The sequence below is a fragment of the Arvicanthis niloticus genome, chromosome 24, assembly GCF_011762505.2.
Source record: "Arvicanthis niloticus isolate mArvNil1 chromosome 24, mArvNil1.pat.X, whole genome shotgun sequence".
In the NCBI taxonomy this organism is placed as follows: Eukaryota; Metazoa; Chordata; class Mammalia; order Rodentia; family Muridae; genus Arvicanthis; species Arvicanthis niloticus.
In genome coordinates, this window is record NC_133432.1 from 5,581,375 (window position 1) to 5,703,270 (window position 121,896).

Genomic DNA, 121,896 nt, shown 5'->3' on the forward strand with positions numbered 1-121,896 from the left:
GTCTAGAGGGAAGACAGCCTGTGGGGTTGTCCAGGCTGCGTCCGTCGCTGTAATGTGGTCCCATCAGTCACATTAATCATGAGGTACACGTAACAGCAGACACACCTCTGTGGTTTGCTTCGGGATACAGATTCTGAGAGGTTGGAGGAACCTGATAGATTGACATCTTACAGCACTCACTCATACAGCTGACGCACATCAGAGCCTGGCTCTTGTCTCTAAGAGCATGACGAAGGCGGTCAGTCTGATTAGGAAACACACCCAAGGCCCAGAGACAAACAGCTCAAGGCCAACTTGTCTCTTTGAGCACGAGGTAGAGTACCCTTGCTGCTCATCCCTGGTTCAGCTGGGTTGGGAGTCCTGGGACTGCAATGCCGAACTGTGCGACGACGAAGTCTCCTACCGTTGGAGCTAGCCGCTGCTTGGGGCAGAAAAGCACACAGGGAGGAGGCAAAGCTGTCCCGCCATCAGTCACAGTGATTTGTCAACAGCAGCGTTTCTGTATTTCCAAAGCAATTTAAGTAAGATATGGTCTCTCTCAACGGTTAGTGAGTGAATGTGTTGGGGTATCTGCTTAGAATCAACGTCAAACTCCCAACGAGGGATGTTACTCAAGCACGAACTGTTGAGAGAGACAACACACACAGCAGCATATGCGGATGCTACAGGGAGAAGACGAGCACTGAGCTCATCCTCTGGGTATACGAGCAGGGCGGACTGGCCCCTGACCTCAGCAAGCACTCCACACACACGTGGCCCGACTAGGTCACCTTTAGCTTGGTTTGGTGTTCCCACTCTACCATCTCCTCTCAATCCATCTGTACCTCGGCTTGGGCTCCAGTGAAGCCCACGAGTGACCCTGTCAGTATGCTGACAGTCCCTCCGGGTCTTCCGAGCTGCCCTGAGGTCTCGCTGGACTCCCATCCAAACCCGGGAAATGTGGGCAGCATTCTGTAAGGATGGGATATGCTTCATAGTCGCCGCTTCTAGACAAGCCAAAGCTTCATCCGAGAGAGAAAGTCACCCCTCTGCGCCCTCTCTCGGCATTAGACTGAGGGCCCTCCACTCAACAGCCGCCTTATTCACACACCTTTTTGCAAAAGCCTCAAAGTTCCTTTTCCGTGATCCATCTTCAGCATGAATCCTAAGTTAAATGTTCCTCTGAAATAAGGCCTTGCCCCAGGCAGCGATGGCACCAAATTCTGGTAGGAATCTGAGACTGGAGAATGAGCATGAAGGTTGGTTCTGAGACAGACAGCTAGCTCCAGCTAGGGCACCACAGGCTTGGGGCGGGGGGGGGGGGGGCAGAAGTTTCCAGAAAGCACAGTATCTTATCTCAGGTAAATGCCACGTGTTGAGTGCACCTGCTGCTCTGAGAACATCCCGAGCACAGAACAGAAACTGCTTCCCACTGCTCACCTGCTTCCAGATGCCTACCATCTGGTCCTGTTGTTGACACTGTTGAAGTATTTTCTGTTCCAGAAACACATGGCATTTACCTGAGATATGATACTGCTCTTTCTGAAAATCTCTGTCCCTCAGCCTGTGGTGTCCTAGCTGGAGCTAGCTGTCCATCTGGGCTCTGAGCAGGCTCAGAGGATGGGAGTGGTCCTCGAAGTCAGCACAATGTCTCCATTCTGCCCCCGGTGTTTTTTTTATTGATTCCACACACTGTGTCCAGCAGAAAACCATAGATGAACTTTGATGTGAACATCACTAAATTAGTGCCCCCGGCACCTCAGGGAAAAGCTAGCCTTGTGCATGTACCCAGGGGTTGGGAGGGGGCTTGAAAGTTTAGGAGCAGATCAGGACAGGTGAACAACTCTGTAGCAGAATGCCAGGTAATGGACAGGTAAGTTTTTCTCATTGCTGGACTTTCTGGGTCTTTGCAATACTGCAGCTACTACAAAAAAAAAAATGCTATGTACATTATATTGCCTTAGATAAGAGTAACCATTCAGAAACTCAGTCTGCTACCCACATTTCACGTTCCAGGTTGTTCCTGGTGCAGAGGAAACTGTGTCACCCTCTCCCAGGCTGCTGCTCTGAAACTGACCCGGCCCTGTTTATCAAACCCACATCTGGAATATGCACATTGCAGCTGGGATTCTAGCTTGTCAGATGCGGAGGCAACAGCTATCCTGGACCACTGAAGAAGCAAACTGAGAGGTGGATGCTTCAACTTCTCTCTCCCACTGGAAGGCCTGCAATGATTGCCCTCTGTATGGTTGAAGGCTCCCGAGTCTTCAGAGCCTAGAAAGCATCTGAGAACCCAGGGGCAGGGTAGAGCAGGGTAATCACTACAGTAGTCTGTTTTCTCTGACATAACAAAATGCCTCTTGAGGGGACTTTATAAATGAGAGGGAAATTTAGGTCATGATTTGGGGGGTTCAGGAGCACATCGTAGACATGTGCTTAGATTTCATGACGATTCCCGGGTCATTACGACATACGTGTAGGAATTCACAAGAGGGAGATTCCACAGAAATAAAGTAAGCACACAGGGTTGAGAGACCTGGTTTGCTCCTTTTATTTAACGATGCTAACCAAGGTCTGAGAGAAAAGTACACCAAACCCACCATAGGGCAGTGTCTCCAGTAACCTAGTTACCTTCCACTAAGCTCTCCCACTTAACCTCACACTGGGGTCCACACCTCCAGCCTCTGAATATTGCTGCTCAAAGTACACCTAGACCACAGCACCCCCTTACCCCCCCCCCATGAACTCAAAAGGCATGGAAGGAATGGGCGGGGCCCTCTCCACTAACACTCTTTCTGATGTTTATATCTCCGAAGATCGGTGTGTGCACAGACCCGTGGATCTGAAGCCATGAGCATGGAGATTCTGCAGGTAGAGAAATTCCTTGGGGTGGAACATTGTGGGGAAGGTTTCCTGAGGTGGGGGGTGGGGCAGGGGGGTTGGGCACACCCGATGCTCCAAGACTAAGGCAGAGAATATAGACTAGAGACATACAGGAAAGATTTTTTTTCCCTACCATTATTTTACTGACATATGAGCCGTATGTTTCTGGCATCAAGTATACCATTAGTAAACCTTTTCTTGCTTTGCTGGTTAAAGATAGCCCTCCCGACCAGCCTTGCTGGTCTTGGTTCAACCTGTGGCCAACAATCATGATCACGACTTTTTGGGTGTTAACACTCCTCCCTCGGGAACTCTGTACAATTTGCATCTGAATTCGGGTCTTCTCCATTGACCCAGCCTGGGGCAGATCTAGTGGGGAGGGCATTGCTCACAGGTGCCAGTTGGCCATAGAGGTGACTTGTGACCCAGGTGGAGGGTGAGCGGTCAACACCCCCAGCATTGTAAGGATCCCCACATTTTCTGCTCTGGACTCCCTGTCCACTCACAGTTTAAAGGGCAGAGTCATAAAGGGTGAGTCCTGCGTAGATCTCGGCTCCTTTTGGAGTAGAGCGGCAGAAACACATCCTTGAGTGTTATTTCTTGTTATTATTCTTCATCCCGGGACTAATAATAATACCCGAATCGAGCCTGTGTCCAGATGCCTTGGCAGCCACCCAATGCAAGCCGGCCATCATAGAGGATATTCAGGCCAGCCTGCCTCATCCCTGGGAGTCAAACAAGATCAGCACGGGGGCTTCGAGGTGACAGGTCACAGTGGTTTCTGCTTTACCCAGCCCCACTCCTCTAGACAGATGACACTGTCCACCTTTCCTGTCCTCAAACTGCTAGTTGCCGCGGCAACTGGCTCTTCCGTGGCTCAGTGCAAACACCACCAGGCCCCTTCTCTCTGGGTCACTCCATCGATATCCCCCTCCTGTAGGATATAATTACAACGCTGGGGACTTGTACAAGGTTGATGTAACCCCCTCGACTCATTCTCATTCTTGTCTACCTACGCAACCATTGCGAAGGTCCACCCTCTTCCCAGTCCCTCGACACATCCCACGCACAAAAGCCTTCTTCAGTATGTAGTTTGGTTGTAAATCTCTCCCACAAGACACGACAGACCCCTAGTCCCTTAACGGGTCTCAAAATTTTGGGTAGAAAGCAGGTGAGTAAGTGAGTGAACAAATGAGTGAGCGAGAAAATGGGGCTGCGGGAGAGGAGGCAGCCCTAGTCTTTCTGGCACTGTCTCCAACACTAGAGGAACCCTTGTGAGTGGGCACCAACACGCACGGACACGCAAAAGGAAGTGAGACAGGGCAAGACAAGCAGTTCGGGAGAGAGCAGAAGGGAGGGAGGGGAAAGGGAGGGAAGAAGGGATTCTGAGACCTTGGCTGAGTCCTGCAAGGACAGGGAGACACAGGCCATGCCCTGGTGAGCACGGTGTGTGCTCTGGGCTGGAGAAGCACCCTAGATTCTGGCCACCATCCCCAGTGCACAACAAGGTGACTGAAGCTCCAAGACAAGAATAGGAATTCGAGGGAGAACTGAGCTCTGTGCCTGGGCTCCAAGGCACCAGGGGCAGTGGGGGACATAAACCCTGTCCTCCTCCTCCCAAGGCCACGCCATCATGGTCTCTGTCCTGGTATATCCAGAAGTATGTGTCATGGATTCTGAGGATTAGGAAAGAGGGAACAGAAATTGGTACGTAAATCATTGTCTCTCCTTCCCTTATGTCTTTTCAGTTTTAAAATTTTTGTTTAGTCTCTATCACTGTTGGCATTTATCATAGCATTTTTATAGACGTATCCCAGGTACTACCCAAGCCTAGCTCGTCCCCTTTCTCTTCCCACATGGTCTCCTGTATACTTTCATAATTCACACACACACACACACACACACACGCACACGCACACGCACACGCACACGCACACGCACACGCACACATGCACCACATAGTAGCTCACATACAATTATGACTGGAGATAATTCTTTAAACTGCATTTGAAGTGAATTGTATACTTCAGTGGATTCTATTTCAAATAAGATTTCCTTCAAAAATCTTTACTGGTGCCGGGCGGTGGTGGCGCACGCCTTTAATCCCAGCACTTGGGAGGCAGAGGCAGGCGGATTTCTGAGTTCGAGGCCAGCCTGGTCTACAGAATGAGTTCCAGGACAGCCAGGGCTACACAGAGAAACCCTGTCTCGAAAAACCAAAACAACAACAAAAATCTTTACTGGAAAAGAAAATACCTTTGGTCGTGCTTCACGATTCCCATAACAAAAAACGTAATGCTGTAAGTTCCAAAGAGAAAATAGAATGTTTGAGATCTTAGAAAGCACAAGGGCAGAAGCATCGCAAGGCCTAGCTTCAGACCGTATCACGGAAGGAGCAAAAGTGCAGCGAGACTAACAGAACGGAGAAGGTCCGAGAACAACCGGGAGTTGCGCATGTGCGTAAGGAATGAAGCAGATGCTGCCTCGCTGAGTTCAAGGAGCCAGCGACACAGCTCAGCGGCTAAAAGCACTAACCTGATGCTGTCACCTGCAAAGTGCAGAGCCAAGAATAGGGCAACACGGTTTCCTTTCTTTTTTTAACCACACACAGAAGTTGGGGGCGGAGCACATTCCCGTAAGTACAGGAAAGCAACCGCATTTCTGTGAACACAGCAGTTGCCTGTGCGCATTCAGGAACAGTGGTTGGTGTCTGAGCTGAGCAGTTAGCTCTCTTTTTGTTCTCAACATGATAGTTCTTGTTTGGTTTTTGTTTTGTTTTGTTTTTCGAGACAGGGTTTCTCTGTGTAGCCTTGGCTGTCCTGGAACTCACTCTGTAGACCAGGCTGGCCTCAAACTCAGAAATCTGCCTGCCTCTGCCTCCCAAGTGCTGGGATCAAAGGCGTGCGCCACCACTTCCCGGCAACATGATAGTTCTTAACCCTCCTTCATCATGGTATTTCCATGATCAAGAAAAAAAAAAGTGGCAGACTTTTTTTAAAATTTTAGACAGAGATGGCTCGGTGGTCAATAGCACTGGCTGTTCTTCCAGAGGTCCTGAGTTCAATTCCCAGCAACCACATGGCGGCTCACAACCATCTGTAATGTACTCACATACATAAAATAAATATCTTTTTAAAAAAGAAAAACAACAAAAAACAAAAAGCAGCCACCCCATAGATGCCCTGAACATTCTGTGATGAATGGTCACCATGGCAACGAGCAGGCACATGCCTGGCCTTCCATTCCAACTGTGTCTCAGTGAGCAGAAGGGTTCACGTCTGAGAGCAGTGGGCCGGGTGTTAGGTCACTGTGTAGACTTGTAGACTCGTCACAGATGGGGAACCTGAAGTGCTGCTACGGAGGTACGGTCCCTCAGCCTGGCGGGGCCAGCCCAGTCTCACGGTCCCTCAGCCCGGCGGGGCCAGCCCAGTCTCACGGTCCCTCAGCCCGGCGGGGCCAGCCCAGTCTCACGTGATGTGTTTCCCTCGAATGTCCCCATAACCTCCCAAACGCTCTGCCAGTTTTGAAGCTTTTCATACGACTTGACGTGTGCCTGCAACGCCTCCCTCGCCGGCTGGCCCGGTTGGTTGGTTAGCAGTGTTAGCACATTCCCTTGTTTTGTACAGTCTTCGAGGGAGGAGTCACAGGACAGCGGGGGCCACGTGGGAGACACTTGACACTCACCTTAGTTCATACACACACTCCCCGGAAGGAGAATGACCAGAAAAACACTTCTCAGTGTCCCTGGTGAAACCCGAATCCAGGACGGGGAGGCGGCTCAGTGGGGAGTGAGCCTGTAGCAAGCCTGACAATTTATGACCCATGTAAAAAGCCGAACAAAGCAGTGTCTGAGTGTAACCCCACTGGGCCCACCTCTGCTGGGAGCTGAAAGGACAGCTAGCGAACGAGAGAGACTCAGACTCAAAACCAAGGTGAGGTATGATGCTAGACATTGACCTCTGACCTCTGCACACATACCATAGCATACAGGTACACACAACTGTGGGAGTGTGTGTGTGTGCACGCTCACGCACTCAAATCCAACATTAGATTACAGCACTTAGATTCCAGAGTTAGAAATAAAGTGGGATTTCTGTGGAGACAGGCTTCACACTGTTTGGGAGCTGCTGAGACTCTGGTGACAAGGCAGTGTCCTGAGCTCAGGGAGGTAGTTATTTTAATGATGGACGCAGAAAGGGGCTTAGCTAGCATTCAGAAAGTGTCCTGTGTGGGGGTCACAGGCTGAGGCTAAGACAGGTCCACTCTGCTCCTGGCCTTGTAGGACCTGGGAGGAGTGAGAGGCTGCGAACTGGGAGGTGCCACAACCACTCACCCTCTGCCAAGCCTTGTCCAGATGCCCAGGCAGTATCCAGATGGCATAGGTACATAACTTCCCCCACTGAGACCCTGCCACTTCAGGCACAAGGCGCAGAACATCACATAGACAAGACTAAAATGGAGACTTCCTCATGACATATAGCTGAAACGTAGGACAAAGGAGGGCTACTGGGTGCTATAAGAGGAGAACAGGTAATCCACAAAGGCAGGCACATTAGCAATAACAATGCAATACAAAACAATAACAGTTAGTTGTTTGATAGAAATTTTTTAAAGCCAGAGTGCCTGGAGAAATGTATGCTCTTAAACACCACAACTGCCAACCAACACTATTATACCCAGCACAATTATCTATTAAAACTGAACAAGAAATGACCAAGCCCGCTCAGTCAACAGGTTTTTCCAGTGCAGGAGTGAGGATTAAAAGAGAAGAGATTTAGATAGTATTGCAGCATGACCCCAGCCCTTTCTGAGGCTGAAGGCTGAGGCGGGTTTATTTTTTCCTACTTTTCTTTTAAACCCTTTTAATTACATGCAAGTATTTAGGTCAGTTCTAGGTTGAGGAACCACCAATACAATTGATATGAATAGTCAAGGACCAAGCAAGGCAATATACAAAGTCCCGTGATCACTCTCATGAGCACTGTTTCTAAGGGCTCGTCAGGATGACAAAAATATCAGAACCTACTTCCCTGTCCTAGCCCACAGTCATATTCATGCCTGAGGTCTACTTCTTTGTTCTAGCCCAAGAGTTAGATTCCTAACTGAAATTACTTCTCTGTTTTAGCCTAAAATTAGATTCCTACCAAAACTTACTTCCTTGTCATGGCCCAATGTCAGATTCCTGCCTAAAGCCCATTTCCTTGTCTTTGGCCAATGTCAGACTCCTGCCAAGCAGCCCCAAAAGCTCTCCACAAAGAAATAAAACTCTCTATGAACATATATATGTGTGTGTGTGTGTGTGTATATATATATATATATACTTATATATATGTATATATATACACAACACATATATACATATATATAATGAATTTATAATTACTAAACCAGCTCTGAAAGAACACTGAAAGAAAAACTGAAAGAGGAACACTGAAAGAAGAATAAACACACCCAAGGGCCCACAGGAGATAGCACTGGACAGTCAATCAAAGGAGGTCTAAGCAAACACCACACAATCAACAAATGACAGAAATTAAGACCCAACTTTCAGCAATGATATCTGAATGTCAATAATCTTAACTTCCCAATAGATGCTTTTTATTAAAGACAGTCACAGACTGTGTGATAAAACCCCAGATCCTGGGCCCAGGCGATGGCTCAGCAGTTAGGAGCGCTGAAGATCAGGGTTTGACGAACAGCAACACATCAGGAAACTCACAAGCACCTAACTTAGGGTTTCCATTGCTGTGAAGAGACACCATGACCAAGGCAGCTCTTATAAAGGAAAACATGTAATTGGGGCTGGCTTACAGTTCAGGGATTTAGTCCATTGTCACCATGGTGTGAAGAATGGTAACACACAGGTAGATGGTGCTGGAGAGGTAGCTGAGAGTTCTGCATCTGGAGCCACAGGCAGCCGGAAGAGAGAGCCTCTAGGCCGGGCTTGAGCTTCTAAACCTCAAGCCCACCCCCCAGCGACATACTTTCTCCAGTAAGGCCACACCTCCTAACGGTGACACTCACAATGGGGACTATTTTATTAAAACCACCACAACCACTGAGCTCCAGTTCCATGTGATCCAACATCCTCTTCTGTATATCCCCTCACATATATACATACATACACACAGATACATAAATACACTCACACAAACACACACATATACACACATACATACATACACATACAAACATACACACACACACACATACTCTCTCACACACACAATTTTTTTTACCCAACATATTTCCACTTGTCACACTGTCTTCTCGGTCTCTACCAGCTACAGGTCTGTTCTCTCTCATCTTCTGGGAGATCCATTTCTTAATATCCCATGTGTGAGATGGAGTGGATCTGAGTTCTGTCCATTCAACATGGAAGTCCTCCAGTTCAATCCCACATTGTCCTAAAACCCACAGTTTACCTTCACCACAAACAGTGATGTGCAAAGCAATATTGCAAACACTGTCACTGGATAACAAACATATCTTGGAACAGACTGTACCTCAGAATATGCAGTTATTATATGCCAATCTAGACAGCATTTGGCCGTAAATAACTATCACAACTTAGCCTATGTGAGACGTCAGTGACTGTCTTCAGCATCCTCTCTCTCCTAGGTTGCTGCATCCCAGATGAAGTTCCTCAGAGGAAGAGACATTTTGTCCATGGAACTCGGATCCGCTTGTGGCCGCCCAGCAGGGTGAAGCCCACATATCCCAATGACGGTCTGTGAAAATTCAGTCCTCGACTCCATTCACCAATAATGACTTCACGCAGTCAGTGTCCCTCACTAACAGTTCAGGGGAAACCATAACTGTGTCAGATCATGCCTTTCTCTATCCGACATATCTGCAAACGTCAATTCAGCTGCTAGCGCGTCAGAAATGGAACACCTACTTGCAACAATGTGTGCCCCAGGGTGGCCTCCAACTTCCAGATATCCTCCTGCCTCAGCTTCTCAGGTGCTGAGACTGCATACCACAGCTGAGTTTCTAACATGGACTTTTCAGTGATACAGTCTGGCTCACAACATAATGTTCAGTCCAACTGCACCTAACGGCCATCTTTGTTCTTGCTGGCTCAGTCATTGCAGTTTAAGCCTGAGGGAAGTCGTGTCCCCACCCCCCCACCCCCAGCAGTGTGTTCCTTCAGGTCACACTGCAGTCCTTCTAGTATCTTCCATTTCTGTCTGGGGCGGCTCCCTGTCCTCCTTTCACACACTAAGGAGCATGTCTCAGCAGTACCTGACACTGTGCATGTCCCCAGCCACCTCTACCCCTTCCGGCTCTGTGTCCACACCATGCAGGTTCTTGAGTCCTTCATCTCCAAGGCCAATGGACTGACAGCACTCTGCCTCCTACCAGTTTCCAACAGGGTCATCATGGAGGTGGTCCCCTGTGTCAGCGTGGAAGAGGAAGACAAAGATTCTGTCGGGAAGGTAAGGTGTATCCTCTTTTGTCTGAGGTAGACATGCTGCCTTACTGGCTTACTCCTTGGGGAATCAAGTTCAGGCATTAAACTCTAGGCCCGCAGAATGTCCTCTGTGGAGAAATGCCAAGTGCAGGGCTGTGGCAGCTGATGCCTGAGGTGAGGTGACGTCCGTGCATGTCAGTATCAGCTACCAACTAGAGGCTGGCCCCTAGTCATCTTCCTCAAGCACTAACTTCACTTTAGGGACACTGTGTAATTCCATAGGTCAGCTTCAGTGTTCTCTCTTGAAGGTTGCCAAGGGGAAAGGGTGTCGATAGGGGCAAGACTCGGTCTTGCAAAAAAAAAAAAAAAAAAAATATATATATATATATATATATGGTTCCTCATTAATACTAAGCTGCTTGCCTGCCTTAAGTCCAAGTTACTTTGCAGAGGTAGCTGACCCGCCTTGTCTGAGTTCCTCTGAAGCCAGAAACTTGCAGAGTGTCTGACATTTATTTAGCAGCTCATACCAAAACAGCTGGGGATTAAGTAGTCTTTGTTCTTTTGTTGGTGTGTTTGTTTGTTTGTTTGTTTTACTAACTCCCAGTCTACTAGTGAAAGTCACTCACCAGAAGAGAAAAGGAATACTATAAAAGTGATTCTAATCTTTTTTAAAATTTTTATTTATTTATTTTTATTTTTATTTTTTGGTTTTTCAAGACAGGGTTTCTCTATGTAGCCCTGGCTGTCCTGGAACTCACTCTGTAGACCAGGCTGGCCTCGAACTCAGAAATCCACCTGCCTCTGCCTCCCAAGTGCTGGGATTAAAGGCCTGTGCCACCACCGCCCAGCCCAATTTTTTTTTTTTTAAGTTCTCCTCCTCCAAAAAGTTTCTCTCCAAAATATTTCTCTCTCAGCTCTTCTCGTTGTCCTCAGCAGTTACACACTGTTCAGGATAACAGTCACATGGTAAAAAGTTCACCATGAGTTTACACATAAATTTAAATCATAAACTGAATATAAGAAGTTAACAGCAGAGATGCTTACACCCGTTTTCACTATGACTAGTTATCTAGCTAGACATTCATTATCTCTCACTGGCTCCACACGTTTATGGAAAGTTAAAAACCATAGTTTTGTGGCTAAGTCACCGTTGAAGTTTCGTATAGATAAGCCCAGTCGATATTTTATCTCCTGTCCTTTGCATCCACAATAAATCATTAGTTTCCTTCTATGTCCTTTGGTTAACTGCCTTACAACCTCTTGGAAGGTGTTGAAGTTGTAAATGCCGGTTTTCTATCTCAGAAGCAATTAACTCGTGACACGTGAAGACTGGAAGGGTCCTAATTGAAGTCTTCATATCAGAGAGGTCTTTAATAGCAGTCCTCTAAAGGGCTTAATAATTACTAGTATAATTTTAGGAGTTCTTACAGGAGCATCATTAAAAATTAAGAAATCATCTATTTGTTTATATGGCATCACTACAAGACAGTACATCTTTGTTGATCTGCAGAAATCTGCTCAAAAGGGTAGGCTAATACCTAGTGATAGTTGTGTATATTTATAACAACAGGAGACGCCAATTAATAGCAGGAACCTTCCCTAAAATGTAGTCCCTTCAGCCTTGCCCAGAAGGGCTCACCCACCATAGTTTTACACTCCACAGTGAAACCACCTCAGGAGGATTACCTGCTAGTTTTTAGCCTCTCCTGGGTGGCTCCTGGAAGGATAGATCCCTCTTCTCCATTCAGTTTTATAATTGTCACCAGACTGAAGAAGAGATCTGAGCAAACCCGACTAGGTGTGGTCTGATCCTCCTGTCATTTTTCTTTCCGTGGCTACAGGTGGAATCCTCAGACAAGGAAAACGGTAAGTGTTCCAAACTCATTTAATCTTAAGTGCTAGATGGGGATAGAGTTTCTTGCCTGTTCTGTTGAGAAAGCCATCCTGGCTCTAGTTCCCAGCTAGTAAAAGAAGAATGGGCCGTAGTGAATAGAGGTGTCCATCCAGTGAAAAATTAGGGTCATCTACAATGGCTGAAAGCATCGATATCATTTTGGTGGTACAGACTTGTGTACAGGAGGGTTGGAAGGCAACTGTGGCTGTATCCAAGTGGAATAAACCCCCACACTCCACAGAGGGAAAAAATGTAGTACACACTTCACATACATTTTTATTCCTTCAACCCAAGAACAGTTTGATGTCAAGTCTCTGCAGTTTCACACATGCAGACACTGCAGAGCTAACTAGTTCCAGGGCTCATGGTTCCGTGTGGTCGAAGGCAAATGGGGGGGGGGGCATTGAGTCCCGGTGCTGATGCTCTGATGCAGGCCCATTATCGAGTCTCAGTCAGGGGATCCACAGTCACTGTGCCAGCTTAGACAAACCCCGGGTGAGAATCCACCCTATGGGGTTTCCAACACTGCCCACCAATGGGAAGAAGCCACGGTGCTCACACAATCCGAGGCTGTGGTGGTGCCTTTAAAAGCGCACGCAGAAGTCATTAATGTGAGGTTCATATAACGTCCCCCCACCCCACCCACCCCCGCCCATGGGGAGGGGAAGTACCTGGCGCTCTTCCTCCCCCTCCCCTTCCCCCCTTGCTCATAGCAGATTAGCACCACAGGGTTATTTGATTGTGGTTAGTGAGACAACCATCTAAAGCCTCAAATTCCCTAGCAAGCACGGCTAAGGGACCACATGACAAAAAGCTCCAACTGGTTCTTACTCGAGTCCCACTCCCTTGCTGCACACCTACCTCAGCGAGGGAGCTGAGACACCACACGATAAACTCTAGGTGAATTTTTCTGTTGCGGGAACCTCATGTGAGCTGGTCAGCCCATCATCTCCATGGACATCACCACACACTCTCTACAAAAGGAGGACAGAAAGGGGGAACCCCTCACACACCTTTGAGGTGGTTATTTGAAAATGACAGCATTCCATTGTTTCCACAGTTATAAATGATCTCAGAAAATGATATAAATGTAATAGAGTGTTTTTCTAGAATTTAAATCCAATCTCCTAACAAAGGTCACTTCCCTCCCCCCCGCCCCCCAGCCTGAAACTAACGGGGCTGACCATGGATCCACAGAGATACAGAGATCTGCCTGCCTCTGCCTCCCTCCCGAGTGCTAGAATTCAGGGTGCGCAACACCGTGCCTGGCAAAGGTGACATTTTTCTCCAGTAAACAAATAGGTGCATATGTGGACCTGGGGAAGGAACGATCTCAGAAATCACCAAGGAGATAGTGACCGTCGAGCTCAGTGTCTCACTGCACAGAGGGGGCAAGGGACTGTGTCCCTGGAGCCCAGCATATGCTTCACGCTTATCACATTTAGACAGTTTTACATGCTGGGATGCCCTCAGCTGGAGGGGCAAATTTTCTGTTCCCCGTTCCCTCCCACACCTCTCCTTTGCCTCTGTCCTTGCCCTGATGCTCCTGCATGACCCACTGGGCAATGGTGGCAGGGTACTGACAGCATCTCCTTCTCTTCCCTAGTCGTCCTGGAGAACTTGAGGGATTCCTTCCATCATCATAGAAGATCAGAAGAATCCATAGAATACCCGGGTAGGTTGATGGCATCTGTATAGAACATAGAAATTGCCGTCTAGCATGACGGTGTGATCGTGAGAACACAGACATGTTGTACAGCCCAGGCATACACTGGTGGAATTTTAAACATCACAAATACACCATGGTGGCTCAGCCCCAATCCATTTCCTTCCTTCACACGTGGCATGGCGTGTCCGTATGTGGGAGTGTCCGTGTGTGGGAATCCATGTGTTACAGCTCAAAGGGTGCCTCCGAGTAACTTCATACATGTTTGGTTGGTTGGCACCGTTCATATACCCACTTTTCTGGTGTCACCCTCCCAAACCAAAATTCGATTCCCCACAGGCTATGATTGGATATTACAGAAACGGTCTGGACACACTCAGGAAGCTTGCACTCATAAGCAACAACACATCACCATCAGACAATCACTGGGTGCTTACAAAGTCTACGGTATTATCCAGACTTTCACATGCCTGAAGCTCTTTGAATGTCCCACGGGTCCCAAGGAAGGACAAGAACAGAAATACATCCCATTCATCCAGATGGCGTCCACTTGGTGTGCTCTACATCTGTGCTCAAAGGAGAGGTGCCCACATCACTCATTAATGAGGCTGGTATGTCACTGGCCTCCAGGTTAGATCATAGCGTGTGACTGGTCAGGATAGATCCCACTTCGCTCATTCCCAGCCCTTCCCAGTCGCAGGATTCAGAATCCACTTCTCCCACTACTACCTCATAAGCACGGAGAGCTGAGCATGGCTCATCCTTGGCAGTGAGACCCCTGGTAAGGCCTCAGGCCACGCCCCATAGCGGTAGGAGTGTGAGACAGGAGGATGGACTTCAGAGTTGTTCCTGAGCTGCAGGTTCCCTGAGCTCCCCATGGTCAGGACAGAGGCAGCTTCTAGTTTTTGCGGGGTTTTTGTTGTTGTTGTTGTTGTTGTTGCTTGTTTGTTTGTTTTTTGAGACAGGGTTTCTCTGTATAGCCTCAGCTGTCCTGGAACTCACTCTGTCAGAGGCAGCTTCTATGGCTTTCTGGCCATAGGAAGTCACAGTCCAACTGGTCCTTGGGTAAACACTGCTGATGGAGTATTGTCTGTATTAAAACCGAAGGGAGCCTCCAAAGGCACAGAACATACAACAGAAAAACGTTGTTGTTTCAGGGAGGGGAGGGGCATAAGGGCTTGACTCCAGCAGAGGACAAGATGCGGCATGATCCCACACTCCAGGTACCCACTGGCTCCCACATACGGCCTCAGAACAGAACTCCGGGAGCCATTCGTCAGATCTTTGCATTGCCACTTGCATATGCTATCAGCCTTCCCTTCATACTGACAGGCATTCCAGTCCTATCCTGTGACAACAGGACCTGTGTCCTCATTTCTCCCGCCTCTCAGCTCAGCCCCAGACAACCACCGTACTCCTCGAGAGCGTCTCCCGAGCTGGGATGTCAATCACATGTGGAACACAGAAAGCCTCGCTCGCCCTCAGCTTGTTTATCCCACTGGGGCCTACATGGGTCCAAGTGTCTCCTTACTAGGACCAGCTTGGGGGATGAGAGTTGGCTCTTGAAGTGAACACCATTGCTCCTCCTGTTCCCAGGGGGCTCTCTCTGCTTCAAAACAGGGTGCCCTGGGCCTTGCTGGAGTCCGGCTGGTCCTTGGAGTTAACTAAACTCATTGGTTTAGTATCCAGAGTGTTGCGGCCCGAGCTGCCCTACGTTTGGGGGCCAAAATATCACGGGCCACTCTGTCAGTATTGAAACCCACACTGCCAAAAGCCTTGGGAGCTAAACTGTTAGAGCCTGCACTGCCCCAAGTTGCTCCAGTCTGCGGGTTGGGGTTCAGCAAGAGAGAGAGTGAGAACGGACATGAAGAATGGAGACCAAACAGAGTGTGATTCAATCCCATTTATTCTTCAGTCTCTCTTCTTCTCTCCAAGTCCCAAGTCTTCAGTCCCTAGTCCCTAGTTCCTAGTCCCTAGTGTCTCCAAGTTCCAAGTTCTTTTTCCAAGTGCTAAGTGCCTAATGTCTAATAATTCTTCTTCCGAGTTCTCTAGTCCAAGTGTCTTCTTCCTCAATGCCTAATTCCTACTCCAAGTTGTACTCTCTAACCTAATTCCTAGTTCCAAGTTGTACTGTCTAATGTCTAATAACTAACTCAAAGTTGTTCTCCCGAGTGCCTAATAATCTGTTCCAAGTTGTACTCTAAGTTGTACTCTCTAAAGTGTCTGATTCTCTGATCCTCTCTTCTGTCTGCCTCTCACCTTTTATATGTCTCACTTCTAAGCCATGCCTCTAAGTCACGCCTTTAATCGTGCCCTTAGGTCTTGTCTCTAAATCTGATCTCTAAGTCACACCCTTAAGTCACACACCTTTAAGTCTCACACACCCAAGGGAAAATCCTGGGTATCTAAAGCAAGATGTTATCAGAGTGTGCTCAGCTGTTGTAGGCTAATGCAATCAAGTCTCTTGTCAGGGTATATGGCTCAAGATGGCTGCAAGGATGATAGCTGCCTTCTGTCGGCTCCCCACACCAGAGGGCTTTACAGAATGACTTGTCCTTTGCATGTGCCCAGCGAACAATGTGTGACAAGACAAGGCAGCAAATGACAAGCTAACATGAAGGGAAGGGGAGACATCCTCATTTTGCCCATTCTTTGCCTTCTCACCAACACGCTGTCCAAATTACATTAATTCAAACACATAAACATTGAGAATCCCAGCCCCGCAGCTGCAGCTCATGTCTCCAGTGGCCATGTTTATAGTGGGAAAGAATAATACCACCATCTCATGGCCTATGTTCCGTTCCTTGATCCTAAATACTTCAATAAATGCATGTGTGTGTGTGTGCGCGCGCACGCACACACACACACACACACAGGACACACACACTCGCACGGACACACAGACAAACACACATATACTCGCACATGCACACACACATATGCATATACACACATGCACATGTAAAATGGGAGATATTTAGAAAAACAGTGCTTGGTCCAGCTTGTTCCCAGGCAGCCGCCATTTTCCTGCTGTTCTAGCTCAGACTTTGGCTCTGGCTAGCTAGAAGCGCAGGCCCTGGTACCCATGAGATGCCAATCCACCATGCTGCCCCCACAAAGCTCAGATGAGCCCCTGATAATATCTGCCATACTCTCAGTACCCGGTAGAATGAAAACTCTTAATGCTTAAGGATTATCCAAGGGATTTATATATTTAGAAATGTCAATTAACAAGATGCTCACACAACTAGAATTATTACCTAATTATCTAACCTAGATATTGTAACTACCTTAGACTGTTAGAGACACCCGTACACCCGCAGCCATCTTTTCTCCTCCTTTCTCTTCTTCCTCTCTCCTCCTTTTGCTTTCCTCTCCTCCCAACTCCTCGCTCCGCCCGCCCACCTCCCATACGGCCCAATCACTGGGCTTTACTGCAAATATAATGTAGTAGGGTATTTTCCCTGCTACACACATGGACACACATACACACAGAGAGAGAGAGAGAGACAGAGACAGAGACAGAGACAGAGAGACACACACACAGTGTCAGGATCAGGTAGAAAGAGAGAAAGAATGGTATGTTTGGAAGTAGAAGCTGCATTGGGTGAGGAGAATTGAAATTTGATCTTCCACCTTCTCTCTGCTACTCAAAGGCTCACAAGACCGCAGGCTCAGAGTTCACAGAACCCAGTAAACGTCTGAGGACCCAGGGAAGAGGGCCGTAATCTACTCTCAGTCAGTCTCCCATGGCCATCACAAAACGTTTGACCTTTCCCGAAGAGGGAGGTTTAGTTCACAATTCTACCTGTCAGTAATATGGCAATACACACACACACACACACACACACACACACACACACACACACACACGGCAAATACACAGCTGAAAGAAAGAGACTGTAAAAGCTGAGGCGTGAAGTGCAAGGGAGGTCAGACATCTGGCGTGCTCTTTCTAACAAAACACCGCTCGGAAAGGAACCAAGCAGGAGCCGAGAAAACCCGCATGGACCCCATGTTGGGGTGGAGACCCAGTGACCCACTTAACAACATTCCTTTATTTGCTGTGCGTGAGCCGGGGGGGAGCATAGAGGTCAGAGGACAACTTGTGGGAGTCGGGGTTTCTCCTTGCACTAGGTGGATTCCCAAGACCAAACTCATCAGGTCATCAGGCTTGGCAGCAAGCCCCCTTTACCTACTAAGCCAGCCTGTTGGCGTCCATCAGTCTGATCACGTCCCTCCCAGGCCGCCTCTGGAAGGTTTTTACCTCCTGTGAATATCGATGTATTGGAGGATATGCCACACCTCCAAACCAAACCTCCCCCCCCCCCCCCCCCCCCACCGCATGACTACAAGAGACACAGAAGGAACAGGGAAGAGTGTCTGCTGACGGTCTTGCTGGTGACTGTGTTTCTAAAGGTTGGAATGTCCAGAGGCAGTGGGACTGGAGTAGCGATGAGGAAGGCTGTGAAGGTAAGTAACCTCTTGGTGTGGAACTGCACGAGAAAGGTTTCCTGGGCGGTGCTGCCCCAGAGACCATGGGAGGAGAGCATAAACAGGCAGGAAACAGAACCCAACAGCAGAGATACCGGCCTTCCTGTCTTAAATGAATGTCCTTCCTCCAGTTAAAACCAACCCTATCCACAAGCCCTGTGGAGGTCTCATGGCTCTGAGCCAGACACCTCCACAACAAACTTTGATTGCAAGCTCTCTGTCAGAGCTATTTGGATTCGGCTTAAGGAAACCTGGAGACACAGGTCTCACGCTCTGGTGTGGCGAGGGTGGTGGGTGAGAAGCTCACCCTCCTTTCCTGTGCTATCAAGGCCTCAGAATCTCAGCCATTTTTCTGTCCGTTCCTCTCTGTGTACGCCTGCTTTTACGGACACTCCCTGGGAATGATGAGTTAAAGAGGCCGCTGGGAGGGCAGTGCACGGTCCTGGGTCCTGGGAAAGGGTGGTAAGTCCGTCTTCAGTCACGTCTCACCTCCACTCTAACCCCATTTCCCCGTACTGTGAGACTGGAAGCAAACAGGAAGCTATTTCCATCGGGGACTCTTACGTCCCAATGGCCCCTTGAGCCTCTCTGAAGCAAGGCAGCAGTAACAGAGCCTCTGTGGGCAGAGGCAGCACACCCAGCCTCTAGACCTGCCCTTTGGCCCTGTTCCTGAAGATCCACAGGCTCAGGGTAGAGCTGACCAGAAAGAAGGTCCTTGCTCTGTCCAGTTCTACTGCTTCATTCAGACACCATACCCATCTCCTGCCCCAGCCCTTGGGGAATTCAACGAGGACCTGGGGTGTGGGGGGGGGGGGTGCAAAAGAATGAAGGGACAAGAGACACAAAGAAGGAGAGCAGGTCTAGGGTTCTGATCAAGCTCTCAAATTTTATTATCGGGCAGCTGGTTATAAAGGCATAAACGGGAAGATTAGGCAAGGAGCATTGCTTCAGGCTATCCCACTATCACAACCAGCTTCTGGGAAATACCAGACTTCTTTCAATCCCTGGGACCTGAGACTGCAAATGTCCTTTCTTGATCTTGTACTTTCACTTACTAGTCTTTCCAGAACAGCGAGTAATTTCATGGGTTTGGCTCCCAACAATCTCCTAACCTGATCCCTGGTCCCCAGACCTCCAGTTACCTTCCCAGCCCAGTGTAGCAACTGCCCATCCCCCTCCTCTTTTGCTCAACCTGTCAACTTGTGTTTGTCCAGTCAGCAATGGAATTATCGTGAAGTCCCAATGCCTCCCGGGCCCCTCCGGTCATCACAGGCCCAAAATATTTATTGACATGTGCCGGTTGTCACACTCCTGCACGAGACAAACACAACTCCTGGCCCCTGAGGGGGGCACTTGTGTGTAAAGAGTTGAATAGTTAGGGAGGTAACCATATACCCTTGAACTCTCCTTCGATCTCCCCATTTTGGAGAATTATGGGAGTGAGGTTGAGAAGGAGAGAGAAATATGGCAGCAATCCCAGAGGAGGAGCCAGTAGCACGAGGCATCGACATGCAGAAAATGTCACAGAGACTATGGCAACCTCTAGGAAGACTAGGAGAAGACAGGCACTCACCCTCAGCATCACATCATGGTGGAGTCTGGGCCGGAAAAAAAGATGCCCAGAGCCTGTCATTAGCGTGCAGGGAAGGGCCCAAAGACTCTTAGACAGGAACAGGGATGGGGAACGGAGGTGCTGCACCCTTAATGCAAAGGGTAGTAGATCCTCAGACCTTCACCTTAAACTCCCTCCTCCTCTCCCCAAGGCCACTCCATCTCTGTCACCGCCTTGGTGCACGCCGAAGCATGCTTGTCTGACACCACAGAGGAGGAGGAGAAGGCAGAAGCAGCCGTTAGTATGTGGTTTGACCTCTGCACTTCTTTAAGTTCCCTATTGGTTCTTCTCCACCTCCCATCCCCCTCCCTTCATGTCGTAACTTTCCTGTACAGCTGTAGCCCTCGCATGCACTTCAGAGTATGTTAAACGTCTCCGCTCTTCAGCTTCTCCGTTAGCCCAGCCTTGTTGCCCTTCTTTGAGCTCGGTGGCGACACAGGTAGCTCCCAAAACCTCATTCACACCTGCGCTCGGTCTTGTCCCTGAGTGTCTGAAAGCCACAGGGTAGACAAGGCATCACAACACAACAAGTCAGGCAGGCACAAAAAGAGAAACTCGATCCAGGCAGCTAGCCTCAGGTACCCCGAGGGTCTCAGGATGGACCACAGAGTGGGAAAGAGTCACGGGGTGGGAAGGCAGGTCACGATGTTGTTCTACTATCGGAACTTCTGATAAGAGAACCCAGTGTGTGGGATTCAGCCTGCCCTGCCCCCTACCCAAGGGGCATCCTGTCCTCAGATTCTGGTTTACTGTGTTTCAGGATCCCAGGATGACACCAGCAAGGAAGGCGGACCTGTGGCCACGAAGATGGAAGCTGCTGCTCTTTGACCCTCCTTCCCCTTCCTGCAATGGCTTCCTCTCACGGTTCACACTTAGAATTTTTGCACGCTTGCAACTTTTTTACTGTTAGGAAAACTCTGTTTTTAACGTTGACTATTTAAGATTGCAAATATGTTTCTTCTACATTGGTGCATATTGTATAGTAGATGTAAATTGACTCTGAGCTGTCTGGAGTAAGTCCTTCCCGGGAACGTAAGCACTTCTAGAAGAAATCCCTAAAGAGGAGTTGATTTTCAACATACTAACCCACAGCCACTCCAGTGACCCAGTCCCCACGTGGGGTCTCTACTGGACACATCCGCCCAGTGGGCACTGTTGTCGCCTGTGTCATGTCACTGCTGCTCTAGGGACTTTGGCGACTGAAGTCAGTTGGCTCCTCCCTCTGGAAGGCGTTGCGGCAGCAGTATGAACCAAGGTCATCCATGACCACTCGGATGTGGGCCCTGCACACCGCCAGGACAGCATGCTGGTCCACACTCCCTGTCCCCTCCTGTCATCTGCACGCTGTTCCATTTCTATTTGGGGGCTCTGCTTCCGCGTTCTCCTCTGTTCTGCTATCACCATGGAAGCCCGGTTTATTCCTTTGCCCTGGAGCCCAGGGTTTCCCAAGAATACACTGTGGCCCCGGAGCCCAGGGTTTCCCAAGAATACACTGTGGCCCCGGAGCCCAGGGTTTCCCAAGAATACACTGTGGCCCCGGAGCCCAGGGTTTCCCAAGAATACACTGTGGCCCCGGAGCCCAGGGTTTCCCAAGAATACACTGTGGCCCCGGAGCCCAGGGTTTCCCAAGAATACACTGTGGTTCGGCACCTCCAGTCAGCGCCCAGTGTCCTCTCAGAAAACAAGTCCCCAGTTTCGTCTCCTTTGCAGAAAGACTGTGATGGACAGGCCTTTATGTTTTCTTCCTGTTGTCGGTTTGGGTTTTGCGGCTGGTGCTCAGTCATTTCTCCACCAGATCGCCGGGATTCCCTTCACCTTGTGGTGCTCTTCTCGAGTCTCCCCACGTCTCTCTCTCCCGTGGCTGAAGTAGAGGCTCACCCTCTCATCTTCCCTTTCCCACAAGGAGTGCTCCTCAAGGAGTGTGTCCCAGGATCATCACAGAGGTGCTCCCTCGATGCCCGCTCTTCTCTTCTGCTCACCGTCTTCTGAGTTTCTCTCGTTCTGATGAATGTTGCCTGTGGTGGTTTGCATATGCTTGGCCCAGGGAGTGGCACTATCAGAAGGTGTGGCCCTGCTGTTCTGAGCCCACCTCCAGCTTCTTTACTCACAAGTTCCAAGTTATGTATCCTAGCCTTGCTGGGTCTAATGGGAGCCTAAGGCAACTCAGCCAATGCCCTGAGCATACTGGATCCACTTCTGTTGGAGAGAGGGAAGTTCCAGCTTGGATCATTCAGGTCTGCCCAGAGGAGGCTATGTTCTTGGGCTTGAATTTAAAAGGACAGGGGTGGCTGATTGGGACGGGGGGAGGGGGGGGCCCCGGGGGGGAACTACAGGACCATGAAAAAAGGGACTCTTGATGAGAGTAGGGTGCACAGTTAACACTCAGGCCCCGTCATCAGTGGAGGTCCTGTTCCTTTTTGCCCAAGCCTCGGGTTCTATTAGAACCCTCTGGTCTGCGAGCCCAAATAAACCTTTCCTTCCTTCTGTGCTTTTGTCAATGTATTTAATCACAGCAACAAGAATTGTAACTGAGACACTCACACTCTGAATACCAAGGCAATAGGTAGCAGACCCTCTCTGCCACCACCACCCCACAGCTGGGTTTCAGTTGCCATTTCGGACCTGCCTTTCTTCTGCCTATCACCCGGCTTCCTCCATCTCCACTGACTGCCAAGGCCCACACAGGAGGAATGACAAATGGCTTTAGAACTCATGGAATGCAGCCCACGGGTTACCACAACCGCCTGTGTGAGCCTCGGTGTGGCACAGCCCTGAGGACGTGTCCTGAGGACTTCATGCTGTTATGGAGTTCTACTCTGCTTGCTGCCCTCACATCCCTCTTAAGCTAAGAATTATTAAGGGGCTTCGAGCCCCTCACTGGGCAGTATCTCTGGTACTCGTAGTACTAATGCTTGCTCTCTTTCAGGCATTGCCGCTGGAGCAGATTAACGATTCAATCGACACGCTAGGGAAGAACTTAGAGATGCAGATTGTCAGCAGTTACCACCTCCCTTAGAAAACATTTGGAAAAATAAAATTGTTAGTGAGGCTAGGTTGTAATGTCTTTTACTGTTGGCTCTTTTGTAGAAAGTCTTAATAAACAATTTAAAGTTTAGAAAGGCACACTCTTACTGGTTAAGCTAGGTGTGTTATACAGGGATTCCACAGGGTGATACAGGAGAGCAGCCTGGGAGCTAAATAGACATCATCTCAGCCGCTCTCTGGCTAACAGCCTCCGCTTTCATCTTCCATGGCCCTGAAATCCCTCCTGTTCTAGGGTTCTCAGACCCCCAATTTACATAAGTTTTGAAAGACCCCCAAAGTGAGACCCCCCCACTCAAGTCTCAGGATGTCGAGAACACAAGGACTCATGAGAGGCTGGCTTGATGCAAACACATGAGGCAGTTTAATATCAGAGCTCTGGGTCGGCATGTATCTCACTCAGGAGACAGAGGAGCTGACCCTGAGGCTCAAAGGATTAGGGCTTTTATAGGCAAGGGGTGGGGAAAGTGGGGGGTTTTCACGTGGGTACACATGATTGGTGGTTTTACATTTTTGAACATCAGCAGGCTGTGCAGGCCGATCAAGGCAGAGTACAGTTCCTGTAGGTGGGTGCTTATCTAGGCTAGAAGAACATCTGGTTAAACTACTTTCTTGAAAGGCCGAGAGGGCCCCAAAAAAGGGGGAAGGGTGGAAGAACACCAGATGGCCCATTACTCATTTGGACAAATCTCTGTTCTTCTAAGGATGTCCTTGTATACTTTTTATCTTTCATGGCCAGCCAGTTCCTTGGATGATTCAACAGGCCTTTGTCCTGTAACTCCACATCCTCTGTGGCTGACTAACTGGGCCCAAACCTGCTGACAGGCATTTTTAACTATTTAGGTTAGGGAAAAGGAATCACAGGGCCCACCTCCTATTTCCTGCCTCAGCTCCTTGGCTATCGGTTTTTTATTGACAGGTGAGACATCTCAGTCATCAAATGAATGCTTGCTAGGGACCAAGTGTTTGTACCATTCAATGTAACCACGCCAGTGCTCCACTCTTACCTTAAATCTAAACAACGCATGCCATAAAACTAGTAGGGGCCAGGACAAAAAGAATAGAGGTGTTTTTTGTTTGTTTGGTTGGTTTGTTTGTTTTTTTTTTTTTGGGTTTTTTTTTTTTTTTTTTTTTTTTTTTTTTTTGGTTTTTGAGACAGGGTTTCTCTGTGTAGCCATGGCTGTCCTGGAACTCACTCTGTAGACCAGGCTGGCCTCAAACTCAGGATAGAGGTGCTTTTGAGTTGCATATTATAAAGGCCCTGCAGTCCATTTGTAGGAAGGATTTGCCTTCGCTCTACCCTCTGCTCCCCCATCTCAGCTGGAGATGAGCTTGAAGGCAGATTTTAGGCTGTGAATCTCAGGTTGCCAGCTGGCTGAAAGAATTCATGCCTCTGCTGCTTTGTCTCCCTGGTGAGCAGCAGCTTGAGCTGCTATTCTGGTGACAAAATAACATCCTGCGGTTTCATTCACAAAACACAATTCTTTAAGATAAGGAAAACAGACACACTCCTGTATTTTTACTTCATTTTAAACTTTACTTTTGAAAACTGAGACCTTGTGCAGCCATTGAGATGGCTTAGTGCTTTTCCATGGGTCCTGAGTTCAGTTCCCAGCAATGGCATGGTGGTTTACAACCAAGGCTTTCAATCTTTACAGAAGAAAAGGACCTGATGCCCTCTCTGGCAAGAATGTGTACATGCAGACAGAGTCTGTGAATAATTTTTTTTTTGTTTTTATTTTTTTTATTGGGTATTTTATTCATTTACAATACAGATGTCATCCCCTTTCCCCATTTCCCCTCCCTAGAACCCCTTATCCTGTACCCCCAAATTATTTTTTTAAATAAAAAAATTTTGCCTTGTCTTTAAAACTTACAGTAAGTTACATTTTCTGAGGAATGTAACATAGAGATTCACAGGATCGTACGTGTATGAACTCTGTTTCAGAGACCTCCTCTCCCAAGCTTAGCACCCTTCTGTAAGGAGAGAGTGAAAATCCATACAGGGATTTCGCAGAAAACTAACTATAGACATGCAGAAGACCCAGCTACTCCAATGGCTCTAGCTGCATGATCTGAGGTAGGTTTCTATTGCTGTGATTAAACACCATGACCAAAAGCAACCCGCGGAGGAAGGGATTTATTTCAGATTACACCACTCCTGTGGCAGAATTTTCCCTGTCCAATCTATTTGCAGCAGGAGGCCTGTGATTGGACAGGAAAAAGGGAGGCGGAGCTAAGGGTGGCAGAGAGATGCAAGAAGAAAAAAAGGCAGCCGGGCAGTGGTGCGAATGCCTTTAATCCCAGCACTTGGGAGGCAGAGTCAGGCAGATTTCTGAGTGTCAAGGCTAGCCTGGTCTACAGAGTGAGTTCCAGGACAGCCAGGGCTACACAGAAACCCTGTCTCGGAAAACAAAACAAAACAAAACAAAACAAAACAAAAAAAAAGAGGAAATGGCAGCGGACATAGACCCGTGTGATTCAAGAAAATAGGAAGATATGAAATCTAAAGGTTAGGAGTATTGGGATAACTTTCTAATTGTGTGGAGATATATATATATCCATTAGTTAACTTTAAGCATCAAGAGTTTTGATTTACTGGGTTAATGGAAGCTGGGTCCACCAACAACCAGGTGGTTATGGCTGTGAAGGAACTAGTGGCTCCAGGAAGGAGTGAACCAGAGCTCGAAAGACAGCAACTGGTCGCAACAGGGGCTAGCTAGAGAGAGCAGCCCGGAGGACACCCAGCTGGGACCAGGCAGCCTGCCAGTAGCTGGCTTTAGTGCAAGAACAAGGTGGCTGAACTGGGAGCCAGCCAGATGCCTCATTTCTCATACCTCCTGCTCACACTGTGTCACACTCCATCACTGAGGGAAGGCAAGGTAGGATTCCAGGCAGGAACCTGGAGTCAGGAGCTGAAGCAGAAGCCATGGAGGGTGGCTTACTGGCTTGCTCTTCTGACTTGCTCAAACTCCTTTCTTATAGCCCCCAGGCCCACTCACCCAGGGGTCACAGGGCCCACAGTGAGCTGGTCCCATCCACATGAAATCATGAATCAAGACAGCAAAACATCTCTACAGACTTGCCTACAGGCCACTTCTAGGAGGCATTTTTAAATTAAGAATCCCTCTTCCCAGATATGTCTAGGTTTGAGAAGTTGGCAAGAACCAACCAGCATAATATATTCCCTCAGGGAGATTTGTGCATCCATGGCTCTGACTGCTCTGTTCACAGCAGGAAGGGAATGGAATCAGCCCAGATGTCCACCAACAGATGAGTGTACAGCAAAGTATACAGTACATGTGCACACTAGAATCTTATTCAGCTGTAAGAAAGAGAGAGAGAGAGAGAGAGAGAGAGAGAGAGAGAGAGAGAAATTTGCAAGGAACTGGATAGAACTGGAATTCATTTTCCTCAGCACGCTAACCAAGACTCAGAAAGCAAGTACAGTATATGCTTGCTCACATTAAAGTCCTAGCTCCTGATTGTCACATTTGTCACACTGTGCATGTGTATGGGAATGAGCTTGTAGGGGATGGAAAGCAAGCCAAGGTTTATGAAAGTTGAGTGGGACACACTATGAAAGAAATGATGGAATGGAGACTGGGGCCAGGCAAGGAGTGTGGGGGGAAAAGAGGAGGAGGAGTAGAGGGAGGAAGGGGAAGAGGAGGGGGAGTAGAGGGAGGAAGGAGATGAAAGGGAAGAAAGGGAGGAGGGAGAGGAGGAGGGAGAGGGGGAAGTAGAAAGAGGAGGGAGAGTACAGGGAGGAGGGGGAGGAGGAGGGAGAGGAGAGGAAGGAAAGAGAGGGAGGAGGAAGATAAGAAAGAAAAGGGAAGAGGTAGAAAGGAGAGGGAGGAGGGAGAGGAGAGGGAGGAGGGAGAGGAGAGGGAGAAGTGAGATAGAGGAAGGAGAGGGAGAAAGAGGGAGGAGGGAGAGGAAAGAGAGGAGGGGGAGGAGGATCAACTAAAACGAAGTATATATGAACAGACCATGAGGAAATACGTGACTTTGTGTATTGATTTAAAAACCAATTAAAGTGGGGCTAGAGAGCTGGCTTAGCAGTTACTAGAACTGGCTGCTCCTGCAGAAGACCAGGGTTCAGTGCCCAGCACCCACATGACAACTCACAACCATGTAACTTCCAGGAGTTCTAGTGCCCTCTTCTGCACTGCACACACAATGGTGCACATACATACATGCAAGCAAACAGACACAGCATATACATACAGACACACACACACAGAGGAGAGAGAGAGAGAGAGAGAGAGAGAGAGAGAGAACAAAGTCAATCCTGGGAACCTTTGGCTTAGTCAAGTGCCTGGCTTGATACTCAGCAGTCAGCCATTCTGATTCCAGGAGCAGACATATATAGTTCCTTTACCTCATTCAGGTCTCTTGCCTGCAGCTAGATTTTGCGGGTTTTTCTTTATTCCACCCTTTATCCCCCTGGTTTCACCCCTGTCACTAAATAGGAGAGAAAGAAGGTTGGAAGGGAGAGAGACAGAGATCTCTGTGTCTAACTTCTTTCTTCTCGTTTCTTCTCTGAGCATGACCATTGTCAAACTGTAACCAAGCCCCCTGAATGACCAACAACCACACAACCCGCCTCTCCGGGCCGTAGCATTTAGCTACCCTCTGAAAAGTTCTCAGAATTCCAAACGTCACACAAACACAGAAACGATCTGCAGCTGGCAAAACCACACCTCTGCTAGAGCACGAGGCAAATCACAGTCAGCTGCTGCAGACAGTTGGAAACAGCCCCACATTCCTACACCTGGGATTAAAACAAAAGCATGCTTTCACGTCTTGGCTCCAAGATGACCAAAAAAAGGAAGAAACAATGGTCGCACAAAAAAACAAAAACAAAAACAAAAAACACCAACCTCGGCCATGTGCAGCCACTTCGCTGCACGATCTGCGCCCGGTGGGTGCCGGAGGATAAGGCCATGAAGAAGTTTGTCATTCAGAACATTGTAGAAGCCGCTGCTGTCAGGGACATATCTGAAGCAAGTGACTTCCACACTTAGGTGCTTCCCAAGCTCTACGCCAAGCTGCATTACTGAGTGAGCCGTGCCATTCATAGCAAGGTCGTCGTCAGGAATTGATCTCGTGAAGCCCGGAAGGACTGAACTCCCCCGCTACGATTCAAACCTGTTGGTGCTGAGCCATGACCTCCACCAAAGCCCATGTAAAGAGGTGGTTTCGTAAGGGTGGAAGGAAAGATACCTTGGAAAAATAAAATGGAAGTTCTACTTTATGTGGCAAAACAAAACAAAAATACAAGGGGGGGGGGAAGCACATTCTTATAATATTTCTGTGTTTTTAAAGAAACCAAAATTCCAGAATTCTCACTACACTCGCCCAAGCTACAAAAAACAAAGAATGGTTGGGGCAGCTTCCAAGACCACAGCCTGAGACCCCGTTGAGGTCAGTTGTAATTGTTAGGTCCAAGACAGAGCTAAGTGACAGTTTGGTCTCACCCGGCTTAGGCTGGGTTTGGACCAGTGTTGTGTTGGAATGACTGTGTCCAGATAGACCACACCAGGCCAAAGCAGTCCCACGTGGCAGAGGTTTTATTAGGAAAGAACGGGAACAAAGAGGAGAGAGAGAGAAAAGACAAGAAAAAGGTTGAAGGTGGGGAAAGGTTCACCTTTTATCTAGGCTGTGACTAGGCGGTTTCCAGGTGAGTTTGAGGAGTGGGCTCTAAGAAGGCATGCAGGGTTGTCATAGTAACAGATGTCACCTATGTGTGACATTCCTGAGTTTGGAGCTTGTTTGCCAAGTTGGCTGTGGATACCCACATCCAGGAAAACAGAAGGACTGCTGACTGATAAAGAAAACTCTGCTTTCCCCAGAAACCCAGTCTGGGGGGGGGGGGGCGGTTTCTGGAAAAGAGTTTACTTCCTTTATCCTCTCTTACTCCGGGCAATTACCATACCGCTGGCAAGGACCTCTAGTTTCCAATGAAGTCAAACAGGCTTGTAACAGATCAATCTCCAGGCTGTTCTAATTCCTTCTAATCCCCTCCCGTCCCCCCCCCCCGCCCCCCAGCCTGTTTCTATAAAACTGGCAAGGCTCTTCTGCCTTTTGCCAGTCTCTCTGCCTCCTCTCGTCGTCGTCCCCCGACCTCCGAACAGCCTTGGCAGTTTGATCTCCCGGAAACCTTACCACAGAGTCTAACTAGGTGGTTTGCCAGCATCTCAATGACAATAACTACTCTAAGTTACTCCCTGGGAGACTTCATTTTACAAGCTGTTTTTGACTCTGTTTTGACCTTGTAGGATGATTGCAGCCCCTGGACAGACAGATCCAGAGTCTGCTCCATCAACCAGGCTCCACCCATCCAGTCTGCCAGGCTCCACCCATCCAGTCTGCCAGGCTCCACCCATCCAGCACAGACTGACGACTGCCTAATTCCCAGGGAGCCAACTTATAAATTTATTAGGGGGTGGGGATGGAACTGAGGCTGTAGGGGCCCATGGGTGTGTTAAAATCACATCAGGGAAATTAGGCTCAGGAAATTATTGGACTGTACACACACTGTACGGAAGAAACACCCTCCTCTGCACCCATTAAAACCATGGACACCTTTCACTGAAATGACATGGTAACTGTCAGCGAAGCTGGCAGTCACAATATGTGACGCAGGTCCAGCCAACCCATCCCAAATGAGCCAATCAAAGGAGCCAATTTAATAGCAGAAGGTACTGGAGAGATGGCTCAGTGGTTAAGAGCTCTGGCTGCTCTTCCCAGAGAAGCCAGGTTTGATTCCCATCACCCACATAATAAATTACAACTGTCCATACAACTGTTCCAGTCCCAGGGGATCGGGTACCCTCATCTGACCTCTGGGAGCTTACACCATCATCTTATACCTGAGGCTTGGCACCTGGGACCCACAAGCAGAGGTCTCCTTCCTCAATGTCTCTGGAGCTTTGTTGCAACTCAGTGCCCCCCCCCCCGTTGACATGGTCACATGGTCTACTTGACCCCAGTGGCCATCCACCTTTACATGGGCGGGCGGGAGAGTTAACATGTTACTTCGTGTGGTTCGTATTTCGTAAGATTATAGCATCAGTCTCAAGCAAGCATCTCCTGCCTCAACTCAAGCTACCTTCATCTGAGATGAGAGAATCTCAGTTGAGAAAATGTTTCCATAAAACTAGCCTTTAGGGGCATTTGCTTAATTAGTGATTGATGGGGGGAGGGTCCTGGGTCCCGCCCATTATGGGTCATGTCAACCCTGGGCTGGTGGTCCTGGGGTGTATGGAAAAAGCAGACTGAGCACGCCATGAGGAGCAAACCAGTAAGCACCATGCACTCATCTGTGGCCTCTGTCCCTGACTTGGTGAGTTCCTGCCCTGACTTCCCTGCATGGTGGACAATCTCTAAGATACAATTAAAAAAAAACAAAAACAAAACCAAAAAAAAACCAAAAAACTTTCCTCCCCAGATTGCTTTTGGGACACAGTATTTATAGCAGAGATAGATACCCTACCCAAGACAAGATATATACATGTATTTACTGGGTACTGTCATATAAGAGTTACTATTAGGGGTGAGCATAGCAAAAAATGCCTTTTAGACACGAAAAAATAACCTAGTCAGGAACCGGACTCTACACCCAAGGCTGCACCTGATAACCAGAACCCGGAGACATCACTCAACTGAAGAGAGCCAGACAGAAAACTTCCTGAGGAAAGAACCATTGTCCACTTGACCGTACATAAACAGAGACCAAGCGCAATCCTCTGCTCTTCACATCTTTGGGACTTCGGTAGACATCAGAGAAACATCACCTCAATGGGTCCTGCAGCCGGAGACTCTGACCCTGAACCTGGCCTTCAGCTAAGATACAAGCACAGCTGAGCAGCCTTGGGAAGACTGCCTGAGGTCGGGAGTTAGAAACATGGAGTGTGCGTGTTGTGTGATGACTCCCCCCCCCCCCCCCGGCATAATCGGGTATAACCTAGCCTAACCCTGTCCCTCAAGACTCTATTAGTAACGGAGACACTATGAGTGATTAAGAACAAAATAAATGCATTTGCCTCTGCCAGATCACTGGGCAGATGAGATTATGTGGCCAAAAGGCTGCCATTGAAACTGCTGAACCTTGTCCAGCCTGTGGGGAGACTCCTTCTGCACTCTTCCTTTCTTCCTTTCTACCTGGAAGAAAAACTGGGTTTCACTTTCTATTCTCCTCAAAGCTTGGTTTCTGCTTCCAGTTTCCCCTGCTGCAGCCCAGGAGGGAGGGGCAGAGTGCTCCTCCTTGGAAGCAGAGGCTACTTTCTCCATCCCACTGTCTCCTTCTCCAGAGAAGGCAGCAGGAAGCTTCTTCCGGCAGAGCTGAGAAGCACAGAGGATTCAATCCAGGGGACAGGCTGATCCAGCTGAGATGGATCCATTCTGCGACCTGTATGCGACCCCTGGGCACAGTCTAGACCGCTTCCTGGAACACAGCCTTCAGCCCCAGAGGGACTGGAAAGAAGAAGGGCAGGATGCCTGGAATAGAATCGAGAGGTTCTTTCAGGAACAGTGCTTCCGTGATGAGCTGCTCCTGGACCAAGAAGTCCGGGTGCTTAAAGTAGTGAAGGTGAGTGCACAGGGTTCTGGGTTCAAATCTCACCTCTGCCCTATGGGGCTTGTGACCTTGAGAGGTTGGGCCATTTCACCCCTGTGAGCCTGTGTCGTCTTCTTCCTCCTCCTCCTCCTCTTCTTCTTGAGATGGGTTTAGTAGAAGCAGTACATGGGATAAGGCATAGAAAATGTTTCTGTGCATAAAATTAGCCTTGCAAAGCTGAAGGACAGAAGTGGTGGTGATCATTTGGGATTCTGATTTCTGAAAAGACCATACTCGCCAGATTCCAGAAAATGTGTGCCTTTGCTTCCTGCTTAAGAGATACTACTTTGCCAGGTGTGTGTGGTCCTGTATGCCTTTAATCTCATCACTAGAGAGGCAGAGGCAGGCAAATTTCTGAGTTCGAGGCCAGCCTGATCTACAGAGTGAGTTCCAGGACAGCCAGGGCTGCATAGAGAAACCCTGTCTGGAGGATAGAAAAGAAGGGGAAGGGAAGGGTAGGGAAGGAAAGAAAGACTACCACTTTTCTTCTGAAGTTAAAAGGAAACCTATTGTTCTCTAAGTTAGTGCTATTGGTCATGTTAGAGATTACCAACAAGACAGTACTTGGTAAACTATTGCAATTCTAAGGGCTGCCTGTGTAAGTAATTCTGTGTCTATTTATGAAACTCTGTTTCTCCCAGAAAAGCACAAGATTACAGCCCATCCCCTCCAATCGAGATGGTTGGGATCAGAGTTGTAAATGTTGTTTATTTTGCTAAAATGAATGACATCATACATTCACCTGCACAAGTCAGTAACTCTGAGCCAAGGCGGCAGAGGTTAAGACTGGAGAGAAAGAGCTTTTGACTAAGAAGAATCTAGACAGACATTCAAAACCAGAGATCAGAGAGCGTTCTTAGCAAAACAGGTTTCAAGACAGAAATTGAAGCTCCCACAGTGGCTGCAAAAGATACAATTTGCCCCTTTTGTATTCTGGCTCCTACAAACCTCTGACTGACCTAGGTCTAGATCTGTAGCAGCTCTTGGCTTCCGGGACCAGAAGGAAACAACAAAAAAGGAAGTCAAGAGCTGGTCGTGGTGGCCTTCACCTGTAACCCCAGCAGTCAGGAGGAGGTTCAGGCAGGGGGATTACCAGTTTAAGACTGTCTAGCCTGGGCTACATAGCAAGTGACTGCATAGTGAGACATTGCCTAGGGGGACAAAAGGAGGAGTTGAGGTTCACACTCTTGCATTGTCTTTGGTTTTGTTTTTCCACTATTAAACAAAGTATTTTGTTTCATTATAGCTTTTTTCAAACAATCATTTGTTTTGGGCCAGGGAGGTAGTTCTGAGGTTGGTATGTTCTTTGCCTAGTATGGTGACTCACAACCATCTGTAACTAGCTCCAGTTCTAGCCTCTGAGGACAGACCTATGGTGTATGTGTACATGCAGGCAAACGGGACACACACACACACACACACACACACACACAATTGTTGCTACTGTTTCCTTTTGAGAGTTTAGAGCACTTGGGTCTGTCTGTTTTGGACCAGGGATGCCCAACCCATAATGCCCACAGGAAAGGCTTCTTTAAAGAACTGTATAGAAAACGTACCATGAATGGGTCTGGCTTAACTCTCAACTTCAAAGCACCAAAGCTCAGGAGAGGTAACTTTGCCACTGTCACCTTCTACAGGGAGGCTCCTCTGGAAAGGGGACAACGCTGAACCACAGATCTGACCAAGACATGATTCTGTTCCTAAACTGCTTTTCCAGTTTCAAACAGCAGGCGAGAAACCGGGAGGCCATCATCGACTTCATTAAGAAGAAACTGATAAGTTGTAGCAGAAGCCTGGCTTACAATATCACTGTCTTTAAACACAAAGAGGGCAACAGGACCCCTCGCTCCCTCACGCTAAAGATCCAGTCCAGAAAGACTGATGGCATTATTTTGATGGATATTCTTCCGGCTTACGATGCTTTGGGTAAATCCAGTAGTAGTTTGACTTTAAAGAAATGATTCTGGAGTCTTCTTCTGGGAGAGGTTAGAGAAAATAGAAACCAGTGGAGACTGCTCTGTAGGTAGGTAGGTGGGTCTGGAGCTGTACCGTGAAGATGGACAGACTTCCATAAATATCCTTGCATAGGTTCCCATGTCCTGGGGTTGCATAGGGAGGAAGAAGCCACCATAAATAATGAATTCCTGCCCATCCTCTGGAAAGCACCAGGTCAGGCAAACATTCCAAGGTCTTTGGGGTCAGTCGGAACTGTATTTGAATCACCTTTAAAACAAGGCTCTCAAGCTGGGTGGTGATGGAGCAAGCACTTGGGAGGCAGGTTGTGAGTTCGAGGCCAGCCTGAAGTACAGAGCAAATTCCAGGACAGTCAGGGCTACACAGAGAACCCTGTCTCAAAACGTAAGTAAGTAAATAAATAAGCAGATAGATAGATAGACAGATAGATAGATAGATAGATAGATAGATACAAGGCTCTCATATCTTCCTATTTTACAACTTGTACTCCCCTCGGGCCAACAACTTAGCATGTCCAAATCGGGCATGCTGACATATTACATAGGCTAATGTTTAAAGTCGAGTCATCAGAACTGAAAATATTTGTCCACATATGAACTACAATTCCCATGGCTGCCTTGAAGTTTCCCTCCTTTGTGGAGCTGATCTAAGGATTTCATGAACCTGAAGATCTACAGTACTATCCCGGCCTCTGTTGATTCAGTTTTGGATGACGGTGGTGGGTGGGAAAGGAAAGGTTAGAGAAAGATGACTGTGATCCCAGGACTCAGGAAGCTGAGGCGGGCAGACCACAAATCTAATGGCTGCTTGGGATCCATCGCAGAGAGACCCTGTCAAGGAAGAAAAGAAGGGGCTGGAGAGATGGCTCAGCAGTTAAGAGCACTGACTGCTCTTCCAGAGGTTCTGGGTTCAATTCCCAGCAACCACATGGTGGCTCACAACCATCTGTAATGGGGTCCGATATCCTCTTCTGGTGTATCTGAAGACAGTGGCAGTGTACTCGCATATATTTATTAAATAAATAAATAAATAAATAAATAGAGGACGGAAGGGAGGAAGGGGTAGATGAAAAGGGATGAAGGAGGGGAGGGAGATTTCCTGTCTTTCCCATCTCAAAAGGTAGAGTTTGCTGACCAGAAAAGCCTCTCTTCTCAGGACCTATTTCCAGAGACGAGAAACCAGCACCAAAAATCTATGAGACTCTGATAAGAAGTAAGGGCTACCCTGGCGACTTCTCGCCAAGCTTCACAGAGTTACAGAGACATTTTGTGAAAAGCCGCCCTGTTAAACTGAAGAACCTCCTACGGTTGGTGAAGTTCTGGTACCTGAAGGTAAGAGCTGAGAGGAGGCGGAGGAGAGGGTGCGCGCGCACATCCCAGCGGTCTTTGAGAAACTGGGGGGGGGGGGGGGGGGGGTGGCTTGTCGGCAAGTTGCTTGCTTGGGATGCTTAAGGCCGTGGGTTCAGTCCTCGGCAACAGCAAGAGAGATGGAGTGGGGATACAAGAAGTGAGTGAGAGGCCAGGATAAACAGTGAGTGACTTGCCCGAGCACTGGACCACATAAGAGCCCAGCATCCCTGCTGGTGAGAGTGTTTGCATCTTGCTTAGAGCCACGTGCTTCCGGTGACACCTTCCCCAAGGGCGATTAAGTGCTCACTCATATGAGAACAGACATGCCTTTGATAAGCCTCATATGTGTGGCCTTTTATAGCAATAATAAAGCAACCAATGTGACAGACTAATTAGGTCGTGTGATCTAGGCTGTACAAGCCACAGCAGCCATCTCTCCATTTAGTCTTTCCGGCTGTTTTGTTTCTTTCTTTCTTTCTTCTTCCCTTCCTTCCTTTCTTTTTTCTTTTCTTTCTTTCTTTCTTTTTTTTTTTTTTTTGAGCTTTCTTTTTTTAATTGGATTTTATTTATTTACATTTTTATTTGATTTACATATTTTATTTATTTACATTTCGAATGTTATCCCCTTTCCCGGTTTCCCCTCCAGAACCCCCCTATCCCATCCTCCCTCCCCCTTTCCGGCTGTGTCTAATGGCATGTATCCCTGCCACCATCCTGGAGATGAGAAAATTGAGGCCGACAGATAACAGGTAGAGCTGAGATTTGAACAAGGGTGCCTGACTCTAGAATCTGTGCTCGTAAGCAGTCCCAGAAAATGCTTCTTCAGTTTAGTATTTCTAGTTATCTGTCAATTGCAAAGGGCTCATAAAAAAAAAAAAAAAAAAAAAAAAAAAAAAAAAAAAAAAAAAAAAAAAAAAAAAAAAGTCAAAAAATGCCTAAGGAAGGAGGAGAGAGATTCACACATGGTCTCCCGGGCAGTGGCTTTTCTTCCATGTTTTATCTTCATCTGCATTCACACAGCCCACACCGGGATGTTAGGTAGCAGGAGTCATGCTATCTCACTGCGGTTTTGCTCCATCCTTTAAACACACATACCAGCTGACCTTGATCAGCACACTTTCCTGTCTTTTCTCCCATCAACTGTAAGACCTCCTGAGCTACAGGTAGGTATTTACTGCCCTTCCCATCAGGAAATGTTTCCCAACATTTTCATCGCCCCACCGGTCACCTGGCTCTAAGTAGGCCATCTCTGCCAGCAGTGGACTGGAGGGATGGCTCAGCAGTTAAGAGCACCCACTGCTCTTGCACCAGACCCACCTTGGGCAGCTCAACCATCATCACTCCAGCTCCAAGGAATCCAGCGCCCTCTTCTGGCCTCTACTTGCATTGCCTTCCCATGCACATAAACAGACACATGGATACACATAATTTAAGAACATAGTGATTTCTTTCTTTCTTTCTTTCTTTCTTTCTTTCTTTCTTTTTTTTTTAGCAAATTATGTGTATAGTGTGTATGTATATGTGTGTCTGTGTGTCTGTGTGTAGGTCTCAGGATGGTTGTCTTCCTCAATCTCCTCCATAAATCCTAGGACAGGGTCTTTCAGTTGGCCTTAGACTGTAGAGTTTTCTACATGGCTGTCTAGCTAGCTAGCTTTCTCTGGGGAGTGCCTGACTCTGCCTCCCGAGCACTGGAATTATAGGCAGGCATGACATCCACATCATTATGTGACTTCTAGGGATCTTTTACCCGCTGAGCCACCTCCCTGGCTCAGATTTCAGTACATAAATATTCCTGATGTTCTCTAACAGATTTTACTTATCTGAACCTTCTCTCTCTCTCTCTCTCTCCCCCCCACACTTCAAACAGCATCAAAAATGTATAAAAATGAAGGTAAAAATTTTTGTGTGTATGCATGTGTGCATATCCGTGTGAAAATAAGCTGTATCTGTGCTCATAAGGGAAGTGCCAATTGGACTTAGTGTGTGTGTGCATGTGTGTGAATGTGTGTGTGTGCATGTGTGTGCATGTGTGTGAATGTGTGTGTGTGCATGTGTGTGCATGTGTGTGAACATGTGTGTGTGAGTGTGTGTGTGAATGTGTGTGTGTGCATGTGTGTGCATGTGTGTGAACATGTGTGTGTGAGCGTGTGTGTGAATGTGTGTGTGTGCATGTGTGTGCATGTGTGTGAACATGTGTGTGTGAGTGTGTGTGTGCATGTGTGTGTGTGCATGTGTGTGAATGTGTGTGTGCATGTGTGTGCATGTGTGTGAACATGTGTGTGTGAGTGTGTGTGTGAATGTGTGTGTGTGCATGTGTGTGAACATGTGTGTGTGAGCGTGTGTGTGTGTGCATGTGTGTGCATGTGTGTGAACATGTGTGTGTGAGTGTGTGTGAACATGTGTGTGTGTGCATGTGTGTGCATGTGTGTGAACATGTGTGTGTGAGTGTGTGTGAACATGTGTGTGTGTGCATGTGTGTGAATGTGTGTGTGTGCATGTGTGTGCATGTGTGTGAATGTGTGTGTGTGCATGTGTGTGAATGTGTGTGAACATGTGTGTGTGAGTGTGTGTGTGAATGTGTGTGTGCATGTGTGTGCATGTGTGTGAACATGTGTGTGTGAGCGTGTGTGTGAATGTGTGTGTGTGCATGTGTGTGTGTGTTTGAGGAAGGGGAATTTATAACCACCTAATTTTTCTTATAATATGCTTAGTATACACTAAATTCCATTTTTAACTTCTTCTTGTATATGATGTGACTTTGGCAACACCTTTATTTCCTCCCAAATAACTAACAAGTTGTCCATCACGTCTTGAATTATGCATTTTTTTCTAACTGAACTAAAATATTAGCTTTGTTGAAACTATTAAATCCACAAACCTAATGGGTACTAATTCCGAGCGGTCTATTCTGTTATACTGGGTTGGTTTTCTTTTTAAATCCTGAGGGCTTGAACCCAGGGCCTTGGGCAGGCCGGATGAGCATCCAACCGTTAAGCCACTTCCTCAGCTCTTGACTCTTGTTTATTCTTACGCCAAACACTGCTACTTCCAGGTAGAAGGTGAGGACTGACAGCCAAGGTTGGCCTGTGACCCACACTTGAGTGGCAAGTTGTTGCGGGTAATTTTTAATAAAAGGTGCCTGGTCCAGGCTATTCCCAGACAGCCACCATTTTCCTGTGGCTCCAACTCTGGACAGCGGCTCCAGCTATCTAGAAACACCGGCCCTGGCACCCACGAGACACCAGCATGGTGGCTGGCTCTGCCAATCCACCACGCTGCCCACAATGCTTGGCTGAGCCCAGACCATCCCACTATGTCCGCAGTACCCAGTAGAAATAAGACTCTTAATGCTTAAAGATTATCCAATATGGCTGGGCGGTGGTGGCGCACGCCTTTAATCCCAGCACTTGGGAGGCAGAGGCAGGTGGATTTCTGAGTTGGAGGCCAGCCTGGTCTACAGAGTGAGTTCCAGGACAGCCAGGGCTATACAGAGAAACCCTGTCTTGAAAAACCAAGAAAAAAAAAAAGATTATCCAATATTTATATATTTGGAAATGCTCAACTAACAAGATGCCCACATAATTACAGTTGTTACCCAATCTAACCTTAGATATAAATTGTTACCCAGGACTGCTCTTGATCCATCCGTAGTTCTCCATGGCTGCTACTTCTCTCCTTTTTCTTCTAGCTCCTCCCACATTAGCTCCTCCCACATTAGCTCCTCCCCAACCACCATGCTTATTGCAAATGATGTAGCAGTAGTAGCAGGAAATTATCCCACTACAGCAAGTACCCACATCTCTCCTCTCTCTCTCTCTCTCTCTCTCTCTCTCTCTCTCTCTCTCTCTCTCTCTCTCTCACACACACACACACACACACACACACACACATCACTGGGAGCCAGGCATGGTGGACATACCCGTATTCCCACCACCTGTGGGATTGGATACAGCTGAGGCAGAAGAACTGCAAGTTTCAGGCTAGCCTGGGCTACACATCCAGACTCCATCTAAAAAACTAAAAATCACCAGGGTTTTAACTATCATCTAGTAACGTTGTTTCGCTCAGTGGACATGGCATCAAATTGTCTTCTAGATTCTCATATTCAATGCACAGGTTAGTGCATCTCTATGTTCTTGGCAGAGAACCACCCCTTCCCCCTCCCCAGTGCACTGACTCATGTCTAGGTGGTAGAGAGCAGGTGACAGTGGAGCGGTCAGCCCCAGTGAGCCTTCTCCATCACCCCTGTCTACGAGGCTGGGCAAACATTGTGGGAAAGGAGGTAGAAAGAGTCTAAGCGCCGGTGACAGGGAGGACGGCTACAAAATAGTGTCTTATGGACGTGACGGTCTCACTGCCCCTGAGCCCACAGCAACAGTAGCTTGCTGCATGAGACCTACGCAGGATTAAGCTAGTTAGTGTTTTAGCATCCATGAGGGAGAGCCGAGAGCTACCGGCCATCGATGGCTGCTGACAGAGGGATTTTCCTCAGAGGTGTGGCTCCTGACAGATGCCCACGCTCTGGGGGATGCCCCTACATCCATGCACATAAGGGCAGCTCCAAATGAACCCCATGGGGTATGAAGAGAAGGAAAAAAGGAGGAGGGGAAGAAGACGGGTGGAGGAGGAGGGGATGGGGGGACAGTGGATATGGTCAAAAGATATTGTATACAGGTATAGAATTTCAAATATATCCCATTGCCTTCTCCATTCTAACTGGAAATCATGGGTTGATAAGCGGATGGCCCTCAAGGAAACCACACGCCATCAGTCCGTCTAGACGGACCATTTCCTGGCTGTATCACGTAAAGGAATAAGGGAATCTGAAAATTCTTAGAGCATTAATCAAATCAAGTGCTCTCTCTCTCTCTCTCCTTCCCTTCCTTCCTCTCCGCCATCCCCCCCCACACACTTCTCCAGTACCTCAGATATAAATATGGAAGGGCACAATTGCCCTCAAAATATGCACTAGAGCTGCTAACCATCTACGCCTGGGAAATGGGTACAAATAGCAGTGATAGCTTCGATCTGGACGAAGGGTTTGTAGCCGTGATAGACCTCCTCAGGGACTATCAAGACATCTGCATCTACTGGACCAAGTACTATGATTTCCAAAACGAGGTCGTCAGGAACTTCCTGAAGAAACAGTTGAAGGGAGACCGGTGAGTCTATCAACCACGTCATTTATGGCTCTGAGGACTAGAATCCCTGACTGGCGTGGCTTGGAAAAATGAAGGGACTCAGAAGGCTTTTGCACTTGAAAATATCCATTGGTGAAGAGACTTCAAGTATGGCCGTCACCAAGGTCTCTGTCTGTGAGCAGTGCAACCCTTCCCTACCCAGGATCTTCCCGTTAAGTCCGGGTTTATCACTTCAAGGTTGCAATGGTTCTAGCCTTCTCCTCTAGACACCTAATTTCCAGTATAAGAAAGCATATGTCAAGCAAAACCTCAGAGAGTCATTCTCGGGAGCTTGCTGAGGCTGTATCTCCAATCCTAACGGAAGGGTTTTGCTTGCAGAAGTTGCTCCTACGGAAAGGTTCCTACCCCGCCCCAACGCCCCCTCCACCCCCATTCTGGGCCTTCTGAAGAATGCTCTCTGTTGGCCAAACCTTCAGTTTTAAATGAGAGAGTTAATTATGGAGTATATGGGAGAGATAAAGGAAATCAAGCAGAGACAATTGAGTAGCCTCAGAAGGAGAGCAGCAGCTTCCACCCCGCTCCGCCCTGGCCCCGCCCCCGCCCCCAACACCCTTCAGGGGTCAACTGGGGAAGTTGAAGCAGTCAGCTGGGGTTCCCAGTTGATCTTTCTCTCCAAGGATGCAGCTCCCCATGTCTGACCCATGACTGTGCTTCCAGCTTTCTGTTCCCAGTGTAGCATGAGAGAAAACAATAGCCTCTTTGGGGAAGTGGGTGGGACTGTGAGGATGCCAGTGACATGGTGACCATGGACTTGGAGTCTTGGAAGAAAAGTTTGAGATCTGTGTTTGGGTCTGAAATGGTGGGGGTTGTGGAGGGGCGACCCCGCCTCCAGAGCCAGCTTTTAGGGACCTTAAACATCCCATGACAATTTGCTCTTATAACACGCTCTATGGTTCCACAGAGATGAGTGTCAGAGCCAGTATCCTGACTCTCACGGAGATCTGCCGCCATTTTCTCCCCCAGGCCCATTATCCTAGACCCAGCTGACCCCAACAACAACCTAGGGAGGAGAAACGGATGGGACCTGGTGGCCACAGAAGCTGCTTACTGCCTGCATCAGGTCTGTTGCCTGACTGCAGACCCCAGAAGGAGCTGGAATGTACAGGTACTATACTATCTCCTAGTCAGAACTCACACTAACACGCACTGGGGCCACGGGCAACTCTCCCCACAGCACCCAGAAGTCCCATCACAGGGCCACATATTTAGGTATTGCCAGCCTAGTTTCTATCTATAAGCACCCAGGTCTCAGTTCATCCATCTGTAAAATGGGCGGGCAATCTGCCCTGTACTATAGTCACCTCAGAGACAGAGTCGAAGAATTTGCTCACCTCTAGCTGGGTCTCCCCTAGAGTAATCGTTTCCCATTTGGTGGGTCATCAAAGTGTAGTTTCTCACTATTTAAATAGTAAGCGTAGTATGTTTTTTAAAAATTAAGTGAGTCGGGGTTGGGGATTTAGCTCAGTAGTAAGCACTTGCTGATGGTCCTGGGTTCGGTCCTCAGCTCCGAAAAAAAAAAAAAAATTAAGTGAGTCTTCCACAACCCATTGCAGACAGTAAGCCAGCTACAGCCGTGCTCCCATAGGCTACCACTCTCTTGGATCTGAGTGTAAAGTCAGAATCCAATGTTTGGACCCAAGGATTGGACTTAAGGGTTCCCCAGGAAGCTGCCTCTCCAACCTGCTAAACCCACATAAACCCTGCCCCTTGACCCACTGTTTATCTTCTGCAGGAAAAGTTGGAATTTGTCCTCAAAGATGGCCTCACAGCAAAGGAAGCAAGGCAGACAGATAGGGTCAGACAGGGACCTGCCATCTGGCCATCAAGTGTTGATAACTGAGAATGTCCCAAAAAACCAAAGGACTCTTGGGAAGCAAGAAAAAATAAAATTAAAAAAAAAAAAAAAAAAAAAAAAAACCTACCTAAGACTCTTGTCTCAGTTAGGGTTTCTATTGCTGTGAACAGACACCATGACCACGGCAGCTCTTAAAACGGAAAGCATTTCACTGGGGCTGGCTTACAGGTTCAGAGGTTCAGTCCAGTATCATCATGGCGAGAAGCATGGCAGTGTGCAGGCAGGCATGGTGCAGGAGGAGCTGAGAGTTCTACAGCTTGATCCAAAGGCAGGAGGCAAAGAACTGGTTTGAGTTTCTGAGACCTTAAAGCCCACCTCCAAAGTGATCCACTTCCTCCAGCAGGGCCACACCCACTTCAGCAAGGACACACCCACTCCAGCAAGGACACACCCACTCCAGCAAGGACACACCCACTCCAGCAAGGACACACCCACTCCAGCAAGGACACACCCACTCCAGCAAGGACACACCCACTCCAGCAAGGACACACCCACTCCAGCAAGGACACACCCACTCCAGCAAGGACACACCCACTCCAGCAAGGACACACCCACTCCAGCAAGGACACACCCACTCCAGCAAGGACACACCCACTCCAGCAAGGACACACCCACTCCAGCAAGGACACACCCACTCCAGCAAGGACACACCCACTCCAGCAAGGACACACCCACTCCAGCAAGGACACACCTACTACAACCATTCCCTATGGTCCTATGGGGACCATTTTTATTCAAACCACTACAATCTCCCTCCATCTCAACCCCCCAGTTTCTCAGAAACTCCATCTCCCGAGCACCCGCTGTCAACCTCCTTACCTCCCCTCAGTAAATACCGCGTGCACGGAGAAGTATGTGCTGTCCCTCGGCGTGTTGTCACTTCACTGAAGCTATTGTTCAGTGGGTTATTCCGTTACTAAATTATCTTGACAGACAATTCCCTAGTCACTGAAACAAAACAGAAGGTACCACCATGGAGAACAAGTCAGGGCACTTCTGAGCATCACCTGGGGGTGTGTGGACGGTGTGGGCTCCAAGGACCAATGTCAAGACTGTGCTCAACAGATAGGAGAAGGACACCTGTTCCTGTTACTTCTCTGTGTGGTAGAAAACTAAACCCCGGCCCGGGGCTTCTTCCTGCCTTAGACTGTTTATTTCCTGGATGGAGGACACATGCAGCCTTTATATTTTTAATATGCCTTAGGCAGCATAATAGCTGGGCAGCTGCCTACCCTCCATGCTGTTAGAGTCTACTTTCTTATTGCTAAACCTGAGTTATCACTATTTACTACCTGAGCTGCCCTTAACCCAACTGGACAGCCCTCTGGGCCATGTTCTCTTGGCTGTGAGTCCATGGCGGCTCTCCTTCCTGCACGTTCTTCTTCCATGGTAGCTTCCCCCTCTTCTCCCTCTCCCTACTTTCCCTCTTCCTCTTCCTCCTCTTCCTCCTCCTCCTCCTCTTCTTCCTTCTCCTCCTCCTCCTCTTCCTCCTTCTCCTCCTCCTCCTCTTCCTCCTCCTCCTCTTCTTCCTTCTCCTCCTCCTCCTCTTCCTCCTCCTCCTCCTCTTCCTCCTCCTCCTCCTTCTCTTCCTCCTCCTCCTCCTCCTCCTCCTCCTCCTCCTCCTCCTCCTTCTTCTTCCTTCTTCTTCTTCTTCTTCTTCTTCTTCTTCTTCTTCTTCTTCTTCTTCTTCTTCTTCCTCTCTCTCTCTCTCTCTCTCTCTCTCTCTCTCTCTCTCTCTCTCTCTCTCCAAGCACTGAAACCTGGACCTGTGTCTCTTCTGCCCAGCTATTGGCTGTCAGTATCTTTATTCACCAATCAGAATTAACTTGGGGACAGGGTCCCAGGGGCTACCTGCAGATTCCAGGTCTTGAGGGCTACACTTTGCATTACAGTAGACAGTAAAAGACAGAACCTCAACATGTCCGTGGTTGTGACAAAACATCATGACCAAGGCGACTTACAGAAGGAAGGGTTCATTTTTTGCTTGCAGTTCCACAGAGATGAGAGTCTTTCATCGTGGCAGGGAAGTACGGTTGCAGGCCAGCATGGTGGCTGGAGCTGACATCCTCAGTGGCAAGCAGGAAGACAAAACAGTGGCCTTGGAATGTTGTGGGCTTTTGAAATCCCAAAACTTGCCCCCGATGATATACTAGTATCCTCCTGCAAGGCCACACTTTCTAGTCTTCCTCCAACAATTCTACCAACTGAAGACCGTGTGTTCAAATGCCCAAGACTATGAGGGACATCTCCTTTAACCTACCAGGAAACCATTCCAGATCCAAGCCATCTTTTCAGCAAATATGTCAGAATTCTGTGACGTATTTTCATGTCTAGAACCAGTACCCCGAGGCAGAATTTTTAGGATACGTCCAGACTTTTGGCGTAATGGTGATCACCCTTGGACAACCCTCTCCTAAAGCTAGACACATTAAATTACATCACTGTAATCTCTAGGCTCCCTTAAGGACAACATTGTTGTGTCCCCGTGATGGGTGAGGATTCTGAATAATTCCACACAGGGAGAGTATCGTTCAGAATCCAGTTCTAGCTGTGGTCTGGGTGAGGGGCACGGTGTGAGTTAGTGGTCCTCTGAACCTCGGGTAGCCGAGCGTCTTATGCAGCTATAACCTTAGTAGATGATAAACTATACCAGGAGTTAGAAGGAAGAAGCTTCGTAGACAACAGACAGTTCTTACCGCACATTTGCCCTTTCTCTCCTCTCTCTTGCAGCGAGCGAGGGACATTCAGGTGACAGTGAAGCAAACGGAAATGGAAGACTGGACGCTCTGGACGAACCCCTACAGCCCCATCAGGAAGATGAAAGCAGAGATCAGGAGGGAATTGAACCTCTGCGGGGAGCTACGCATCTCCTTCCAGGAACCGAGAGGGGAGAGGCAGCTGCTTAGCAGCCGGAAGACCCTGTCGGATTATGGGATATTCTCTAAGGTGAACATCCGGGTGCTGGAGACCTTCCCTCCTGAGATCCTGGTCTTTGTGAAGTATCCCGGTGGCCAGAGCAAGCCTTTTGCCATCCACCCTGATAATACGATCTTAGACCTGAAAGAGAAAATCGAAGATGCCGGAGGCCCTTGTACTGAGGATCAGGTGCTACTGTGGGGGGATGAGGAGCTGGAAGATGACGATGGCCTGGCGGAGCTTGAGATCAAAGACTGTGACACCATCGAGCTCAGTAGAGTGAGCTAATCTGGCTGCTCATGTCAGTGCCTATAATCTATGGCTCCCCACCTCATCCCTAGACCTCAACCTGTCCTTTCTATAGCTTAAATATCAACATCTCCTCTTGCTTAAAACCCTCCTGTGTTTTCCCATAATACAGAATGAAGCTCGAGTTTCTTTCCCTAATAGTCAGGGTCTTTAATACAATCAAGCTGAGCCCTTCCTAGTCCCCCACCCCCACTCTAAACACTCAACTCACACGGAGCGTCGAGTCACACCAAATACCGAGGACCAAGTCACACCGAGTGCTGAGTCACACTGAGCACAAGTACTGAGGCCCCAGTCACAACGAGTGCAGGTCACACTGAGTGGAAGTCGCACCGAGGGCAGGGCCGAGTCATACTTCCATCACTCTGCCTCAACCATCCTTCCCCGCCCCCCCCCCCCCCCAGCCTGTGTTTCTGTCTTTCTGTAAGTCACCGAATCTCAAAGAGCAGACCCCAGATTGACAGGTCCCTCGCTTCTCCAGAAACCTCTTAGAAGGGAAAACTAACCCGAGCCAGATATTCCACTGGGACTCAGTAGTCCCTGTCTTAACAAACCTTCCACGTCGTCCTGCATGCTCATGTTTGAAACCAACTACTATCTGGCCCATACAGAGGCCAAGTCATCTTATGTTCCCACCCTCTTCCTTCATCCACGTTAGACTCCTGTGAACGTCCATGGGACCTTAATCATGCTGTTTTGTTAGATCTATCTCCCTCGTCTAATCAGTCTTGATTGTTTTTAATGCCTTAGGCCTTGTAATATAGAATGGTACCTGTTGGGCCCCATTTTGACCCTGGTTTGGGCCTTAAAGACAAACCTGAGCCTGGCTCACATTTTGAGACCCATGACTTAACAGGACCTATTTAGCCCTGCCTCTGCTCAGCTGTTGGTGATATAGTGCTTTGCCATTGGCCCTGTCAGTCACCTCATACCCTCCGTCACCTTACCCACCCCTATGTCATCTCACCCCTCTAAAACCCCTCATCCCTATGCTCTGAGTTTATATAAACAAGAGGTTGCTACATTAAAGTTGAGTTCCTGCTTCGACAAGACTCCGGGTGTGTTTCTTTTGGGCCGTCAACACGCGCCATCCCGCTCAGCCCCAGAGCGACCCGGCCGGACTGGGACCTCTCTCCTCTCACCTGGACCTGCTGGCTGCAAGGAGCCAACAGGTACCAATCCGGTATCAATGTTTGACATGTGCTTATTAAATAAAGAAGAGAACCAAACGAATGGCTTTGAATCCTTCGATGTTGTCTTGATCAGGCCTGATGCCATTTCGGTAGTCCACATACTTTCAGGTGCCCCTGACCCACATGTCATTTTCTGAAGATGGCCCCAAGTCAGCTATACAAACCTCAAGCCGGTGGGTAGTAGCCATGGCCTCTTTCTGTCTAAATCTACTTGGTGGAAGGTGATAAGGTTAGAGTCCATCCATTGGCTACCGTTAGCCAATCACAGATCTCAGTCTTGGAGAGTGGGGTCCGGTAAAGTTCTGGTATGGTCGGGATTGAAAGAAACTAAACAGCCAAGAATAGATCCATGTCAAGCCCTTACGTAAACACAGAAAGAGAGCCATTAGCCCACGGAATAGAGCCACGAACTGCAAGAGAGGAAGCTGAAGCACACTGGAGCCCGGGGAGAGAGGCTGCGGGACTTGGTTGTCCTCTTCCCTCCCAGATTCTCCTTGTGCCCTTTCACCTTTCACATCCCTGAGTGAATCAAAGTGGGCATCTTTTCTGCCCTCCGACCTTCTGTTTCCTTAGCTCGCTTCAGTTTATGTATCGGCCCCTCCATACATGCAGAATCGCATGCATGCACTTGTGTGAACGTTACACCAAAAAGTCTCACAGACAACACCATATGACTCTCTTCACAGCTGCCTTGGGGTTGGATGAACTTGTAGAAATAACAGCCCTTCGACATTTTACAGCTATGGAAAAAAAAAGCTTAGAATGTATTAGCCGGGCAGTGGTGGTGCACGCCTTTAATCCCAGCACTTGGGAGGCAGAGGCAGGAGGATTTCTGAGTTCGAGGCCAGCCTGGTCTACAGAGTGAGTTCCAGGACAGCCAGGGCTACACAGAGAAACCCTGTCTCGAAAAACCAAAACCAAACAAACAAAAAGAATATAGGAATTTATGTTCAGAGGGAGAGGAATCAGGACAGGCCCTTGGCCAAATGTCCAGGCTTTCCTGTGTCTCCTGGACAGACTCCGTCTGGTACCTCACTGCTGGGGGGGGGGGGGGGGGCTGAGGGTAGGGCACACCTGGTTCCTAACAAATAGGACAACAGTTACCAATCTAAGCCTGTTGTTGGAGTCACATAAGTGACATGTGATGTGTGCTGGTCCTAGTACACAGGAAAGGCTCAAGAAATAGTCACCAGTCTTTAGCATTCATAGTTTGATTGGCTTGCCCCCACCCCCACCCCCAGCAGCCACATCATCACCAGCCACCAAATGCCACAAAAAGTCCCCCCATCGTGGATATCTATCTCTCTGTGTCTGTCTCTATGTCTCTCTGTCTCTCTGTGTCTCTCTGTATGTGTCTCTGTGTCTCTGTCTCTTTCTGTCTCTCTCTGTCTCTCTGTGTGTCTCTCTCTGTGTCTCTGTCTTTCTCTCTTCCTCCATCCCTCTCTGTCTCATTCCCACTCCCAGGAGGCCCCCACCTCCCATCCCAAATCTCTTGCATGAGATCTGTTGTTTGGTGTGAATGTGATCTCTCCCTCAGTCCTGATGTATATTCTTCCTCCTGCCCAGGACAAGGGATGGAAGAGGTGACCCAGACACTGAGAGCACACACTGCTCTTGTAGGGGACTCAAATTTGATTCCCAGCACCCATACTTGGCAGTTCACAGCTGCCTGCAACTCCAATTCCAGGGAACCCAACAGTAACCTTTTCTAGCTTCTGAGAATGCACACACACACACTACAAACATATAAACATATACATAAACACATACACACACACAGCACATACATACATATACACAAACAAAGACATAAACACATACACACATGCACACACATATATACACACATATATATACACACATAACATACACATATGGCATACACACATGGCACATATAAAAACACATATACACAGGCAAACACCTATATACATCACAGACAATTAAAAAAATAAAAATTAGTGAATCTAATGGCCAGCAGTTGTCACGAATTGCTTTTCTTTTTGCTCTGAGTTTCCCTTTCACATCCTGGCCGGGAGTGGAAGAAGCTGTAAGAGCTGCATCCTCTCTGACTCAGCAGATTTACATTTGCTTCTGTGCTGGAGCCAAACCACAAAAGGAAAGATGAGACGGCAGTTTCGGTTTCTCTCCATCGCCTTTCTACCTCTCCTTCCTTCCCAGTAACACAACTTTAAGGTAGATACATTGTTAAAGGGTAAAAACTACACTTCCCTGTCTTCCTTGCTGGAGTGTGACCATGCGATTAAGTTCTGGCAGTGGAGTTCATTTGCATCTTGTGCATAAATTTGCATGTTTGCCTTTAAATTTATATTTGTCTGTTGGGTCCAGAATTCCTAGAAGAGGAGTCTCTCCTGTTTTGCTTGCTTATTTTGGCTCTTTTTTTTTTTTTTTTTTAGCAGGGAGGAAGAGTGTTTTGTGTGTGTGTGTGTGTTTGTGTGTACATAATATGTGTATATGATGTGTGTGTATGATGTGTGTGAATGATGTGTGTATGGTATGTATGTATGGTGTATGTATGGTGTATGTATATGATGTGTGTATATGACGTGTGTATATGATGTGTGTGCTTGTGTAAGGTGTGTATGTATGATGTGTATGTATGTGAGAGCATGCATATGTATATGATGTATGTGTGTAATATGTGTGTGAAGGTTTGCATATGTGTGCATATGATATGCGTGTGAGGGTATTCATATGTGTGTGCATGGTATGGTGCATGTGTGTGTGAGTCAGTGAGTGTGTGTGTGTGTACGCATGCGCACGCATATGTGTTTGTTCCCCTCTGGAACGCCATGACTTGCTGTGCCAGCCCTTACCTTTCCACTTTGGGAGACAGGATCCCTCACCACCACACACGCCAGGCTGACTGGGCTGTGGGCTTCTGGAGAGTGTCCCGCCTCCACGTCCCTCTGGGGTGGTCACTCTGGGATTAAAGAGCTTGTGCAACTACACTGCTCTTTCACGTGTGTTCGTGTGTTCTAGGGACCCGAACTCAGGCCACCAGGCAACACTTCCGCCCACTGAGCCATCCTCAGAGCCCCGCCCACTGCTTCACACTAGACGGAAAAGATGGAGGAGGCACCCGCAAAACCTTCTGCAAACAAACGGCCCTGGCATTGGGGTGGACCTTGGCTGCTGACCGCTCTCTCCCACGACGCTCCAGCCATCCCAAGAGGAAAAAAGAGGGTTGAACCTCAGGGAAGGAGTGGAGCGTGCTGGGGCTCACTGGACTTGTGGGAGGCAGAGGAATTCAGAGCTCGTAAGAGCCTGATGCCGTTAGGGGAAGCCAGTGACTTTAATCTAGACTGAGGAAGGAAAGGCTACACGTCCAAGGAGGAAGGACCTTGAGCAGTGAGCCCTCCATGTCCTCTACACCCAGGCTTACTTCCCTTTCTCCCCAGCCAGGGCCCCACCCCCTGGGGGAACCCTCCAGTTTCCTGGTCACCTGTGCTCGCTGTCCGTTTGTTCCTTTAAGAGTCTCTATCAGTTGCTGGGCAGTGGTGGCGCACACCTTTAATCCCAGCACTTGGGAGGCAGAGGCAGGTGGATTTCTGAGTTCGAGGCCAGCCTGGTCTACAGAGTGAGTTCCAGGACAGCCAGGGCTACACAGAGAAACCCTGTCTCGAAAAACCAAAACAAAACAAAATAAAATCTCTATCAGTCAAGGTTCCCTAAAGGAACAGAAAAACAAATAGACTACAGATATTAAAGGGGGATTTATTAGAGTGGTTTAGGGTGTGGTCCAGGTTGTCCGGCTATGGCTGCCTCACACTGGAGAGGCCAAGAATCCGAGAGCTCTGATTTCTTTCTTTTTTTTTTTTTTTTTTTTTTTTTTTTTTGGTTTTTTGAGACAGGGTTTCTCTGTGTAGCCCAGGCTGGCCTCGAACTCAGAAATCCGCCTGCCTCTGCCTCCCAAGTGCTGGGATTAAAGGCGTGCGCCACCACTGCCCGGCGAGAGCTCTGATTTCTTCAGGCTTCCACAAGTCCACCGAGTTCTAGGCACTCGCCACTCCTTCCCCGAAGCCCATCACTCTTTCCTCTTGGGATGGCTGGAGCATTGTGGGAGAGAGAATCAGCATCCAAGGTCCACTCCAGTGCCTGCCTTGGTCCAAGGCTGGCTCTCTGTCAGCAAAGGCCTGGAGGGTTCCTGGATAGCTGCTGGTCATCAGCCTATGTAGGAATCCCAAAGACATTGGTTCTAATATCAGTGAGAAGTGCCCCATTGGCAGGACAGCCGGACTTCCTAGAGGAAGGGCAATTGGGCAGAATACAGATTTCTTCTCCCATGTCCTTCAATCTGGGCTGACACCAGAACAAGTCACTTACGTTTTGGATGGGTTGTCCCTATTCAAATGACTTGATTTTAAAGAAAGCCCCTTACAAGAATGCCCAGTGGCTTGCCTTTTAGTCGATTCTAGAGCTAGCCACATTGACAACCAAGGGTATCCATCTTAGGGTCCTTAGGCCTACAAGCAACAGAACCCTAAATGGATACAGTTTGAGTAAAACTAAGTTAAGACCAGGAGATGGCTCACGTCTGCAACCCCAGAGCTCAGGAGTCTGAGGCAGAATTACCATGAATTTCAGAATAGCCTGGGCTGCATATATAGTGAGTTTGAGGCCAGCCTAGGCTAGAGTTTATTTAAGATGCTTATCTTGCCGGGCAGTGGTGGCACAGGCCTTTAATCCCAGCACTTGGAAGGCAGAGGCAGGCGGATTTCTGAGTTCGAGGCCAGCCTGGTCTACAGAGTGAGTTTCAGGACAGCCAGGGCTACACAGAGAAACCCAAAGGAACAAACAAATTAATCCTTGGCAGTTAGCCAGGATTCTCTGGAGAAACAGGACTAATGGAAAGGAAATGGGTAAGGGAAAAGGAGTGTTTTGAGAACTAGCTCACATGATCACATGATCACACGGTCACATGATTATAGAGGCTGCACAATAAAGACCCAGGGAAAGCATTGCTAGGATTTAGTCTGAGGTTTGGCATTGAGGGAACCTGAGGTGTAACTCCTGAGAGCTGAGAACTGAAACTGTGGAGCGGAGAGGAAAGTGACTGTATCAGCACCAAAGGAGACAACATTCACCAGCAAAATCCCCCTTTCCTCTACCTGGGCTTATGACAAATCAGTTAATTACACACATGGGTGAGGGACAATCACTCTCGAAATTACCCTTTCAGATATGCGCAGAAATAACAGGACTGAGGAGATGGCTCCATGAGGGAGCACTTGCTGGGAAGGCCTGACAGGGAGACTTTTGGTCCTTTCAGTACGTGTAAAAGCTGGACACACTAAGTACAAGTGTCGACATGCTAGTGCTTCTGTGAGGAGGTGGCAGGCCCAGGCCAGTTAGCTCCACATACACAAATGTGCACACAAAAGAGACACTGTCGTGGGGTATCCAGCTGGCCAGTGTCCACACTAGGTGTTCAGGACCACAGTGTAGCCCTGAGCCTTTTCCAGGGTTATCTTTTAAGCACAAAACTTGTATCCTGGGTTAATATACGGCAATTAGAACTAGCAGCCAGAAGCCAAAAAGCAAGGTTTGCACACTTAGGGACTTTCCCAGAACAATGGACTCAGATGGATCAGGTCTTTGTTTTTATTTTGGCAGGTGGTGCTGCCGACGTGCTGAGTTTTACCCCTGAGTGGAACTTCCATCATGGAGTCAGTTATGCTAAGGGCCTGTTACAAAATGTTCCACCTAAAACAAGGTGAAAAGTGAGAACATCTCAAGTTATTCTCTGACTTCCTCACACCCACACTCTCATACTCACAGTTACACACACACATACATACACTCACACATACACACACATACTCACATACACTCTCCTATTCACAGTTACACACTCACACACACACTCACTCTCATACTCATAGTCACTCACACACACTCACACACACCCACACACACATAGATTCACACATATACACATACACTCACATATACTCACACACATACTCTCATACTCTCATATATACACACACTCAAAAACACACACTGACACTCATACATACACACACTCACAATACACACATACATACAAAGACACACTCACACATTCACACATACACATACACTCACACATATACACATTCACTCACATACTCTCACATATATACTCATACACATATTCACACACATATACATATACACACACTGACACATACACACACCCACACACACACATAAATACACATACATACACACATATACACATTCTCACACACTCATAAACACACACCTACACTCTCACACATACACACTCACAATACACACATACATATATAGACACACTCACATACACACACATATACACATTCTCACACACTGACACACACTCATAAACACACACCTACACTCTCACACATACACACAATACACACATACATATATAGACACACTCACACATACACACACATATACACATACACCCTCACACACATACACTCACACATTCACACATACACTCACACATACACACATTCACTCTCACACACTCTCAATACACACACTTATACACATATTCACACACATATACATACACACACACATACATACACACACTGACACATACACACACTTACACACACATAAATACACATACATACACACATTCACACACACACACACACATACTCACACTCACATGGAGGAGGCGGGAGGACAATATGTCTGCTATCTGGACACCCTATACTTTAGATGAGCAGACAACTGCCCCGTGGGTTCTGCAGTCCAAATGACACTCAAGTGTCTTCCCGTTGCTTATGCCACATAGCTATACTAAGTCACCTTGAGCCGCTCCTTTACTGACTCAGGACTGAAAGGTCTGTCTGCTCTGACCTAGCTCACCAAAGCTGGAGGTCCAGGTCCAGAAAGGCCCCAGTCCCGAGGCTGGCAATTGACCCAGATAGCTGCAGAAGTAGGGCTGGGACGGCACCGATGAGGAGGCGGGGCAGGAACATCGGGCCGCAGGAGCTTTGATAAGAGAACAGGCGGTGGATGATCTGACGCCCAGGGGTGGGGCTGGGGGAGGAGAGACCCGAGGACCCCAACATTTCCTTCAGAGCTTGACTACACTTTCCTCATGACCTAAGCTGCCCCTCCATATTTGTTGGCTCTTTTCTGGGAGGGGTTTGGCAAAGGCCTTTGCTCCACTGGAGCCCATAATTTTGGGATGGGGGTATAGGAAACTCTCTCTGCATGGAGGTAATAATACTCTCCGTGTTATTACCATGCCCTTCGGCAACAACACCTGCATGCTTTCACTCTGGCTCCTCAGTAGCCAGTGAGGTGACCTGAGCTTGCTCACAGGGTCACGGGTTCCGAGAGGAGCTAGAGAAAGGGAAGGCCCAAGATGCACTCAGCTCTTAAAGTCTCCGCCTACATCACATTTGATGACGGTCAACACAAGACACATGGCCACACCCTGATCCAGGGGATGGGAAGATGACGCCTCCACTTCTAGAAAGATCTGCAAAGCCAGTATGGCAGAGGAGTGTCCAGACTGTGGTGGGATGAGTTTGGAAGGACTTTTATTAAGCCATTCTTTCCTTGTCATTCTTGCCAATATGACAACCCCATGGATTGATGGTGTTGGAGTCCTAAGGTCAAAGGTGTGTATCTGTCTGGCGAATCCATCTATCCTCCTGTGGAGGCATTCCCTCGCCGGCATTAGAACCTACTTCTTCAGGATTCCAACAGAGACCGAAGAGCAACTGAGACGCCCAGCCTTGTGAGCCGAAGATCCAGCCCTGTACACCACTCTGATAAATCCCGTAAACATCCATCCTCTTAGTACTGATCCTCTGGGGAACCCTGGCTAATACACATGCACACAGGGAAGCAATATGAGGACACAGAAACGGCTGTCAGTGTTTCTGGGATCTGCAGTCTCTACCCCCATCCCCACCCCCAACTTCCCACAGCTTCTAGAACAAACCGTCTTTACCCAAGTCCTCGTTTGGCACTCTGCGTTATGGAGACTCCAAACCACGACAATCTTCCCACGTCTGCCTCTGGCCACAATCCTAGTCATCCTCCTCCAATAACTGGCTCCCCCCCCTCCCCAGAGAAAGTTGTTTAATTGTGTTTTGACACTCCAAAAAGCCAATGCATTACTGACTCTATGTCCCCTTTTAAAATAGTCAAATGATATCCGGAGTATTAGCGGTGAAATAGTTGACGGTGCTTGGCCCTAGGATGCTTCATGACAGTGAACATAAAGAGTATTTGAGGCCCGATCAGATCTCGTGTAAGTAAATCATGTCGGTATAAACATATGATAAATACAGAAGTCTTAGTCTGTGCTGACTTTCATCTGTGAAATTACCGCTGCTTGGGGCTGGAGAGATGGCTCAGCGGTTAAGAGCACTGACTGTTCTTCCAGAGCTCCTGAGTTCAATTCCCAGCAACCACATGGTGGCTCACAACCATCTGTGATGAGGTCTGATGCCCTCTTCTGGTATGTCTGAAGACAGCGACAGGGTACTCATATACATGAAAATATATCTTGAGTTTATATTTCTAAAAAAAGGAAAGAAAGAAAGAAATTACTGCTACTCTTTTAAATGTTAGACTGTGGTATGACTTGTGGTACCACAAGTTCTACTTGTGGTAGAACTTGGTGCTGAGGCTGGACCACATGAAGGATGCAGGAGGGGCAGCTAACACCAAGGATGTCCGAGGAAGCTCTCAGAAGCCTGCTATTTCATAAGCTCCATATAGAGAGAGTCCCAGAAAATATTTTCACCGGAGTTACCCTACATAGGGGATAATGTTCTCTCCAGAAGCTATAAGTGGTCAAATAAAAATCCCAGCACAAGATTGACATACTTCCAAGATGACATACATCTCAAGTATGACATAACCTCCAGGTGTTAGTCAGGGCCACCCTGGAGCCTCCCAAAATAATTCAGGCTATTGCCTTCGCTCCAGAATTCTAGACCAGTTAGAGCCATATAGCCAAGTCATAGGACTTGGAGAAATCAAGTTAGCAGCGTTGAGAAGCGCCCTCTAGTGGTTAGCTTTCATAGTACGGGGAAAGCGCTGTGCAGGCTGCAGAGGGTAAAAACCATCAACAGCTGTAGCCAGCTGTGTACCCTTAAAGCTACGTTGATGACCGCCTAACAAGAGATGCTCATGGGTGCAATAACGGCACGGGGTCTGCTTCCTGGCTCCATTTAAGGGGTGTTTCATGGGAATAAACACATGCCCAGTACTGTAAACCTAGCCCAGAACCTATAGCTGGGACCTCAGAGGTCTCAGGGGGTGAACCTAGTGCTACAATTTTGCTAAATGAACTCGAAATTCATGTCTCAAAAAATAGAGGGCCTAGGTGGACCAGAGAGATGGCTCCGCAGTTAAGATCACTGTCTGCTGTTCCAGAGGTCCCGAGTTCAATCCCCAGCAACCACATGGTGGCTCACAACCATCTGTAAGGGGGATCTGACGCCCTCTTCTGGCATGCAGGTGTACATGCAGCTAGAGCACTCTAAATAAATCTTTAAAAAAAACACACACACACACACACAGGGTCTAGGAAAATAAAAAAAATATTTAAAAAATCTTTGTACCTGTAATAAGTAGAGCTCTCAGACCCCATCAGAGAACTTTGGTTGGTTGTGGAATGGTTAGAGTACAAACCCCTAGCTGGCTAAAGGACAGAGAGTGAGTGTGTGTCACTCAGCCGTCAGTGGGACATTTATCACACCGATCCCTACACCAAGGCTCAGGAACTTTCAAAAGGAGGAGGGGGAGGAGGGGGAGGAGGGGGAGGAGGGGGAGAGGAGGGAGAGGAGGGGACGAGGAGCGAGGAAGAAGAAAGAAGGAGGAGGAGGAGGAGGAGGAGGAGGAGGAGGAGGAGAAGACTTCCAGAAAGGCCAAAAGATTGATTAATTCACAGTTTCAAAGGTATCATCAGTCCGTCACAGCAAAGTGGACATGGAGCAGCTTACATCAGTGGTTTTCAGCCTGTGGGTAGTAATTCCTTTGGGGCCAAATGGGGGGGGGTCACATATCAGCTATTTACACTCTAATTCATAACAGTAGCAAAATTACAGTTACAAAGTAGCAACAAAATAATCTTTTTGTTGTTGTTGTTGTTGTTTTGAGACAGTATTTAATCCCAGCACTTGGGAGGCAAAGGCAGGCAGATTACTGAGTTTGACGCCAGCCTAGTCTATGGCGTGAGTTCCAGGACAGCCAGGACTACACAGAGAAACCCTGTCCCGAAAAAAAAAAAAAAAAAAAGAAGAAGAAGGAGGAGGCAGAGCGATTGAGCTAGGTTCTCAGTTCTCTGCATGATGTGCTTCTGATTCACTCGGGACTCACCTGGCATGTGACCCAGTGAGCCACTTCCTCTTTGTCAAACAGTATTATCACTTGGCTTCCAGAACATTCTCCTGTCCTTCACCCTCCTGCTCTTCCTTGTTCTTCGTCACTGAGCCCCTGTATCTGCCCCAGCTCTGAATCCTTAAAGACTTCAGAGTCCATCTCCACTCACAGGTCTTTTGTCTCTAACAATCTCGATGTTAGAGACATCTACATTTGCGTTGTTTTGGCTTTTAAAACATTTTGTTAGAACTGTGTGTGATGTTTGCATTCTGCAAACACATTCAAGTTGTTTTGTTTTCTGGTTTTTCCAAGACAAAGAGTTTCTCTGTGGAGCCCTGGCTGTCCTGGAACTCACTCTGTAGACCAGGCTAGTCTCGAACTGAGAGATCCACCTGACTCTGCCTCCTGAGTGAGCAGTCACATTCAAGTTATTAATTAATAAAAATAAATGATGCCTTTTTAAAGAAATCAGTCAGAGCCCGGTATGGTGCCACACACCTTTAATTCCAGCATTCGTGAGGCAGAGGTGGGTGGATTGCTGTGAGTTCAAGGCCAGCCTGGTCTACAGATTGAGTTCCAGGACAGCCGGGACTATGCAGAGAAATCCTGTCTTGAAAAAGCAAAAACAAACAAAAAAACAAAAAATAGAGAAATCAATCAGACCACATATCCAGGATCTGCTCGGAGCTCTCGGCTGTTACTGTTTCTTTCAGAATAAAGACAATAGAGTCATCACAGAGTCTTCAAGAGCCGGAGCTGGCGCCTCCCACCCCCACCCGGTTCCTACCCCCCTTCAACTGTCCATCTCCATCAATTCCATTCTAGGCACCTGATGTCCCTCAGACCCGACAAGTGCATGGCCACCACAGGGCCTTTGCACATGCTTTGGGTTGTCTTTTGTTATAGAGAATTCTCTTCCCTCCCTGTCCATGCAGCTCTCACTCTGCACCGCCTTCTTGTCTTTGTTCAAGGTCTCCTTCAGTAAGCCTTCACTGATTAAGACAAAGTACCTGGGCTGGAGAGATGGCTCGGAGGTTAAGAGCACTGACTGCTCCTCCAGAGGTCCCGAGTTCAATTCCCAGCAACTACGTGGTGGCTCATAACCATCTGTAATGGGGATCCAATGGCCCCTTCAGATGTGTCTGAAGACAGTGTACTCATATAGATTTAAAAAATGAATAAAAAAATTAAAACAAAAGACAAAGTACCTAAAGCAGCCACGCACTTACGTATATACTTACGTACACACGCAGCCACTGCACGTACGTACTTACGTACACACGCAGGCCTGCCCTATTGGCCCTTTTCTCTGTTTTCTTTCTCTGCTTAGTTCTCATCCACCTTTTCTTTAGTCTCATTTCACTTATTAATTTTACTTGTCACCTGTTTCTGCCACTAAGTGGGGACAGGGATTCTTGCCTGTTCACTGGTCTAGTCACCTGCCTGGGACATAGTAGGTGCTAAGTAAATGCTTTTGGATGCTGGAATCAATACAGGAAAGTGGGGAGGAGCCAGTGAACAGCACTGTGCTCTCCTGCCCTGGTATATCCGCTCCTCACCAAATTCTGAAGTACATTCCCGCCTGAGTCCTGACTCCACAGCTGATCCCACTTCTCAGCCTCTACGCAGGCCTCATGCCCTCCTTTCTGTGATTCCTAGGTTGCCCCAGTTTGTCCTTCTGGGATTGAGTCGGTCAAGGGCTTCACACCCTCGGGAATCTCAATTCCTGCTCATCTGTCTCATAGCTTAGAGAACTCTCTGGGCCGGGACGCTGAGCCCATCCTGGCTTCCGTGGATGGCGTCCGCTGGTCACTAAGTAAATGTTTTGTGAGAAAGTAAAAGCCCTTGCCTTGACCACACATTTTCTCTGCTCGGAACCTTTATGTTTCACTTACACCGATTTCTGAGGTGCTATTATCGCCAAATCTATCTAGTGCACCAAGAATATGAGAGTCTGGGTCAAGATGGCTCATTGCCAAGCCTAACGACCCAAGTTCAGTTCCTGGAACCCACGTGGTGGAAGAAGACCACAGACCCCTGCAGGTTGTACTCAGACCCCCTACATTTGTGCCATGACATGCGCACCCCCCCTAAAAAAATATATAGATATAATTTTTTCTTTTACATAAATATAAATTTAAAATTCTTTTAAATAAAATTATTATATTTAATAAAATTTATATAAAATTTATTATAATTTTATATAAATATATAAATATAATAAAATTTCTTTTAAACAAAATAAATAAAAAAGCATCTAACAAAGGGTACAGGACCTCAAAGTGTCCTTCTGATTCCAGATTCCTCATTCCTTACCATAACCGTGAGTAGGCGCTTTCTCTTTCCAAACCTCAGTTTCCCTATGACAGGTGGGGTGGGGTGGGGGGCAGTTGGTCTGAGTCATCTATACAAGGTGTCGCCAGAAGGTCAGACTCAAGCCAATTTCAGTTTACCAACGTCATAAAAGGGAAACTACAACTGTTAAGAATCGAAACTTACTGCACACAAGTTGGCCAGATGCCAACCCTGTTAAGGCGGTCCGGACCTGCCAGCCCCAGCCTCCCGTCCCTCAGCACACCTGCCATGACAATACATCTCCAAGAAGGGGACCCACCGTAGAGCCTTGCTCCCAAGTTTCTCTCTTCACCCCCCTTTTCCATCCAAGGGTGCTAGAGGTCAGCTAGAAAGGAACCGCCTTAAAAAAGAAGGAGGTGTGCGCTGGGAGCTGGGTGGGGGCTCAGCTATATAGCCCTGTGGCAGCTGGCTGTCTGTGGTCCACGCAGACATGGCAGTAGCCCAGGAGCTGTACGGCTTCCCGGCCTCCAAGCTGGACTCCTTTGTGGCTCAGTGGCTGCAGCCAACCAGGGAATGGAAAGAAGAAGTCCTGGACGCTGTGCAGACTGTAGAGCGGTTCCTGAGGGAGGAGAACTTCCGTGGAGAACGTGGCCTGGCCCGGGATGTGCGAGTGCTGAAGGTTCTCAAGGTAAGACTGGACCTCTCCATTCCCAGCCAGGACGGGGCAAACCCCAGTGCCAGGGACTCCCCTTGCCTCATGATCCCTACTTTGCTTCTGACATCTCCAGACGCCCCAGCTAGCTGTCTGCGACCTACTGCCTTGAGCAGAATGAACTACCGAAGAAGAGAATAAAAGACCACCTTTGGGGAGAACGGTAGCTTAAACCCTCACGTTCTGTCCTTAAAAAACGTGTACTCTGTCCCATTTTATGGATGAGCCTAACAAAGGCTCAGCCGTGTCAGAGCTATAACGACCACAGGCAAAATGCAAGGCCTCTTGCATATCAATCCTGATATGTAATCTGTAAAATACAATTTGGGGGAGCTTGACTTGGGGGTCCACACCTGCAACCCCAGCATGTGAGAGGTGGAAGCAAGAGAAAGAGGATCATGGGTTCAAAGCCAGCCTACGTTACATGTCTCAGAAAAGTACACACACACACACACACAGAGACAGAGAGACAGAGTCAGAGAGACAGAGAGACAGAAACAGAGTCAGAGAGAGAGACAGAAAGAATGTGAGTTGAAGGATAAGTGCTACATATTTAATATGACCTGCATATTAAAATTGCTGTTTGTCAAGTCAGATCGCACCTACTGGGGTGGGGGACTCTCTTCTGGGAGACTCACATGCTATATTGTTTGGGGGCAAAGCACCTTGTTGTCTACTGTTCACTTTAAAGTGGTTGAGTGGATGCAAATTCGAGGGCTGTGGCTGTGGCTCAAGGCTAGAATGTAAGCCCAGGATGTGTGTTGGGGGTGGGGGTGGGGTTGTGGGTTCAAGCCTTGGCATGGACAAAAAAAAAGACGGTCACAGATGTGGCAAGTTCAGATGTGCTAGGTGCCTGGGTGGTATCTCCTTCCTATTTCCCCCATGTTTTAATTTTTTGATAATAGAAAGACTCTTAAAATGGAGGCTGAGAGGCCATCGGGCTGGTTCAGAGCTGGACTGTTGGCGCTGGAGCTGGGATTTGAACATGGCTGCTCAAACAGTGACCCAAGTTTCTCACCTAGATTTCTTTTCTCCTCCTTAAATCCTTCTTCCAGCTGCCTCCCCCACACCCTAGCTGAGCTAAGGATCACAGAGTTCAACAGACCCTGGAACGGGGTGGGACAAGGGCTGAGTATGGATGTTCACATTTATAATTCCAGCCCTGGGAAGGCAGAGACAAGAGAAACGGTAGGCTTATCAGTCTAGCCAAATCTGCAAAGCCCCGGGGCACAGAAGACCTTGTGTCAAAAACCAAAATGGTCAGCCTAAAGAAGGATACCCAAGGTTGACCTCTGACCTCCACACACAGATGTGCACTCGTGTGGATGGTGCACATACACACACATACACACACATACACACACACACACACACAGCTTTTGAGAAGAACTAGCCTCAGCCAATTCTTCATTTAAATGTTAGGGAGACTGACACACGGAGAGTTTGACACACCCTAATGCCATACCCCAAATTAATGGCAACATCCAGACTAGAATTAGGACTCTAGACTCTAGCCTGAGGTTTTAACTTGCTCTATTGGGACACGTTTAACAGCTTTGAGCCTCTGCCTTCCTTGCAACCCATTCCATCTCCAAAACCTCAGGTCACATGATTTAGAAGTGGCAGCCATAGTTCTGCCACCACACAGAGAGGGTTTGAGTCTGGGCTCTTCCTCTCACCAGCTGTGTGACTTTGCGTGCTCAGGTCTTGAGTCCTTGGTCTGCTCCTCTGTGATTGCAACACCCCAAACATCATCCCCCATTGCCCAGCACTGAGATCATGCAGCCTACAGGTTATCTCAGGGTAAATTCTTAAAAACAAAGGTTTTCATTGTGATACTTGCCTGGGGCTTTTCCCTGGTCTCTGGGAGTCTCTTGGGCAAGGGTATACTCTAGACCACTCCCTCCCTGACATACCTAAGAAAGAAATGGGTAGAAGAGCAAGTATCTAGGCAGAAGACTCACCAAGTAGAGTAAGTTTTGATGGCTACAGATGCAAACTGCTAAGCCTCATTTCCCATCCCCTTAACCCACTAAATGACAGCCACACCCACAGAGCAAGAACAGTAAGAGTATATCCCACACTGGATGTATCCCACACTGGATGTATCCCATACTGGATGTATCCCACACTGGATGTATCCCACACTGAATGTATCCCACACTGGATGTATCCTATACTAAATGTATCCTACACTGGATGTATTCCACACTGGGTGTATCCCAAACTGAATGTATCCTACACTCAATATATTCTACACTCAATATATTCTACACTCAATGTAATGTAGCCTATACTCAATGTATTCCCACACTCAGTGTATCTTACACTCAATGTATCCTGCACCCGATGTATCCTACACTCATTTATCCCTCCACCCTTGAAACTCCAGAGGGCTGAGCTGTCCACATGACTGAATTTGAGAAGATTACAACAAAAGAAAATCATGAAGTCTATCCTAAGCTGTACTCTCCTCACAGGGGAAGGGAGAGGGCAATGTAGACGTGACCTGACCTGCAGAGGGATCGCCCTTTGGCCACATCCGCAATCAATCTCCAGTCCTTTCTCTCAGGATAGGAGCACCAGGTCTGAACACTAGTGGGATCAGAATTAAAATGGAGAACAAAAACCGCAGATACCTGCTCTCTGGGAGCGGAGCACAGTGTGTGGAGGCCAACTTAGGATGGAGAGGAAGACCCATCGGCCATGTCACTCCCTGGCTGGCTGGGAGACCTTGCAAGTGGATTATGCTCCACCGCCTCTGTAGTCAGTGTTGTGCCCAGGGGAGCCAGGTCATGGGGCCCATCTCCATGGTGATTAGAAAGGAGATGTGCATTAAATGGCCTTTGGTGGTGCCGATACAGGGACTGCTCAGCCTGCGATAGCAGTATTTTAATTTCTGCAGTGACTCATTAACCAAGAAAGGTAGCCTCCCAGAGAATGACCCAACCTCAGGAGTCCAATGTGGGGTGAGCCAGAGGTGAGCCAGAGAGGTGTGGGGCTTTGCGTGCCAGGGAGGCAGAGCCAGGAGAGAAAGCCTAGACTCTCTCTTTAAAATCATCTGATTTGGGGGCCAGCAGGATGGCTCAGCATGTAAAGGTGCCTAGTGCCAAGCCTGACATCCTGAGTATAATCCCAGGAACCCACATGATGAAATGAGGGAACCAACTTCCACGAGCTGTCCCCTGGCCTCCACATGTGTGCCATGGGGTATGTGGGACATGGACACGAATAAATAAAATGGAAAAATATTAAACAGTCCAGTCTCTTGCCATTAAGAGTTATGGAAATTGGGGGTCCTGAGAGAGGGCTCAGCGGTTAAGAGCACTGGCTGCTCTTCCAGAGGTCCTGAGTTCAATTCCCAGCAACCACATGGTGGCTCACAACCATCTGTAATGGGATCTGATACCCTCTTCTGGTGTGTCTGAAGACAGTGACAGTGTACTCACATATATAAAATAAATAAATCTGAGAGAAAGACAGAGAGAAAAAGAGTGAGAGAGCGCGCGTGTGAGAGAGAGAGAGAGAAGAAGGGAGGGAGGAAGGGAGGGACACTAATGTGACTAATTCGGAGAAGGCAGCTGGGGATCGACTTGATAAAAAGGGAAGAGATACGAGCTGCTGACAGCTGACTTCCGGGACACGCCTTGCTGACTTCCGGGACATGGCCCCCACACAAGCCCCAGGCATTCAGCATTGTGTCTGATCTTCCCGATAACCCCATCGCTGTCTTGATTTCTCACTTGATGGACTTTGGGCTCCTAATGATCCTGTAGCTGGTGAGTCAGGTCAGGGCTAGGCATACAGCTCTAAATGCCAGAGTCTGCCTACCATGGTGGAGGCTCAGGAGCCATCCACAATACAATTTAAACAGGGAGGAAGGAAGGGACGGAGGGAGAGAGAGAGGAAAGACAGATGGATGGCCGGACAGAGGAACTGATGGGACTAACTCTCTGTTTCACAGATGGTGCAATGGGTGTTTCTACAGGTTGGGAGGCCTTTACCAGATACTAAGACCCTGAAGTGTTTTAGGTTTCGAAACACTCCCCTCCCCAGGTCTTCGGCCTATTTATATAAACATGATGCGGTATCTTAGAATATTCCCAGGTCTATTCTGGAAATTCATGTGTTTTCACATACCCAAAGGCAGTTTTATACACTGTTGTTAGTCACACGGGGTCAGGTATGGGATTTTTCCACTTGTGGCAGCGTGTCAGCACACAACAGAGGATTTTGAACATTTTGGAGTGTTTACACTGGGAACAATCAGTCATTACTCCCTTGGAGTGGACATGTCTCTGGGTTGGACAAGACTGAATCTCCAAAGGTGTGCAGTGCAGGGGGATAAGCAAGGGCTGCCTGGTGGGTCACTCCTGGAACCCATGCTTGGGAGGCTGAATCAAGAGGGTCACCAGTTCAAGGACAGCCTGAGCTACATGGCAAGTTCCAGGTCAGCTGTAGGCCGTGTGTCAGAAAAGAAAGCATAAAGAAGCCTGGGTTCTAGAGTCTAGCTGCCGCAAAACTCATCCTCCATGTTTCTGCACCCTGAGGTGGAAGCAACACTTCTCAGCTAGCCCATGTGGGAGGACTCTAGCCCGTGTGGGAGGACTCTAGACTAAAGGGCTATATTTTATGTAGAGCCCCTGGTTGCCGGGCACACGACAGAGGGCCTTGGGGTGACAGGGTCCTGTCTTCCACAGGTAGGCTGCTTTGGGAACGGCACAGTGCTCAGGAGTACCACAAACATGGAGCTGGTGGTGTTCCTGAGCTGTTTCCATAGCTTCCAGGAAGAGGCCAAGCACCACCACACTGTTCTGAGCCTGATACAGAAAAGGATGTCTTACTGCCGGGATCTGCTGGACCTTGGGCTTAGTAACCTGAGCGTGACTGACGGAGTTCCCAGTAGTCTCATCTTCACCATCCAGACCAGGGAGACCTGGGAGCCCATCACTGTCACCATCGTGCCTGCCTACAGAGCCCTGGGTAAGGGAAACAGAAGTACATGCCTGGTCTGACCTCCCCCGGAGACGGTGACCTCTTTCCTCTGGTGGCCACTTACTTTTCTCCTTCCTACCCGTGTCCTGGGCTGAAGTGAGCTGCCATGTGGACCTGGGAAACAGAAACTTATCTCAGAGGCCCGCTAGGAACACAAGACAAATGGTGACTAGCGATTAGCGGAAATGGGATTCCCCCACCCCACCCCACCCCCGGTAACTACCAAATAAGCTTCAGGAAAGGACTTTCTGCGGGAAGAATATTTTGAAAGCTCCAAGCCCCAATAGGGGAAGGAGTCAGATCAGAAGCAAGGTAGCATTTACTAGGTCTGTGTGACCTTTCCCAGAAGCAGAGCTCAGAGATAGAAACCATAATGATTTTTGTAAGCCACCCCCCACACACACACTGATTACAGGCTGTACACGTTATCCCACGGTTACTAGCAATGGTGTCCAGTCTCAGGAAGAAAGTCCTTCATGGCGTGGCATAGACCCAGTCCTCCCCTATGAATACTGACAAATACCATTCGATCATCCAGGAAGAGACCTATTGATAAAAGAGATATTAAGGAAAGCTGAAAGAATTGGGGCATCCAGGGAGGACCTGAGACATGGGAAGCCCAATGCTGGTTCTCCTGAGTAAGACTCACCAGGTTGGGTGTGTTGGAGGGTGCCTTTAATCCCAGCACTCAGGAATCAGCATCAGGTGGATTTCTAAGGGTTTGAGACTAGGCCAGTCTAAGTAACAAGCAGCCAGGTGTACACAGTGAGACCCTGTCACCAAAGTAAAATTTAAAGTATGAGCTTTTAAAGAATTGCACCAGAAACTCGATGGGGGTAAAAGGGGTGGTGAGTAATCCCAGCACTCAGAAGGCAGAGGCAGGCAGATCTCTGTGAGTTTGAGGCCAGCCTGGTCTACAGGTCTACAGATCGAATTCCAGGACAGAGAAATCCTGTCTTGACATCTTGACATACACACACACACACATACACACACACACACACACACACACACACGAAAGAAAGAAAGAAAGAAAGAAAGAAGTCACCAGAAAGACACCCGTACAAGGTCTCAGATGTTGTGTTTTGTAAAAAGAAAGAGAAACCAGAGATATGTTTGGCAGCGGTGCGGTATGGTGTGGGGGAAGGGGGTGCCTCTGGAGACCCGTGCTGAGGCATCCCATGAACACATGAAGAGGGAGGGGGAGGGAAATGGGGAGAGAGGGGGGAAGAAGGTAGGAAACCAAGGAAAGGAGAGCAAGAGAGAGAGGAGGGGACAATTAGCCCCTTTTCTACTGAGTCAGGTGCACCTGGCTGTTGCCAGGTAACCATGGGGCGGAGCCTAGACAAAATGCCAACATCTGGTCTCTCTGGAGATAAACCATAATCTAATGAGTGGCCAGACCCAAACGCCTATTTAGTCCATGATGGATTTTGAGTCTTCACTCAGTCTTTGCTTCCACTCTCCTCAGGCCCTTCCCGTCCCAACTCCGAGGTCTTTGTGGATCTGATCAAGGCTAACGGGTACCCAGGAAATTTCTCTCCATCCTTCAGCGAGCTGCAGAGAAACTTCGTGAAGCATCGGCCGACTAAGCTGAAGAGCCTCCTGCGGTTGGTCAAACACTGGTACCAGCAGGTGAGGGGGCCGCCAGGGTGAGCCTGGGGAAAGGCATCAGTGGGACACAGGGTTGCAGGAAGGGTGGGCAGATGCTAGGACATCCGCAACCTGCAGCTACTGTCTCCCTGGACTGATGTCCACTCCTGTGGTTTGTGAACGTTAAGCCCCACAGTTCAAGACTAAGGAGAAGAAGAATTCCTTAAAATCCGTTCATACTACTACTCTGCCTCTCAGTGATGACAGCTTCTGAGTCCGGGTCCTGACTGAAGGAACTGGTCCTTGGTGGTGATTACTTTTCAAGTGTCACATGTGGTATCTGACGAGAAACCAGTATATTTCAATGCAATGGGTGTTTCGAATTATTTAAACTGGAAAAAGGAAAGCATCAGAAATAGCCCCACTGCACGCACCACGCATGCATGCACGCACCACGCATGCATGCACGCACCACGCATGCACGCACCACGCATGCACTCATGGTGGAAGGGCGGTCTTCTTGTAAAATAAACAGATACACCAAGAGACAGGTAACCTATGATGGAACGCACTGTAACCCCAGCACTTGGGAGACTGAAGAGAGGGGAGGGGATCGGCGGGTCTACATAGTGAGCTCCTGGCTAACCTAGGCTACACAGTGAGACTCCCCTCAAAGACAAGCAGAGCAGAGTTAAAGATGATTCAGCAGCTAAGAACATGTAGTACTCTAGCAGAGGGCCCGATTCAGTTCCCGGAACCCACAGTAGGCCCCTTGAAACTGCCTATAACTTCCAGCCCAGAGGATCCAGTGCCTCTGGCTTCCGTGAGCACCCACACACTCACGTGCTCGGACACATACATGCATACACACACATACATGACTAAAAGTAAAGTTAAAAAAAAAATGTAAGGAGTCTGGTAGAATTCTACCTCAGTCCCCTTGGATGACGGTGCTGCCCACCTTTACCTGTGAATATTCATCTCCAGTTACACTTCATAAATTCGCTAATACCGGGGTGAGGAAATAGAGATCGCCCGAGCACGAATTATATTATAATCAATCTACTCTTTTATAAATATTAGCTGTCGGGTGGGATACTCTGTAAGCCCCCTTCGTGCCCACCCCCTCCACACACTTAAGCCTGGGCTTCATAGTCAGGCCTGGCCTTGAAAAAAATTAAAGAGATTTGTCTTATTTGGGTTACAATTGCCGTAATGAAACACCATGAGCAAAAGCAAGTTGGGGAGGAAAGGGTTAATTCAGCTTACACTTCCACATCATAGTCCATCACTGAAGGAAGTCGGGACAGGAAGTCAAGCAGGACAGGAACCTGGAGGCCAGAGCTGACACAGAGGCCATGGAGGGGTGCTGCTGACTGGTTTGCTCAGCCTGCTTTCTTATAGAACCCAGGACCACCAGCCCAGAAATGGCTCCACCCATAGGGGGTTGGCCCCACCTACAATGGGCGGGGCCCTCCCCCATCAATCACTAATTAAGAAAATTCCCTACAGTCTGATCCTATGGAGATATTTTCTTAATTGAGGTTCCCTTCTCTCAGATGACTTCAGCTTGTGTCAAGTTGACGTAAAACTGCCCAGCACAAGCTAGTACCAATGATTTTAGATTTTTAAATATAGGTCAAAAGTAAACAGTGGGGCGGGGCAAGCGACTCAGTAACATGCTTGAGACACAAACATGACAACCTAAACCCAGATCCCCAGCACCCACGTAAAAAACTAAGCACAGTGGCACACCACCCATTACACACAGGGGAGGCAGAGACAGCAGCGGTTAAGAGCACTGACCGCTCTTCCAGAGGTCCTGAGTTCAATTCCCAACAACCACATGGTGGCTCACAACCATCTGTAATGGGATCCTATGCCCTCTTCTGGTGTGTCTGAGGACAGTGACAGCAACTGTGTACTCATATACATTAAATAAATAAATAAATAAATAAATAAATAAATAAAATCTGAGAGAGAGAGAGAGAGAGAGAGAGAGAGAGAGACTCAAAATGTGACAGTGATTGAGGAAATATCTCCATCCCCGTGCATACATAGTGTTGCACACTTTTTTTTTAAAGTAAGCGTTTTTATTTGTGTACATGCGCTGTCTTCTCTGCTAAGGTAGAATTTGAGAGGTTATCATTGGATGTGAGGAAGACAAAGTTTTTATGGCCCAGGAGTAGGGGTTTCAAATGGGAGATTTGGTGGGCAAATGTGTGTGGGTCTACAGGAGCAGAACAGGGGCATGACAATTTAGACATAACAACCTTCTGAAACAAAGACATGAGTGAAAGGTAACCGTTACAACAGACAGTCACCAGAACAAGGCCATTCTAACAAACAAAGGTAGGGTTGCAGGATGGTTATTAACTTTTTGAAACAAGGACATTCCTGGGACAGGTAGTACAGAACTATTCATAGTTAAGGCTACAGATGGGACATAGCCCAATCCTTGAGAAACCGAGATTTAATCATAAACAGGATGAACCTGGTTTGTCTTTAGAAGATGGCTTTTAAGCCTATGTCAGGCTGGTTCTTCCCCACTTCCTAGGTAATTTTATCTCAGTGCTACCAGAATGTTCCATTGGTGGCTGGCAGTGACATTCAGCTACACACAGATGCTGCCTTGGCAGGTGGGGGAGGGAATCTATTATTGTTGTTGAAAATGCAGATTCTAGGCCCACCTCCACAGACCTCTTTCACTACTTGGTATAAATGGAAATGTGCAATTTAGCAAGCTGCTGAAAAGGTTTGGGGCCAGGAGCCCTCAGACCACGCTGCTAAATGTCCTGTTGTGAACAGTTGTGACTGTTCTAGCCAGACTGTGTACATAAAGTGATGCACAATGGTTAGTGATTCATTTATGAGCCATGAGTTCATCATATCTGAACTACAGAGCAATCAGCCCTTAATAATTCTGCATCACTCGGTCTGTCAGATGATCCTGGGCCAGAAGGCTGAAGATCGGATGCTCCCACGTTCTGTAGTATAGGGAGTGTCCAGGTGTTCAGCGGTCTCTATAAATTGGCTAAGTTTTAGAAGCTATGCTTTGTGCTTCCCATAATTTCAGTTAACTCATTCATTCTGGATTTCTGACGGGGTTGAAGACTTATAGTCTCATAGCCAATCCTGGCTATTTGCTTTGAGAGAAAAGATCTGAGTGGATGGTTTTCAGCTGACATTCACTCTAAAGCCAAGAAAAAAGCCAGGTTCAAAACTAAGTCTTTTAGTTAGGAGAGATGACAGAGGTTCTGGTTAGTCAACAAAATGATGGACTGGGTATTAGGTTTATCTTGTACCTTACTGACACAAATTAGGATAGTTATGTTCTAATTATATTTTGAGAGAAAAGTTTTATGTTAACAGAAAGGGTGATTTGTAGGAGGAGCTAAGGTGGGAGGAGTAAGGAGAGGAGAAGGAGAAGGAAAGGAGGAGCTAGCTAGGAAACGAGAGAGAGAGAGAGAGAGAGAGAGAGAGAGAGAGAGAGAGAGAGAGAATTGGGTTACACTTCTGATTGTATGGGCATCTTGTTATTGAGCATTAACAAACTTAAAAAGCCTTTGATCAACATTTTTTAAAAAATTGTATAAAAACAAAAAGGAGGAGGGGGGATGGGATAGGGGTTTTCTAGGGAGGGGAAATGGGGAAAGGGGATGGCATCTGAAATGTAAATAAAATATCCAATAAAAACAAAAACAAAACACAAAAGACTGTGTTACACACTTATATGCACGTACAAAAAAATAAATCTATCTGGTGAGAGGTCTCAGTGACTTAAAGGTGCTTGCCAGACAGTAGTTTAATCTGATCCCAGGAGCTAACCTTATGAAGGAAAGCACTAACTTTATGAAGTTGAACTCTGACCTCCACACCTGCACCACATCACATGCAGGGGGGAGAGGAAGGGGGAGAGGGAGAGACAGAAGGAAGAGGAGGGGGAGGAAGGAGAGGATTCAAAACAATAAATTAAATTCCCCAAAATTTGAATTCAGAAACAATTTGATGTCTTCTGAGCTAAACACTTAACCCTAAAATGGGAAAACCAAGACCCAGGAAAGGAAAGTATCTTTGCCAAGGTCACACAGCTCGTGGGTTAGACTTTTAATTTTCTGTCCCTGGACCTGGGTGTCGTCTTCACACCTGATCTTGGCATCCCTCTCTGTCTCTTCCTCCCTCTCTTCAGTATGTGAGAGACAAGTGCCCCCGGGCCAACCTGCCCCCTCTCTATGCCCTGGAGCTGCTAACTGTCTACGCGTGGGAAGCAGGCACCCAGGAGGATGAAAACTTCAGGCTGGATGAAGGCCTCGCCACTGTGATGGAGTTGATTCAGGACCATGAACTCATCTGCATCTACTGGACCAAGTACTACACACTGCAACACCCAGTCATCAAGGCCTTCGTCAGGGGGCAGCTCAGAGGAGAAAGGTACTGGGTTCGTGCTCCCCACCGAGTCTCAGAGAGAGACAAAGACAGAGACAGACAGAGACACAGAGAGAGACAGAGAGGCACAGAGAGAAACGGAAACAGAGAGAGACAGAGAAACAGAGACACACAGAGAGAGATGGAGACAGAGAGACAGCAGGGGAAGAGAGATAGAGAAACAGAAAGACAGATAGGTAGAGGGGAGAGAGAGAGGGAGAGACAGAGACGGACAGAGACAGAGAGAGAGACAGACAGACTGGGGAAATATGGAATCTGATGACTTTATTAAATATGCACCAAGATTACCTCAGACATTGACATTGAAATTTTGAGTCGACAGACATCAGATTTCTGGAGGGCCGTAGGGGACAGAAGTCTGTTTCTTGTTCCTCAAAGCTATGCTTCCACCCTACCTTACTCTAAACCGTTTCAGTGCTTTTCCTAAAAAGCCACGAGAAAGCACAAAGGCTGAGTCCAGAGCACCTGCCAAGCATGCACACAGACTAGGTTTGATCCCAGCATAGGTACAGGAGTAGTCGGGTGGGAGCCTGTCGTCACTGTCACGCAAGATACAGTTGGGGTGTGCCCATAAGCCCAGTGCAGGACGCTGAACCTGGAGAAGCACACAGCTGGGAAAACAGTGAAAGGCAAAGGACCAAAGGGACGGGAGGCTGCTTCATCAGGAAACTTCTTGCTCTGCGGTTAGCTTTCCAATGCACTGCGCCCATCTAAAAAGTGGGTGGGGTGCACACCTGTAATCCCAGCTCGGGGAAGCAGAAACAGGAAGGTTCCTGGAGCTTACTGGCCAACCAGTGAGGCCAGATCTTCAAGCACCAAGTTCAGTGGGAGACCCTGTCTCAAAAAATAAGGTAGAAAAATAATTGAAGACACCTAATGTCAACCCTTGGCCTCCCTGTGCATGTATGCGTGCACTGCATGTGCATGCGCACGCACGTGCATACACATTAGATGTATTTTTTAAAATTTATTTTTATTTTATGTATATGAATACATTGCTGTTCTCTTCAGTCACACCAGAAGAGGGCATCAGATCCCATTACAGATGGTTGTGAGCCACCATGTGGTTGCTCTGGAAGAGCAGTCAGTGCTCTTAACCACCGAGCCATCTCTCCAGCCCACATTAGATGTAATTTTTAAATTACCAAACCCAGAGTAAACTGGTACCTACAATGTAGACTGTTGAGGGTCAAAAATTTTTTCATGTTGTCTTAGTCAGGGTTTCTATTGCTTTGACAAAACACCATGACCAAAAAGCAAGATGGGGAGGAAAGGGTTAATTCAGCTCACACTTCCACTTCACTGTTCATCACTAGATGAAGTCAGGACAGGAACTCACACAGGGCAGGAACCTGGAGGCAGGAGCGGATGCAGAGGCCATGGAGGGGTGCTGCTTACTGGGTCACTCCTCTTGCTTTCTAATAAAATCTACGTCCTCCAAAGCACAGATGACTCCACCCACAATGGGCGGGGCCCTCCCTCACTGGTCACTAATTGAGAAGCTGCTTTACAGCTGGATCTCATAGAGGCCTTTCCTCAACTGAGGCTCCTTCCTCTCTGACAGAGGACTTAGGAACTCACTTCTGGATCTTAGGCAGACCTAGAATCTCAGCTTCCCTCTTGTTCCTGTTCCTCCTCCCTCCCCCTTCCTCTGCTCCTCTTTCCCAGCCTGCTCTGCTCTCCATTTCTTCCCAGTTAGAGGTCGCCATCTACAGTGGACCACCTGCTGGATCGCCTGAAAGAATAACACCCCTCCACCCCCCCCCCGACAGCACTGGCTGCTGCCTGATCACCCTCCTCAGATAGCTGGGGGCAGTGGTGCATGGAGCTCAAGGTGTCCAGGCTACCCAGGTAGCTTTCTTTCTCGCTCTGTGACAAAGACAAAGCCCCAAACTCAAGGAACACATAGTGCAGTTCTTACTTATGGGCTGTGGGGTCCACTTCAGGCAGTCTCCCATGGAGCCCAAGCAGACTCCACACAAGCCAGTAATGAACAGTTAGTCAGTCAGTGTTTGCATACTAAAGAGACTGTTAGAGCAGCCAGAGCTCTCTGCCCTGTTGAGACAGTAAAATTAGAATAGCTGAGAACCTTCTCTACCAACTGTGAGAAATCTCCACGCCCTCCATCTCCAGTGATATCCAGCCAAGGCCCTCCTTGATGGGCAGCTCAGTCGCTGGAAAGCATGGAGGCTAGAAAGCATCTCCCTAGCCTGTGACTTCCGACCTAGAAGCATCATCTCTCTTTGTTGCAGGCCTGTCATCCTGGATCCAGCAGACCCCACCCACAATGTGGCAGAAGGCTACCGATGGGACATAGTTGCTCAGCGGGCCAACCAGTGTCTGAAACAGGACTGTTGCTATGACAACAGGGACACCCCCGTCCCCAGCTGGACCGTGAAGGTAATGGTTCCTTCCAGCCTGACTCTCTGAGCACTACACGGGCATAGTGTTGGCTCACCGAGTGGAGAATAGCTTTTCGGAGACAAAAAGTCTGGAAAAAAGTCTTTCTAGCCAAATAAAGCCGAGAGATAGGCAGCAAAGTAAACCTTGGGGTTTGTTTGTTTGTGAAACAGGAACTATGTCCTGGAGCTTGCTATATAGACTAGGCTGGTCTCGAACTCACAGAGATCCACCTACTTGTGCCTCTGGAAAACTGGAATTAAAGTTTGTGCTGCCACACCCAGCCTATGATTCAGCAAGGCCTCTCTGTGTGGCCCAGGATACTCTCAAATTCATAATCCCCCTGTTCTGCTCACCGGAAATGACTCCAACGCTGGGCCGGAGGATTTTTTTTTTTTCTTGAAAACTTTACAACCCTAGCTTTAGAGTCCTTAAAAACTCTGCTGTGTCCTACGTTCCTTTTGCCATGCAGTGAACACTCAGTGTGGTGGATGCCGTCACTTTGTCTACCAAATGGGAGGAGAGCCAACCTCATGGGGCTGAAACTGTATTCATGGGCGGTGCCTACAAAGTGATTGGCGGTGGCGTGGGTGTGTGAAGGGATGGGGGTGGGGGAAGGGGTGGAAGCTGTTTTTGCTATTACAAAGATGAATCTGGGAAAGGAGTTTGTGGGTCACCAGACAGAAATGTGAGCCTAACCCCGCCTCCCTCTCTTACAGAGAGCACCCGATATCCAGGTGACCGTGCAGCAGTGGGGTCACTCCGATTTAATCCTCTGGGTGAACCCTTATGAACCCATAAAGAAACTGAAAGAGAAAATCCGCCTGAGCCGGGGATACTCAGGCCTGCAGCGCCTGTCCTTTCAGGAGCCCGGCGGCCAACGGCAGCTCATCAGAAGCCAATGCTCGCTTGCCTACTACGGAATCTTCTCTGACATCGACATCTGCCTGCTGGACACCATCTCCCCCGAGATCCAGGTCTTCGTGAAAAACCCGGATGGTGGGAGCCATGCCTATGCGATCCACCCACTTGACTTCGTCCTGAGCCTGAAGCAGCAGATCGAAGACAGGCAGGGCCTCCGGAGCCAGGAACAGCAGCTGGAGTTCCAGGGCCGCGTCCTGGAGGACTGGTTTGACTTTAAATCCTATAGCATCCAAGACAGTGTCACGATCATCCTGTCCAAGAAGAGGGAGGGGACAGTTCCATTTGCGCCTAGCTAGCTTCCTCTGTCAATGGCTCTGCCTTTATTGTTATCTCATTCTAGACTCGGCCTAGTCGCCCCTCCTTCCGGTCCTCTGCCGGGATGGTCTGAGTTTTCCCCTCCTTCCGGTCCTCGGCCAGGGTGGTCCACATCTTCAGTACTCTGCCAGTAAGGAGCCAGAAGGGATGTGAGAAATCGTGTACAGCCGGACACTAGCCAGACAATGGAATTCTGCAGTCACCTGAGAAGTCGTACCAGGGCCTCTGCCATCCTCATGACTACGCTGTCAAGACTGGGTCAGTGAATGGCTGCCTCACAAACTATTCTCGCGTGTTCAGAGGAGGCTAAACAACTTTCCTAACCAATCACACGGACCCTGCTTCAGATTGTCCCACCTCCAAATTCTCCATACCAGTAGCCTCCTTCAGGGGGGGATCTGAAGCCTTCTCCTGTATCCCAACCACTTCTACCTGCCTCCAACTGTTCAAGGCAAGGTAGGGTATCAAGTTCCTTTCAAATGGAGAATAAACAGCCTCTGTTTCTTCCCAGATGAGTGGTGTTTATTCTCTGCTACAGATGCCTCTCAACTCTGGGGGTTGATGGGTTTAGGGAAAATGGGGCAAAAAGAGACAAAATCTGGGAGATGGAGGCTGAAGATGAGACAGTATTTAAAAGTTCTTTCTGGGCATGGTTTCACACCTTTAATCTCAGCACTTGGGAAACAGAGGCAGGTAGATCTCTGTGAGTTGGAGGCCAGCCTGGTCTACACAGTGAGTTCTAGACCAGCCAAAACTACATAGTAAGACCCTGATTCAAAGTTTTCTGTCCATAACTCCTAAAAGCCACACACAAACAGTAAATAATTGTCTAGAGACAAAACAAAACAAAATCAGATTCTTATTGCCGAAGGATATTGTGATTGGGTTTATGTCAAATCTTCCTTTTGACCTGTTTTCTGGTCAACTCACCATAGCTACAAGTCTGCTTTATATCTGGTTTTCAAAAACCTCTAGGCAATTAGACAATACCATTCTATATATTTCCCAACTCATTTGCATCTGGGGACAGAAACAGTATCTCTTTTCCAGAGGGTCAAGAGTCTAGTTCAATCCAGATCTTTATATATTTCATAATACAGCCCACACTATAGGTGTTTTTAAATGGGAATGAAGAGGGCTGAGGCAGATCAGCTGGCAGAACACTTGCCTGGCTCCTAAGAAGTCCCCAGTTCAGTCCCCAGCACTTCCAGGTGTGGTGGCTCTTGCCTGCAATCCCAGCACAGAGGCAGGAAGATTGGGAGTTCAGTCATCTTTGGCTGCAGAGCAGGCTGGAGGCCATCCGAGCTACCTGAGACCCTATCTTAAAAGATAAATTGATCAGATGAATAAGTCATCGCCTTGGTCCATTTATACCTCCACAGTAAAACACCACAAATTCAGTGACTTATGAATAGCAAGCATTTGTTTCTCACTGAGAAGTTGTAGACCGTTGGCACCTCTTGCTGGTTTGAAGATGGCAGATTCTCACTTGATCCTCATGTGGAAGAAGGAGAGAAACTCTTAGAGAATATTGATGGCAGGGATAAAGGCTCTGTTCCCTGTCAGTCATCTCCAAAGGTTCCATGTCTTAATACCATCAGTGTTGGAGGTAGGAATTCAGCAAAGGGATTTGCAGAAGATTCAAGCATTCAGTCATAGCAGTCATTTTTTTTTTTAATCTTACTAGCTGGGCATAGGCAGCACAAGCCTTTTTAATCCCAGCACTTGGGAGGCAGAGGCAGGCAGATTTCTGAGTTCAAGGCCAGCCTGGTCTACAGAGTGAGTTCCAGGACAGCCAGAGCTACACAGAGAAACCCTGTCTTGAAAAAAACCAAAAAAAAAAAGAAAAGTCAACCAAACAAAATTGTTTAAAGACTTATTGATTTTACTGGATACATCTGAATGCTTTGCCTGCCTGTATGTATGTATACCACATACGTGCCTGGTGCTCTCAGAGGTCGCTATTAGATTCCTTAGAATAGGGTTATGGATGGTTGTGAGCCACCATGTGAGTTCTAGGAACAGAACCCTGTGGGGAGCCGGCAGAAGGCAGAAAGCGGCTATCATCCTTGCAGCCATCTTGAGCCACATACCCTGACAAGAGACTTGTTTACAATAGTCTACAACAGCTGAGCACACTCTAATAACATCTTGTTTTAGATACCCAGGATTTTCCCTTGGGTGTGTGAGACTTAAAGGTGTGATTTAAAGATGAGACTTAAAGGCGTGGCTTAGAAGTGAGACATATAAAAGTTGAGAGGCAGACAGAAGAAATTATTAGACACTTGAACTTGAGATTTGAGACAGGTAACTTGGAACTGAGAAAGAGACTAGCAACTTAGAACTAGGATTAGGACCTGAGACTTGGTACTAGGAACTAGGGACTTGGAGAGAAGAAGAGAGACTGAAGAAAAAACAGGATTGAATCACACTCTGTCTGGTCTCCATTCTTCTCGTCCGTCTTCACTCTCTCTCTTGCTGAACCCTGACCTGCAGACTGGAGCAGCTTGGGGTGAAAGGACTCAAAGGGGGATTCTCACTCAAGTCTCAGGCCGGCGCCCACCCAAAAAACTCATGAGAGACCAGCTTGATGTAAACACATGAGGCAGTGTAATATCAGAGCTCTGGGCCAGTCCATATCTCCATATCTCACATAGGGGATAGAGGGACTGACCTCGAGGCTCTAAGAATTAGGACTTTTATAGCCAAGGGGTGGGGGAATTGGGAGATTTTTACGTAGGTTCACGATTGGTTGTTTTACATCAGCAGACTGTACCAGTCTAAGTTAGCATAGTATCGAGTTAAACTTAAATTGCAGTTTCTTGGACCTTGAGAAGACCTCAAATGGAGGGGGAAAGGGTTTGGAGGAACATCAGATGGCCCATTACTCATTTGGACATATCTCTGTTCTTCTAAGGATGTCCTTGTATACTTTTTATCTTTCTTGGTCAGTCAGTTTCTGGAAGGCTTTACAGGCCTTTGTCCTTGTCTTATAACTGTATTTTCTGTAACTAATTAACTGGGCCCAAAGCTGCTGACAGGCATTTTTAACTATTTAGGTTAGGGAAAAGGAATCACAGGGCCCTGCTATTTTATTAGTTTGGGCCTATTTCAAAATTTTCTTTCAGGGGCAGTGAGGGCTCTAACAACTTAGCCCCCAAGGCTTCTGGCAGTGCGGGTTCCAACATTGACAGAGCGGTCCCTGACATTTTGGCCCCCAAGCGTGGGACAGCTCGGGCCACAACACTTTTTTTTTTTTTTTTTTTTTTTTGGTTTTTCGAGACAGGGTTTCTCTATGTAGTCCTGGCTGTCCTGGAACTCACTCTGTAGACCAGGCTGGCCTTGAACTCAGAAACCCGCCTGTCTCTGCCTCCCAAGTGCTGGGATTAAAGGCGTTCGCTGCCGCCACCGCCCAGAGGGCCACAACACTTTTACACTCGGATGTTCTAATGGAAAACAATCAAAAGGCATATTAATCTGATTTGTGTTAAGGAATGACATTAAAAAAAATTCTTTGTTTTCTGGAATTAAACGGTTGTGTTTCATAAAAGCAGAAAACTTTGTGTGTGTGCTAGGAACACCACCTTTGGCATGCGTCTGGCTCAAAGCTGAGCCTACTTTCAGTGTTCACTGGCGTGATGTGGTGTGAAGACGCATGCACTGCAGAGCGTGCTTGTTGAGGGTAATAGTTAAAACGGCATGGCCCAATATGGCTTGTTCTGACTAGACAAGGCTTGAGGCCAAGAGCGGCGACATGTTCTCACCACTGCTCTGCTCTGACCACAGCTCAGGCCGGCCGGAAGCACGGGCCCTGGCACCCATGAGACGCCAGCATGGGCGATGGCTCTGCCAGTCTATCACGGTGTCTCCGCAAAGCCTGGCTGAACCCCTGACAATACCCGCCATTCTCACTGTACCCAGTAAAAATGAGACTCTAAAGCTTAATTATTATCCAAAGGCTTTATACATCTGGAAATGTTCGATTAACAAGATGCCCACACAATTAGCGTTGTTACCCAATACCTAACCTAGATATCACAACTACCTTAGACTGCTAGAGACAAGCACACATCCTCAGCCATCTTCCCCATCCTCTCCTCTTCGCTCCTCCCACATCAGCTCCTCCCACATCAGCCCCACAGCATACAATGTAGCAGCAGCAGGAAACCATCCTGTTACACATGCTCACTGTGTCTTCAATGCAGCAGTAAAAGTTATGCAAGCGCCAGAAACATCACACCGCAGGCTAGGGTTCGGAAATCATTTTTGCTGTGTGCACATCCAGAAACCTTTACTAATGCCGTATGTTTCATGATCCTCCTATTCAGTTCACCACAATTTAAGATGCTGGGGGCCACAAAGTTGCAATATTTCCCAGACTAAACTGTTCATCTGACCTGCCTTAAGGCTTGCTTTATATACAAGTCACGGGAGGCGTTTAGAAACCAGATTCTGAGTTTTAAAAACGTTCTCGGGTGCTAGTCTGCAGGTGTTTTACGGACTATGCTCTAACTGCTAAGGCCTCGGCTATTCCAAGAGTCATGTCGATCAAACTTGTTTGTTCTGTCAGACCCTCAAAGCCTACAGTTTAACAATCTTCCTAAGATCAAAAACTGAACTAAAAATGGTGGTTAGTTGCCTTCCCAATTTCATCAAATCGCAAATGAATTCATTTTTCCTTAAAAAAAAAATAAATAAAAAGAGAGCTAATCTTGATTCTGTCACCACCTTCCTGTTTGTCTTTAGGATATTACCGTACCCCGTGTAAACAAAAAAGGGAATAAAAGAGAAAAGCTGGAGAGGGGAATCAGAAAGGGGGGCAGGGGAGGGGAGGAGAGGAGAGCAAAGGGAAGGAGAGGAGAAAAAAGAAAAGGGAAAAAAAGGTGGTCTCCTGGAACCTTCTGGAGCTCATCTTTCTGGCCCGTTCGCCACCAATGGTGGTCTGGAAACTACAATTCCCATGATGCTCTGACACGTGGGTCATGTGGGAGGGAAGGTCAAATCAAACACGGATGTTTTCCCCACAACCCTTTGCGGCATCCCAAGATGGTGGCACCCAGTGGTGCTATGAGCGATTCGGAGAGCAGCAGCAGTGGCAGCAGCGATGCGGAGGAGCTGGCACGGTGTCGCGAGGCGGCGACGCCCGCCTGGGGTCTGGAGCAGCAGGGAGTGGAGAAACCGGAAGCCGGTAGGGAGCTGTCCGAGGGTCGGGGCTCCTCCCCTGGGGCCTGAAACGGATGCGTGGTGGGATGCGAGCCATGGCGTCCTGACGTTTTGGAGGAGCTTTCTTCGGGGAGGTTCTGATACCAGTTGGGGATCACACTCACACCGAGGGCAGAGGGTGATTGCTTTATTCCCGTGGAGGCAGCCGAGGCACCTAAATGCCTCCTGACTGCGCTTTCCTCCTTGCGTCATGTGTCCTCCCTCGGGGAGGACATCACCTGTCTGAGATGACCAAGATGCACCTCCTTCCTGTATTCTCAGAATCCCGTCTTTCTCCGCCCTCAGACTGAGGTCACCAGGGAATATACCTAACCGAGAGATTCCCTAATGAATCCGAAATCTACCAGTATAAGGATTTTTAATCATAGTTAGAGAATCCAACCGGTCCTATAATTTAGGGTAGGGAAAAAAAAAAATACTGCATCTGTTCTTTGATTAACTCCTCATTGAAATTTACCACCTTCTCTCATGCGTGTCAGCAACAAGCCACAGTCACATGATAATACCTGTTGCTTTGTCCCAGTAGACATCGCCATATTGCTATATCTCATTACAGCCTTTTACAGATGCATCCAAGTGTTTTATTCACAGTACACTGTTGGAAAGAAACCATGTATACTCTGATCCACCATAAAGCCTCTGTGACGTCTAGTTCCATTTCTAGATCAGTGAGTTGGCTCAGCAATTGCTACACAAACCTGCAACCTCACTGGATTCCCAGAACCCATGGTGAAAGGAGAGGCTTGCCTCCTCAGAGTTGTCATGACGTAGACATATAACAACAACAATAAACATTTTCAAGTCTAGGAAGGGGGCCGATGTAAAGGCAAAGTGTATAACTTAAGAGTTTGTTTTATTTTTGACACAGGATCTCTCCATGTAGCTGTGACCACCCTAGAACTCACTATATAAACCAGACTGGTCTTAAACCCATAGAGATCTGCCTGCCTTTGCCTTCTGAGTGCTGGGATTAAAGGCCCGTGTTGCCAAGCCTGGTTTAAAAAGGGACCTGGTTTAGATGTTTTATTACATTTTATGTTGTGTGTTTGTGCACACACACACAGGTTTCATAGGACACATATGGGTCCTATGAAAGTCACTCCTCTCTTCTGCCATGTGGGTCCTAGGGATCAAAAACAAAAGTTGTTAAACTTGGTAGCTCATGCCTTGGGGGGCCATCTTGCCTTCCTTGGAGGGTAATTGACTTAACTTTATAGATGTGAAAAAAACCAAACCTTGGGGAGTTAAATGAGTCACCCTGGGTGTGGAGTTTGACACGGTCTTTATTTGGGGGGGAAGAAGGGGGACATCGGCCATTGCTCTGTAGTTATAATGGGAGCTAGTCCTCATGACTTTCAGAAGCCAAATGTCCATACACCCACAGCCAGTGCATCGGGCATTTGAGAGCACACTGACAGAACAGTGTATATCAGGCAGACACACTGAATGTGTAACAGCATAAACAGTGACCCCGGAGTTGATGCACCAAGCTCTGCATCATGCTGGGTGCCATCAGCTGTCCCTTCTGCTCCCTTGGCACAAGCCCGCATTGTCCTTGATCCACATCAGAACCTCAGAGCCATGTTTTAGCATCTCTCCCGTGCAACATCTGGCCTGTCGCATCCTCAGAGGCTTGGGTGATGCATGCAGACCTCCTGCCTGCCCTTGACCTCTTCAGTGTCATTCTGTCTAGTGTGGCAACGCTAAGCCGGTTTCGGTCACTGGCAGCCTTGACCCCACCATGGCCCTTTTTTCTCCGATCCCAAGCCTTCTCATTGAGCTCCTGGATGGCCTGGGTAATCTTGCCCCAACAAAGTTCCTCCTCTCCCAGCCACAACAGCAGCTAGCTGGCTTTCAGCACCACAGGTCCCTGTCTTTGCAGGCTTGCTTCCCTGTGCCTGGAGACACTTGAACCCCAGCTCTTAGGTATCTCTCTGTCTGCCCAGCAGTCACCTTACAAAGCCTTCCCAGCTTTGGAGGGACAGTCCCCCACACTGTCCGCCTCGGCTCCTTTGTTTTGTCTTTTTTTATACACTTGCTATTAGCCCGTTATAAATTGTGTTTAAAGTCATTTTAGCATCCGTGTTCACCTCAAACGTAAGTCTCTGAGGACAGCGCCATTTGTTTGCGTTGTTCAGGCGGGGCGTCTGGTTATTACCAGCCACGCAGCATTTCTTCAGTGGGCTCCGTTGTCAGCATCTCCAGTGTCCGCCTCTCCCAGAGCATACAGCGCAGCCCAGCAGTCACTTCATAAACCATAGTCAAATTACACCTGGGCTTGCCTGGTAAACATTAACAGGCCCTCTGGAGCCAAATGACCTGAACGCTCTTTCCAGCTCCCATTAAATCAGCTATTAGTCATGCATGAGCTCAAGGCTAGCCTGGGCTATGTAATAAAACCTCATTTTAAAAAAAATAGCTTTTAGACTAGAGCCGAACTATTTTACATATCTTTGACTTTATCTCTTTTGCAGAATGGGGATAACGGTCACCTCTCAAATGGAAGCTGGGGGGGAGGTTCTTTGAGTTACACATGCCAAGTCACCTAGCCCACAGCCCTGTCGTCCGCTCTGTAAGTGCCTTTTTTCATTTTTCCACAGGTGCTGCAGACAAACCAGTGCCGGCCCCCCAGCCAAGCCGCAGGTACTGTGCTCTGCATAGAAGCCTCATTGAGTCGTTAAGTCATTCAACCAACACTGATCCCCCTGTGTGTGCCAGATGCTAGGTTAGACCACAGGATGTCGGAGGGAACAATACGGTCCCTCCCTAGTGAGGGCAGTGTCTAAGCTGTCCGGGAGTGATGTCTATTTGTGTGTGTTGTAGGCGTGAAGTAAGCCAGCATGAGGAGGATGGCAACGAGCTTCAGACCACTCCTGAGTTCCGAGCCCACCTGGCCAAGAAACTGGGAGCGCTGCTGGACAGGTGAGCAGTGGCGCATGTCATCCGGTGATCCTCTTGCCTCAGCCTCCCAAATCCTGGGATTATAACCTCATGTCCCAAACCCAGCAAAAAAAAAGAAAGACAAAGTTTTTAAACTGAAAAAACAAAAGGAGGGCTGGAGAGCTGGCTCAGTGGCCTGGCGCCTCTCTCCCTCAGCTCCATCGCCATCGCAGAGGTGTGGAAGAGGACACAGCAGCAGGCAAATATGCAGCTGCAGCGGGCGGCGGCAAAGGAGGGGGACGGTGAGTCCTTCGAGTGCAGATCAGTGCTGCGTGGGGAGGGGCCGCTGTGGGCCTGTGACCAGCAGCCCTGGGGGCCAGGTTCTTCTTGCATCTGCTGTCCCCACACTCTGAGGTGGGAATTACAGCACCCCGTTCCCGGGATGAGCTAGCTCTGGGATCCCCCACTTGCCTGGTACCTGCAGCATTTTGGCAGCTTATGCAGTCTCCCCTCCCACTCTCTCTGGCCCTGTCCCATACTTGGGCCCTTTTGGAGGCCAACACAGGTAAGAGATTCAACCTCAGACTTCTGAAGCCTCTGACGACTGGGTAAGGTGGCATGTGCTTTTAATCCCTGCACTTGAGGCAGAGGCAGGTAGATCACAGTGAGTTTGAGGCCACCCTGGTCTGCATAGCTAGTTTCTGGACAGCCAGGGATACACACAGAAATCCTGTCTTAAAACAAACTAAACCCACCAAAATCTCCTGAGCTCACTGTCTGGATGTGACAGCTGCTCGGTGCCCCTCAAGTCTCCCAGCCTCTGGCTCCACAGGAGAGCAAGCAGGCCTTGCCTCAGACCAGCTTCAGTTCACACTGAATGCATAGCATGCCGCAGAGATGCCTAAGCCCTTCCACTGGGAGGACCTGAGGGCTGGCCCTCAGCCCCTGGAGGACGGGGTGGGGTGGACCTGAGGGCTGGCCCTCAGCCCCTGGAGGAAGGGTCAGTATCTGCCCTGCTGACTGCTGACTCTGTCCTGTGGCTCTTAGGCTTCCGCCTTTTCTTCACATCCATCCCCGGAGGCCATGAAAAGGAAGCTTCTCCAAAACCCTGCCGAAAGCGCCAGCCCCCCAGCTCCAGGTAAGAGTTCACAGCCTCTCCTGGCTGAGCCTAAGGAATAGCTAAGCAGCCCCGGTCAGGCTCAGATCAAAGGAAGGGACCATCAGGTAACAGGGCAAAGTGCTCCCCTTGCAGAAAGGTACAGGATTTGTAGATTCCACGAGCGGCCATCTTAGGCCAGAGTCCTGCCTTTATCATCCTTGCCTCCTGAGAAGCTCTGTGAGGTCTGGCACTGTCGGGGCCCTCGGTGTAGATGAGAATGCGGAGGGTCTGACCCTCAGGTACTTAATGCAGTCATGTGACTGACAAGCAGAGAAGCTGACTCTAGACCCTGAGCTCCTTGGCTGCCTCCATCTGGTCTGGAGGTGGCCAGGCAGCTTTGAGCCTGTCCAGCTAACCCGACTACTCATCACGGTGACAGCGAGGACAGTGAGGAGGAATGGCAGCGGTGCCAGGAGGCAGCTGTGTCGGCTTCAGACATTCTCCAGGAGTCAGCCGTGCACTGTCCTGCCAAGGGCGAGGAGGAGCCCGAGAAGAAGAAGTTGAAAAAGAAAGCCAAGAAGAAGGTGGGCGCTGACCTCCCTGCAGCCACAGGCCTGGAACAGGGAAAGGAGGCAGGCGGCATCAGTGGGGACCCAGTGTCGCTTGGGACCCAAAAGAAGAAAAAGAAGAAAAAGGCCCAGAAAGCCAGAGAGGCTTCCCTGTGCCCCGCAGCAGAGTGTGCAGCGGCTAAGCCTGAGAACTGACCCCAGGCTGTAAGTCCCATGGCTACCTGCTCTGAAGATCAGGCACCCGTGGGCTTAGGGCTGAGCCAAGCCACACTCCCAGTTTCCAGCTTCCCACACTGACTGCCCATGGATGACTTCAGTTAGGCTTGCCCAAGAGTCCAGGCAGAGAAGTGGGTGTGGGGGGAGGTCTGAGTGAGGCCGCACTGGACTTGTGGATCCAGAACTCCAGAACGTTCCCTGGCTTTTGAGACTGAATCTCAGAGCATGCGTCTCCCCGACCTGTGCAGCTTCCTGTGACGGTTGTTCTTGAGAATGATAGGGAGGGGTCTCCAAGCTACGGAGGCCCCCAAAAACGTCTGTACCTCTCCCCCAGCCCACACAGACTTGACATTGTCTGGAAGAGAAGGAAAGATCTCCCCCACTTCCTCCTTTCCCCACATTTGTCTAAAGCATGTTAATTGTTAATAACACAGGTAAGTCAGCTCACTGAAATCAGGTGCCAGAGTGCCGAGCACCTACCTAGTGGAAGGGTGCAAGGCCCCAAGAGAGAGAAAAAGGAAAATAAATTGTCAGTGGCCCAAGACATAGACTCGTCCTGCTCTGTCAGTGCTCGTCCTTTTTGTCTTATTGTTTGTCTGAAAGAGTCTGTAGCTCCAACTGGCCAGTGTCCGGGTTTGCCTCCTGTGATGTCCGAGTGCTGGGATCAAACCCGAGGCATTGTAGTTACCACGCAGGTATTGAGCCACAGCCACCTCCTCCACGCTAAATGTTAAGGGGACATCTTATATAAAAACCACATGGAGCCTGGCAGTGGTGGCGCACGCCATTAATCCCAGCACTTGGGAGGCAGAGGCAGGCAGATTTCTGAGTTCGAGGCCAGCCTGGTCTACAGAGTGAGTTCTGGGACAGCCAGGGCTATACAGAGAAACCCTGTCTCAAAACAAAACAAAACAAAAAACAAAACCCAAACCACATGTGGGAGCCTTCCACCCACACCCCCAGATACCCTCCGTATCAGATACCCAGCTTTAAGACTCTAGGGACTGGGACCACACATGGACTGGGTTTCTTTCAGTAAAGAGGACACAGAAGTTCAAGCAGTCAACTCATCTCATTTCCAGTTAAACAAAAATGTGTCTGGTGAGCCCGCCGACACCTCGGGCCCTGCCTGTGCCCGGCTCCCCTCCTGGCCACTGAAGGGTAACCAGGAAACTCCCATGCACGCTTTACTGACTTTACTAAAAGTTAAATAAACATACAGGCTTGCCCATGGTTGGCTGTAGGCTGCAGGGGACTCTGGCTCTCCAGACCGACAGAGGAGCCTGCTGGAGGCCAGGTTCTCTGCAGTAGGCCGGGACGAGACAAAGTCAAGTGTTCTGTGGTTCTCATGGCTGCTCAGGACCCTGGATTCCTCAGAATGGCTGCCAGGCTCCAGGCCACTTAGGTGGCTTCTCTCTTCTGGACTCGGCACCCTCTCTACTAGACACTGCTCAAGCCTTGACTTCCGAGTTCTGCAGGTCACTCTCATACCAGGAAGGAAGTTGTCAGGGCCCTGCTACAGGCAGAGGAGCTGATTTCCCAGGTTGTGGCCTTGGTATGAGTTACATGCCCTAAGCAACAGGGGTGACCCACCTTAGCCCTGAAGTGGCCTTTCTAGTGGAGGCAAGATGCCAAGTTGGCATCAGAAGACACATTCAAGGGACCAAATGCCCTGCAATGAGGTCCTGGGACTGAAGAAGGGATGGCCTTGGCAGGGAAAAGCCTAGGAGAGCCCCCGGCATGGCTTCGCCTCAGCTCCCAAGCAAAACAGCTGCTTGCAAAATCTCTGTGGTGGGGAGGGTAATCCACAAACAGGCACATGGCTCTCTGGTGCAGGGTGGGATGGCCTGGGGAGGCACAGGAGACAGAAGGCAACTGTGTTGATCTTGGGGCCTCAGCTCAGCACAGATCCTTGAGGGCCTGCAGGCTCTGACTGGGGGGTTCCAGCATCACAGGCTTCCGCCCTTCTGTTCCAAGCATTAAGTTTTCTATTCTAAACAGCAGGGATGATGGTCCAAAATACTGCCCAGATTGGGCTGTCCTCCGGCTCCTTGAGGCTTCTCAGGCTGAGACACCTCAGAGCCATCCCTTTCTGATGGCGGAGGAGCAGCTGTGGCATGAAGGCATAGACTTCTGGGAAGGCCAGCAGCCTGCGTCAGGTGGCATGGCAGGCTCAGATATCCTCCAGGCAGCGTGGTTGTGGCCCTTCTCACCCCCTGTGCAGGCAGTGCAGGCTTTGGGGACCCAGCTCCTGGGAGGCTGTCACCATGGTTACTGGGAGGAGGAGGCCATCTGGGTAGAGATAAAAGTCTCGATGACACCATGGTTGGATGGCAGCAGGTGGCTGTGCCCGTTGGAGTCAGAACTCTGGTACAACACCAGGCTACTGGAGGCTACTGCAGAAACAAATGAGGTCACTGGCTGTCAGCCAAGCCCCTGCCATCCCCACCCCACCTGCCCAGCTCTTAGGCATGCTCCAGGGGGAGAGCAGGGAGCACATTCTGAATCAACAGATTCCGGCATCAGAGTGCCTGCTCTGTTGGTCAGAGTCAAACACCAGTGTGGCTGTTACTTGGAGGTGCAGGGCCTCGTGCTTGCAGACAGCCCCTCAGGAGGGATTTTGTAGATGGCTTCCAGTAAAGAGTTTACCCTTGACTGTGTGGGTGGATCACATCTAATCAGAAACCTTAAAATGGAGTGAAACTGGAATTTCCTAAAGAAATCCGTCATCAAGATCATAGATTCCCCGTGCTTGTGTCCCAGCCTGCTGCTGGACTGTGGGCAGGCGACAGATGTGCACACCCCACAGCACACTCTCTGAGAGTTCCAAACTGGTGAAGTGGCAGAGAGATGAGCCCTGGGACTCAGTGGGGCACAGCCTATGTGCCACCACATAGCCGTGGGAGATGGGACAGGTCCCTCACCTTGACTCTGCAATTGCCCATCTGTCCAATGAGACTAAAGTGTCTCCAGGAACTGCCATTTCAGCTCCAAAGGCCAGTTGGGGGGGTCTGAGGCTCCAAGGGATAGCAGCTTTCCTGGAGTCGGACAGGGACTGGGGCGGGGGGGGGGGGTGACATCCGCTGTCACACAAGAAGACCAGCCCTTGCAGTTTCCCAGATGAGGCCAGAGAGCTGAGAGAGCTGAGTTTTCAATGCTGGCTGCTCATTTACAGAATGTCAAGCCCCGAGCACTGAGGAGATGGCACGGTGGGCAAGAGTACTTCAGGGCAGGCGAGAAGGTTCAGCAGGGGAAGGTGCAAGCCACCAAGCCTTATAACTCATAACCTCAACTCGATCCCAGGGCCCGTGGCTGAAGGAGAGAACTAACTCTTCAAAATTGAATGGCCTCTGTGCTCCACACACATCACACACAAAACATACAGTTAAAATAAGTTTACTTTTTTTTTTTGTTTTGTTTTGTTTGAGACAGGGTTTCTCTGTGTAGTCCTGGCTGTCCTGGAACTCACTCTGTAGACCAGGCTGGCCTCGAACTCAGAGATCCGCCTGCCTCTGCCTCCCAAGTGCTGGGATTAAAGGCATGCGCCACCACTGCCCAGCAAGTTTACATTTTTTTTAAAGTGGCATAAAAGCACAAGGAACTGAGCTTGAATCCCCAGCACTCGGGTAAAAGCCAGCTGTCTGTCTGCATACTCTCCTATGACCCCAGTGCCAGGGGATACAAACAGATCCCCGAGCTCAAGATAAGACAGAGCTGCATAGAAAGACACGAAACCTCCTCCTCTGGCCTCTGCACGTGCAGGTAGATGTGTACACTCACATGCATGACACACGCATGCACACGTGCGTGTACATGCACACACACACACAGCCCTGAGATCAACCAAGCCACAGGGGTGTCACTCCTGGCTTCCATTATTCCTCTACTGCATCTGGATGCCTGACCTGTCCTCTGTCAAGTCAGTGAGCTGTGCCCTTAACTTCAGTCCCAAACTACTGCATGCACTGCTTGGCATGCCGCAGGCACTCATGCAGCAGCCACTGCACACACCACCTATCTACTACTGGGAGACACCAGACGGCTCACCTGTGGGACTGGTGCTGAGCCGGTGGGCAGGCTGCAGGTGCTGGATATTCGATGGGTCCTGGCTGGGGATGTGGATGGTGGTGGCTGGAGAGGATGGCTCATGAAGCCCAGGCTCACTGGAGGCCTCTGTGTCTGAGGTGAAGACCTAGGGAACCAGAATAACCCCCCTGAGCCCTTGGACATGGGAGCGGGCAGCTCCCGTGGGGCCGGGCTTCAGGAGGCAGGGCCTTACCTGCTTGGTGGGTGTGAGGCTTGCAAGGGTGCTGAGGTTGGTGTCTGTGATCAGCATGGTCTGCGGAAGCAGGCTTGTGTGCGTGTACTGGGCCACCTCAGGCTTGTGGCTGTACAGGGCTGGGAAGAGAAGGAGCAGATAGCTGTGACTCCTCGGAGCCTTCCCTGGAGGCCTCAAGGGTGAGTACCCTATGGGAAGTGGGCATGAGGCCTGATGAACACCCGGATGGGGAGTGCTTGGGGATCCAGGTGGGAGAGACGGACCCATATCTTTCCCATGACAGCTAAGCCGGATGGGGAGCAGCTCGGAGGAAGGGCCAGCACCATCTCCAGCTCATTTTGTGTACTGGGCTTTATGTGTTTGTTTCCGAGACTGCCCCAGGTGGACACAACCCCAGCTATGTAGAAGCAGAGGCATCGCGCCGCGTTGCTGGGTACAGGCAGTGCATTAGACACCGACAGCTGCGCTGGGTGCAGGCGGTGCTGCTGTACTGAGCACAGGAACTCTCCAGTACTCGGTGTCTGACCCTATGCAGAGGGACCACTGGAGCAAGTATGAGTGCTGTGGTGTGCAGCGCAGGTGCCGCTGTGCCAAATGCAGGCCTCTGAGGGAAAGGCTGGTGGCTTCCATCTGGGTGAGCAGGGCAGAGGCCAGCAATACCTGTATCTCCAGGGCACCTCCAACATGTGCCTCATTATTTCACCGCTAAGCCTCTCCAAGAGACCTAGACACTCGCCAAGCACATAGCAGGGGCATGCTGTCCCAGGAACTCAGCCAAAATCAGAGCACCCACACACAGAGAGACATAAGCTATCAGCCTCACACTGGCCCACAAGTCTATAGGCCCAGTCCATGCTGAGGTCCAAAAGATCTGAACCCAAAGCTTTGCATAAGGTTGGTCCCCCATGGCCCATCTTGTGGCCAGCCTTATGCAGATCTGACATACATGAGGCTGCACGAGCATGCGTAGATGCATATGCATGCGTTCGTGTGCGTGTGTGCGTGTGCGTGCATGCGTGTGTCTGTCTATATACAGGTGTAGGCATGTGAGGCCAGAAAGTTCTCCCACTGGCTGGCCTGAAGCTCACCAAGTAGGCTAGATTGGCTAGCACAAGCCCAGGGGTCATCAGTCTGTCTCTGTCTCCTTGGCTCTGGGATTACAAGAAGCACACACCACTATGCCCCCCCTCTCCACATCCCCACCTCCACCCCTGTGGACTCTTTTTGTTTTGTTTTTGTTTTTGTTTTTGGAGACAGGGTTTCTCTGTGTAGCTCTGGCTGTCCTGGAACTCACTCTGTAGACCAGGCTGGCCTCGAACTCAGAAATCTGCCTGCCTCTGCCTCCCAAGTGCTGGGATTAAAGGTGTGCACCACCACCGCCGCCGGCTCCCTGTGGACTCTTAAGGATGGAACTCTGGTCTTTAGCACTAGCTGACTGAGCTGTCTCCCCGTCCCCCACTCCCAACCCCACAGGAGTCTTTAATCTACTTCACGTAGTACCCGTCTTTTACTGCAGGAAAAACAAAAACAAACAAACAAACAAACAAAAACAGCATTCTGTGGACAGTGAAACCCAAGGGAACTGGGAATAACCTGTAACCCACAATCTATCCACAAGCCAGCTTTCTAAACGTGGCAGAGTCATGAACTGACGTGCGCACAGCCCCAAGGGCTTCCGACAAATGCTGTGGCCTGCACTCGACCACATGGACAAGCAAAGCTGGGGGCATGACCAGTGGACACCAGCATCGCACACATTGAAAAGTTCGCACACAAGCTCCTGCGTGCACACACACAAGCAGACTGCAGCACCCGCTCCCTGCCTGCCTTGTGCCTACCAGCCAACCTGTCTGTAGCTCTGTAGCCCACCTCTCCCAGGCCAACCAGAGGGATGCTCACCGTGGGGGCTCTGCAGCTGGGCCATGGTTGCCATGAAGGGGCTCTGGGCCACATGGCTCTGTACGGGGGGCATGAGAGGCTGCTGATAGGACGGATGTAGAGGCTGGGAAAACTGGACTGGCTGCAGGGTGGTCAGGCTGCTTCCCATGCTGTTGATGACCGGCACACTCTGTGCTTGAGTGGAGGCTAGACCTGTGCAGGACAGGCAGGAGTCAGCAAAGCCTCCCACCTGCATGGTCTCCTTAGACCCAGCCCAGGGCCTCTGAGGGACACTACCCCTCCTCCTCAGAGCCTGAGGGTTAGAAGAGGAAGGGGAGGGGCTAACACACATTTAAGTGGCCTTGAAAAGTCATTCTCCAGGACTTCAGCTCCTGGAGTTTTGAGGTTGTCAGGCTATGTACCCAGGAGCCCTGGGGGTTCCGAGGCAGTGGTAAAGCTCTGGGCTTAGCTCTCTGATCCCCTGTTCTGGCAGCTCCCCGTGTCTTACACATTGAGTTCCTGGCTATAAACTGTTAAAACTCAAGTAAATAAATAAAACACCCCAGACCTAGAAAACATCATACACGGGCTGGAGAGATGGCTCAGCGGTTAAGAGCACTGGCTGCTCTTCTAGAGGTCCTGAGTTCAATTCCCAGCAACCACATGGTGGCTCACAACCATCTGTAATTGGATTTGATGCCTTCTTCACAATAAATAAATAAATAAATAAATAAATAAATAAATAAATAAATAAATCATACACATGCACCCTTAACCCTGCTGTTTCCCCACTATCTTCTCAGACTGCTGTCTGGTAATTTCTACACTACGCTTAGTGGGTTTGTTTAGTTTATAGTCTGGAAGTGCCTAGCCGCAGGCTCTCAGAAAGTGGATGCTGTGAGTCCCAGTAACTCTCTCCAAATCCCAGATTCCGTCCAAGACACAGAAGCCCCACTCCCCCCACCCACTTACCAATGACCAGGGTGGAGGCGCCCGTGTTAGTGAAAGTGGGGCCCAAGGAGGCGGGCTCCCCGGGCCCGATGGTCATGACCCCAGGCAGCGAAGCCATGATAAGGTTCTGTGGCTGCTGGTTGAGACCCGGAGACGTCTGCTCCAAGCTGTGCAGTGCAGTCAGGGTGCTGACAGGAGGCAGGGGACCTCCCGTAGCCGAGACCTGTGAGGATAAACCAAGTAGAGCTGGAGTGTCCCCATACTGTCTCCTCCCAGCCACAGAGAGTGGAGCCAGGAGGGGCTCCCACACAGGACAGGGCGGCTCTCTCACCAGCTTGGCCTCAGTGCTCAGCAGGCTGCTGGGCTCCAGGCCTGTGGGGGATACTTGGTGTAAGGCCGCAGACACTGTAACTAAGGGACCGCCACTGCTGGACGGTACCTCGGCTGCCTCGCTGGTTGCAGACTGTCCATACCGCACACCTAGAGTGGGGAACAGTGTCAGCACCCCACTTTCCCGTCCCACGGACCCTACCACACCAGAGCCTACTGGTTTGCTCAGGCCGGCACCCCATCTTTCCTCCTGTGCTAACTGCTTCCAGCTCTTTTAATGCATGGCGCTCTGTCACCCCCACTACTTGGCGTGTCCCCCTTCCCCGCCACCCCCCTTGCCGTTCAGAAGACACTCAAAGAACAATGGGGCTGAGCATAATCGGGGCTCAGAACTAAACAAATGAACTGAGTTGAGCAGAATGGACCTCGATTGGCCAAATTAAATTAAATCTCCTCAGATAGGACCAAAAATGAGCCGAGCTAGATTGTGCTTTTGCTGCGCTGAAAAAAATCAAATCAAATCGGACCAAATCAAATTGAGTCTTAACAGTCAACCTCTCATCCCCATGTCCCCAGATTCAATTGTTGGGTCAAAAGATTTGAAAAAAAAAAAAAAAAAAAAAAAAAAAAAAAAAAGAGTTCACATGTGTGCCGAACACAGGTAGGTTTTTCTCCTTGTCACCGGGCCCCAGCCAATACAGTGTAAGTGTCCACATCGGGATTACACTGTATTGGGTTTCACACCCATCATCTGTGTGCGCGGATGAGAGGTGAATACTGTATACCTGTCTGCAAGAGGTCCCGGCCCCAATTCCCAGGCACCAAGGGATGTAAAATGAACTGGATTCCTCCGTGGAATTACTTTGGTCAAATGGAATGGTTTGAATGGGGAATTGGTTGGATTAAACTAAGATTTGAATGTAATTAAGTGGAACTGAAATAGTTCGAACGAAGTAGCTGGAGGTGTGTTAGGTTGAATAGAGCGGGCTGGGTCAGGAGGAGAGTGGGGGGTGGGGGTGGGGGATGAGCCAGTCGGGATCCAGCTAAGGGAGGTGGGCGGGGTGCACGGAGAGGACGCAGAGGAGTGCAGCTCACTCTGTAGACCAGGCTAACCTCGAACTCAGAAATCCACCTGCCTCTGCCTCCCAAGTGCTGGGATTAAAGGTGTGCGCCACCACTGCCCAGCGAGCGCAGAGCATTTTGCTGGTGGCTGCTACAACTGGGAAGTCCCTCCCTCCCTTCTACCCACCCGCTTCTCCTTTTCATCTCCCATTCCAGTTTCCCTACCCCACAGCACTCACCGTGGACCTTACTGGGAGAGAGGGTGGTTGTGGGCAGGCCGGGGGAACTGTGGGCAGGCAGCGCAGGGCCCGGGCCAGGCCCAGGTGGAGGCCCATTATACGTGTCCATGGCCAACTTGTGCCGAAAGGCTTCTTCCTTGCGCCGGTTGGCAAACCAGTTGTAGACACGCACCTCCGTGACAAGGTTGGAGCCTAGCCCCTGTGCCTGCGATGGTGACACCCCCCTCTGGATGCACTCCGCCCTGCAAAGATGGCACCGGTGAGCCTCCAGGCCAGGCTCAGAAGAGGGAGGACAGTGCTGAGATGTGGGGTCTACCTTAGGGCTGGATTACAATACCAGCCCTGCTGTGTGACCTTGGGCAACTGACTTAGCCTCTCAGAGAACAAAATAGCCATAGGGTAGAGGAGATGAAATGAGATGAATGGCCCCAAAGTGTGGCTCGGGTGGGATGAGGGTTCAAAACAGTGTCCAGAAACTTACTCCTCTCCACTGACGGACAGCAAGAGCTCTCAAGGACTGCTAAGGCCCCCTGAGGACCCAGAGACACCTTCCCTTCCCCGGCTTAGCCTCCACCCTGGTGGGCGACCACACTACCTATTACACTCCTCCACCAAGGTCTCTCGCTCTTCCTTGCTGGGGTTCTTCTGCCTCTCGTAGGCCTGGAACAGAATCTGCTGGGATGCGGGACCCCACTTGAACCGGTTCCTCCGCCCCTTTTTGGTTGGCAGCTCATCGCCTGTGGGTTCTTCGATGAGTCCGCCCTGCCCTGCGTGGGTGAATTCTGTAGGGACAGAGAGAGGTGAGGCACTGACCACTCTCATCTCTGCTTGTCAGCTCATATGAACACACCACACACACACACACACACACACACACACACACACACACACACACACACACACACACACACCACTCTCTCTTTCCCAAGGTGCTTAAACACAGCAGTTGGCAGCTAAGACTGGAATCGTCCAATCAGGACATGAGCCGTGAATCAGCTGGTAGCGAGCTTGCCTAGCCAGTACCCACGCACGCACGCAAGAAATCTTAGTCCAATCCAAAGCCAAGCCCCACCCGGTGCTAAAAGGGGACTTGAATACCAATATTCAAGAGGCAGAGGCAGGCAGATTCCCTGTGAGGTCGAGGCCAGCTTGGCCCAGTCACACCCACCCACTCACAGGGCCTCTGAGGTGGCCATCTTGTTTCTGTCCATGCTCACAATGGTTACAGGAGCCATGACCAAGACTTGAGGTACCAGAAACCATAGTTTGGCCCCCTAAACCTGAAACACTCGTTTTTGTATGTGTGTATGTCGCGTTCGTGTGTGTGTGTGTGTGTGTGTGTGTGCGTGCGTGTGCGTGTGCCCACCGTGGCCTGAAAAAGGTGTTAGAGGTGACTGTGAAACACCTGAGGTGGGTACTAGGAATCGAACTCGGGTCCTCCGGAAGATTAGCTTTTTACTATGTAATTCTGTCTGTCCTAGAGTTTGGTAAGTACACCAAGCTGGTCTGGAATTCACAGAGATCTGCCTGCCTCTGCCTCATGGTGCTGGAATTAAAGGTGTGCACCACCATGACTGACCCTAAATAAAATAGGTACTTTTTTTTTTTGTTGTTTGTTTGTTTTTGTTTTTGTTTTTGTTTTTTCAAAACAGGGTTTCTCAAAATAGGTACTTCTTAAAGATAATGATATGATAAGATCAGAGTAAGGAGTTACCAAGAAAATTAAAGTTAAAACGACAATACAATACCACCGTGGGTACCTCATGGCTAAAATGAAGAGACCGACATTAATAAGTGTTGACAAAGATTTCAGAAGCATCTAGAATGTTGAGACCACGATGGTTAAAGTGCAAAACCACAGTGACCGGGCGGGAATCACTAACACCCAGGAATCCCACAGCCACCAGGACCGTGTGTGCACTTCACCTAAAACCACAAGTCAAAAATGTTCAGAGACGTCCTGTTCTGCAGAATCAAGAGATCAGAAGCAATCCAACCGTCCACTAAAGAGGAGTAATCTCTCCTCCACACAAGGAAATGGACTTGACCCACACAACTAATAATGAAGCCAAAGAAGCTACTACAGATAGCGCAGTTGTGAAGACTTCAGAAGTAGCCGGAAGCAGCCATGTTGGAAGTCGGGACTATGCTTGCCAGGGACAGGCCGATAGGAAGCTCCTCGCTTCTTCATCCACCAGGAGGCTGTGTGGCTATATTAGGGTTTGTGAAATGCATTGAGAGAGCCAGGTGTTGTCACCCATAACTAAAACTCCAGCCCTCCGGAGGCTGAGGCAGGAGAATTGCTATGACTTTAAAACCATCCTATCTATGCTGCATAGCAAGTTCCAGGCAAGCTGGGGTTATAGGGAGACCTTGTCTCAAGAAGGAAGAAAAGAGGCTGGAGAGATGGCTCAGTGGTTAAGAGCACTGGCTGCTCTTCCAGAGGACCTGAGTTCAGTTCCGGGCACCCACGTGGTGACTCACAACAATCTGTCACTTTACTTCTGAAGGATCCAATGCCCTCTTCTGGCCCCCATAGGCACCAGGCACACAAACATAACTTATGTTGGTGAAACACCCACACACATAAAATAAAAATTTAAGAATACAAAAACTTCTAGGCTGCAGAGGACACATCTACAAAACAACTCCTGCATGTAAGGCTCAGGATTCATTTTGGACTTTGGGCAGAAACGGAAGAGCCGGAGGATCCGGGAGTTTGCTGTGAGATCGTGTCTCTTAGGAACGTCTTACACCCAAAGTCTCACCAAGACAGCTGCCTAAACATGAGCAGAACAAGGACAATAGACAGACGACAGGGTGGACAGGGGATAGGGCACTAGAGGCCTCAGCACAAAAAGTAAAGGCCACCAAGGAATGCTGAGAGCAGAATAGGCTGCCCCAGGGAAGAGCACGCCGATTGGTTATCCAGTACCACGTGATCAGTCCTGCAAGCATCCACAAATAACATTGCACAGACCGAGCAGGTAGGGGTATATGGGGAGGGGCTTGGTGGGAAGGAAGGGAAGGGAGAGATGATGTAATTATATTATAATCTCAAACATAAAAGAAAGAGAATAAAAACAAACAAGCCGGGCAGTGGTGGCGCACGCCTTTAATCCCAGCACTTGGGAGGCAGAGGCAGGCAGATTTCTGAGTTCGAGGCCAGCCTGGTCTACAGAGTGAGTTCCAGGACAGCCAGGGTTTATTCTCCCTTACACCATCAGCTCAGCATTTTACTCAACCCTGAACCTAGCACACAGTAGGTGCTCAATTAATACCAGTTATTGCTGGGTTTAGTTGTTTGCATCGTATGCCCTATGTTTCTTTTTTATTGTTGTTGGGGTTTTTTGTTTTGTTTTGGTTTTTGTTTGTTTGGTTGGTTGGTTGGTTTTTGAGACAGGGTTTTTCTGTGTAGCCCTGGCTGTCCTGGAACTCACTCTGTAGACCAGGCTGGCCTCGAACTCAGAAATCCACCTGCCTCTGCCTCCCAAGTGCTGGGATTAAAGGCGTGCGCCACCACCGCCTGGCTTTGGCCTATGTTTCATTATCTCCTCTCTCCCATCCAGCAGTGAGTTCCTGGAAGGAGCAGCCCAGTGTGTGTATCTGTAGACCCCGGGGCCCATCCCTCATCCCGCTCTCTTCCCTTGGTACCTTGTGCAGAATGCACATTAAGTCTAAGGACGAGTTTCTGGTGCCTCTCCGTCTTACGTGTCTGTGAGATGGGGGAGGGGATGACGCTCCCACCCTATGAGCTGTGGAGAGCTGTGGGCCACCCCATTATGAGCCCCTGCCAGGGAGGAGGTTACTTACGCTGAGCTACCTCTCGCTGCTTGCGGACGTACCACGTGTACAGAGCGGCCCGCTTCTGCGTCTTCATGGGGGTGCCCTTGTTGAGGTGCTGGGACAGGTGGGACTGGTTGAGACCCGTGGTGTCCACCACCTCCCGCTGGGGGATGTTGTGCTGTTGCAGGTACGACTTGACCATCTTTGCCACACGCCATGGGTCCTCCCTGGAAGGGAGAAAGGACAGGGTCTGCTCGATGGCCCTTCCTGACACCTAAGGTGAACCTGGGGTTCTGGATACTAGGGCTGTCCTCTGTAGGTAGGACTTGTACACAGGTTCCATATCAGGACGCGTGTGTATACATGAGCAGATTCCCACTGGAAGTTGTGCCAGCCAAGTAGGGGAAACCCTCAGCTTATGACCCTCTCAGGGGTCCTCCTCTCTACTGAAACTGGAAGTTATATGATGCTTTTTGAAGAGTATGTGTGTGTGTGCGTATATGTATATATACATATGTATATGTAAGTATTATATGATGCTTTTTGAAATATATATGTGTGCATGTATGTATGTACATATGTATGCATGTGTATATATACACATGCATGTATACATATACACTTATGATTATGTGTGTGCATGCATGTACATGCATATATATGTGTGTATGCATGCATATATGCATGTATACATACACACATATATGCACATACATATACTTATGAGTATGTGTGCGCACACTCACACAAGTGCACGCATGTGCACATACACTACAATATGTGTGTGGAGCTTAGGTCTCCTTGCACCTTTACATGGGTCCTGCAGATTGAGCTCAAGCCAGCAGACTTCTGCAGCAAGTGCGTCTACCTGCTGAGCCATCCCACTGGCCTCTTAGGTGGGCTTTAAACAACCGTTAACGGTGGGAGAACTGTCTGGTTCCCAGAACCCACAGTGAACCTGACACAGAATATGCCATGGATGGTACACAGGTAGGTGAGTAGTGGGTGGATGGATGGGTGGGTGGATGGATGGATGGATGGATGGATGGATGGATGGATGGATGGGTGGATGGATGGATGGATGGATGGTTGGGTGGATGGATGGATGGATGGATGGATGGATGGATGGGTGGATGGATGGGTGGATGGATGGGTGGATGGATGGATGGATGAGTTGATAAGTGGATGGATGAGTGGATGGATGGATGATGGATGAATGAATGGGTGGATGGATGGATGGATGGATGGGTGGATGGATGGATGGATGGTGACCTGTTTGGCTGTTTGTTTACTATTTATTTTTAGTCAACTTAGCACAAGCTAGAGTTATCTGAGAAGAGGGGAACCACACACTGAGAAAATCCCTTACAAGATTGGCCTGTAAGCAAAACTTTGGGGGCATTTTTTAAATTCTGATTGATGTCAGAGGGACCAGACCACTGTGGGTGGGGCCACCCCTGGACAAGCAGTCTTGGGGAATATAAGAAAGCAAGCTGAGCAAACTATAGTCCTCCACGTCCTGTGCTTCAGTTTCTGCTCCCAGGCCCCTTCCTTGAGCTCTTCCCCTGACCTCCCTCCATGATGGAGGACAACCATAAGGTGAAATAACCCTTACTTCCCCAAATTACTTTTAGTTATACTCTTAGTCACAGCAATAGAATCCTGATGAAGATGGATGGGTAGACAGTGAGTAGAGAGATGGGAGGTTGAACATGTAGAGGAAAAGACAAATAATTAGCTTGCTGTATGAATGGTAGATGGATAGGTCAATAGGTTGACAGCAGAGGACAGACAGACAGACAGACAGGCAGGCAGGCAGGTGGATACACAGATGGGGAAACCCCTGAGAAAAAAAGAAAGGTTGTGAAATATGAACTATCCCAATTTGCCATCAGAGCCACTGAAGCTTAGAGAACTTGTGTCCCTTGTATCTTTTGCCCAAGGGCTGTGCGACAGGGCTAGCCCAGCAGAATCCAATTCCATCCAGAGCAGCCATCTCTAAGGAGAGCCACCAGGCAGAAATAACACGGAGTTAATTAAAATGCCGAAAAGTCTGGCAGCCATCTGTCTGCTCTCCCGCAGTGCTGGTCTGGAGGGAGGCATTGAAGTCGAGTCCTGGGCTAATGGGGTTAGAACTTGGTATGCAGAGCCATCTTTGCTGCAAATATGGGTGCCCAGGAGCCAGAATCCCACTCTGCAGCCAGGGAGGGTCCCCCAGAAGACCACCTAAGGTTCATAGCTCCATCCTTTCCTCACTGCTGGAGTGTGTTTACAGACTGCCTGCTCAATGAATGACCTCTTTTTTTTGGGGGGGGGGGGGAGAGAGAGAGAGAGAGAGAGAGAGAGAGAGAGAGAGAGAGAGAGAGAGAGAGAGGTGAGTTATAACAGTCACTTGTCTCCATCCACCATGCGGTCTGGAGGATCGAACTCAAACTCTTGCCAGCAGAGCCATCTCACCAGCAACCTCCCCCCACCCCCATATGCCGATATCAGTAAATACACCTCAATCCACCAGGCTGGAAAGCTCGTGCGCCCCCTCCCTCCTCTGCTTCTAAAACTCTTGAGATTTTACACGCAAGACAAACAGCATCCTTAGAAAGTGGTTGCTTCCTTGCTTGATGCGGCAAACAAGAAGTCCACCCAAAAGACACTGATGCTATCCCAGCAGCCCTTGCAGCCCACTGTATAGCCAGACAGAAGGCCTGCTGGGATTTCTGCTGTGCTGCTTGCTGCTCGTTTGACGTTAGAAGTGAGCAAAGAGAAGCCAGCTGTAGTGTCACACACTTATGATCCCAGCATTAGGAAAACTGAGGCAGGAAAGTCTTTTAAGTCAAACTAGCCGGAGTTACGAACAACGGGTATTCTTGTCTTGATGGTTCACACCTGTAATCTCAGCATGTGGGCAGTGTAAGCAGGGAGACTGGGTGTTCAAGGCCAGCATCAGCCACATAGAAAGGCTAGCCTGAGCTACAGGAGATCTTGTCTCAAAGGAAATATTTTTCTCCTTATGTTTGTGTGTCTCTGTGCATGTGTGGTGTGTACATATTTGTGGTGTGTGTGTGTGATGTGTGCGAAAAGAGATTTCCCACATACTCATGTAGCCATGAAATGTCAGAAGACTGTCAGAAACTTTTTAAAAAGTATTTGATACATTATAACATTATGTAACACACTATATACAATACAGACTCCTCGGCGTCTTTGGGAGACCACTTTCTGGACCCCAGAAGATAAGAAAACTACAAGTGTTCAAGCCCTTACATAAAACAGATGACATTCTAGTTGGGCGCAGCATGCCCTTGTGACTTTAGCCTTCAGAGTCCAGGGCTAGCCTGAGGTACGTAGTGAGACCTTATTTAAAAAAAAAACAAAAACAAAACAAAACAAACAAACAAAAAAAAAAAAAAAAAAACACAGAACCAGGGACATGGCCCAGTGTTTAAGAGCACTTGTTGGTCAATCATGAGGACCAGAATTTGAACCCTAACCCCATATCTGGTCTCTCACAAATGCCTGTAAATCCGGCTCCCAGGAATCTGTCACCCTCTTCAGGCCTGCAGTAGCAGCCATGTGGATGTGGCAGTCACTCACACAGACATGCTTACAAATACATAATAAATAAATACATCTTCATCCAAGCCACTTTTAATCCTGCAGAGGCAGGTGGCCAGCCAGGTCTATATAGTAAGTTCCAGGCCAGCTGGGCTGCACAGTGGGATTCTATCCCCAAATTAAAAGCAGGTGGGCTAGGACTTACATGGAGCCTGGGCAGATCCTGCTTTAATCAGCTTGGCTCAAGTCAGCAGTGATACCAAATGGCCACTCACTGAGTAGTTACAAAGTAGCAACAAGAAAACAAAAGATCGAAGCGATACAATCTGTACGGCATTCATTGGAGAAGAGATTTAAAAAGGTTTTTTTTTAGCCCCCATCTGGTTGAACTGGGCAGGTTTGGAACTCAGCAGACCGCAGGCTACATCTAACTTTTCAAACCAAAGACAAACTGAAACCTGTCCTTAGCTCTCTGAAGTCTGCCCCACAACCCCCACCCCCACCCCGCCGCCTCGCTCACCTCCTCACCCCCACCCCCACTTCTGTCCCCAGAGCCAGCTCTGCTTCACACCCTGCACCTTAGTAATGTGGTTCTCAGATGCAGAGCTTACCAGGGCTGCTCAATTTGTGGGTTTTTTGTTTGTTTGTTTGTTTGTTTGTTTTGTTTTGTTTTTGTTTTTTTGTTTGTTTGTTTTTGTTTTTGGAGACAGGGTTTCTCTGTGTAGCCCTGGCTGTCCTAGAACTCACTCTGTAGACCAGGCTGGCCTGGAACTCAGAAATCCACCTGCCTCTGCCTCCCAAATGCTGGGATTAAAGGCGTGCGCCACCACTGCCCGGCGCTTTTGGGGGTTCTAACAACCCTTTCATAGGGCGTAGCCTAAGACCATTGGAAAACACAGATATTTACAGGACGATTCAAAGCAGTAGCAAAATTACAGTTATGGAGTAACAACAAAAGTATTATTTGATGGCTGGCGGTCACCACAATATGAGGGTCCCAGCGATGAGAAATATTAAATATTAAAGGGTCGCAGCGTTAAGAAGGTTGAGAGCCACTGACTTAGACTCTTTTTCCTCTTTATCAGCAGCTACCAGATGGGCACTGGCGCAATGAAGGTGGCCCAAGTAATCTAAGCTAGCACAGTAACTATTACAGGATGCATGACTCCTAGGGGGAGGTGCCTGAATCTCGCTTCCAACCTAGGAAGTACGCTTGATTTGAACACTGGCCTCCACCTACGACAAAACTCAGGTTCAGAAAAGTGAAATTTTGTCCCCTGTCGGTGTAACTGGGGCTCAAGAATATTTCTTATCGCTCGTACCCCAGCCACTTCTCCCCTCCCCCGGCCATGTTTGGGGGTGCCTCTTGAAGCCTCACCCCTCCTCCATTTCCTGGGTGCCAGTCAGGGCTAGGAGGGAAGTAGGGACAAAGTCCAACCTGTGCTTCTGCAAACATGTTTATCTGGTGACCTCCCTTCTCTAGCAAGGGCAGCCCGCGCCCCGCTCCCCTCCCTCCTCTGGAGGAAGAGTGGGTCACTTAGCTGTCATTGCAGGAGTGAGGTCCAGCGGTAGCGGGGGGGGGGGGGGCTTTCTTAAATTCTGCCCATATGTCTCTGATTCATACCGTCTCTGACCCCTTTCCCCCCTCCTCTCCTCTCCCCCCTCTTTTTCTTCTTCCCTAATCTCAACCCCTCTCTCCCTCCCCCATCTCTGTCTCTCTTTATTTCTGCTGCGCTGGGTCAAATAAAACAACAGATGCAGTAACCACCCTTCACAAACACCGGAAACACTTATAAACAGAAGGCAAGCATCTGAACGGAAGCACAAGTGTTCAAACTCATAGGAACTTTGAGAGGTCTCACTATAGAACCTTAGCTGGCCTGAACGCTCACACATCCTGCCAGCCTCTGCCTCTCCAGAGCTGGGATTAGGGGTGAGCGCCATCACATCTGCTTTTTAACAACCGCAAAGAGTCGTTATAAAATGCCAGACAGAGCCAGGCATGGTGGCACAGGCCTGTCATCAGCACTCCGAGAGGCTGAGGCTGTAGGGTAGGGTCATGAGGTCTTAAAAAGTATATGAAAAATAAAATTGCCAGAGCCACCACCACCATCATCACCACCATCACCATCATCAAAGCCATGGTCCTATGTGTCCCTGACCCGTAGCAGAACCCAGAAAGACTGAAGATGCCCTGCCCAATCATGGAGTCAAACAGGTTCCCAGCTTTGGGCCTTTGGTTCTCTGGTACCCAGAGCCATGGAGCTAAGAGACTAGACTGAAGAGCCCCTCCTCTAGAGAGGAAGCTGAATTCTCAGTTGGGGCCAGGGTCAGACTTAGATCTGAAAAAAATAAAAAGTCCCAGCTCTGCTACCCACTCTCTGAAATTGTTTAACATCTGTGTCTCCCAAGTCCTTCATTTATAAAGGAAGATTAAGGCATTTCCTATTTCAGGCTGGGGATATAGCTCAGCTCGTGAGCATACATGAAGCCCTGGATTCAGCCCTGGAATCACATAAAACTGAGCATAAACCAGGCTTAGTCGTTCGTGCACACCTATAATCCTAGCATCTAGGAGGCAGAGGCAGGTGGATCTCTGAGTTCGAGTCCAGCCTGGTCTACAGAGTGAGTTCTAAGACAGCCAGGGCTACACAGAAAAACTGTTTTTAAAAAGAAAGTCAGAATACAAAACAAATAAATCAGATATGGCGGCACAGAACTATAAATTCCCCACCCATGGGCAAGGGCAGGAGGGTTGGGAGTTCAAAGTCATCCTTGATAAATTGAATTTGAGGCTAGTCTGGCATGCTTGAGACCCTACCGTGCATGGGTGCATGCGTGGTTGCTTGTGTCTGTGTGTGTGCTTGTGCCTGTCTGTGTGTGTATGCCTGCCTATGTGTCCATGTGTATGTGTGTGTTTGTGCCTGTTTATCTGTGTGTGCATGCATGTGTGCTTGCATGTGTGTCAGTGTGAGTCTATTTGTGTGTGTGTGTGTGTGTGTGTGTGTGTGTGTATGCATGTGCCTGTGTGTCTGTGGGGGGAAGGGGGCTTGTGCCTATGTGTCAGTGTGTGTGTGTGCATGTGTGCATGAAGGTGTGTCTGTGTGTGTGCATGTGTATGATTGTCCCTGTGTGTGCATGTATGTGTATGCCTATGCATCCATATGTGTCCATGTGTGCGTGCATGTGCATGTGTGTATAAATATGCGTGTGCATGCATGTGCATATGCATGCATGTGTGTATGCATATGTGTGTGCATTCATGTGCATATGCGTGTGTGTGCATGTGTGTGCATGCATGTGTATGCATGTGTGTGTACATGCATGTATATATGTGTGTGTGTGTTTTAGAAACTGTCCAGAGGGGAACCTGAATTTAGTACATTTTTAAGCCCCAGTGAGTTTCAAAGCCTGGCCTGCAAAAGGATTTCTGGTCAAGCTGAGCAGTAAGAACATCTGGGGATGTTGGGGGGTTGGGGAGGGGATGTGTGTGAACATGCCAAGACAACAAGGAACTGAATAGCATTGTGCAGACATAGACAAAACCGTCACACACACCCAAGTCTGGCCTTACTACTTAAGGAAGTCCCTTCACTTCACTGAGCCTTCCTCTGCTCATCTGTAAAATGGGACCATTCAAATGCAATCCTGCTTAGCTGAGTGGCATGCTGCTCTCGAACCTGTGGCCGAGTGCTGTCTTCACCATTCTGCAGAAGAAACTGGGACTCTGGGACAGTGCCCGCCTAACTGTCTGCAAAAGGACAGAGCTGGCATGGGAGCCAAGGCGGGCCACTGTCTGCAGCACCCTGCATGCTGCCCAGCTGGCTGCTGAGTTCCTGGCCGGGAGACCCTTGTGGCAGCTTGGCTGGGGCTGGGGCATCAGGAAACAGCAAGGTCGGGGTTTAAGCAGTTGGCAGATAGGAAGGTCCTGCAAGGGCATCCAGGATAGAACTCTGGGTCCCAAGTGCTCCCCCAGGGAGGAGTAGGAGGTACGCTGGGAGAAGTCTAGTCTCTTGATCACTCACTTATGCCTGGTGTCTGTCATGGTTGGATGAGGGAAGGGATTGGGTGGTGACATCACGAGCTTTTCCCTGAAGATGTTTCCACATCAGGACACAAGGAATGAACACAGAGACAGATAAAATAAGGAGACAATTAGGGGACAGGAGAAAGCAGCCAGAAGCAGCAAAGAGGAACTGGGGTACAGCCCTCAGGCAGAGAGGCCAGCCAGGGTGCTAAGAGCCAAGGAGGAGGTCGGAGGAGGGTCCTGAGCAGGAAAGACTGGGGCAGGCAACGCTGGGTGGAAACCAGAATGTGTGCGCATCCAGGACCAGCAAAGCCAGCATCAGCGATGGAGATGGAGCAAGCGGGGGAGCATAGGGAAGCTGGGCAGAGGGGAGGGCATAGAACTAGAACTAAGAGAGAGAATTTGCCTTTCCTCTGCTTGCTGACACTGAAGCAGGAGAGAGAAAGGGTCTTGCCCAAGGTCACTTGGTAGACAAAAGATGGAGCTCTGGCGAGGAGAGCTGAGGCATCTGCCGCGGCCTCACACGTGATGCTCATGGGGTTGGGGTGGGATCCGAGACCCCAGACCCACCTCTCCATCTCCCAAAGGTAGATCTTGGAATCAGCAGCTCTCATGAGGAGCTGGTCCTTTCCACAGCCTCTTCCAGCCTCAACTTCTCCACTAGCCAGGCCCTCGCCAGGGGTCCTCCAGCCCTCTCCCCAGAGTTCCTAGATCCCCCACCCCCACTCCCCGGTTCTGAAACTAGAGGCCCCACTTTTTGTCCCTGGGGACATTTTCAGGTCCCCTTTGTTACCTGAACAATAAGTAACCCGGGTAGTTAGTTATAAACTCCACAGGAACAAGGAGCTGGTTGATAATTTATAGCAACATCTCGAATTTAAATGGAAAGCAAATAGCTCCCTGTTAGCATTAAAGAAAAGCAACCTGGGAGGGAGCACTCCGGCCTCCTCCCAGATCAGCCTCTCTCCCCTACCCCTTCTCCCCGCTGCTCAGAGACCCTCTCTTTTCTTGGCTCCTCGGCTCTCTCAGCTCCCCCAACCCTCTTCTTCCATCTCATCCTCCTCACCGCCCCTGTCCTCTCTGCCTCCAGGATTATGCTGCTCCCCCCCAGGGAGCACTTTGAACTCTGCTCCAGCTGCTTTGGACCAAGCTCCCCTCCAGCCCCCACTGCCCCCACCATGGGAGCTGCTGATCAAGAGGGTTCCCACCTAGTCAGGTAAGAAGACCCTTGGCACCCCTGGCCCCTCAGCCTCATACTAAGCCCCCTAGTCCCCACTGGGGCCCCTGGACAGGTCAGGCTCAGCTCCACCTTATCCAGGTTTCTTGTGCCCAGGTTCTGGCAGTACTTGGCCCTTTGCCCCTCCCCTGCAGCGAGGCAGCCCTTTGCCCTCCACTTTCTGCCAAGTCAGGGGGCCTGACTGCACCTCTGCCCCTTGCCCAAGGCCCAGGGAGGCTTCCTGACACTTCCAGAAAAGCCGAGATCCACCAGCCCTCCCCCTACCCCAAGTCAGGATCAGGACCTTGGACAGAAAAGAGGCTGCCTCACGAGTGTTCTTGAGAGGCTTTCTGCAAACTCCTCAGCTAGCTCTCAGGCCCCTCCTTCACAGTCCCTTTCCCCATCTAAGCCTCAGTTTCCCTATCTGTAAAGCTGGTTTATTAATCACTTCCTTCTTGGGGGGGGGCTCATCTCCATATTATGGGGATTTAGGCACTCAGAAACCCTTACAGAACATAGTGCGATAGGGCGATAATCTCAGGGACACTGTGGAGGCTTTGGGAATTTGGGGGTGGTAGTTATTCCCCACAGTCCCCAAGTTACCTTTCTCTCACCTTGGCGTTCCCGTTCTCCACCCCCAACTGGGCATCTCCCAGTCAGCGTCCCCACAAGTTAATGATCACAGGCCTTATCAGAGCCTTTTGCTATTTATAAATTTATAAAACAAAAGAAATAATAGCATGCATGGGTAATTAGTAACCAGGGAGGCTTTGCTGAGGAGAGGGGAGGCATTGAAATTGGGACCCACCCAGCACTCCGGGAGATGGGGAGCCAGACAACAGATGGGGGGGTCTGGTACAGGGAGGCCTCTAAACCTGCTATCCGACCAGGTTGGGGTCAGGGGGGAGCAGCACCTGGCCATGCAGGGGAGCTGCCATCTCTCAGCTCCATCTGCCTCAGGTAAGAAATCCAAGCTTACCCAGCCAGATGCTTAAGGCCCTGGCCGATCAGGAAATCCCCGAAAACCCCAACATCAGCCCGGCCTCCTCAGGGGCTTTTGGGCCCCCAAACCTGAGATCTGACCCCTAGCAAAGAAGGTAGAATTTGTGGGAGCACAAAGGACTGGGGAAAGATTTCTACCACCCGATGGTTCTCCACCCATTTTCTTGGGACTAACTTCCTTTGTCCTCCCGTTTCAAAGTGACCTCAGGCCTGTCCCTGTGTTCTAAGGACCCGGGGTGCAAACAGGTAGCCCATGGATACTGGGTATGTAGGACCAAACAGAGAGATAGGTTCGGCAAGAATCCCTTGACCACCAGCCTGAAGACCATAGCTCCCACGACCTCTAGACGGGAAATGGAACTTGCCAGGAACATAGAACGGTCCGCTATGAGTTCCTTTCTGGGTGCTGGGGACAGGGTGGGGTCCTTACTGAAGAAGTGACTCCACCACAGCTTTCTGGTGGGCTGCCTCCTCTGGGCTGAGGTTCTCCAGCTCTTTCAGAATGGGTGGCGCGAAGTCTTCCCCATCGTCATCCGTGTCATCTTCGGAGCCACGCGTCTCCCCCAGGCCATTGGGCAGCTCGGTCAGGTCCCCTCGACTCCCACCGCAGGACTCCCCCTTGTCCAGGGGACCATCTCCAACCATCAGGTAGGGCCCTGGCTCCCCCAAGGCCTGGATCAGAGCCTCTTTGCTCAGGCCGGACTCGAGCAGGGCAGCCAGGAGCTCCGTCTGCAGCTGGCTCAGCTTAGAAACCATGGCTCCGCTGCCACCAGGCCACGCGGCCCAAGGCCACTGAGCTAGCCGCCTCCCCCACCCACGACCGGTGTCTACCTGCCGGCAGGCTGGCAGTCAACGAACCAGGCTCGCTGCACCCACTGCCCCCCCAAATCCCACTAGTGAAGCCCTGTGGGCACCCCCAACCCCCAACCCTGGCCCCAGCGGCCGTGAATCAGGGCCCCTGCCTGCTCTGTTTACATTGGAGCTGGGGAAATTCTCCAAGGTTCATATTTATCCGTGCGCTTAGCGAAGGGACTGAACTTTGGACTTCAGCCTTGCAAGTGCAGGCCTCATGGCAGTGAGAGGGACCGGGCCCGGGAGCCATGGCCTGCAATTGGGAGTGAGCAGAAGGGCGGGTGGGGGAGGTGGAGCCGGGGCCAGGGGCGCAGGGATAGAGGCAGCAGGAGCCAGGAGGCCTCTGGGAGCAGCGCTGGGTCTCACTGCCCAGGATGCTTTCGGGCCGGCTCAGGAAAACTTTAAAGCCTGCAGCTTTGGGCCCTGGAACAGCGGGAAGCCCTGGGCCACTGGGCCAGTTCTCAAGGGCAGAATCAGGTCACATTCATTTCCTGGAGTGGGGTCACTGCACCTCAGTCCTAGCCCCACACCAGACTTCTCAGGGGCGAAAACCTATGTCAGCTTCTGTGTTGAGGATCTTACTGGGTTACAACGCGTTGTTTCTTATCATTGCATGATCCCAACCAGGACATGCGTGTGTGTGTGTGTGTGTGTGTGTGTGTGTGTGTGTCTGTCTGTCTGTCTGTCTGTCTGTGTGTCTATGTATGTCTATGTGTGTGTGTGTGTGTCTGTCTGTCTGTCTGTCTGTCTGTGTGTGTGTCTATGTATGTCTATGCGTGTGTGTGTGTGTGTATATATGTATATGTCTGTGTATGTATATGTCTCTGTATCTATGTGCGTATGTATATCTAATTTATGTGTGTGTGTGTATCTGTGTGTCTGTGTGTATTTGTGTGCCTGTGTATCTGTTTGTGTGTCTGTGTGTATCTGTTGGTGTGTGTCTGTGTATCTAATCTATGTGTGTGTATATCTAATTTATGTGTGTATCTGTGTGTCTGTGTGTGTGTTTATCTGTGTGTCTGTGTGTATATGTATATGTCTGTGTGTGTATATGTCTCTGTGTGTCTGTGTATCTAATCTATGTGTGTGTGTGTATATTTAATTTATGTGTGTGTATCTGTGTGTCTGTGTACGCACATGTGTATGTATTGTTTTTTGAGATAATGAATCATACTTTGTACTTCAGGTTGACCTTGAACTTCTGATCCTCCTGCCTCTACCTCCCAAGTTCTGAGATTACAGTCCTGTACCACAGCTGAGGACCAAATCCAGGGCCTTAGATACACTAGGCAAGGGCTTTACAGAGAGCCCCAGCCCCAAATAGACCATTTTAATATTTCTCAAGTATTACTTAATGAAAGCACTTAATTTTTTTTTTATCTTTGTGTGTGTGTGTGACAGCTAGAGGTCAGGGCACAACTGCAGGAATCCTTTCTCTCTCTCTCTCTCTCTCTCTCTCTCTCTCTCTCTCTCTCTTCCACCCTGTGGACCCCAGGTTATCTGACTTGGCCATCAGCATTGTTACCTGCTGCCGAGCCATCTTGCTGCCTTATGAAATATAGCGTGTCAGCAGCTGTATTCATATCCCAGCATGCAGTGCATCATCTGATCAATTTAAACCACTTTCATCATCCCAAAGAAACTGCACGTCTGCTTAACAGCCGGTCCCTGTGCAGGTCTCTGTCCCGGCCCCTGGCAGCCATGGAGGACCGAAGCTCACTTATCCAGAGCTCGGGTCCCGTTAACCCTTCAGTAGTGAATGGTGGGGTACTGTTGCAAGGAGACCTGACATTTTCCCAGGCATCCATGGATGGCTAATTATGTATGTTCTGTCCACGTTTCAGCAAGGCTGCTAGGAACATCCAATTTTTATGTGAACATGTGCATTCCAACCTTTTGGGTTTTCTCATTAATTTAAGAAATATAGCACATGGACAAGGTGTTCTGGACCAGCCTGGGCTACATACTATAAATTAATTGGTTTAAAAAATGTGAATAAAGTATCACATTTCCTTGAGGAACAGACCCATCCTTCCCTTGCTGCATCCTAGCGAGTCCCCAGGGAGCTTGACCCTCATCTTCCCCTGTGTTCTTTGCTTGGTGAAGAGAGTTGCCCCTAAACTCAGCTGTTTCCAGAACCTTCAGGGTTCTTTGGAGCCAGGGTCAAGTTTTGCAGTGGAGGAGGGAGAGGACAAGGCAGTACCCAGAAAGCCTTCAGGCCAGCATCAGGCAAGAATGCAGTTCCGTGAGCCAAGCACATGACAGGCGGCCATGTCCTCCTCCCACAAGCCCTTCTCCATGTGTGGTGCTCCACACAGGATTTCTTCTCAGCACTGGACACACCAAGAACGTTGAGAGCTCTCGTTGAAATGATGTTATTTTTGACAAACAGTGTTAAATTTTAAAATAAAAATAAGATGAAATGTTAAAAGGGGCTGGAGACGTAGCTCAGTGGTAAAGCACATCCCTGGCGTTCATGAGGCCTGGGTTCCATCCCCAGCACACACATTTAAAAAAATAACTAAGTCGGGGCTGGAGAGATGGCCCAGCAGTTAAAAGCACTGGCTGCTCTTCCAGAGGACCTGAGTTCAATTCCCAGCAACCACATGGTGGCTCACAACCATCTATAACTCCTGTTCCAGGGGATTCAACACCCTCATTCAGACACACACATGCAGGCAAGACACTAACTCATATAAGGTGAAAACAAATAAATAAAAATAAATAAATAAATAAATAAGTTAAAATTTAAAGTAATTTTCATGGTATTTCATCAAAATGAAATTTTATTATAATTATATATAAATATAATCATTCTGTTATTATAATTAATATATTACCTTTAATTATAATTAATTTTAAATTATTTTATTGTTTGCTTATTGTGCTGGCTAGCTTGATGTCAACTTGACACAAGCTAGAGTCATTAGAAGGGAGGCAACCCCCAGGCGGTGGTGGCACACGCCTTTAATCCCAGCACTTGGGAGGCAGAGGCAGGCAAATCTCTGAGTTCGAAGCCAGCCTGGTCTAGAGAGTGAGTTCCAGGACAGCCAAGGCTATACAGAGAAACCCTGTCTCGAAAAAAACAAAACAAAACAAAAAAAAAAAAAAAAAAAAAAAAAAGGAGGCAACCTCAGTTGAGAAAATGTCCTCACTAGATTGGCCTGTGGGTGAGCCTCTGATGAATTTTCTTGACTGCTGATTCATGTGGAAGGGACGAGCTTATTTGGGATGCTGTGCCCATGAACAGGTGGTCTTAGATGGTGTAAGAAAGCAAGCCAGAAGGAGGAAGACAGTAAGCAGCAGCTTCCATGGCCTCTGTAAGCTCCTGCCTCCAGGTTCCTGCCCTGACTTCCCTCAGTGATGGACTTTGTGATCTGAGAGTTGTAAGTTAAAATAGACCCTGTCCTCCCGTAGGTGCTTCCTGTCAAATGTCTTATCGCAACAATAGAAACTTAACCAAGACATCATTTGCTTTCTGTTTTTATCACATGTATGTATGTATGTATGTATGTATGTATGTATGTATGTATTGGCATAGGTAGGAGGTGCTTCCCATGGCGCACATATGGAGTCGGGAGACAATTGGGGACTACTCTCTTTCCACTTCTCCTGGCCTCTGGGTCCAAACTCAGGTTCCAGGGATCGAGCTGAGTTTGTCAGACTTGCGTTGCTGGTGTTGAGCACCTTCGTCACAGAAGCCTCTTGCTGGCTCTACTTGGTTTGGTTTTGAGTCAGAGTCTCACTTTGAACCCTGGCTGTCCTGGAACTTGCAATGTAGACCAGGCTGACCCTAAACTTAGACATCTGCCTGCCTCTGCTTCTGGAGTGCTGGGATTAAAGACAGGAATCACTTGGGGTTTTGACATTTTAAATCTTATCCTATTATTTATTTGTTTGTTTGAGATACAATCTTTCTCATAGCTGAGTTTTTGTTTTTTAAAGATCAGATTTCACTAGGTAGCTGAGGTTGACTTCAAACTCATAATCCTCCTGCCTCAGACTCCCAGTTGATATCATAGGCGTGTGCTATCATGCCTGACATAATTTTGATTTTAAAATGTTTTAATCAGATGGAAGCAGGAGGGCAGGAGGATCATAAATGTTTTTGGTTGGTTGTTTTTTTGTTTGTTGTTTGTTTGTTTGTTTTTTGAGACAGGGTTTCTCTGTGTAGCCCTGGCTGTCCTGGAACTCACTCTGTAGACCAGGCTGGCCTCGAACTCACAAGTCCGCCTGCCTCTGCCTCCCAAGTGCTGGGATTAAAGGCATGCGCCACCACGGCCAGCAGAGGATCATAAATTTAAGGTATGTTTCAGCCACATAATTAACTTGAGGCTAGCCTGGGCTACAGGTGGGACCTTGTCTCTAAACAAACAGACAAAAAAGTCCAGGTGTGGTGACACAGGCCTATAATCCCTCCCAGCACTGAGAAGGCAGAGACAGGCAGATCTCTGTGAGCTTAAGGCCAGTTTGGTCTACAAAGAGGGTTTCAGGACAGCCAGGGCTACATAGTGAGATCCTACCAAAAGAAAGAAAGAAAGAAAGAAAGAAAGAAAGAAAGAAAGAAAGAAAGAAAGAAAGAAAGAAAGAAAGAAAAAAGGAAGGAAGAAAAAAAGAAAAACAAAAAAACAGTTTTACTCTTTCACTGTTTATTTTTGGTTCTATTTTCTACCATGTGACCAGCTGCCTCATGTCCCTGTGGTCCCGACTCCTTCACTGTGCTGAGGAACTCCTACCCCAATGTTGAGCCAAAATACACCCTTCCCTCCCTATTACGGGCTGTTCGGTCAGGTGTCAATCACAGCAACGGGAAGAATAACTAAGCAGGCAGTGTTGACTGGCTTCTCCGTTTCCGGACTGTGAGCCTCATGACGGTAGACTCTTCTCTGATTTGTTCACAGATGTAGTCAGAGCCTGGGGATATGGCCTAGAACATCTAAACGGGAGATGGTCAATAAATGTTTATTAAATAAATCTCATTACAACTAACCATGTTTTGTGGGGTTTTTTTTGTGGTGTGTGTGTGTGTGTACTGTATGTGTGTAAGGTGTGTGTGTGATGTGTGTGTATGTGTGTGCTTGTGTAAGGTGTGTATGTATGATGTGTATGTGACAGCAAACGTGTATATGGTGTGCGTGTGTATGATATGTGTGTGAGGGTTTGCATATGTGTGTATATGTGATTTTGTGTGTCTCTGTGTGTGTGTGCTGTGTGTGCTGTGTGGTAGTGAGGTCTAATCTACTCTATGATTTGAATATTTTCCTAAAAGTTTAGAAAACCATGTCAGTGCAGTAGTGTCTCTGGGTCTCCGGCCTCACTGAGAGCTCTGTGTCTTCATTTCCAGAGTGGACTGATGTCCAGAGTGGACTGATGTCCAGAGTGGACTGAAGTTGCTGGGAAAGAGAGCACGGCCTTCTCTTGCCCTCCCTCCTTCCTCCATGGCTCACTAAGAAGGCTTCTTGGCTAGCTGCTGGGCCGTCCCTCCTGGATTTTCCAGCCTCTAGAGTCATGACCCCAACTGCTTTCCGGTTGCTGTAAATTACCAGTCTGTTTGTGTAGCCGTGGATACAGATGAAGACACATGTGCTTGGCTCGGCTCTGCTGCACACTTCAGTCTCACACTGGGTTTTCAGAACACTTCTGAGTTCTGTCATAGTTCCATTCTGCAGAGGAGAAAAAGAGAGGCACAGAGGGGGTGTTCCGTGAAGATCAGAGTCCCTCAGAGCTGGGATGTAGAGTGGGCAGCTGCCGTTGGGAGCATGGGGCCTCTTTCCTCCAGGGTTGGGCACTGTTCCCAGATCCATTCTATTATTACCAGGGAGGAGACTGTGTGCTCTTCTCTGTGGCTTTATGATTTTACAGCCAACTGAGGCCTGCCTGGTGGCTGGAGCAGGAGCCTGAGAGCTCCAGTCTCAACCTCATGCAGTGGGTGGTGGTGGCTTTTTCATCTCAAAGCCTGGCCTCCAGCAAGATGGTACCACCCAAATCTCCCCATCAGTGATGATGTCACCGATCGGGGGTTGGGGGGACCAAGTGTTTCAAAGCCTAAGAGGGACATTTCTCATTCAAACCACCACACAGGGTCTCACTATGTACTCCTGGAACTCATGATACTCAGACTTCCTTGGGCCTAAGGTAAGCTCCCTGTTGCTGTTTACAAGGCTCTAGTCCCTTGAAGCTGATGTTATAGCCAATTGTGAACCGCCTGACTTACGTGCTGGAGATTGAACTCCAGTCCTGGGTGAGAAGGCTTAACCGCTGAGCCGTATCTGCAGCACCCAATTTTTCATTTTTTACTTGATATATAATCGCTGTTCATATTCCTTGGGTTCAGTGTGTGAATTTGGGGGGTTTCATTTGTTTTGTTTCGAGACAGGATTTCTCTGTGTAGCCCTGGCTGTCCTGGAACTCACTCTGTAGACCAGGCTGGCCTCAAACTCAGAAATCCACCTGCCTCTGCCTCCCAAGTGCTGGGATTAAAGGCCTGCACCACCACTGCCCGGCTATACATTTGATTTTGTTTTGTTAAAATAGGTCTCAATACGTCTAGCTATCTGGCTAGCCTGGAACTCACTATGTAGACCAGGATATCCTTGAGCTCCCAGAGATTCTCCTGCTCCTGCTTCTGAGTGCTGGGATCAGAAACGTGGCCTGTTTTGTATGTTTGTCTTGTTTTGTTTTCCTTAAGACCTGTAATGATGTCCTAGCAGAACCACCGTGCCTGTTGACTGGACAGAGCAGCTCGGAGCTTGTCTTTAGATAAGGATCTACCACCTTCACTTCCGGCTCTTGTGTGCAGCTTGCCAGTTCGCTCTGTATCAAAGGGGCCATAAAGCTGGTGTCAGGAGGAAGTCAGATCGTGTAAATAAGGAATGAGTGTTGCTTCCTTGACCAGACTGAAGGGGGGCAGGGCAAACTGCCGGGTTTGTTTTGTTTTGTTGTTGTTATTTTGTTTTGTTTGCAAGGCACCCAGACAGGAGTGTCTAAGTTACCTTCTAGATCTCTTGAAGATCATTCTGTCCTGGGATGCATGGTTTGGGAATTTCACCCCTCAAGGGCCTCCACGGACACAGTAAATGTTTAAAAAAAAAAAAAAAAAAAAAAAAAAAAAAGAGTTGTATAGGCTCAAACGCCGGGTAAGATTTTATGTGACCCAGCAAGAGGTGCTGGGTCAGCCATCCCAGAGTTGTCTTGGCTTTAACTCACCCTCCTTTGGATCTGCACACATAGCCGGTCCAAGGCGCTTGTCCATGGCACGGTTTTCTGAGCGGAGTCCCTGAGTTCTGAGCTCATCTCTGCAGAGCGGTTCTGGTCACCCACACTCACAGCAGGGTGCAGATCCAGAGACGAACACCTCCAACAGGAATGAGAACTGAGGTGTGCCTAGCTCTTGAAAAACATTCCTTATTATTGTGTGTTGTGGGGTGAGCATGTGGAGGTCGCAGGACAACTTGCGAGATCCAGCTATCTCCTTCCACCACCTTCTTTCTTTCTCGTATTTTTCCCGAAGGTGTGTATTCAATCCAATGAGACGTGAACTCGGGGAGAACGGGGTAACTCGGCCTTCCTTTCACTCCGTGGATCCAGCTCTGACCTGGACACAGACGAATTTGGAGCAGGAAAACCAGCATCCTGTGTCCTTCCGCGTGGATGCAATCCTCTTCTTCAGCAGTAGAGGGCGCTCGACCTCCACGCGCCAGAGCTTCCTGCCATTCCTGGCCTAAGAATTCTCTGTCGGGGGAAATTTTTTTTCAGATCCACTCACTTTGTTCCTGGATCAGACTCCCCCGTCCAAATTGGCAGAGAATCTCTTGTCTAAGCAAACACTTCAGGCAGCGTTGCCAGGATCTCACCTGCTTCCCCCCCCCCCCCCCCCCCGCTCCGCAGGTGCTGTTAGGAGACAATCTGGTTCTCACTAGCGAAGAGCCCAAGGACATCTATGATACAGAGATGCCAATCAAATTGGCCAAACAGTGAAACGCGGGCTGGCAACACTCGCTGGGTAAAGTGCTTGCTATGCAAGCGTGAGGGCCTGAGCTGGAATCCCTGGCACTCAGGCAGACACCTGGGTGTGGCTCTGCAGATCTGTAACCACAGAGCAGAGACCGGAAGGATCCCGGGGCCCCAGTGCCAGGCACTATATTAGAAATAGTGAGCTCCAGGGTCAATAGGAGACCCTGTGTCAGAAGTTAATGGAGAACATGATAAAAGAAGACACCCTCCACCAATCTCTGGCCTCTTCATGAGCCTGGAACACACGGACACACGCATGCGCATACACACAGAGCAATGAGCTAGGCTCGGGTACCTGTTGAAGGCGCTGAAGGCTGTTGTAGGTTGGTTGCTGAGAGAGTTCTGGACTGGGCAGACATCTGCAGATCCCGTGGGCACTCCGAGCCTCAGTTTCCATATCTGTCCGGGGGCGGGGGGGAGTAGTGCGTCTAATACCCGGAGGTTATTGCAGAATTGCAATCCTGAATCTTGCCTAGAAGACAGAAACTTCTAGAGCCGGGCTGACGCGGAAGCCTGGCATCAGGATTGCCCACTTCATGAAACCTCCCTCCACCATCCAATGCCTACAGGAGTTCGGACACCGGAACGGGTGGGTCACTCTCCTCCCCCACTAGCCACCAGGGTTGAGCCCATGTATGGGCCCTTACTCTTTCAAAGCATCTCCATGCTTCAGGGACTTGACCCATCCGGGCTTGTCTACATGAGACACCCTCCCCTTCCCAGGCAGTCTTTCCTGTCCTTTCCCTCTGCTATAGGCCGGATGTCCCCTCCACAGCTGTTAGTTGAATCCTAATTCCCCTGGTAGAGCTGTAAGGGGTGGAGCCAGTGAGGGGAGGGGCTTAGTGACCTTAAAAAAAAAAGGGGGGGGCCCAAGGGAGCTTTTTCTGCTCCTCCTGTCACGTGAAGAGAAGCCAAGACGTCTCCATCAGGACCGGAGAAAAGGCTCATCCGTTAGAGGGCCATCGAGTGCAGCTCAAATCAGCTCAGAAAGTAACAGTAATTTAGTACCAACAGGTATTGGGTCTAGCTGTAATAGAAAACTCAAGGCTATGGTGGTATTCCAAACCCAGCCTAATTTCTTTCAGTAATAGCACTACCCCCCCCCCCCCGCAATGTGTCCACTACCCTTTTACCCTACTATCTTCAGAGGGTAGACAGGCTCTAGATCCCAGGAGAAGACGGTCTACCACCTGCCTACCAAGCGTCAAATGGTCTTGAGCTCAGTAAGAGTTTCCTGAGAATCAAAAACAATCCCAAGGCGAGGTGTGGTTTGTTTGTTTGTTTGTTTTTGTTTTGTTTTGTTTTTGTTTTTCGAGATAGGGTTTCTTTGTGTAGCCCTGGCTGTCCTGGAACTCACTCTGTAGACTAGGCTAGCCTTGAACTCAGAAATCCGCCTGCCTCTGCCTCCCAAGTGCTGGGGTTAAAGGCGTGCACCACCACTGCCCGGCGCGAGATGTGGTTCTTAACGAGGCCACTTATAAAACAAACAGTTGACTTGGGGCTTGAGGTCCCGGAGTCCATGATGTGCAGCGGAGGAGGTGGCAGGCAGTAGGCAGGGGCAGCAGCAGCCCAGAGCTCAGATCTTGAACCCAAGAGAGGACAAGGGTGAGCTAACTGCTCCCCCAGGACCATACTTCCTCCAGCAAGGCCACACCCAAGTAGCCAGCAACTGAGGACCATGTATTCAAAGGCCCCAGACTTACGAGGGACATCTCACCGAAACCAGCGCATCAAGTGAGCCCGAGGATGTGGCTCCCCAGGGTCAGCCTCACCCAGAGTCAGCTCACAGGGTCACAGGCTGCGCCACTCCTAGAGGCCACCTGCTGCCGCTCATTGGTCCACAGACCTAACTCTGAACCAATCAGAGGATGATTGACAAGTTGTTCTCCGGGTGGAGTGGCTTCAGCTCCACCTCCCGGAGCTTGTTAAACAAGCAAATCCTCCAGCCTCAGCTCAAGCCTGCCAGATCAGAAGCCCTGGAGGTGGCCCTGCAGTTTAAAAAAAAAAAAAAAAAAAGGGAGGGGGGTTTCTGGGGGTTCTGGAGGTGTTTCTCTGTGGGAAACTAACACCTTTCAACGGCCTATGGCTTCCTTTGTTTTGGTTTTCGGGGGTTTTTTTTTGTTTTGTTTTGTTTTGTTTTTTTGTTTTTTTGTTTTTCGAGACAGGGTTTCTCTGTGTAGCCCTGGCTGTCCTGGAACTCACTCTGTAGACCAGGTTGTTGGTTTTCGTTTTAACTAAATAAATTACTTACAGAGGCAGGGGCATCTCTTTTGAGTTTGGGGCCAGCCTGGTCTTTCTATACAGAGAAACCCTGTCTTGAAAACAAAAAACAAAAAACAAAAACCAACAAGCAGTATTTAATGTAGTTGGGAGAGGGAGCGGGGGTGCATGTAGAAACAAGATCACAGCCTGTGGAAAAAGGGTATCACAGTCTACCAGATAGGTCCTAGGGATCGAACTCAGGTCTTAATGCTTGACTGCAAGCGCCTTTACCCACTAAGCTGCCCCGCCAGCCCTTATTTTGTGTGTTTTCGTTTTGTTTGAGGCAGAGTCTCAGCATGTAGCCCAGGCTGTCCAAACAACTCCAAGTCCCAGGCTGCTGGAACGACAGGTGTCAGCTGCCGTGCCTGGTTATGACTGCAGGTGTGATTAAATTCCATTTTGAGTAATAAGGAAGTGAGTTCGGAGAGGCGAAGGCTGCCTAGCTATGTCTGGTCAGGGCTGGGTTTTATCCTTAAAGCTCGAGAGATCCAACCACTCCCCGAGTGACCTAGCCACGGTGAGCCGGAAGGAGTCCAGCTGCAATGGGAATCATTTCCTCAACAAAACATTAAAGCACTGGATCCCCTGGAATTAAAGTCACCAACATTTGTGGGTGCTGGGAACTGAACCTGGGTCCTCTGCAAGAACAGCCACTGCTCTAACCACTGAACCATCTCAGCGGTTCTCTGTTCTTGTTTGATTTTGAGACAGGATCTCTTGTGGCTAAGGCTAAAGATGACCTTGCGTTTCTGAGTCTCCTGCTCAGGTGTTTACTATTACAGGTATGTGCCTCTGTATCCAGTTCTCCTCGGAACTGAGATTGAAACCCGGGCTCTTGTGCCTGCCAGGATAACACTTCACCTACTGAGCTACAGCCCCGAGCCCTTATTTTACTTTTCCTTCCCTTGAGACAGGATCTCTCAGTTCCCAGCATTGCTCAACATGGCCTCAAGCTCAAGGCAATCAGACTCCTACAGACCAGCGTGAGCTATACTCATGACTAAAATTAGCTCCATTAAAAAAATTTCATTGGCCGGGCAGTGGTGGCGCACACCTTTAACCCCAGCACTTGGGAGGCAGAGGCAGGCGGATTTCTGAGTTCGAGGCCAGCCTGGTCTACAGAGTGAGTTCCAGGACAGCCAGGGCTACACAGAGAAACCCTGTCTCGAAAAACCAAAAAAAAAAAAAAAAAAAAAATTCGTTGTCTTATTCACTCACATGCACCTCTTTGTTCCTCTGCATGTGCACAAGTGTGTGGGTGCGTGGGTGCTTAAGGATGGCAGAACAGGCTACCACTGGAGCCAGACTCAGATGTAATTGGGTCACTTGATATGGGCGCTGAGAACTGAACACCAGTTATCTGAAAGCAGCCAGCAAAGCTGACTCTCCAGCCCCTAAAATCAGTCTTTTTTGACACCACTGTTCAGCTTCCTGTTCAGGCTGCATGGAAGCTGATTTAAGCAAGTGTCCCCAGGCTGCTCCCCTGCCCCAGGTGACATCAATTATAAGCAATTGTCTCAAGGCAAGTTTATAATATTGCAGAATTACTGGACACAGTGTAGGAGTTGAGTCCCCGTATGCCTGCATTTGAAGTATAGAGCTCTTTAGCTGAGAGTTAGGTTGCTATCTCTCCCACCCCCGAGTCTGTGGGCCCGTGTCTGTAAATTCAAACAGTCAAGGGTCAAGAATTACTGTTTGTTTGTTTGTTTGTTTGTTTTGTTTTTTGTTTGTTTGAGACAGGGTTTCTCTGTGTGGCCCTGGCTATCCTGGAACTCACTCTGTAGACCAGGCTGGCCTCGAGCTCAGAAATCCACCTGCCTCTGCCTCCCAAGTGCTGGGATTAAAATCGCGTGCTACCACTGCCCGGCTAAGAATTATTGTTTTAACAATAGCATCTGTACTGAGTAGGTGCAAAATTCTCTTGTCACTATACTATAAGCAGTACGGTAGATGGGCTGCATATACTGAGTTTATGCTGACTAGAAGGGTGATGGAAGCCAGGCTTGATAAAGCTGAGGCAGGAGGATAGCAGGCTGGAGGACGACAAGTCTGCTTGGGCTGCAGAGTGAGATCAAAGCTTAGACAACCCAGGGAGAGTCTGTCACAGCAATTCAAGGTTGGTTGGTTTGGTTTTAAGCTGGTGGAGTATCTCAGTGGTAGAATGCTTGCTTGCCTCTTGTGAATGAGGCCCTAGGTTTAAACCTGAGTCAGAAATGGGAGGGGCGTGGGAGGGAATGACATACGGGATATGGAGGGATATGGACCCACCCTGTGGGACATCCTGTATGAATCAGATCAGCCTTTTGAGTTGGTATCTAAGGTGCAACCTGAAGCCAGCCCAGAGACACAAAGCTATGGCCGCAGAGTGGCCACAAAGACAAAGGACTGCAGCTTATTTCAGACCCACGCTCTCCGTGGCCATTCAGAGTTCTCAGTTGTGTTTAAAATATAAAACAAGGGGCTGGAGAGATGCTGGGTGATTAAAAGCACATGATGCTCTTGCAGATGGCCCAGGTTCAGTTCCCAGCACCCGAATGGTAGCTCACAACTGTCTGTAACTCCCGGTCCAGGGGATCTGACACCCATGTTCTCCTCGTGCTCCTGTGTGTATAAACACGTGATTAAAAATAACTGAGACCAGCATGGTCTAACAGAGCTGATTGTTACTGTTAGGGATATTGTCGTTAGAGAGTATCTTACCATGTAGCCCAGACAGGCCTGGAACTCTACGGAGTCCAGATTGGCCACGAACGCAGGATTCCCCCTGCCTTAGCTTCTGTGCTGATTTGAAAGTCATGTGCCGCGACGCCTGGCCAGCATAATGAAGTTCAGGAATGAACTGGCTTGCTCAATTTAAATAATAACCTTAAAATGGCTGGGAATTTCTTTTGTTGTTGTTGTTGTTGTTGTTGTTGTTATTTTCCCACCAGAGACAGGGTTTCTCTGCGTAGCCCTGGCTGTTCTGGAACTCACTTTGTAGACCCGGCTGGTTTTGAACTGCCTGCTTCCACTTACTTCCCGAGTGCTGGGATTAAAGGCATGAAGCAACCACCGCCAGGCTGGGAATTGTTTTGAAATAAAAGAATCAAGAAAATGAGGGCCCGGCAGTGGTGGCACATCAAAAACAGCATAAAAAATGGGTGTGGTGGCTCACACCTGCAAAGCAAGGCGGGCAGACCAGAAGTTCACTGTTATCCTTGGCTACACAGCAACTTCAAGGCCAGTCTGGGCCACGTGAGACCTTGTCTCCAAAAAGTTAAAAATTAAAATGAAACAAACAAATGAAAAATGTGCCCCAAGTCGAGAGGAGTCCGTGGACCCGAGAGGAGACCCCACGTTCTGGAGGCCATTTTCACGCCTGCGCTTTGAGGTCCGCCTTCCTGACTCAAGGACTCAGTCCCTTCGCTCGTTTATCTGCTGTCACATCTCAGACCCTCTGTGGCCTTTCGAACCTGGTGGGGACCTTGAAAGATCTGAGAAAGAAGCCCAAGTCCAAGGTAGAGAACAAGTTGGACCCGCGTTCAAGCCCAGATGGGACCGTGCGGCTCGGCAGCTGACTCTTTATTTCCTCATAGCTCGGATTGTGTAACGACCCTTGCGATCTCTGAGGATTAGGAGAGCAAAGCTGGTTCCTCAGGTGTGGTTATTTATAATTTCTCCTTCCCATCTTCAAAAGGACTCTTGCTTCATCCCAGCCTTCATCTGTGGCAATGGGCTACATCCTGAGACAATGGAGCTGAGTTTACAAACCTGACTGAGCATCCGGCCTCCTCCAGGGAGACCTCATCCAGAGGAAGCGTGGGGTTGGGTTTGGTTTGAGGTTTTTGTTTTACTTTTTCTTTTTTTGTAAGATTTATTTATTTTATGTATGAGTACACTGTCGTGGGCAGGGGAAAATAAAAAAAAATGAGTACACTGTCTTCAGACACACCAGAAGTGAGCATGAGATCCCATTACAGATGGTCGTGAGCCACCTTGTGGTTGCTAGGAATTGAACTCAGGACCTCTGGA

At 48.9% G+C, this 121,896-nt stretch overlaps 5 protein-coding genes and 2 long non-coding RNA genes across 14 annotated transcripts; 5 read left to right on the forward strand and 2 right to left on the reverse strand.

The window, feature by feature from the left end:
• Positions 1–2,000: 2,000 nt before the first annotated feature.
• Positions 2,001–22,432, forward strand: LOC143437452 (uncharacterized). 2 transcript variants are annotated; one of them, XM_076922253.1, is made up of 10 exons: positions 2,001–2,169; positions 2,796–2,850; positions 4,485–4,569; positions 9,484–9,591; positions 10,231–10,304; positions 12,124–12,148; positions 13,783–13,851; positions 18,262–18,315; positions 20,100–20,189; positions 20,709–20,951. In XM_076922253.1, the coding sequence occupies exons 2-10, from the start codon at positions 2,830–2,832 to the stop codon at positions 20,774–20,776; spliced, it is 594 nt and encodes a 197-aa protein (XP_076778368.1). In that variant the 5' UTR covers positions 2,001–2,169; positions 2,796–2,829; the 3' UTR covers positions 20,777–20,951. The 2 variants fall into 2 exon arrangements, with proteins under 2 accessions (XP_076778368.1, XP_076778369.1); XM_076922254.1 differs by lacking the exon at positions 20,100–20,189 and having other exon boundaries at positions 20,709–22,432.
• An 8,705-nt stretch (positions 22,433–31,137) lies between these two features.
• Positions 31,138–46,393, forward strand: LOC143437607 (2'-5'-oligoadenylate synthase-like protein 2). The gene is made up of 6 exons (XM_076922498.1): positions 31,138–31,583; positions 33,248–33,536; positions 34,740–34,915; positions 39,854–40,095; positions 41,098–41,239; positions 44,720–46,393. The coding sequence occupies exons 1-6, from the start codon at positions 31,386–31,388 to the stop codon at positions 45,191–45,193; spliced, it is 1,521 nt and encodes a 506-aa protein (XP_076778613.1). The 5' UTR covers positions 31,138–31,385; the 3' UTR covers positions 45,194–46,393.
• Positions 46,394–59,409: 13,016 nt separating this feature from the next.
• LOC143437608 (2'-5'-oligoadenylate synthase-like protein 1) lies at positions 59,410–74,959 on the forward strand. Its single transcript, XM_076922499.1, has 6 exons — positions 59,410–59,752; positions 64,477–64,759; positions 66,243–66,406; positions 70,554–70,795; positions 73,063–73,210; positions 73,930–74,959. Exons 1-6 carry the CDS (start codon positions 59,555–59,557, stop codon positions 74,428–74,430), a joined length of 1,536 nt encoding a protein of 511 aa, XP_076778614.1. The 5' UTR covers positions 59,410–59,554; the 3' UTR covers positions 74,431–74,959.
• Positions 74,960–79,455: 4,496 nt separating this feature from the next.
• Positions 79,456–84,980, forward strand: C24H12orf43 (chromosome 24 C12orf43 homolog). Its single transcript, XM_076922505.1, has 6 exons — positions 79,456–79,637; positions 82,273–82,315; positions 82,496–82,594; positions 82,769–82,854; positions 83,600–83,690; positions 84,091–84,980. The coding sequence occupies exons 1-6, from the start codon at positions 79,496–79,498 to the stop codon at positions 84,413–84,415; spliced, it is 786 nt and encodes a 261-aa protein (XP_076778620.1). The 5' UTR covers positions 79,456–79,495; the 3' UTR covers positions 84,416–84,980.
• A 1,123-nt stretch (positions 84,981–86,103) lies between these two features.
• On the reverse strand, positions 86,104–108,266 carry Hnf1a (HNF1 homeobox A). 5 transcript variants are annotated; one of them, XM_076922502.1, is made up of 10 exons: positions 107,189–108,266; positions 96,989–97,188; positions 93,771–93,957; positions 93,176–93,417; positions 91,876–92,024; positions 91,566–91,767; positions 90,615–90,806; positions 88,716–88,834; positions 88,484–88,628; positions 86,104–86,728 (listed from the first exon to the last, which is right to left on the reverse strand). In XM_076922502.1, the coding sequence occupies exons 1-10, from the start codon at positions 107,512–107,514 to the stop codon at positions 86,646–86,648; spliced, it is 1,845 nt and encodes a 614-aa protein (XP_076778617.1). In that variant the 5' UTR covers positions 107,515–108,266; the 3' UTR covers positions 86,104–86,645. The 5 variants fall into 5 exon arrangements, with proteins under 5 accessions (XP_076778617.1, XP_076778616.1, XP_076778615.1 ...); XM_076922501.1 differs by having other exon boundaries at positions 86,104–86,829; XM_076922500.1 differs by having other exon boundaries at positions 86,104–86,832; positions 107,189–108,265.
• LOC143437611 (uncharacterized) lies at positions 103,990–112,599 on the forward strand. 3 transcript variants are annotated; one of them, XR_013106984.1, is made up of 2 exons: positions 103,990–105,756; positions 110,861–112,599. It is a non-coding gene; the product is annotated as an uncharacterized LOC143437611 (long non-coding RNA). The 3 variants fall into 3 exon arrangements; XR_013106985.1 differs by lacking the exon at positions 103,990–105,756 and adding an exon at positions 106,587–106,716; XR_013106983.1 differs by lacking the exon at positions 103,990–105,756 and adding an exon at positions 107,269–107,406.
• Positions 112,600–113,134: 535 nt separating this feature from the next.
• On the reverse strand, positions 113,135–116,383 carry LOC143437612 (uncharacterized). Its single transcript, XR_013106986.1, has 4 exons — positions 116,271–116,383; positions 115,919–116,095; positions 114,817–115,341; positions 113,135–113,273 (listed from the first exon to the last, which is right to left on the reverse strand). It is a non-coding gene; the product is annotated as an uncharacterized LOC143437612 (long non-coding RNA).
• Between the last annotated feature and the right edge of the window lie 5,513 nt (positions 116,384–121,896).

Bases quoted from the DNA above. Each gene is read 5' to 3' on its own strand.
- C24H12orf43 (XM_076922505.1), top strand. From the start codon at position 79,496: ATGGTGGCACCCAGTGGTGCTATGAGCGATTCGGAGAGCAGCAGCAGT. The intron at 82,316-82,495 runs GTACTGTGCTCT...TGTGTGTTGTAG, and splicing joins GCCCCCCAGCCAAGCCGCAG to GCGTGAAGTAAGCCAGCATG. The intron at 83,691-84,090 runs GTAAGAGTTCAC...TCACGGTGACAG, and splicing joins CGCCAGCCCCCCAGCTCCAG to CGAGGACAGTGAGGAGGAAT.
- LOC143437452 (XM_076922253.1), top strand. From the start codon at position 2,830: ATGAGCATGGAGATTCTGCAG. The intron at 10,305-12,123 runs GTAAGGTGTATC...CCGTGGCTACAG, and splicing joins ACAAAGATTCTGTCGGGAAG to GTGGAATCCTCAGACAAGGA. The intron at 12,149-13,782 runs GTAAGTGTTCCA...TCTCTTCCCTAG, and splicing joins ATCCTCAGACAAGGAAAACG to TCGTCCTGGAGAACTTGAGG.
- LOC143437607 (XM_076922498.1), top strand. From the start codon at position 31,386: ATGGATCCATTCTGCGACCTGTATGCGACCCCTGGGCACAGTCTAGAC. The intron at 31,584-33,247 runs GTGAGTGCACAG...CACCTTCTACAG, and splicing joins GGGTGCTTAAAGTAGTGAAG to GGAGGCTCCTCTGGAAAGGG. The intron at 34,916-39,853 runs GTAAGAGCTGAG...ACACTTCTCCAG, and splicing joins TGAAGTTCTGGTACCTGAAG to TACCTCAGATATAAATATGG.
- Hnf1a (XM_076922500.1), bottom strand. From the start codon at position 107,514: ATGGTTTCTAAGCTGAGCCAGCTGCAGACGGAGCTCCTGGCTGCCCTG. The intron at 90,807-91,565 runs GTAAGTGGGTGG...TGTCCTGCACAG, and splicing joins CGCCTCCACCCTGGTCATTG to GTCTAGCCTCCACTCAAGCA. The intron at 88,629-88,715 runs GTAAGGCCCTGC...CTGGTTCCCTAG, and splicing joins GCCTCACACCCACCAAGCAG to GTCTTCACCTCAGACACAGA.
- LOC143437608 (XM_076922499.1), top strand. From the start codon at position 59,555: ATGGCAGTAGCCCAGGAGCTGTACGGCTTCCCGGCCTCCAAGCTGGAC. The intron at 66,407-70,553 runs GTGAGGGGGCCG...CCCTCTCTTCAG, and splicing joins TCAAACACTGGTACCAGCAG to TATGTGAGAGACAAGTGCCC. The intron at 70,796-73,062 runs GTACTGGGTTCG...TCTTTGTTGCAG, and splicing joins GGGCAGCTCAGAGGAGAAAG to GCCTGTCATCCTGGATCCAG.